General features: G+C 48.6%; 3 protein-coding genes and 1 pseudogene across 5 annotated transcripts; 2 read left to right on the top strand and 2 right to left on the bottom strand.

The window, feature by feature from the left end:
* Positions 1-5,142: 5,142 nt before the first annotated feature.
* Positions 5,143-5,719, bottom strand: LOC136402510 (small ribosomal subunit protein eS10-like; annotated as a pseudogene).
* A 15,589-nt stretch (positions 5,720-21,308) lies between these two features.
* Positions 21,309-52,332, top strand: TVP23A (trans-golgi network vesicle protein 23 homolog A). 3 transcript variants are annotated; one of them, XM_066382627.1, is made up of 9 exons: positions 21,309-21,544; positions 21,783-21,862; positions 22,325-22,408; positions 42,987-43,131; positions 44,205-44,294; positions 44,516-44,644; positions 45,637-45,765; positions 47,065-47,124; positions 52,309-52,332. In XM_066382627.1, the coding sequence occupies exons 1-8, from the start codon at positions 21,536-21,538 to the stop codon at positions 47,122-47,124; spliced, it is 726 nt and encodes a 241-aa protein (XP_066238724.1). In that variant the 5' UTR covers positions 21,309-21,535; the 3' UTR covers positions 52,309-52,332. The 3 variants fall into 3 exon arrangements, with proteins under 3 accessions (XP_066238724.1, XP_066238722.1, XP_066238725.1); XM_066382625.1 differs by lacking the exon at positions 52,309-52,332 and adding an exon at positions 47,846-47,975; XM_066382628.1 differs by lacking the exons at positions 22,325-22,408; positions 52,309-52,332 and having other exon boundaries at positions 47,065-47,746.
* NUBP1 (NUBP iron-sulfur cluster assembly factor 1, cytosolic) lies at positions 47,932-68,273 on the bottom strand. Its single transcript, XM_066382624.1, has 11 exons — positions 68,225-68,273; positions 68,041-68,145; positions 65,870-66,003; positions 58,382-58,450; positions 54,813-54,845; positions 54,109-54,199; positions 52,926-53,080; positions 51,180-51,290; positions 50,806-50,908; positions 48,969-49,052; positions 47,932-48,240 (listed from the first exon to the last, which is right to left on the bottom strand). Exons 1-11 carry the CDS (start codon positions 68,241-68,243, stop codon positions 48,182-48,184), a joined length of 963 nt encoding a protein of 320 aa, XP_066238721.1. The 5' UTR covers positions 68,244-68,273; the 3' UTR covers positions 47,932-48,181.
* Positions 68,274-93,950: 25,677 nt separating this feature from the next.
* On the top strand, positions 93,951-129,708 carry TEKT5 (tektin 5). The gene is made up of 7 exons (XM_066379974.1): positions 93,951-94,526; positions 97,527-97,610; positions 98,417-98,487; positions 103,035-103,178; positions 107,086-107,308; positions 126,110-126,264; positions 129,495-129,708. The coding sequence occupies exons 1-7, from the start codon at positions 93,951-93,953 to the stop codon at positions 129,706-129,708; spliced, it is 1,467 nt and encodes a 488-aa protein (XP_066236071.1).
* Positions 129,709-142,393: the final 12,685 nt, after the last annotated feature.

Genomic DNA, 142,393 nt, shown 5'->3' on the forward strand with positions numbered 1-142,393 from the left:
TTTGAGGACACAGCCGAGGGGAGCCTGGCCGGACGGTTTGGACTGAGAGGAGCCCACAGTAGAGGAGACTGGTGAGAGAAGGGGGCATCCCCGCCTTCAGTCACAGTTCTGAGAGGAGAAAATCTCCGTAGAAAGAGAGTCTCAGACAAGAGGTCGCCACCCCAAGGCCGAGATCCCGGGACATAGGAGAGTGGCCTGGTTAGGTGCGCCTAGACTTTCATAGAAGTCCAGTAGAGGAGTTAGAGGCAGACCACTCATAGATATGGGGTCCGAAGTCAAAATCGTCTGTCCAGGAAGGGGTGTTTAGGAGAGAAATTTGGAGGCCAACTGGGGAAGGGGAGGGAGAAACTCCTTACCTTCTGGTCCAGCAGGGGTTCAGGACAGGGTTAGACTGCCGGCCAATCAACCTATAATTAATTACACGTCCAAACAGAATCAGGGAGTAAGCCCGGGACGAGCTGCCGCTGCCCATTGCTTCCCTGGGTGTAAGTTTGGACGGCAAAGAGGGATTGTCCAGGCAGTTAGTACCCTGTCCCGGGTTTTGGCACCAAATGTTGGAATCCATGGGAGTCCGAAAGACCAGAGTAATAGGCTTTATTGAAAGGAAGAAAGGAACCCTGCCAGGTACTTCTCCCCGGGAGAAAAGCACCAGTTACAGACCAGGGGTGAATTATATAGTGTTTGAGAGAGCCTGAGGGGATACTGAGGCAAAAGTTCTGCTATGTCCAGAATGCTCCTCCTTGGGGGTTGTAAAGCCAGTAATCAGGGCCAAGGCCACTATCATAGCAGCCTTCTGGCCTATGCAGGTTCGCACTGGATTCGGACAGTCGGTAAAGAAACAGCGGAGCCAAAAACTGGTGGGCCATAGCCTTTAATCCTACCTTGCACCTGGCGGGCAAGTAAAAATACACACTGGGCTCCAAAACCCAGTCACACTCAGTGCTCACAAAGCCACTTACTTATCCGAGTTTCCTAGAATCAAAGGTTTCTAGCTCACCAGCCTTCTTCTCCTCAGTTCCCCCAAAACCAAGCCTCAGGCTACAAGGATTCTACCTGCCTTTAGCCCACCCCAACACACATTAATATCACCTGGGCGACGGCCTCCCCGTGTTATCTTTAACAAAGTGAGCATAACACACTTTATCTGCCCAACAGGGGTCTTGCCAGCTTCTTGGAATTCCTCTGTCTCAGGGGCGATAGTCCAGTAAGGGTGAGGTCTGACAGATAAGCGGAACATCGAGAGGGCAGTTTGGAATTCACGTATCTATCACCTTTGATTCTAGGAAACTCGGATAAGTCAGTAGCTTTGTGAGCTCTGAATGAGTGGGTTTTGGAGCCTAGTGTGTGTTTTACTTGCCCGCCGGGTACAAGCTAGGATTAAAGATGATGGCCCACCAGTTTTTGGCTCCATTGTTTCTTTACCGACTGTCCGAATCCTATGTGAACCTGCACGGGCCAGGGGGCTGTAGTTGTGGCGGTGGCAACTGGCTTTACACATCAAAGCAGCACTCAGGTTTTTGGAGAGTCTGTCCTTTGTGCTTTTAGATGGAGACTCATGGAAACTGCTGTTTTAAGTTGCTAGCATCTTAGTGTTGTAAAGTAGCAAGCGTTCTGCCGGGTTTACGTAGAGACACCAAGTCCAAATGAATTTTTAGGAGTTTTGTTAATAGGAGGAGATTGATCAATAAGCCGGCTGCATATGACTCACACGGGTTATAGCTGACCCAAATCGTGTAGTGTCCAATATAGCCCCGAGGCAGGTTATATACACTTGATCACACACAGGTTGGCGGGAAAAGGAGCCGGGGGGGGGGGGGGCATGACATTATTATTATTAAACTTACAACATCTGTCTATAGGATTTATAAAAAACATTCCTATATATTAAAACTTATAAGGTAACACAATAGTGAAAAATGTTGTTTTACATATCAAAAGACATTCCTAAATTTTTTTACTGTTTATCTGCCATCCCTTTGTTTTAGAGGTACAAAAATCAATCACACGATTTCAGGATGGGGGGTGGCTTACATGATGTCAGAGAATAATCGTTTGTCAAGTGCCCATTAAGGAGAAAGAAAGGGGAAAAGGAAAAGGCTGCTTAATCTGCCCCCCCCCACACACACCTGGCTAGCTGTTTACCTTTCTCCTCACAGGTGTGGGGGAAGGGAGAGAATTCAAGTCTCTCCTACTTCCATTCAAAACCTAGTACAAAACTTTTCCATTTACAATATAATGCTGTCATCCATCCTGGTCTGGTGTAGATCACATACAAATATAAAAATCATATTTACAAAATCTCTCTGTATGCTTAGCCTAAATTATAAAATGCCCTGTAAGCCAGAAAACTCCCACATTCCTCTCCCTTCATTCTCTACAGAAAGGAGGGGGCAAGAAACCTAACTCTTTCTCCTAAAATATTAATATTAATTTTTCCATTCTTTGGTACCTTACCACATTAGTACTGAAGGTCCCTCTCTCCATCGGACGGTCCCGAGAACCTCTCATACACAGCTGGTTTCTGATCCCCTGGAGCCTGGATGACTGCCTGTCTCTTCAAGAGGTGGCCCTGAACTTGGGTCACAGAGCCAACATTTAACTCAAACCATCCCAAACATAACCCCATACTAGATGAACATCCATCTAGCCATTTTTGCAAGATGTAGTGTGTAAAGCCAGTATCCACGGCCACTATTATAGCCGCCTGGCCCATGCAGGTTCGTATTGGATTCGGACAGTCGGTACAGAAACAACAGAGCCAAAAACTGGTGGGCCATCATCTTTAATCCTAGCTTGCACCCGGCAGGCAAGTGAAAACACACACTGGGCTCCAAAACCCACTCATTCAGTGCTCACAAAGCTACTGACTTATCCGAGCTTCCTAGAATCAAAGGTTTCTAGCTCACCAGACTTATTCACCTCTGTTCCCCATCTCCTTCCTTCTCCCCGCACAAACTCTGCACAAACTGTCTTTCTCTTCAGCACTCTGCCATCTTGGCTGCTTCTCTTGGCCTCCTCCATGTGGCCTTTCTCTGCTCTCCTTTCTAATTCTAATCTCAGGAACAGAGAGAGAGAGAGAGAGAGAGAGAGAGAGAGAGAGAGGTCCCGGTCTGCCCCATTTTATAGTGTAGAAATCCAAACCTTTAATCCAATACACAAACAAGGAAGTCTCCGACACAATGTCACTTATCTGAGGCATAATGGGATTCCTCATGATAGTGTACCACTGTTGGGCAGATAAAATATATTATGCTCACTTTGTTAAAGATGGTGCTGCGCACATGGCAGCCGTCGTCCAGGTGATATTAATGTGTGTTGGGGGCGGGCTGTGGGCAGGCAGGATCCTTGTAGCCTGGGGCTTGGTTTTAGGACTAAGCCTTTCCCACCCTTTTTGATGTGGGTTGGTGCAATCCCATCATGCCTCAGATAAGTGACTTTGTATTAGAGACTTCCCTATTTTGTATATTGGATTAAAGGTTTTGATTTCTGCACTATAAAGTGAGGAGACCTGGAGCTTGCTCTCTCGGTTCCTGAGATTAGCATTAGAGAGCAGAGAGCAGAGAAAGGCCACGTGGAGGAGGCCAGAAGAAGCAGCCAAGATGGCGGAGTGTTGAGTGAGAAGCCAGTTTGTGCAAAGTTTGTGCAGGGAGAAGGAAGAAGATGGGGAACAGAGGTGAATAAGCCTGTTGAGCTAGAAACCTTTGATTCTAGGAAACTCGGATAAATCAGAAGCTTTGTGAGCACTGAGTGAGTAGGTTTTGGAGCCCAGTGTGTGTTTTTACTTGCACGCTGGGTGCAAGCTAGGATTAAAGATGATGGCCCACCAATTCTTGGCTCCATTGTTTCATTACCTTCTGTCCGAATCCAATGCAAACTTGCACAGGCCAGGCAGCTGTGATCCTGGCTTTACAACCACCCTACCTCAAAAAGGGTAGAAAGGCTTAGTCTTAAAACTAAGCCTTAGGCTATAAGAATCCTGCCTGCTTACAGCCTGTCCCCCCACATCCAATGCAAACTGTAAGCGAGCAAACATATATATCATATTTACAAAGTTATTTGACCAACCTAGTACATGAGAAAAGATATAAACACGGCTGCTGTGACAAAGACCAGTGTAGAAGTCTATTTCTCCTTCACGTAACAGTCTGCATGCAAGCCATCAGAATAGACAAAGTGGCTCCATGGTGCAGAAACCAGGCTCCTGCTCTTGCCTGATTTTCCCATCTTCGCTCCTGGCTCCCACCTCATGATCCAAAATAGGGGCTCCAGCTCTTGTCATCACAATTGCATTCCAGCAGAGGGAAAGGTTAACCCCAAAGTAACATGTAGACAAGCAGATCAAGGACTACAGGCCAGGCAGAGTAGGCCACTAGGACAGACAAACAAACAGACAAAACCCAGGTGCCTAGCAATGGTCAAAACTGGGAGAAGAAGAACCTTGCCCCACCACGGTGACCCTTCTTTTTCTTAGCTGGAGGTTTAGAACTGATTTCATATCACTGGTCATAGAATTCGGATCCTCCCCTGACCTTCCCTACCCGGGCATATCACAAGTCATGTGGCTTTAAACCCCCCTTAGAGGAGGAACAATCAAGAAAGCTGGAGAATAGCGCTTAAGCATTAATCCCTAGAGATGACGCCTAGACCTCAGTTGTGTTTCAGCTCCAGGCTCACAAAAGCAGCAAAACAGACCAAGAAAAGCCACAGCTGACCTCAGGACTAGCTGCATTAACTAATGATTGGCACCAACCAATCAGTGGAGAATAGGACTGCAAGAGAACACACCTGGGAACCTGATGAATATTCTATCAATATTCCCCCCTGGGGCCTCCCCTAAAATTCCTGCCCTTACAATCCCTTAGGACAGAGATCCCAGTGTGCTCTCCCTTTTGGAAGTACACCCATCCGTGCAGTTCCCTTCCCCCTTCTCCTCTTCTTCCCCCGGGCTTGTATTCGTTGTCCCTCTCTTTCTCCTAAACTCTAAGGGACCTCATGAAACTTGCAACCAGGGGAGCAGTGGGCAGCGGCAGCTCATCCCGGACTCACCCCCTGAGTCTGTCTCCAAGACCCCCTTTCCTCTGATTTTCCTCCTACACAGCCAATAAATTCTTCCTTCACTTGCTGCACTTATGTCTCTCTCTCTTTTTTTATTTTTATTTTCTGACAAGTTTATTCAACACAAAATAATCCCTCCAACTTTACTGAGGTGGCTGACCACGTCCGCGACCAAATCCGCCTCTAAACTGGAACTCAGTGGCTGACCTGGCCCCGGCCTCGGCTTTCTTGTCGGCACCAGGGGGCACGGCACTCCGTCTGTCGGTGTCTCTGTTGCTTTCACCGCGCCTGAGCCTTGCAGGCGGCTTGCCCTCCAGACCTTTGGGTCTGGGCCTCCCGGTCTCCGGCGGGCTGCGGCGCAGGGTGGCAGGCACGATCTCCGGGGGTGGGGGTGGGGCAGGTGGAGGTAGTCGCGGAGATATCGGATGCCCTCGTTGGTAAGGTACCAGTAGAAATGTCTCCAGGCAAACTGTTCCTTCACGTAGCCACGCGACTTGAGAGACTGCATGGCCTTCATGACGTGTAGGTTAGGCACGTTCTCGTCTGCCAGCTCGGGGTGTTTAGGCATATGCACATCCTCTTGGCCACCATCACCCCCTCCTTAAAAAGGAGTTCATAAATGGCAATCCGGTTCTTCTTGGGCATCAACATCTCGACGGTCCCTGCGTCCTGTACTTTGTCTCTTGATTGAATTCTGTCTCTCAAAAAGATAAGAACAGAAGTCTCCTCCCTCTCTCCCTGTAACAAATTGACTTCTACTAGCTAGGTCACATGACCGCGCTAACTGCAGGGGAGGTCAATAAAGGTAGTCTTTAACTGATCAGGGCATGAGCCAACCAAAAATTTTTCTTCCTTCCTCCCTTCCCTCCTTCCCTCCTTCCCTCCTTTCCTCTTTCCCTTCTTCCTTCCTTCCTCCATCCCTCCCTTCCTTTTTTTTTTATTCTTTCTTTTTAATGTGAGAGGTGGGGAGATAGTGAGACAGACTCCTGCATATGCCCCAACCAGGATCCACCTGGCAACCCCTTCTTGGGCCAATGTTTGAATTAACCAAGATATTTTTAGCACCTGAGGCTGACTCACTGGGACCAACCAAGCTATGTTCAGTGCCTGAGCCCATGCTCGAACCAGTCGAGCTACTGAGCTACTGGCTATAGGAGGGGAAGAGAGAGTGAAGGGGGAGAGGGAGGGGAGAAAAATCAGATGGTCACTTCTCCTGTGTGCCCTGACCGGGAATCAAACCTGGGATGTTCATATGCCAGGCCAATGCCCTATCCTCTGAGCCATCCGGCCAGGGCCTAAAAATTCTCTTTCAATGTAAGAAGATATTGGGGTTAGCTAGTAAGGTTTTTTGTGTGTTTGTTTGTTTGCCACATCTAACAGAAGAGCAGAGAAAAATTTAATTTTATTTGTGTGTGGTTGGATGAACACTCAGACCAAGTGGTATGAGGAGAAGTCTCCCAAACCCCAGCAGGGTAATGGGCAAGGGGCTAGAGAAAGAAAATCTGTCAATGTTTTTCTTTTGTCAATCAACAAACGCGCACCTACATTGTATATGACTAGAGCAGGTGCTGGGTGTATGGAGCAGAAGTAGGGAAAGGCCTGGTTGTTTCCAGCTGACATTATTATCAACAACTTGCCTGTCTTTAGTCAACTTCTGTTTCCTGCTATATATATTACTCTATTCCAGTATCAGGTAGAGGATACTAAGAAGGAAACAAACCTAACCTGACCCCAAAAGACTCTCGCAATGAATCTGCATTGCCCACAAGCCACACGGGGAAATCCTTCTGTTAGAATCGTGCCTGCTGGGAGGGTGGTAGGGGAGACTGACTAGCCTGATGCCTGGACCCCCCACACTGTCTAGCTGTGGCCTTGCCCCTGTTTTCTGACATCCGGGGCCTGGAACAGGCACTAAATATGTCTTTCCTAGAGGCAGTGGGGATGCCTTCCTTCAAAAATGGCCAGGGCTGAGAGCGTGGCTGGCTGATTAGAATATCATTCAGGTGGCTTGGGGAATACTTAGGGAGACCAACTCATCCTGGTTTTCTGAGATGATCCTGGTTTTAGGATCACAAATCCTAAATCTGGGAACCCACCCAATCTGGGCAAACTTGGATGGTTGGTCACCCTAGAACTCTGACCCTGTCTTGTCCCCTCCATTCCCCTCAAAGCAGCGCTTCTCAACCCTGGCTGCACAGTGGCATCATTGTGGGTCCCACCTTGGATCAATTCATTCAGAGTCTCAGTGGGACATGGGTTTTGTGAAAAGTTCTCCAGGGGATTCAAATGTGCAGCGGGGTTGAGAGCTCTAGGCCTGGAGAGAACGAGGCTGTGCCAAGTTGAGTGGTGGCGATTTATTGTCTTCTAGCTGAGGCAGGAGCTGAGCAGGAGTGGATGGGGACCACAGGGCTGGGCTTCTTTGGGGTTTAGTCATCAATTATCTATAGAGGGTTTGTCATGGGTCAGGCACTGTCCTGGGGCTGGAGATAGGGGGTGGAGGGAAGAGGACAGTCAGGACCTGCTTTCACTCCGGTGGGGGACACAGAGAGTAAAGGATGACACCACCTGGATACTTACAGAGGAAGGTGCTCAACTGAATGATATGCCAAGTGAGTTGGGGTTTGTGGGGTGCGGAGCTACTTAGATATGGCATTTGTTTCCCAGGGCTGCCATAACACATGATCACAGACCCCCTACCGGTAGGGTGGGCAGGGAAGGCCTCTGAGGACGAGACTTCATGTGAATCATTCCAGAAGCCAACTCCAAGGCCAGGATGTAAGGAAACTGTAGCGAGCGCTACTGGGAGACATTGACCGGAGAGAGCAGGTTGGGGGTGTGCTATTGAGCAGATGACTGCGGGCGACTGTGGCTCAGTCCCGCTGACCTCCAGGGAAGAGCACAGAACAGGAGACTCAGAGCTACCCGCCCACCTGGGGGCAAGGGTCCCGAGGCATTCAGACACCAACTCCTAACAGTTATTGCTGGAGGAGCTCCTGGGGGCTTTACCAACCCGCTGCTAGGCTTAGCAGGTTCTGAGGGACAGAGAAATCCCACAAGCAAAGAATGGAGAGTGTTTGCAGGGAGCGATGAGCGTTGAGAGAGGTCCTGGGGGGACACCGACCCTGGCTGCTCCAGGAAGCAACATCTGAGCTGCCGCCGGAAGGAAGTGGATATAAAAGAGCCAGCTACATGAGACAAGCATGTCACGACATGTGCAGACAGCAAGGGCAGGAGAAAGCACGTGTGCTCCAAGAACAGCAAGGATAGCAATGTGGCTAGAGTTGGTGACGTGGGGGTGGTGGCAGAAGCCGGATAGGGGACGTCTCCAGAGCCACGTCCTGCAGGATCCAGAGCTGGGGCTGGACTGTGCAGACATTGGGGAGCCTTTGGAGAGTTGTAAGCAGGAGTCAACAGGATCCAGTTACTGTTTGACAATAATCACTTGAGTGGGGCCTGGAGGGCTGACTGTAGGGAGGGAGGCAGGGGCAGAGTGGAGAAACTCTGTGAAGGGCCTGGCTCTCTCTCTCACCCCACTGCGTGGCCTCAAGCCATTTCTTCTCTTCTCTGGCCCTCAGCTTCCCATCTGAAAAGAGGCCAACAAGCCTGGCCTCTCTGTTTTACAAAGGCATTGGTGACTGCTGACATTGCATGAGCATGAATCCCCTGAGCATAGTCAGGTGATCGCCCCCTTGGCTGTGACTGGGCAGGGGGAGGGGTCTTAACACAGCCCCTCCGGCAGAAACTGCCATGCCTGGACCTGTCAGGTTCAGAGTCGAGCCTCCACTGTGTGGCTGACTTTTTTTTCCAAAAGTGAACTCAGCTAAAAGCATGAAGGATGAATGCCATGTACTGGAGGCGTGATGACCAAGTGAGTCTGCGAAATGAAGATTGAGTCTTCGGGGTACCTTGGCACGTCCAGACAGCTCGGGGTGGCTGGGCATCTCGTTCAGGGCTTTGAGAGACAGAAGCTGCGGCAGATTACTCTCTGTAACTGGCAACATGGCGTTGACTCAGCATTTACATCTGAACATGGGGAACAACGAACTGAATTTTGAGAGAGCTGTGTAACTGCAGAAGCTGGGGGTTTCCCAGACTGAATCCAACACGGTCATGTTTTGATTAATGCCTCAATAGGCTCAGACCCTGCCTCTTCGGTTGCCAGGAGGTCCAGCACTGTCCATGGTCCTCCCCAAATATATCCAAGAACCCCAAGGGTGGCTATAGGTATCCAGTAACGCTGGATACCCATTTATCGAGGGTTTGCCTTATGCCAGGTACCCTACAAAGCATTTTATACAGAGAAGGATTGTTATCATTTCCATTTTAGAGTCGAGGAAATAGACCCCAGAGATATTAATTCACCTTGTGAAAGATGCTGATAGATATCCACTGAAGCCATCTTCTCCATCCTTTATAAAAATAGAATTAGGCCCTGGCTGGTTGGCTCAGCGGTAGAGCGTCGGCCTGGCGTGTAGGGGACCCGGGTTCGATTCCCGGCCAGGGCACATAGGAGAAGCGCCCATTTGCTTCTCCACCCCCACCCCCCTCCTTCCTCTCTGTCTCTCTCTTCCCCTCCTGCAGCCAAGGCTCCATTGGAGCAAAGATGGCCCGGGCGCTGGGGATGGCTCCTTGGCCTCTGCCCCAGGCGCTAGAGTGTCTCTGGTCGCGGCAGAGCGGCCCCCCCCCCCCGAGGGGCAGAGCATCGCCCCCTGGTGGGCGTGCCGGGTGGATCTTGGTCGGGCTCATGCGGGAGTCTGTCTGTCTCTCCCCGTTTCCAGCTTCAGAAAAATACAACAAACAAACAAACAAAAAAACAAAAAAACAACAACAAAAAATAGAATTATAGTCAAGCACACAACTAGACTACATTTCCCAGTCTTCCTTGCAGTTGGATGTGGTCATGTGACCGAGTTCTTTCCAGTGGCATCTCTGCTCTTCTGGTTCCTTTAAAAGAGTTGGCTGTACTTCTTCCATATTCCTTTCCCCTACCACTTTATAGGTATGGATCACAACAAGGTCTTAGGGTATAGTGGAACCACCTGATAGAAAGAGCCTGGGTTCGACAAGGGGAGGAGAACTGCCTTGCCAGCTTGAACACTAACCAGGGCTATTAAGTGAGCACAAGATAAATTTCTGTTACATTAAGGCTTGGAAAATGTAAGACCTGTTTGTTACAGCAGCCTAACCGAGGCTAGTTCACAGTGCCTAGAGTGTGGCAGGCCAGGACCTGAGCCGGGCTATCAGACACCAGGAGTGTGTCGGCTCCACCTTGCTGCAGTGCATGGGCACTAGGCTGCTTCCACAAGCACTGATGTCCCCAGTGCGTCTGCACGGCCTCAGCCACGCTCAGCTGCTGGTGGGTTTAGCATCAGGGTTTCGGAACTACTGCCTCCAGAGCTGCAGAGGGTGGAGCCGGGGCCATTTCATCCTGCCCCTGTCTGTGAAGCAGGACAGGACATTGGGTGCTGCTGCTTACCAAGTTGGGACTTCTAGCTCAAACCCTGATGCTCTCGCAGGACGAGAGGCTGCCATCCAGCATCAGGTCCCCCATTCCCTCTGGGGAAGACCTCGATGCACTCTCCCAGAGAGCACTGCTGCCTCCCTCTTCACATTGTGCTCCTGGTCCTATCAGGTGACCTACAGCAAGACTGGCTGAGCCCCAGGCAAACAGCACACAAGCACTTAAGGGCCAAGGTGAATGGGGTGGTGACGACTTGGGCATGTACCTGCAGCCACCATCCCTTCCCAACCCCAGGCCTCAGCGCCGAGTCCCTTTTCCCACTCTAGGACCCTTACAGCCTCCCTGTCATCCTCATTTCCTTTCCCACATACAGATGCTGCATTTCATGAGTTGTGTTTGAACATCTCCGAGCACCCACAGGTAGAGGTTCCAGGGCTGAGGAGCCATTTCTTCCAGGAGTGGCTGATATGAAGTCTCTGCATACCTCCACCTGCCAACTTCTTTTTTATTTATTTTTATTTATTTTTATTATTTTTGTTTTTTAGTGCGCATATGAGAGACAGACAGACAGACAGGAAAGGAGAGAGATGAAAAGCATCAACTCATTTTTGCAGTACCTTTAGTTGTTCATTGATTGCTTTTTCATACATGCCTTGAATGGGGCGTTCCAGCTGAGCCAGTGACCCCTTGCCCAAACCAGCAACCCTGAGCTCAAGCCAGCGACCTTGGGGTCATGTCTATGATCCCACACTCAAGCCAGTGACCTCATGCTCAGGCCAGTGAACCTGTGCTCAAGCCGGTGACCTTGGCATTTTAAACCTGGGTCTTCAGCATCCCAACTTGATGCTCTATCTACTGTACCACCACCTGGTCAGGCCCTGCTGACAGTTCTTAAGAAAGAAAGGTACCAAGAGGCCCGGGACTCATTTAGGATCAATCTTTGCCAAGCAAGTGGTTGGCAGATGTGGGTTGAAGGTTTTGTCTTCAGTGCATCCAATGGATGGTGGGCAGCAGGTGCCATATCCCTCAGCCCCCTTTTCTACCTTCATGCCTGTGAGTCCCCAGTTAACTTTCACCCTCTCACTCCCAACAGCACCACCTGTGTCTCTTGGATGAGGACAACCCTCACGTCTGGCCTATGTGTGCCCGGAGTCAGAAGCACCTGGGAATTCCTGCCCCTGCTGGGACAGCCCTTAACCAATGGCTGATGGCGAGGAAGTATAAATGCCCCCACTCCCTTACCCAAGTGGAAACTCTGAGTGAGCTACTGTTACCTTCTGTTATGGGCTGAATGTGTCTTCTGCCCCGACCCTGTCCCACCTAATTCATACGTTGAAGTCCTAACTCCTAGTACCTCAGCATGTAAGTGTATTTGGAAATAAGGTCTTGGCCGATGTAGAGTAGAGTAGACCTTTAATCCAGCATGACTGGTGTCCTTAGAAAGAGGAAGTGCGGACACAACCATGCACAGAGGGAGAACACCATGGGAAGGCTGGAGTGATACTGTCACCAGCCCAGGAACTACAGAGGCTAGGAGAGAGGCTGGGGCACATCCTTCCCTAATGCCTTCAGAGAAAGCATGGCCTTGTCAACACCTTGACCTTGGAATTCTGGCCTCCAGAACTGAGACAAAAATTTCTGTGTTTAAGTCATTCAATGTGTGGAACTTTGTTATTGATAGATACTTGAATTCCAAACTGCCCTCTTGATGTTCTGTTTATCTGTCAGACCTCACCCTTACTGGACTATTGCCCCTGAGACAGAAGAATTCCAAGAAGCTGGCAAGCCCCCCAAGGAGGAGCATTCTAGACATACCAGAACTTTTGCCTCAGTATCCCCTCAGGCTCTCCCAAACACTATATAACTCACCCCTAGTCTGTAACCAGTGCTCTTCTCCCCCAGAGAAGTGCCCAGCAAGGTTCCTTTCTTCCTTTCAATAAAGCCTGTTACTCTGGTCTTTCAGACTCCCATGGATTCCAACAGTTATGGTGGCCCTAGGAAGCTGATACACCTTCTGTGGGAATTTGCCTAGTATCACGTGCCTGCATGGCCTTCCTACGTCATAGCACACCTGCCTGTACTGCCTGGGCACACTGCCTAACACCTCGCGTTCACCTGTTCACCTGAATCATGTTGTTATAAAGTACTGCACCCCAGATTCTGAAAGGCACTGTACCTCATTTCATTGAGTTCACGTAGAGACACCCAGTCCAGATGAATGTGGAAAAGTTTTATTGAAGGAGGAAATTTATTAAATATGCCGGCCGCATATAGCTTACACAGGGCAGCAGTCCCAAATCGTGTGTGTCATTAATATTCTAGGGGCTGGTTATATACCCTTAACTATACTTGGGCGGGGAAAAAGCCTCACATCACGGCATAAACTTATAACCTTTGTTTTCACCTATACAGGTCTGGGAAAAGTATGAGGTGGGGGATGGGACACAATTCATTAGCAAGTTTATAACATTTGTCTATAGGATTCATAAAAAATGTTTCTACACATTAAGTTTACAAGGTAACACAATGGTAAAAATGTCACTGTACATATTAAAAGATATTCCTATATTTTCTAGTGTTCACCTGCCATTCCTTTGTTCAAAGATACATACACATTAACTACATGCTTTCAGGAGGGGAGGGGTAGTTTCCATGGGGACAAATGCCTATAAATGGCCCATCAATATAAGAAAAGATTTAATTTAATCTTTTCTCTTCCTGCACCTGGCTAACTATTACTCACTTCCTCACAGGTGTGGGGGGAGGTCAGAGAATCCAACTCTCCTTCCCCTCTGCATTTACAACACAATGCCATCAGCTATCCTGATTTTATGTTAATCACACAAGTACAAAGATCATTTCCAAAATCTCTCTGTACGTCTAGCCCAAACTAATAAAATGTTCTTTAAGCTTCCTAAAATATTAATATTAACTCTGTAGCTTTTGGTACCTTACAACATTGTCACAGGACATGGTCTGCTTCTGGGAAATCCCACCTAAGACAGTGGGTTCTAAGGAGTGATGGCAACTTACCAGAGGCAGAGAGGGGATGTAAACGAGCTAACTGGATAGTGGGTAGAGTGATCCCCATCTAAAGGGGACAGCCACTGCTCAGCACCTGCCATGGGGGTGGGGGGGTGGGGGGGGTGCTGCCTCCATGTCATCCGAGTTCCAGTTTCCCAGGAGAAACCAGAAATGCAATTTTTTTTTCTAAGTGACATCTGATTTTTAAATATTGGCAATAAACTGCATTCACTCCATTTGTTTGTTTGTCCTTTTAAACTACTCAGGTTCAACCCAAACATGTCTGGAGACCAGACTTGGCTCTCAGGCCTGTGCTTTGCCACCTCGGGTCAAGAGCTTGGCAGGGACCACACACTCGTCTTTATGTGGTGAGAAGAGCTCTGAGACAGAGGCAGGGACCACACACCCCGTCTTTTTGTGGTGAGAGGAGCTCTGAGACAGAGGCGGGAGCCCTAAGATCTTCTCGTGGTTCTACCACTTGTTGGCTGTGTGTACCTGCTTAAAGACAACAACAACAACCTCTCTGAGCCTCAGTCGCTTATGTGTAAAACGGGTACCACCTCGTGTCCCTTGCTTACCTCCTGGGGTGGTTATGAAGGCAGATTGACCAATTTCTTTAGCAAACGCTACAAGCAAGCAGTGTTCTGAGCAAGTGAGCAAATACTAGGTCTTTGGCCTCTCCCATCAGTCCTCAGGAGGAGAAAAGGGTCAACTTTTCGCTGCATTTCAAAGTAAAGGCCAAGGAGTCATTAAGAGAGAACAGCAAGCAGATTAACTATTTTCTAACCCTTACTTAGCTCCTATTTATTATGACTAAACAGCTACTATTAATTACCAAAGCCAAATTTATCATTTTTGGGCTCCCTCATCAGTACCACAATTATCCCAATTTCACACACGGGAGAACGGAAGCCGAGAGGGTTGGAAACTTTCTCAAGGTCTCCCCAGCTCATGGGCAGTGGAAGGGCTTCAGATCCAGGCAAGCTGACCACCAGTCAGTCTGTGCTCTTAGCCGCTGCCCACGGCTGCCTCTCAGGATGTATTAAAATACTTTACAAACTGTGTTTTCTTTTTTTTAAAAAAAAAAAAAATGAATGGGAGGAAGGGATGAATGGGTGACCTCAGCCTTCTCCCCAGGCTCCCTCTCTCCGCCAGCAGCTGCTGCTCCTGGGAGGAGCCGAGCCTGAGCTGACACGGCTGCCCAGGCTTGCTGACCCGTCTGGACAGGGGCCAGGGTTAGACCAAACAACCAGCCACCCTTTCTCCTCAGTCGGGCATTTCCCGTAAGTGGTGGCTCCTTGCCAACTGGCTCACAGTCCTGCCTGTCAGCTGCCAGAAGAGGTCTATGCTCCCTCTCCGTGAGTCCCAAGCTGGGGCCTGAACCATCCCAGGCTGTGTCTGTGTGTGTCTAAAAAAAATCCTGGACCCTGACCAGACCCCCGGGTGGGCATCCAGGTCTCTGTTAGCCCCGACCTGCGAAGTCCGCATCTGCACAGTCGGCAGGGGCTCTCTGCCCACGCATCTCACAGAGTTGGTCATCTCTTCATTCACTTGCTCACCAGCCACTTGTCCACTGCCCACGGTGTGCCCAGAACTACGCTAGGTGGACAGAGGGGCACCTGGTCTTATGGAGATAATACCCTTAGGAGGGGATGGGAAGGAGCAAGAATGCTAAACTACTAAGAAAAGAGAGAGATTATGGAAAGTGTGAGAAAGAAGACAAAAGATGTCTAGACCCCAGATTCTAGAGAGGAAGGTACTGGGTGTTTGGGTGGGACATGAACTGGGTGAGCTGTGAGCCGCGAGTCAGGGAAGGGAGACCTCATCTCTTCGGTCCTAAGAAAACCTGGAGGGTTGGGACACTCCTGGAAGGGGAGTCAGCAGGTGCCAAAGCCCCGAGGAAGGAAGGGGTTTGGGAGTTTCTGGAAACCTCACAGCCTGGCCAGTGTCACCAGAGCATGATGAGTAGTGTGGTGTGAGGTGGGACAGGTTGGCAGGTCCCCACCAAGCAGGGCCCAGTGGGGGCATAGTGGTGGGGGCCATCTTCTCTGGTGGGGAACTATGCAACTGAATCCCCAGCTCCTAGGGGTGGGACCAGCATTATGATCTGCCCAGCCCTGGACTCATGGGAGGGTCCCACCTAGCTCCTGCTGCTGCGAGACGGGTAAGAAGCTCTGCCCACCCTGCCAGCTTCCTGAAGAGAAGGCCAGGCCCTGCTGTGAACATGACACTTCTGCCCCTTGTCCCAGCTCTTGAGCGGCAAGATGCTTTCTTTGGCTTGTTGACAGACTCCTCTTTGGCCTGGCAGGATTGCAGGTTGCTTGTGAGGCCAGGCGGGACACATCAACACTCGGCTGTCCCTCCAGGCCCTGCTCTGGAATTTTCCCTCTCAGGGGAATGCGCAGCTGGCCTAGCCAAGGCCCATCACACCGGGCAAAGGCAGTCTGGAAGGGGAGCCAGCTTCCGGCACAGACAGGAAGCATCCCGGGAGCTCAGGGAGGGAGGCCTGAGGAAGGAGAGACAGCGGGAGAGGCCACATGGAGGGGACGGGGGTGGCAGCTGCAGAAAGGACAGTCAGAGCACACCTCCTCAGTGTACTTGATACAGATCAACCCAGTCATCCTACACAATCCTACCAGGGAGGGGCAGTACCACTAGCAGGGAAACAAAGACACAATTCAGATAAGCAACTCCTAGGCCATGCCCAGCTCTAAGCCATGCAGACATTCTGCTCTTTTTCTTGTGGGGAGAGGGCAGCTGGCACAGAGGGTTAAATACTGAGGGCAGGGTGTATGTGTGATCAGCCCTGGCAGGAAAAAGGAATGTAAAATAGCCTTTTTATCATTTTTAAGTTGCTTATACATGAAAATGGTCATGGTTTGGATATACTGGGTTAAAAAAATATATGATCATAATCAATCTCTCTCCCTTTCTTTCTTTCTCTCTCTCTTTTTTTTTTTTTTAACTTTTCTAGGCCTGACCTGCAGTGGTGCGGTGGATAAAGTGTCAACCTGGAATGCTGAGATTGCTGGTTCGAAACCCTGGGCTTGCCTGGTCCAGGCACATATGGGAGTTGATGCTTCCTGCTCCTCTCCCCCTTCTCTGTCTCTCTCTGTCTTTCTCTCTCTCTCTCTCTCTCTCTCTCTCCTCTCTAAAATGAATAAATAAATAAAAAAGAAGCAAAAACAAGCTTTTCTAGATGTGGTTACTAGATCATTTAAAATGACACACGTGGCTCAGTGGGCATTTCTATTAGTAGAGAGTGATCAGGTAGGAAATTGAAAGGAGAGGAAGTCACTCTGAGCCTCAATATTCAAAGAAAAATTTTAAGCCCAAATTAAAAAAAATTTTTTTTTATTAATTTTTTTTTTTTTTTTATAGAGAGAGGAGAGAGAGAAGGAGGAAGGAGCAGGAAGCATCAACTCCCATATGTGCCTTGACCAGGCAAGCCCAGGGTTTTGAACCAGTGGCCTCGGTGTTCCAGGTCGATGCTTTTATCCACTGTGCCACCACAGGTCAGGCTTAAGCCCAAATTTAAACAATAGCAAACAGCGTAATAAGCCCCCACGTACTTGTCCCAATGCAAAATTCTCGACTCATACACCCTATCTCGTGGCATTAATATATTTCCTGCTTCCACCTTCCATATGATTTTGAAGCAGATCCCAACATCTTATCATTTCACCTAAATATTTTGGTATGTAGCTCTAAAAATGGGCTATTTTAAAAAACAAAGCCCTAAGCAATCCCACGTCTAGGCAGCTATCCAACACAAAACCTTGTACAGGAATGTTCATAGCAACATTATTTATATATAATAGCCAAAAGGTAGGAACAATCCAAATGTCCATCAACAGATGCAGAGATAAACAGAATGTGCTATATCCATACGATGATTATTCTGCAATAAAAAGGAATCAAGTACTGATATGTGCTAGGAACCTTAAAAACATTATGCTCAGTAAAAGTAGCCAGATGCAAAAGTCATACATTATATGATTTCACTTATATGAAATGTCCAGAATAGGCAAATCCATAGACACAGAAAGTAGATTAGCAGTTGCCAGGGCCTGAGGGGTGATTGCTAATTAGTACAGAGTTCCTTTTTAGGGTGTTGAAAAATTTCTGGAATTAGATAGTGGTGATGATTGCACAACATTGTGACTATAGTAAAAGCCCCTGCATGTTTTACTATAAAGGGGTAAATTTTATGGTATGTGAATTACATTCAGTCCTCACTTAACATCTTGGATGGGTTCTTGGAAACTGTGACTTGAAGCGAAACAATGTATTATGAAATCGATTTTCCCATAGGTTAACTAATAGAAAACAGAGTGAAGTTCCTATGGTAGATTTCTGATCACAAAAATACCAAACTTCTAAATAAAGACCCCTAAACATTTCTAATATTAAATACTAAAATCAATGTGTACTATATATAAACTAATGAAAGATTAATAAAAAAGATCATGATTTTCCAACATGCTTATTCCACTTCAGGGTTGTGGGGGGTGTTGAAAACAGAATTTATCTCAAAAGCTCAGGGCCTAAGGAGGGACCCACCCTGGACAGGATGCCCTTCTGTCACAGGGCCACTCACACACATCCACAGATGTTGACCTTCAAGGGCCATCCAGAGGCCATTGGCTGCCTAAGCCTGGAGCACCTTCCCCGAGTTGCTCTTTCTCCAGGGCTAGGGATCAGAGATGGGGCTGCTCCTCATAGCTCTGCTCCCCCAACCCCCTCCTGGGCCAAGGCCAGCAGAAGGTGGCTCATGTTAGGATTCCAGTGGCCACATTCAGTGGTACCAGTGTGAGGGGAGAAGCTCAGTGTTTCCTACAAGTCTCTGATCCCAAGAGTCCCCCAGAACCTTTGTTAAAAGCAGATTCCCAGGCCCTGGTCCTGGTGATTCAGAAGCCTGGAGTGGGTCCCCGGATCTGCCTTTTCACCAGCAGCTTCAGGTGAATCCACTGTAACCTGTTTTAGAGTCAATGATGAATTCCCTGCAGAACCCTTGGGCTCTCTGCTCACACCCGAGTCTGCAGAGATGCCATAGAGGGCCATTCGGGTGAGTGTGCAGGGAGGGCGCTTTCTCCCGGGGGAGGGAAGACTGGATCTCCCAGTTCTGCCCTGCCATCTGCATCCTCAGCCCATGCTCCCAGGAGGGCAGGTTGAGTGTTGAAGAGAATGGTATGACCCTGTGTTTGTGGAGTGACCTCCACATGCTGGGAGCTGTGGCTGTTTCTTAAGGCAACCCCAACCCAATGGCTGACAATGACAGTTTGTCCCCAAATGGGGCTTCCAAGGGGACTTTCCTACCTCCTCAACCCTTTGGGGACTCTCTGAGCCCCAATTTAACAGATGCCAACAGCTGGTGATTCTCAGCATAGGAGGAAAAGCCCCTAAATGTTCTGTAACGGCTTCTTACCTCCACCTGACTTCCTCCATCCCCTCCCAGGCAGCCAGGGCCCAAGGCCTTTGTGTGCAGTGTGACACTCTTTTGTGTGCCTGGAGCCAGCTTTGGGCTGGAAGAGCCAACAGGCCTTTCTAGGAAACCAGCTTTGATGGTTTATCAGTGGTCAGCAAACTAGTCAACAGAGCCAAATATCAACAGTACAACGATTGAAATTTCTTTTGTGAGCTACATTTTTTTATTTATTTTTGTTTTTTACAGAGACAAAGAGAGAGTCAGAGAGAGGGAAAGATAGGGACAGACAGACAGGAATGCAGAGAAATGAGAGGCATCAATCATCAGTTTTTCATTGTGGCACTTTAGTTGTTCACTTATTGCTTTCTCATATGTACCTTGACCAGGGGGCTATAGCAGACCGAGTAACCCGTTGCTCAAGCCAGAGACCTTGGGTCCAATCTGGTGAGCTTTTTTTTTCTTTTTTCTTTTCTCAAAGCAGATGAGCCTGCGCTCAAGCTGGTGACCTTGGAGTCTCGAACCTGGGTCCTCGGCATCCCAGTCTGATGCTCTATCCACTGTGCCACCGCCTGGTCAGGCAAGAGCCAAAATTTTATTTATTTTTTTAAAATTTTTTTATTTATTCATTTTAGAGAGGAGAGGGAGAGACAGAGAGAGAGAGAGAGAGAGGAGAGACACAGAGAGAGAAGTGGGGGAGGAGCTGGAAGCATCAACTCCCATATGTGCCTTGACCAGGCAAGCCCAGGGTTTCGAACCGGCGACTTCAGCATTTCCAGGTCGACGCTTTATCCACTGTGCTACCACAGATCAGGCAAGAGCCAAAGAAAAAATTTTTTTAATTACTCTTTTATTTATTTATTTATTTATTATATTTTTTATTTATTCATTTTAGAAAGGAGAGGGAGAGACACACAAAGAGAGAGAGAGAGAGAGAGAGAGAGGAGAGACACAGAGAGAGAAGTGGGGGAGGAGCTGGAAGCATCAACTCCCATATGTGCCTTGACCAGGCAAGCCCAGGGTTTCGAACCGGCGACTTCAGCATTTCCAGGTCGACGCTTTATCCACTGCGCACCACAGATCAGGCAAGAGCGAAAATTTTAAAACTTAAACTATATAGGTAGGTACATTGCTTATCGAGGTAGCACCCGCACGTGGTATTTTGTGGAAGAGCCACACTCAAGGGCTCCAAGACCCGCATGTGGCTCACGAGCCGCAGTTTGCCCACCAGGGGAAACTTTAGATCCTTACAGTTCAAAGGATGTTAGAGGTCAGTAGCCTCAACATCGCCTGAGAGCTTGTTAAAAATACAGCATCTAGGCCTCACCCTGACCCCCTGACGCCTAAAGATGACATTCTGTCTGCAGGAGAAAACACCCTCCTCCCCACGTACCTGGCAGGCCTTTGGTGGGGTCAGTTCAGGGAATGAGGGGGAACCCACCCAGGGACCAGAACTTAGGCAGCTCTGTGCAGCGCTGCTTCCTCCCCTTCCTGCTCCTGGGCACATCCCAGGCCAGTCACCCCTGTGTGCACCAGCAGTGGTTAAGTATGTCGGAAGCTTGTGGACACCAGGGATGGGGGACAGGCTCCTATTGCCTGTGGCAGAAAGGCAAGAGGCCGTGACATCTAGACGCTCAGCCCTCTGACCCTGGGTTGGGGGCCAGGAGAGAGCAGAAAGGAGGGGAAGTGACCTTGTCCCTGAGCCAGGAAAGATTTTTAGGTGGGAAGCCTTCTCCCCTGGGAGACCCCTGGGAAGGCCTTTCCCTCCAGAAACAGTACCGTTACTGCCAGTAATTGTTATTTTGTGATCAATATGTGTGTGGCACCTGGATGCAGGCAGCTGTCACTGTGGTCAGCAGAGATTCCCCAGCTGAGGCTGCAGCAGAACTACCTGTTAAGAGGCAGATTTCAGGCCCTACTCCAGGCTTCTGAATCTCCAGGGCCAGGCCTGGGAATGTGCTTTTAATAAGGGCCTTGGGAAATTCTTGGAATCATTACTGTTTGGGAAACACTGACTGACCTTCTCCAAACCCAGAACGAGGCTGCTCAACACTGACATTCATTCACTCACTCATTCATTCATTCACTCGCTCACTCATTCATCATTCATTCATACACAGGCTCGCGGGCTCATTCGACATTTATGGAACATCCACCTCAATGACTGATTCACTCCCTGTGTTCCTCCCAGGATCACTGTTCACGGTCCTGAAGTCCCCCGCTGAGCCTAAATCGTCCCCTTCCTGCCACCACTCTGTCTGTGCCTTCTTCCATCCCTCTACTTTGACAACCAGCATTCTCTCCTAAGCGGGGTCCCCAATGAACCCCTGGGCCCAGGGACGCTGCAGGCCCCGCCCCCTCCCGGGTGGTGGAGCCCACCTCCCCAGCCCGCGACTGCGCTCTGGGACCCGCGTGCCCCGCCCCACAGGAGACCTGCGCGGAGGCGGCACTACGGGCTGCAGGCTCTGACCCCAGCAGGTCTGCCTCCAGGGTCCTGCAGGACAAGCTCCTTCGCGGCGAGAGGTGGAGCCGGAGCCTGGGGTCTGGGCTCCAGGTGGGCTCTAGGGAGGATGAAGCAGGTAAGGCGGTGGGGATGCTGGGCGTGGAAGAATGGTGGTGAGGGTGGGAGGAGCCTGTGGCAGCGCTAGGAGAAACCGAGAGGGGGAGGGACGTGCGAGTCCAGGGCTGGGCCCGGGCTAGATCCCAATTGTGCTTGAGGGTGCAGAAGGCCTCGAGTCACAGACGCAGGGGAGGGGCCTCGCCTGCAGGGAGGGTGGGGTGGGTCTGTCACTTACCTTTGGTGCCCCCCCATTCAAGGCCCTTGTGGACGATACTGAGGATGTGTCCTTGGATTTTGGCAACGAAGAGGAGCTGGCCTTTCGGAAAGCCAAGATCAGGTCTGTTCTGACTGGCTTTGAGCAAGCACCCCCCAAAGCTGCAAGTTCACTCATTCACATTCATTCATTCAGAATGTATTGAGCACCGAGTGTGTGTCAGACATGGGCTAGGGACACACCCTGGATAGATCAGACAAAGTCCCTGCCCTCCTATAGCCTGCAGTAGGGGGTGGGGGTGGGGCGGTAGGGGGGTGGCTACTTGCCTTGGTGCAGTCAGGGAGGGCATCTCTGAAGAGGTGATGTTTGAGCTGTGACCTGAATGATGAGAAGCAGCCAGTCCTGGGAGACACCGGAGGAAGAGTTCCACGTGGAAGGAAGAATAGGCGCAAAGACCCTAAGGCCACGTTGGAAGGTCAGAGAAAATCCTCTTTGTCTGGAGGGTGGTGGGAGAGGAGAAATGGATTGGCAGGAGGCTGGAGAGGTGGATGAGTGCTTGAATTTTTATTCTAATCTCTGCTTCAGTTCCATCCAGACAAACATAGTGTCCTGGGTCAAATCACTTGCCTGCCTGAGACCTTCAGCATCACAGAAAGCTGCAGAACTAAGGTGAAAGGTGACCCATAACATGAGTCCTGATGACCAGGCAGCCGCCACATCTAGTAACGTCCATAGCTCAGCCACCCTCACTCACCTGCTTCTGCCCCATCTCTCCTTCCAGCCATCACAGCCAGCCGGTACGCGGGTCTGGCACCTACACGCCATTCCTCTTAAATTGTCTGCTCCAAATCCAGTAAACCTCAGAGTGGAATAGGTCCGTGTTAGTTCCCTAGGGCCACAGTAGCAAATTACCATAAACTTGTTGGCTTGTGACAACAGAAATCTATTCTCTCACAATTCTGGAGGCCAGGCAGATAGGTTGCACTGGGCTGAAACCAAGGTGTGTCAGCACACCACACTCCTGGAGGCCTCAGCTCTTTGTCTTTAACAGATTGTGGTGGCTGCTGGCCTGGGACCCCTTCTGTCATCAAGGCCAGCATCTTGGAATCTTTCTCTGCTCCATTTTCTTTCTTTCTTTTTAAAAATTTTAATTTATTGATTTGAGAGAGAGAGGATGGGAGAGAGAGAGAGAGAGAGAGAGAAACATCAAATTGTTGTTCCACTTATTTATGCATTCATTTGTCGATTCTTGTGTGTGCCCTGACCAGGGATTGAACCTTCAACCTTGGCTTATCAAAATGATTCTCTAACCAACTGAGCTAAGGGGCTAGGGCTCTGCTCCATTTTCACGTTGCCTTTTTCTCTGTGTTAAATCTCCCTCGGCCTTCCTTTGATAGGGTAACTTGTGGTTACATTTGAGGCCCAGCAGATGATCTGGGATAACCTCCCCATCTCAAGATCTTTAATCATATCTGCAAAGTCCCTTTTGCCATATGTGGTGACATTCTTAGGTTCCACGGATTAGGACCTGCATATTTATTTTTTTTGGGGGGGGGTGTCATTATTCAGCCTACCATAATGATAAGTGATTGTCTTTAAGGAAAAACATTGTAAAAGAACTGGGATCCTGGGGAAGGAACCTTATACAACATCTAAAGTCACTGTATGCTCAGTCTCTGTAGAGCAGCTCCTGCGTGCCTGACTCTGGGCTGGTGGCCGGGGTATGCGATATAAGGACACCCCCCAGCCCCTGCTGTTACAGAGTTGCCCAGTCAGGAGCGAAGATGGTCAGCCTCGACATGCCGACATCCTGGGCCAGGCACTTCTTGCTGCGGGCCGTCCTGTGCACTGTAGGATGTTTAGCAGCACCCTGGCCTCTGCTCACCAGCTGCCAGTAGCACCTACCAGTAATGTCTCAGACACTGCCGAGTGTCCCCCGGGAGGCACACTAGCCCCCCCACTTGAAAACCATTGCTGTGAGGGTATAGGGTGTAGATGTGCCCATGGCTGCTACGACACAGTGTTGTCATGCTTGGGCACCTGTCCTGGTCGAGGGAAGAAGTGACAGCTGAGCGGAGACCTGAGGGATGGGTAGGAGTTAGCTAAGGAGGGCAGGGGGACAGGGTGTTGCATGCGAAGGCTTAGAGCAGTGGTTCTCAAATTGTGGGTTGTGACCCCGGCGGGAGTCGAACGACCAGAACACAGGGGTCGCCTAAAGCCATTGGAAATACATATTTTAGGTTGAGAACCGCTGGCTTAGAGGGAAGAGGAGTTTAGGGAGTTGAGAGTGGCTCACTGGGGAGTAGTCTGGGCAGACTGGGGCCACACCCGGAAGAGCTTATAAGCGAAGTTGAGGAGGTGTGTTGTCTGCTAGAACTTTCTATGAGGACAGGAATGTACTATATCTGTGCTGTCTAATGTGGCTGCCAAGCAACTGATACATGCCTAGTGTGACCGAGGGACAGACATTTGGCAGTTTAATTTAAATTTTAACAGCCACGTGTGGCTGCCATATTGGACAGTGCTGTTCTAGAGTTGGACTTTGTGCAGGGCAATGCCATGGCCAGTCTGCCTTAGCTCTCACTAAAGAAGGATACAGGGCAGTGACCTAGCATTTTCATCTCACTGGGAGGCCCAGCCACTACCCCACACTTGTTCCTGGTGTTCTGTCACCTACATGGGCCATGTTGGGCTGCCAGAGGCAGAAGCCAGAGTGCTGTGAGTCACCTTGAAGCCTAGAGGCATCAGCCTCTGTTTCCCACAAACCTTTCTATGATGCTGTTCACTGACATCACAGCCTGCCCACCAACTCAGGGTTCCTCCAGCCCAGCGGCTGTTCTACCCAGGTCGCTCCCAGGCAAGCCTGGTGTTAACCCTTTATTCACAGTGACCTAGAACAAACCAGAGCACCTTCCGGGTCCTCTGTTTTCTCATTTGTAAAGTGGGGGTGATGTCAGTTCCATCACAGGGCTGTGTAAAGAGGACGAAGTCAAGGGACAAATGTGTGTAACAAGACAGACTACGGGAGCCCTGATACCTCCTGTGGGCTTCGTAAATGGCACCTGTTATCTGACCATAAGTGGGACTTCTGGGTCCTATCGCTGTGGACAGGACTGGGTTGGAGACATGTCCTCAGTTGGAACAGGATGTCGCACTGTTGTCCCTGGAGCTGGAGACTGTCCCTTCTGTGGAAAGTTATGTTTGTGTTTTCAAGGCACTGGTTTCGCAGAATTCATTGGGACACAGAGGTCATGGGTTTCAGTGGACTCTCACCCAAAGCAGGATGATCTCTGGCCTCTGATGGAGGTCTTGGACCTGATTTGGATCTCAAATGTCGGGGCTGGTTTGTTGGCGGCGTCTGGTCAGTGTTTGTGGTTGGTCCTCATTTAGCCCAGGGACATCAGATGAGCAGAGTTCCACAGGGGGTCACATTTCGGTGGGGACCAGGTCCCAAAGCAAAACCCACAGGAAAGCAAAACTACCCTTGCAGTTCCCTCCTAGCCTGCCAAGTAGAGTAACGTTTTGTCTTTCATGTAGCCTCTCACTGTTGGTTTATTTCCCATGTTGGATACCAGAGCTGTTCCTCAAAATGAGCTGCAGATGAAATTGTTGTCTGTGCTTTAGGGGAAGTCACAGTGAATGAAAACAGTGATCGCAAACACTTCGCTGGCCTTACTACTCTATGCAGGCACTGTTCTAGGTGTTTTACTTATAATACTTCGTTTCATCTGGATTACACAAACCTATGAAGTAGCTACTATGATTTTTATCAGTTTCCAGATGAAAGAAATGGAAGGAAAAAAGACTTGCATGACTTGGCGAACGTCAACAGCTCTTCATTGGTTGTGGGGGAGTTTGGCTCCAGAGTCCGCATCTTATATTACACTGTGCTGACACTCAGGGGCGAGTTCTGCGTGGGAACAGCATTTCCAGGGCTTCAGTCTTAAGTCCCCCCACCCCCCTACCCCCCATTTAGAGTAGGTTTTCTCAGCCCTGGCACTTGACGTTTGGGGCTGGATAATTCTCTCTTGCGGAGCTGTCCTGTAGGACTTTAGTGGCATCCCTGGGCTCTGCTCCTTAGATGCCAGTATCAGGGCTCCCCTACCTTCTCCAGCTATGACTCCAGATGTGGCCAGATGTCCCCTAGGGGCACAGTTGCCCCTGGTGGAGAACCCTGGCTTAGATTATTCTCCGGCTCTCTTGGGTGTGGATTTGGATAAATTAAATTTGCATTTGAAGGAACCCAGAGTATTCCAGACAGGTCTGTGTTTGACACTGACCCAGGGAAGCTGGCGGTGTGGGGGGCAAGGCAGGAGAGGGGGCAGGCGATGGTACAGATGTTGCCTTGGTGGCTGCCCATTATTTTCAGGATTCAGCACAAGCACGTCTATCTCTATTTGCAACACACACACACACACACACACACACACACACACACACAGACCCACACGGACATCGTGCTGCAACACACCAAAGAGGAAAAGAATTTTTGTTTTTCTTTGTGTTATTCCAGGAAGTCTCTTTGCCTCAATATGTGAGGACCCCTTGCCCTGTTCCCAGTGACTTTGGGGAACAAGTCATCCTGCCCCTTCCCACTCTAAAATCTATTTTTAAAATATAGAAATATGACACATAAGCAGGTCTCACCAAGAGCTTATTGTTTAAGTTTAAGGAAGGGCTATGATTACCAAGGAAAATAACCCACAGAATCAGGGAACTAGACAAATTTCAGTTCTCTTTGATTAAGGCACAGAATTACATATTTTGAAATTAACTCCTTACATCTACAGTAGCTTAACTTCCTCTTAATCTGTATTTCTTGTTAAAATGAAATTGATTGCATAAGCTGTCTCAATGATCCAATCACTGAAGGGAGATTTCTGCTGAACTGTGAACCATGTAATCAAGGAAGTTGGTGTCCAGAAGGGAAAGGTGCTCAGGTTCCTGGATGTTTGGTATTGGACGGCTTGACTGTGTAGACCTGGAGGATTTAACTCATTCACTTATTCCAGGGTTGGTGCTACTGACATTTGGGGCTGCACATCCTTTGGTGCAAGGGCCGTCTTGTGCACTGTAGGATGTGTAGCAGCACTCCTGGCCTCTGTCCACTAGATATGAGTGGCAGCCCCCCGGTTATGAGAACCAAAAGTGTTTCCCGACATTGCTGGAGAGGCCTCAAATCAACTCCCTTTTGAGAACCACTGGTTTATTCCTTTGCTCACTCATTTATTCATTATATCAACAAAAATGTTCAACGACCTTGGTGTGCCAAACACTGTTCTAGGGGACACAGGGGTCCCCACCCTCCTGGAGCTGACATTTTAATTAGGAGGAAGATAGTGAATATACAAGCAGATATCTCAACAAAGTAACATCAGAGTGGTAAGTGCTAGGAAGAGGAGTGTGAGAAAAAGGGGGCCAGGGCCAGGGGGTTCTTTAGGTCATGGAGGAAGGCTGTGAGGAAGGCTGAGGAGGTGCATTTGGGCTGAACCCCAAAAGTGAAAGAGGAGCCAGGCATGGGAAACATTCACAGGAGGGAGTTCTAGCAGACAAAATAGCATGTGCAAAGGCCCTGAGGTGAGGTGTATTCTAGAGATTGTTGGAACCAGGCCAGGGCTTTGAAGATTCCAGTGGGATTTTTGTCTGATTTTATGGGCATTCTTTGTAGATGAGCAGAGGACTGGCATGCTCTGGTTGACCCTTGACAAAGCTGCCTGTGACTGCCATGTGTGCCATAGGGCAAGAAAGGAAGCAGTGAGGTCTGTTCAGAGGCCAGTGATGGGTGGACTGGGCTTGCTGGATTCCAGGGATGCATATGGAAACTTGGTTCATATTGATGTTTGTCCAAATTCTGCCAGCTGCAGGTCTGGGACTTCTGAGATTGGAGAGAGATGGTGGAAGGCAGGGGTTCCCAGATGCAGGTCTCAGGGTCTGCATTTGCAGGAGATCTCAACATCAGCAGCATCCTCAGGGAACTCAAACAAAAGAAGGGCTCACACTTCAGGTTCTCTATCTGAAAGAGGCTGACTCGGCATTGAGATGAGTGTGAAAGGCTGCTGGGTGATTCTGCTGGGCTCCCAGGGACTTGGAATATTTTTCTAGGTTGTCTATTTCTGGATAAGTAATGAATGCTGACACTGGTGTGTGTGTGTGTGTGTGTGTGTGTGTGTGTGTGTGTGTGTGTGACTTTCATTGGGGTGGGGGTAGGTGTTGATAAAAGGCTTGGCTATGTATTCTGGCAAGGGATGCCAATGACATTTCCTTAGTAAAATCCAACTTAATACATACAAGTTGGAATCCAGGGGCAAAGCTCTAAGGAAATGCTCACAGGGGCTCAGCCTTGGGTATTCCATGGCCAGTGGCACTCCTCACTCATCACAGGAATAAGGAGGCTTCCAGAATGACTCACAAACAGCCGCAAATCATGTTAGTGGATCCTCAATACAGATGTCTCTATCCCCTAAATTTTAAAATACTTTAGAATAGAAACTGCAAAAGGACAGCCATCTGACTAACTCCGAGCCTCAGATATACTCTCTTAGTCCAGGGAGGTATTTTATTGTATTATTATTATTTATTATTTGGAGAGAGAGAGAGAGAGAGAGAGAGAGAGAGAGAGAGAGGAAGGGAGAGAGGTGAGAAGCATCAACTCCTAGTTGCAGCACTTTAGTTGTTCATTGATTACTTCCCATATGTACTTAACTCGGGGGCTCTAGCCAAGCACGTGACTCCATGCTCAAGCCATTGACATTAGGCTCAAACCAGACACCTTGGACTTCAAGCCAGTGACCTTGGGATCATGTTGATGATCAGGGAGGTATTTTAAATGAATGTGAATTTAAATCTAAAAATTGGAACGGGTTACATTAGAAAGCTGACTCACCAGAGACAGGAGGCAGAGTGGTGGTCGCCAAAGGCTGTGGGGAAGGAAAATGGGGAGAAACTGCTAGATGTGTGTGGGGTTTTACTTTGGACTGATGGAAATGTTTTGGAACAACATTGTGAAGTACTAAATGCCACTGAATTGTTTACTTTGAAATGGTTAATTTGCTGGCCTGTGGTGGTGCAGTGGGTGGAGCGTTGACCTAGAACGCTAGGGTCGCAGGTTCGAGATCCCCGGCTTGCCCGGTCAAGGTACAGGCAAGAAGCAACTACTATGAGTTGATGCTTTCTGCCCCTCCCCTCCCCCTCTCTCTCCTTTCTCTAACATCAACAAATAAAATCTGAAAAAAAAAAAAGGTTAATATTGCCTGACCTGTGGTGGCACAGTAGGTGGAGTGTTGACCTGGAATGCCGGGGTCGCTGGTTCGAAGCCACAGGCTTGCCTGGTCAAGGCACGTGAAAGAAGCAAGTACTACTATAAGTTGATGCTTCCTGTTCCTTCCCCACTTTCTCTCTCTCTCTCAAAATCAATAAATAAAATCTTAAAAAGTTAAAATGGTTACTTTTATGTGATGTGAATTTCACCTCAATAAAACTTTGTTGTATTTTATTTTTTAAATTTCCTTTTTAAGTAGTTTTTGGCTTTGCAGAAGAATTAAAGAGAAGGTACAGAGATTTCCCAGGTACCTCCCTGCCCCCCTCACGTACCCAGCCTCCCCCGTTATCCACGTCCCCACCGGATGAGACACTTGCTACAAGTGGTGGCCCTACATTAGCATATCATAATCCTCCAAGGTCCACAGTTGACGTTAGGGTTCACTCTTGGTGTTGTACATTCTATGAGTTTGGACAAATATAATGATATGTATCCACCACTACAGTATCATATAGAGTTATTTTCACTGCCCCCCAAATCCTCTGTGCTCCCCCTGTTCTCTGCCTCCCGAGCCCTTCCTAATCCCTGGCCACCACTGATCCACTGTGGTGCCTTTTCCAGAATGTCATATATTGTATAAATATATTCTTTTCAGACCGGCTTTTTTCACTTAATGGTATGCAATGAAATCATTTTTAAAAAAATCTGGATTGCTGATTTCTTTTGAGAAGCCATTCGAGTTGGAAGGGTGGGCTGAGTTGAGTTGTGGGACCTGCCCCCTCTGCACGAGCCCAGCCTCACCTACTCCGCCGATGGATTGACCAGCCCAGCTTGGCCCCATAAGCACCTGAGTTTGCACCCCCCACTCACCTCTTGAGGACAGTGGGGAGTAAATATTCCCCCATTGATAGCATTTCTACTCTTTCCAGGGGTGCGAGAGGCTCTGAGTTGGAATTCCTCTCTGATGCTGTGGGTTTCCCCCCAGGCCCCTGGAAGCTGCTGCCAGGGGATGGAGGGGCCTGTGCAGAGGGCTCAGCCTCAGGGGCAGGCTGTGGGTGGCCATCGGGGCTCCTTACCCTGACCCCTGTGTTCCTGCTCATCCCCCAGCCTTTCTTTTTTTTTTTTTAGGATTGTCCTTTTTTTTTTTTAATTTTTTAAAAATTTATTTTTTTTACAGAGACAGAGAGAGAGTCAGAGAGAAGGATAGACAGGGACAGACAGACAGGAACTGAGATGAGAAGCATCAATTATTAGTTTTTCATTGTGCATTGCAACACCTTAGTTGTTCATTGATTGCCTTCTCATGTGCCTTGACCGCGGGGCCTTCAGCAGACTGAGTAACCCCTTGCTCGAGCCAGCGATCTTGGGCTCAAGCTGGTGAGCTTTTGCTCAAACCAGATGAGCCCTTGCTCAAGCCGGCGACCTCAGGGTCTCGAACCTGGGTCTTCCGCATCCCAGTTTGATGCTCTATCCACTGCACCACTGCCCGGTCAGGCTCCCTCAGCCTTTGTATACATTTTGCTCTCTGCTGCCTACATCTTTAAATCTTAACACACACACACACACACACACACACACACACACACACACACATTTTCCCCCTCCCCAAAGTGAGAAGCAGGGAGGCAGAGAGACTCCCGCATGCGCCTGACCAGGATCCACCCGGCATGCCCACCAGGGGGTGATGCTCTGCCCATCTGGGGCATTGCTCCATTGCAACAGGAGCCATTCTAACACCTGAGGCGGAGGCCGTGGAGCCATCCTCAGCTCCCAGGCCAACTCTGCTCTAATGGAGCCTTGGCTGCGGGAGGGGAAGAGAGAGATAGAGAGGAAGGAGGGGGGGAAGGGTGGAGAAGCTGATGGGCGCTTCTGTGTGCCCTGACTGGGAATCGAACCCTGAACTTCCACACATTGGGCCGACACTCTACCACTGAGCCAACCGGCCAGGGCCTTAAACTATTTTTATTTTTTTTAATTTTTTAAATTTTAATTAATTATTTTTTTACGGAGACAGAGAGAAAGTCAGAGAGAGGGATAGATAGGGTCAGACAGACAGGAATGGAGAGAGATGAGAAGCATCAATCATCAGTTTTTCGTTGTGACACTTTAGTTGTTCATTGATTGCTCTCTCATATGTGCCTTGACTGTGGGCCTTCAGCAGACTGAGTAAATCCTTGCTCAAGCCAGCGACCTTGGGTCCAAGCTGGTGAGCTTTTTATTGCTCAAACCAGATGAGCCCACGCTCAAGCGGTGACCTCGAGATCTCGAACCTAGGTCCTCTGCATCTCAGTCCAACGCTCTATCCACTGCGCCACCGGCTGGTCAGGCCCTTAAACTATTTTTAAAAAACCAGTTGTTTTAAATTGAGATATAGTTCATATACTGTAAAATCCACCTCTTTGAAGTATACACCTCAGTGGTTTTTAGTATATTCAAAAGGTTATGCAACCATCATCACTATCTAATTCTAGAACATTTTTATCAGCCCCTCAGAGAACCCCCATATCCTTTAGATATTGATCCTCACCACTGCTAAGAAGCGTCCCGTGCTCTGAGGCAGGTGTCCCTTCTCTAGGCCCCCACAGCTCCCGCATCTCCCTGATGACCAACTGTTGTGTCTACATCTTGGGTTTCTTAAAATTTCAGTCAATAGCCAAGAAGCTTGTAGATGCCCTGCCCTACTCCCGTACTGAAGGGTTGGCGCTTGGAACAGCATGGACAGCTGGTGGAACCTTGCATGACTGTTGGTACTGATTGGACAGGAGCCATGCTATGTTAGTTGTTGAAAATTCTGATTGTGACTCTTCTTACACCATTAATGACACTTTTCACATGTAGTTGAAATGGCCCGGAGACTGGTGATGTCTGTGAGGGCAGGACTTGGTCTATTTTGTCCACTGCATTTGGCCCAGATCTAGCACGGTGCATGGTAAATATTTATAGTAGGTGCTTAGTAGTGTAGTGTTGCTGCTTTAAGCTCAACTTACTAAAATCACATGTTTCTTAAAACATTTTGAAAATCATTTAAAGACATTGATGTGCTGATTACACATTTAATTGGATGTCCTTAGACAATTTCAACTACAGGTTCAGTTTTTTTCTTTGTCATTGTTTTGAGTACCAGATTCACCTGCAAACGATAGGTACACGTGCGTGGCAGTCACAAAACCCTCTCCTTTAGGGGTGATGGGAGTTTTTTGGTGGCTAATGAAACCCTGATGAAAGAGTCATAAAATACAGCAACAAAATATGTTAAGTTGGAAAATAATATTTTGAATTAATGTCCTTGTAAGGACTTCAGAAAACCTTTTTTACTCTGAAATAATATCAGACTTACCAGAAAATAGCAAGAACAGTACAAAGAACTGACATAACAATCGTTAACACTTTGTTGTGTGTGTGTGTGTGTGTGTACATTTTTTTCTGAAGTGTTTGAGAGGAAGTGGCACATACCATGCTCCCTTACCCGGAAGTACTTCAGTGTGTGTTGTAAGAACAGGACATTCTCTTCTATAAGCAGAGTCCAGTGATTGGAATGGAGAAACGAATCTATAATTCATATTCCAGTGCCCTTTTCTCCCCAGTTCAAGATCCAGTCTGGGCTCGCCCATAGCATTTAGTCGTTCCAGAGCTCACCTCTCTGTCTCTTTCTTTTTTTATAAATTAAAAAAAAAAATTTTTTTTTATTTATTCATTTTAGAGAGGAGAGGGAGAGACAGAGAGAGAGAAGGTGGGGAGGAGCTGGAAGCATCAACTCCCATATGTGCCTTGACCAGGCAAGCCCAGAGTTTTGAACCGGCGACCTCAGCATTTCCAGGTCGACGCTTTATCCACTGCGCCACCACAGGTCAGGCCTCTCTGTCTCTTTCACAACATGAACAGTTCTGAGGAGGTAAGGCCACCTGTTTTGCGGCATGTACCTGAACTTGGGTCTGTCTGGTGTGTCTCATGATTAGATCAGGTCATGACTGTGGGCATGAAACACCATAGAAATGATGTTCTGTTCGAAAAGAACATTTGTTTCCCATAGTTTAGTTTTATTTCCTTGTAGATACATACATATCTGGGTTAATTTTCTAAATGTCCCCTTCTTACCTCACATATTTTCTTTGGGTTTCTTTGTCCCACGGCAGGTATAATGGATTGACTTGTATTCTCCCCTGAAAACATATGTTAAAGTCCCAACCGCCACTATCTTGAAATGTGACCTTATTAGGAATAGGGGGGGGTGTTTGTTTTTGTTTTTTAATTTTTTTTTTTACAGGGACAGAGAGAGAGTCAGAGAGAGGGATAGATAGGGACAGACAGACAGGAATGCAGAGAGACGAGCGGCATCAATCATTAGTTTTTCGTTGCGACACCATAGTTGTTCATTGATTGCTTTCTCATATGTGCCTTGATCGCGGGCCTTCAGCAGACTGAGTAACCCCTCCGCTTGAGCCAGTGACCTTGGGTCCATGCTAGTGAGCTTTTTGCTCAAGCCAGATGAGCCCGCGCTCAAGCTGGCAACCCCGGGGTCTCGAACCTGGGTCCTTCCTCATCCCAGTCCGACGCTCTATTCACTGCGCCACCACCTGGTCAGGCAGAATAGGGTTTTTTGCAGATGTATTTAGTGAAGATGAGATCACCCTGGAGACTAGTGTGGGCCGCTCATCCGTTATGACTGGTGCCTTTATAAAAAAGACAGATGCATGAAGGGCATTTGACAATGGAGGCAGAGGTTGGAATGATGGGGCTACGAGACACGGAATGCCAAGGGTACCAGCTGTCATCAGAAGGTAGGAGCGGAGCCTGGCACACGTTGTGCCCCACAGCCCTGGGCAGAAACCAAACCTGCTGACACGGGATTTGGATGTCTGGCCTCCAGACTGCGAAAGAGAAGTTTCTGTTTTAAATCACCTAGTTTGTGTTGCTTTGCTACCGCTGTCCTGGGAGACTCATACAGCATGTGACAGCTTTCCTCTCTTCCTGCCACTCCGAGGGTGGTCTCTGACCCAGCAGCCCTGGCATCTCCCGGGTGCTTGTTAAAATGCAGACTGTCAGGGCCCCCTAGACCTCCTGCATTAGAAGCTTCATTTTAACGAGAGACCAGGGGATTTCTGTGTGAAGCCTGCCTTACACAAAAGGAGGGCGGTGGGATGACCTCCTTAGTTAGCCGGCATTAGTTGAACCCTTGCTGCACACCAGGCAGGATCCTAAGCCCTCTTACATGCATGCACCATTATTCTGATGAGATCTCTGCAGCCCCATGCGGTCCGCGCTGTCACCGGTGATGACGGCCACGTGGCATGCACTGCACTACTCCGGGGAACATGACTGTGATTGACGGCACCCCCTGGCACTGTGCACTGCCTACCTCTGACTCTTACCCCATTTACAGATGAGGAAACTGGGACACACACACACACACAGGTTAAGTCACTTGCCCAAGATCACACAGGTCCTCAGTGATACATTCCCCCAACCTCACCCCTGCTCTACTACCTTCTTTCTAAAGGAGAGCCAGTGAAGGCTGCGTCTCTTGTTCCTCCATTTCTTTTCTCTCTGTTTTACAATGTGCTGAAATACACATAATGTAAAACTGCTACTCTATTCCACTTTTTGTGTCCCTAAATTTGCCTATGCCAGCTCCCTAAGTAGAGTCATACAATATCTGTGATTTGGGTTTGGCTTTTACTTACCCTGAGGTTTTCAGGGCTCATCCACGTTGCAGCAGGATCTGTCTGTGGTTCCTTTTATGATGCGTAATGTCCCACGGTACGGACAGACTGCGGTGTTTGTTCATCCACTCATCTGCTGATGGACATCTGGCTGTTCCCCTCGTTTGCTGATTGTGAATGGATCTACTCTGAGCATGTAGTTAAAAACAAGTCTTTGTCTGAGTCCTGCTTTCAGTTCTTTGGGGCTCCCTCCCCCCTTTTTAACAACTCTGGGTTGTTAGCTAAGAAATCAGGTCCCAATTCCAGCAGCACCAGGAGGGTGTGGCCTGGGTGGGAACTGCTGGGTGGTGCAGGCAGAGGTGAGAATTTCCACCAGGTGAGGCCTGGACCACGTGGCCAGGGGACATCAACTTGTCCTTGGGGGTTCACTTTCATTTTGCAGGCTAAACAAACCCAGCCACTAGGGTTGGGATGTCTCTTTAAAAATAAATAAAGAGCCTGACTGGTGGTGGCGCAGTGGATCAAGCATCGACCTGGAAATGCTGAGGTCGCTGGTTCGAAACCCTGGGCTTGCCTGGTCAAGGCAGATATGGGAGTTGATGCTTCCTGCTCCTCCCCCCCTTCTCTCTCTGTCTCCCCCCCCCCTCCATCTCTCTCTCTCCTTTCTAAAATGAACAAATAAAATAAAAAAATAATAAAAATTAAAAAAAAAAGAACAGAAACGAGGGAAAACAGTGGTGACTAGAGGGAAGTCTGTTCTTTTATTCACTTCTATTCTCAAACCTCTATCGTGCTGACCTTTGAATCAAAGCTGTTGAGCAACTAGCATATACTCAGACATCCCAGCAGTCCCAAACCTGCCTGTCCCAGGCTCAGGAGCAGGATGTGCTCTCATATGAGGCCAGAAGCCAGAGTGTGAAGGACGGTGGTGCTCACATTGCTTCTGGAGCATTCTAGAGCAGAAAAGTTCCACCCAGGGGCTTCATCCTCTGTGTCAGCCAGGACCCATGAGGTCTCTGAGGGGCTTGTAGGGGTCTCTGCTTTTCTAGGCACAGGACCCTTCAGTCCCTTCCCGCTTTGTTCTTGGCTGTCTCCCTCTTACCCAGGCGGTCCCCTTCCTCCCACATCTTCGTGGTGGCATAGTGCCGTTAGCAGAAGAGCCACCTGACTCCGGTGGGTGTCAGGGCTGAATAAATGAACAGTGGCCCCCGACTCATTTTAAACACGGGGTAAAGCATGTCTGACAGAGGATGTCCAAGAAGAGCGGCGCTGGCGGAGGCTTTCTCTCCCTCTCTCCTGTTCTCAAAAATATTGACTTTTAATGAGTCAAACAAGTAAGTTACAATTAGCCAACAACCACCCTCTGGTCTGTTATCATAGGTGTTTTATTTCCTGGAAGCCTCAGACATCTGAGGTAAATGTCCTTCCCATTTTCCAGATGAGTAAACTGAGGCTCTGAGCAGTTCAGTAACTTTTCCAGGGCGGTACACAGCAAGGATGGGGCTTGAATGTGGTTCCGGGCTCTCTGACTGGCACTGTGCCCGCGGTCCAGGCGGGGACCCGGGTGGGAGGCTGGGTCGGCGTTTGCACTCCACAGAGCAGTGGCCCTTTCTTCGCAGAGGATCTGGGAAACCTAGAAGAAAGGACCTGCTTTCTGGGATTTTTCTCATGCATCCAACTGTAATGGCCAATTACTCAGTTGGGGAATTTTAGGTCTGAATTTTTTTTTTTTTTTTTTGACCACATATGGCCCCCGGAATATCAACCCGTGAGGCTCGGTTTATTCTGAAAGGCATCTTGCCTCAATGCAAAGCGGTGCTGCCTCTGATGGTTTCTTTATCTTTCTCCTTTTTAAATCAAATTGACGTGAAAGTATGGAGAACAATGAACACGGTGTTCCGGTTGCTCAGTCGAGGTCAGCATATGGCCATCCTGTGTGGTCTTCACCCGTCCAGGCCAGTCCCTGCCCCCAAATTATTTTGAAGCAGATTTCAGATATCATCGCAGGTGCTTTTCTTGTAGCGGCAGAATGAACCGAGGAGGAAAGAGCAGATCTTGCCTCAGACCTTGGCCACAGAGAAGCGCAGAACGCTTTCCCGAGTGCCTGAAAGCTGATGGAGAACATGAAGTAGGATGTTTGATGAGGAAGTCAAGCTGGAGACAGTTAAAAATCAGAGTGCAGTGTACTCATCTTCAACAGTTGTTAGATAAAAGGGAAATTTAAAAATATGCTTAGATCACTGCTGAATTTAGGATTAAATCAACCTCTACTCCCCCCCCCCCCCCCCCAGCCCTGCTTCCTGAATCAAATCTGCCCGAGACGTTTGTGGGAAAGGGGATGTGTGTGTGCCTATGGGATGTTATCTTCCCCAATTTTACTCTATGTATCGTCTAAACAGAGCACCCTCGCCCTGACCTGTATCCATTTTTTTTAGAGTGGTTTTAGGCTTGCAGAAAAATTGAGCAAAAATAAGCTTAAGTTCCCATAAGCTCCACCTACCCCAGATTTCCCCTCATTATTAACATTTTGTATTAGTGTTATAATTTGTTACACTCGATGGACTGGTATATTATTATTATTAACTAAAGTCCATAGTTTACATCAGGGCTCACTATTGGTGTTGTACATTCTCTATGTTGTGCAAATGTGTAATGACGTGTGTCTACCATTACAGTATCACACAGAATAGTTTCACTGCCCTAAAAATCCTCTGTGCCGCACCTGTACACCCTCCCTCCCCGGACCCCTCCCAACCACTGACTTTTTTACTGTCGCCGTAGTTTCGTCTTTTCCAGAATGCTGTAGAGGTGAAGTCATACAGTATGTAGCCTTTTCAGACTGGCTGCTTTAACTTGGCCATACGTGTTTAAAGCTCCTCCATGTCTTCACATACCTTGATAGCTCATTTCTTTTTATTGCTGAGTAATATTCCATTGTGTGGATATACCATGGTTTATCCATTCACTTCTTGAAGGACATCTTAGCTGCTTCCTATTTGGGGAAATTATGAATAAAAGTGCTCTAGACATCTGTGTGCAGACGTAAATTTTCACTTTATTTGGGTAAATACTGAGGAGTGCAATTGCTGGGCTATATCACATATAGAATTTTTTTTTATTTTTTATTTTTTATTTATTTATTTTAGAGAGGAGAGGGAGAGAGAGAGAGAGAGAGAGACAGAGAGAGAGAGACAGAGAGAGAGAAGGGGGGAGGAGCAGAAAGCATCAACTCCCATATGTGCCTTGACCAGGCAAGCCCAGGGTTTCGAACCAGCGACCTCAGCATTTCCAGGTCGATGCTTTATCCACTGCGCCACCACAGGTCAGGCTCACATATAGAATTTTTAGGGTGACTTGCACAGAGTTTTTTTTTGGTCAGGGGCTTCAGTCAGAAATACTTTTTTTTTTTTTTTGAGAGCTTGCGCATGTGCATAAGAGAGAGAGACAGGGAGGGCGAGAGATGAGAAGCATCAACTTGTAGTTGAGGCACTTTAATTGTTCATTGATTGCTTCTCATACATGCCTTGATCGAGGGGTTCAAGCCAAGCCAGTGACCCCTTGCTCAAGCCAGCAACCTTGGACTCAAGCCAGCAACCGTGAGATCATGTTGATGATCCCACACTCAAGCTGGCGAATCTGTGCTCAAGCTGGTGACTTCAGGGTTTTGCACCTGGGACCTTAGCATCCTAGGCTGATGCTCTATCCACTGTGCCACCACCAGTCAGGCCAGAAACACTTTTTATTGGGGTATAGCGTACATAAAGTCAAGTACACTAATCTTAAGTATACGACTTGGTGAATTTTTATACATGTGTGTACACAAGACCAAGATATGGGACTTCTGCAGCACCCAGAAGGCGCCTGTGTGCCTTCGCCGTCACTGCCCCCTCAGCCACCCCACGACAACACTACTCTGACTTCTAGCTCAATCCCTTGGTTCTGCTAGTCAGGCAGCTCCCACACTCCCCGTTTGAAAGCAGATTTTTTTTTTTAAGGGGGAAAGAAGCAGTTAGTAGTAGTTTGTTTCATTTTGGTTTGTTTTGAGTGGAGCCTAATTGCATCAACAAATTATTCCTGCTGGTCTGGAACACAGAAGTTGTCGACACACTTTCTGGGTAAATGAGTGAGCATGGCTGCGTTCTAATAAAACTTTATTTACAGAAACAGGAAGTGAGCCAAGTGTGGCCCTGAGGCCAGCATCTGTGCATCCAGTAAGTGGTGTTGCTTTTCCTTTGCAAAATTCACGTCCGGGCCCCACTCTAAATCTGGATCTGCGTGTCTCAGGACAGGAGGGGACTGTGCACGCGTAAGGCCTCCTTGGGAGGCTTCCTTCCCATTCCAGGTTGAAACCCTTCTGCATTTCCTTTTTTTAAAATTTATTCATTTTAGAGAGGAGAGAGAGAGAGAGAGAGAGAGAGAGACAGAGAGAGAAAGGGGGGAGGAGCAGGAAGCATCAACTCCCATATGTGCCTTGACCAGACAAGTACAGGTTTCGAACCCGCGACCTCAGCATTCCAGGTCGACACTTTATCCACTGCGCCACCACAGGTCAGGCTGCATTTCCTTTTAAGGAGGAAGGCTGTAGGTGTCCTGGGACCTGGAACCGTGAAAATGGATCTAAACTGAAACAAAAGCCCATTGAGGCTCTTCCCACCTTGACAACACTTGAAGTTGTCTCACTTCCCCCTTTCAGCATTGGTCATTCTTTCCACCTCCTCTGCTGGAGGGACAGGCCCCCTCCGGCCATGGGCAGTGAGGGTGGGCTGCCCAGGGGAGAAGCTCCGTGTTCAAGTTGAGGAATGAAGGATCTTTATCAGTGAAAGCATCGGGGCTGGGGAATGTGGAATCTGGAGTCTTGGGGGATCCCTGAGACAAAGTCTGTCCCTGGGGAGTGAGAGAGGGAAAGTTGTGGTCAGAAGGGGGAGTTTTCCACTGCGGCGCCTCAAAAGTGGAACAGTTTCGAGTGACTCTGTGGGCTGCGATAACAACAGCAGCTCACGGTTACTGAGCACAGTCTGTTTCAAGCACTTTGTACGGGCCGGCTTCACTGACCTTTCCTATTACCCTAGGAAGTGGCGGATGTTGGCATTCCCGCTGTACAGAAGCAGAGACTGAGGCATGGAGAGATGACATGGTTTAGGGAGGGCCATGGAGCTGTTCAGGGGTTAGAGCCAGGCAGTTGGGCATCTCTCAGCGGGTGGCCAGGTGGGTGCCTGGGAGGGTGGAGTTGGAAGCCAGTGGCACTGAGAGGTAGAGGCGACTGTCAGTGTGTGTGTTTGGTCTGCAGCCGCGGAAGTGGAGGGAGAGAACGCTGGGAGGGTGGAGGACCCCGTGGCAGGGAAGAGTGGACAGGTTTAAGCCATGGCCTTCAAAACTCTCAAAACTAGAAAACTGGTCTGAGACCACATTTGTGTTAGCTGGGGGCCAAGGTTGGGCAAACTCCAGAGAGAGACTGAATGAGGGCAACAGGTTAAAGCAATATTTGTAAGTGCCACAGGCTTCATTACCTACTTGCTTTGGGCTTTGTTTGAATAATAATGGTTTGATTGAATAATAATACCTCTCAACTAAGCAGAAGTTCCCAACAATTGGAATTTTTTCTGCATTTTATTTCAGGAAACCACAGCCAAAAAAAAAAAAAGAAGTGGTAGGCAGGGGATTTATTCAAGTACACCAACCTCCAGGTTTTACTCTGGCTCACTGCAGACTGGGGTCTCTTACATATCGTAAGTCTATCTTGTTCTACAAAGAGGACAGATGTACCAAGGATCCTGAAGGGACTTGATTACAAGTTTCAACACAACAAATATTTGACAAGAATCTTAACTGTCAACGTACAGCTGGGGATCTAAAATTATCTAAATTATGATGGCTTCTGCCTGCGAAGAACTTTCAGTTATAGCAAGAAGACTCACTTATCTTCAGCATGAAGGGGTTAAAATTGTATTGAGACAGTTTGTTGAAAATCGCCAATAAGATTTAAGGCAAAAAAAGGTATAAGTCTTATCTTCTGGAACAGTCCAAATTTGGAAGTTCTATGTGATCATGTCTAATTCTTTTTTTATTTTTATTTATTGATTCGAGAGAGAGAAACATTGATCTATTATTTTACTTATTCATGCATTTATTGGTTGATTCTTGTTTGTGTCCTGACCAGGGATCAAGCCTGCAACCTTGGCTTATTGGGACGATGCTTTAACCAACTGAGCTACCTGGCCAGGGCCTTGATCATGTCTAATTCTTTTTTTTTTTTTTTCTGTAAGAGAGAGAGAGATGCTGACAGATAGGAAGGGAGAGAGATGAGAGAAGTATCAACTTGTAGCTGCATCACTTTAATTGTTCATTGATTGCTTCTCATGTATGCCTTGACCAGGGGGGCTCAAGCCAAGCCAGTGACCCCTTGCCCAAGCCAGCGAACCTGGGCTCAAGCCAGCGACCCTGCACTCAAGCTAGCAAGCCTGTGCTCAAGCCGAGACCTTTAGACGTCAGTGTCCCAGGTCGATGCTCTATCCACTGCACGACCAACAGTTAGGTGATCATGTCTAATTCTTTCTTTTTTTATTTTTTATTTTTCTGAAGCTGGAAACGGGGAGAGACAGTCAGACAGACTCCCGCATGCGCCCGACCGGGATCCACCCAGCACGCCCACCAGGGGCGACGCTCTGCCCACCAGGGGGCGATGCTCTGCCCCTCCGGGGCGTCGCTTTGTTGCGACCAGAGCCACTCTAGCGCCTGGGGCAGAGGCCAAGGAGCCATCCCCAGCGTCCGGGCCATCTTTGCTCCAATGGAGCCTCGCTGCGGGAGGGGAAGAGAGAGACAGAGAGGAAGGAGAGGGGGAGGGGTGGAGAAGCAGATGGGCGCTTCTCCTGTGTGCCCTGGCCGGGAATCGAACCCGGGACTTCTGCACACCAGGCCGACGCTCTACCACTGAGCTAACCGGCCAGGGCCTGATCATGTCTAATTCTTAAATGCTGGGTACTCTTCCCAGGCTGGCTTTTCACCCAGGCTGCTAGGAGAGCTCAGTGTCTGAGAGGCACAGATGAGAAGTGTTCTGGAGCATAGCTGGTGTTTAGGCATGCCCTGCTTCTTCCTTTGGGACATCAGGAGCACACACAGAAGTCATGATAAATTCTGCTTCTGAATCTTAGTTCACGTTCCCTTGAGAGTTCAAAACTGCACAAATCTCTGGGAGCCCTTAGTTTGCTTATTCTGACCACACCTTTTGGGAAGACCCAGCAGGCTCATCCCCTGTAAGTCTGTCTGCACACTGCCTCTTTGATGCCTCCAGATGTGGCTGACAGCCCGTGGGATAGTTTGCATTATTTTATTAACATCGCAAGTCTGTATTTCTAGGTTATTGTGAAATATTGGGTCTAGCAGTGTTAGGGCAGGTTTGCAGAGCACAGTCACCTGCCCTGGAGGGAGGCCAGCCCTCCCTCCCCTCCCCTCCTGTCACTCCCTAGCGATGGGCAGCGCTTTCATTGCCATCACCATTGGACTCACACTGTTGCCTTCCTGATCTTGGTTGAGTGTTTTCTCTACCTGTGCTCTATCAAGGTGGATTCCTAAAACAGAAATAGAAATCCATGAGTGTCTTCTACCTTGCCCATGTCACCCACGGCTGTCGCCTGCCTGACCCCTACAGGCATTTGTTACCTGTCTGCTCCAGATAAATGGGTGTCTCTTGTTATTGATGACACTCGGGTCTCTCATCTTTCAGACTCATATGTTCAAGCATTTGCTGCAGGATGAGCACATTCCCCTTGGTTCTGTCTCTTCTTTGGTACCTACAGGCACAGCAGACAAAACCATTTCCCCCAGATTCAGTTTCATCATCCAAGTACCACTCATTATGAGCAACTATGAGTGAGACCTGTCATTGGCACGTCACGCTCAGTTCCCTCTATCCAGGAACACGCATTCCCCGATGACATGAGACAGCACCCGTGGGCTGCACGTGGACTGGGTAATAACCTAACTTTTATCTTTAGGGAACTGGTCACTATCACTGCTAGGTGGGAAGGCAGTGAGTGGTCACCGTCAAATTTCATTTCAAAGGTGAGCCAGTTTCAAAGAGGTTAAGTGATATTTGGAACCTAATTAGGGGAAAGTACGGGATTCTTCGAGAGGCAGGGAAAAAGCTAGGGTAATAATGACTGTTGCGGGCCTTCTAATTGAGTGACGCGTCTGTCTCTGGCGCCGCAGCTTGACTGAGTCTGGCTCGAAGCGCCCGGGAGAGATCCTGGAGAGGAGGAAGCCGTGCAGTGAGCTCAGCGACTGCCCTCCTTTCTGCCCTTGGGGTGAGGGGGCCTTCCGCGTTCTTTCCTAGGCACCCCTTGGCCACCTTTTTCCACCTGTTTTTCCGGGTGAGTGCCATCGTCACCTACGTGTGCTGTGACTGGTTCAGCAGAAGCTTTGTGGGCTGCTTTGTCACTGTGCTCCTCCTTCTGTCCTTTGACTTCTGGTCTGTGAAGGTAAGGCCCCTCCCCTCACCTGTGGTACAGTTGCTCCCAAAACACGTGGGCTGTGTTTCTGGATGGTGACTGTCCCAATGCATGTGGCTGACTTTACTCTGGTTGAAACTGCTGATAAGCACACATAAGAATACTGAGCCAAAGTCACTTAAAATTAGAGGAAAAAATACATTTAGTGTTGAGTAAGTAGCTTGAGGATATCAGTTGTCGTGGTTGCAAATATGTACCACGTGAGGATGACTCCATGTGGCTTTGAATTTTTAAGGAAAATTTACATATATAAATATTTAAATGTTTCTGTATATGAATATATATAAGGTCTACCGGAAAGTTCTGTCCGTTTTTGGAATAAAACACAAATTTTTCTTACCGTCAATAAACTTTATTAAATAATATAATTGCCATTATTATTAATGATTTCTTGCCAGCATGAGGGCAATTTGTATATCCCATTTTTGAAAAATGTCTTATCTTTTGATGCGAAAAATTGAACCAGTGCTTGTTTGATATCTTCTTCATTTTTGAATTTTTTGCCCTTCAAAAAATTTTGTAAGGACAAAAACAAGTGATAGTCGGAGGGTGCTAAGTCCAGGGAATATGGTGGATGCGACAGACACGCTTCTGTAGCATTTCTTCCTTGTTGAAATTCGTAAAAATTACAGTGGCGTAAATGAACTTTATCAGTAGCCATGGGTACACTATCACTTCACACATAAGACTAACATGAATCAACTTTGTTTTAGTTAATTTGCTACGTCAGTATGTATCCATTAAGTGATAAAAATAGAGAGGCACACATGCACCAAATAAACGTGCTTACGTGTCGAAACCTGTGGTGATAGAAACGGACAGAACTTTCCGGTAGACCATATATATATATGGTACGCTTCATTAGAAATTGGAAGCCTAGAAAACTGATGAGAGACCACCACAGTTCATTTCCCCTCTTCTGTGCTCTTAGTACAAGTTTAACCTGAACTGGTGATTTTATTTTATTCACCAGTAAATATCATAGATGAGGCCCTTCTCTTTGCCTATGGCATGCTCAGGCTCATCTTGTCCGTTTTCCTCAGAACGTAACTGGAAGGCTCATGGTGGGCCTCCGCTGGTGGAACCAGATAGACGAAGATGGGAAAAGCCACTGGATTTTTGAAGCCAGAAAGGTATTCTCCATGACAAGTCAGACTAGAATGGGGACAATGGCCTTGACAAGTTTCCGTGGGTTCCTTTCGGTCAGGCTTTGTGCAGATCTGATGCCCGCCCTACCCAAAGCCCGCTGTGGCTGGCGCCCCAGCATGTAACAGACGCAAGTGGAAGAGAAACGAAAATGCTAGCAAGTGGAAAAGAAACGAAAATGCTAGCGTGAATCACTTTCCCGCAACAGGTCTCTCCAAATAACGTTGCTGCCACGGAAGCGGAAGCCCGGATCTTCTGGCTTGGCCTCATTGTTTGCCCGATGATTTGGATCGTGTTCTTTTTTAGCACCTTATTTTCCTTGAAGCTAAAGTGGCTGGTAAGGCAACGCCTTGGCTCTGACATTGCTGTGGCATCTGTGCAGAACCAGGGGTCACGGGGGCGGACTGTTATTTAGTACTGATAGATTTATTGAAATAGCTTTTTTGAGATAATTCACATATCATACAATTCACCCATTTAATGTGTATAATTCAGTGACTTCTAGTATATTCAGTTATGCAACTATCCCCACAATCAATTTTAGGATAATTTCATCACCCTCAAAAAGACACCCTGTACCCTTCAGCCATCACGACCTCTCCCATGCCCCGGGTTCACCAGCCCGGCACCCACTCATTTTTCTGTCTCTACAGATTTGCCTGTTCTGGACATTTCCTATAAATGGGATCATACAACATGCGGTCTTTTGTGACTGACTTCTTTCACTCAGTGGAGTATTTCCAAGGCTCATCAATGTTGTAGCATGTATCAGTACTTCTTTCCTTTTCACGGCTGAATATTGTTTCATTGTATGGATAGACCACATTTTATTTATTGCTGCATCCACTGATGGACATTTTGGTTGTTTCCACCTTTGGCACTTACAAATAATGCTAAGTTTTTCGAAAAAGCATGCCATCCTACCTTGGACAGGGAACCCTTCCTATATAGGAATAAACTAGCCTTGGAGTTCTGAAATTTTATTTCAGTTACTTTTGTTGTTACGACCTGGTTCATTCATTGAGAAAACAAAATATCCATAGACAGTATAAGCAACAGTGTGATTAAAGGTAAGGGCTCTGGAGTTTGCATGCTGGCTTGGCCATGCATCAGCTCTTGGACTTTGGGCAACTTTAGTTTCTTTGGGATGGTGATGGCACCAACTTCTTGGGTTATTGATTACTGAAAGGTGTCCTTGAGTATTTTTAAGTAAATAAAAGTAAAGGTTGGCTGTTACTTTAGGTGTAGGCCTGAGTCACTGCTATTTGGTTTGGGAGGAACATTTCAGCATGTGATCAGAAAACCTATCTTCGTTTTGTCTGAGCACAGGCCCTCGTGATAGCTGGGATTTCCCTCCAGGCCGCTAACCTATATGGCTACATCCTTTGTAAGATGGGAGGCGAGAGTGATATCAGCCAAGTCACAGCCAACTTCCTGTCCCAGACGGTGTTCCAGACGGTGAGTTAGTGAAACCTGACTCCTGAACCTCTGCTCTACAGCTCAGGTAGAAGGGGCCTGTTTGCACGTGCAGGTTCAACGTTTTCCATATCAGCCAGTGTCACTGTTCGTGTTTTGTTTGCTTGTGAGAGGAGGGGAGATAGTGAGACAGACTCCTGCATGCACTCCCACTGGATCCACCTGGCAATCCTTGTTTGAGGCTAATGCTCGAATCAACCCAGCTATTCTTAGTGCCTGAGGTTGACACGCTTGTACCAATCGAGCTATCTTCAGTGCCTGGGGCTGAAGCTCAAGCCAATCAAACCACTGGCTACAGGAGGGGGAGAGGGAGATAATGGGGAGAGGGATGAGGAGAAAAGCAGATGGTCACTTGTCATGTGTGCTCTGACTGGGACCAAACCCGGGACGTCTACGCGCCAGGCTGGCTTCTATCAATTGAGCCAATTGGCCAGGGCTTTAGTTTTTTAATTGTGATAAAATATACATGATGTAAAATTTATCATTTTAAGTATTTTTAAGTGTACAGTTCATTGTCATCTAATACAATTACACTGTTGTGCAACCATCCATATCTATCACCCATCTCTATCCACTATCCACTATCCACCTCCATCCACCATCCACCATCCACCTCCATCCACCATCCACCATCCACCCACCATCCACCATCCACCATCCACCTCCATCCACCATCCACCATCCACCTCCATCCACCATCCACCTCCATCCACCATCCACCATCCACCATCTACCTCCATCCACCATCCACCATCCACCATCCACCTCCATCCACCATCCACCTCCATCCACCATCCACCTCCAACCACCTCATCTACCTCCATCCACGAAAACTCTTCCATCTTCCCAAACTGAAACTCCACACTCATTAAACAGTAACTCCCTATTCCCTGACCCCCAACCCCTGGAAAGCACTATTCTATTTTCTGTTCCTATGACTATGATGACTCCAGGGATCTCACATAAGTGGAATCACACAGTATTTGTGACTATCTTGTTTGTTTTAAGTGATTTCAAAAACTATAGAATTAAGAACCACATAAAAATTTGTAACCTCACATATATTTCTAGAAGTGAGAAATAGATCTTTTAAATTTGGTAAGACTCCTGAAGTAGTTTGAACCATAAGAAATTATTTTAGTGTTACTTTATGGCAAGACTTTGAGCAGCCAGTGCTGCAGGCTCTTGGTACATGTGAGTTTGCTCTGGCCTTGAATCAGGATCAGGCCTTGAATCAGAATCAGACAGGGACTAACACCATGGCTGGCTTTCCCTTTGCAGACCTGCCCAAGTGACTTTCAGAAGCCTGGCCTCGAGGGGCTGGAGATCCACAAATGTTAGGTGAGAGGCGGGACCGAGTCAGGGGTCTGGAGAGTGTGGGGCTGGGGGTTTGTGAGGGCAGCACCCCTGGGCCCGGCTGTGCCTGTGGTCTGGTTGGGCTTTCCCATGCCGAGTGGCCAGGTGCATAGCCAGGTGGGAACCAGCCTGGGCACCGGGCATCCCCGGCCAGGCTGTGACCTCATCGCCCTTTACAGGGGTCCTACTGTCCTCACGTTGGACATGTGCAAACTCGACCATCTGTCAGCATGAAGGGGGGAGGGAGGGAAATGAGAGAACGGGAGGGAAAGAACGAGGGAGTTGCCCAGAGTACGATGGGAAACAGGAATTTACCTTCCCTCAGCTCTCTCAGTTCCTGAGCACCTCACACAGTGGGCATCTCGTGGCTGTGAGCTAATTCCAGAGTTCACGCCTGTCTTTCCTTCCCATGTAATTTTTAAGAACCTGTCAAATGTCTGTATGACCCTGGAAGTTACTGGGTACAGTGTGACACGACTCCACAGGGTAGACACAGACCCCTGATCCATTTGTGTGGGTGATTTCAGGGCTTCTCGGGCGTTCTGACTACACCCAGCTGCACAGGCTTCCTCTCTGAACAAGCCCTGGCCCGAGCTCAGTCGATCCTTTCATTTGTGCTCAGTCTGAAGGAACACTGGGCACCATGCTGTTTAGACCGTGACTGCGCTCTGCGCTGAAGCCACACACGCACCCGTTTCCTTTGCAGGCTTATCTGCAGATGCAGCAGCAACCAGAGTGACAGGTTCTGCAATCACACAGGCTTTCCGCCGAGAAGTCCACCACCAGCAGCTGTTGGTGTTTCAGCGACGCTGGCCTTGGCAAAGGCCTGAGCAGACTTTTTATTTTTCAAACGGCACGTTTGTCAAGAAGGCCCTGTATGTGTTCTGAAGGAAACTGTACAATTATTAGATAATTAAAGTGTCTCTGCAAAAGTGACTTCGCACCACACCAGAGTCCGGTCCCTCTCTGCCTGTGACCCCCACTTTGTGCCCGAGCTGGTCAGAACGTGAGCATGCTGCTCGCGCCCAGAAACGTCCCCGTCTCAGGAGCTGATGAGGCTCTCTTCTTTCGGCTGATGGAGACCACAAAACTCCTGGATTCCTGGAAAACAAGACGCAGGCAGAGCATCAGGACGGCTCCTCAGTGCCCTACGCAGCAGGGCCGGTCCGGGAGCGTCTAGACTGCGGTGGAATCCCCAGACGGCTAAATTCCCTAAAACGCCCCATTTCTGTTGATGCCCTGAATCTTCCAAGTGACACTCCCCATCTGTGGTTCTAAGGGCCAACTGGAGGCCTTTCCTTGATCCGTTCTGCAGATCAAGAAGCCCGGCAGGCTGTCAATCAACCTTGACACCATTTCAGTAGGCAGAGAGGCCAGTGCAAGCCTCGGCCCTCCACCCTCTGCTGACGCCTGTGCTGTGCACACGAGGCCTCGGAGCGCTGCCCGCCGGCGGAATCAGGCCTGCACGTGGGTGTGGTTCGGCTCATGAGGCTTTGTTTTTTGTTTTCTTAATTTTCTTTTTACAGCTTTACTGAGATATATTTCCTATGCCATAAAATTCAGCCTCACGGTGGTGTCTTTTATACTAGGACTTAGTTCACAGCATTGACGTCCTCAAAGACTTCTAGACTCCCGGCTTCCTGGGCTGAGGGAGACCCTCTCCAGGTCATCCCAGAGGCCACGATGCCTATGGTCCCAGCCGAGGCTGCACGGCAGTGACCATTTATGATCCTGAAGGGGATCTGCTCACACTCAGCCCGCGCTGCTCACTGCTGTCACTTTCTGGCTCTACAGCCATCTGGCCCCACAAGACTCACAGAAACACTTACTCTGAATTATACTTCTGTAGGCTAATGTGGCTGGTGAGTCCGGCGCGTCAGTCAAAAAAGACCGTCCTTCGTCACAACTCTTGCCTTAGAGAGATAAATGAAAGAAAATTAAATCCCTAAAGAAAACAAAGTGTCCATATGACCTTGGGGCTCTTCCTGTGCCTGTGACGTTAAGATCTTACACCTACCGCGTTTGCATGGAACAAAGCCAAGGGGAATGTCAGTGGTCTCGGACCTCACCTGCCTCTCCTCCATCCACCAGGGACCCTGGCTAGCATCTCACCATGACTGTGACCCTCACCTGGCCAGTGGTGTTCGGTGTGTGTGCCAACACATCATCAGTGTGGGGTATGGAGGGCCCAGGGCCCCACAAAGAAACTACATTTTAAAAAATTAGTGTTTTAAAATTTCTATTAATGTTAGAGAGAGAGACATAGAGACAGAAACATCAATTTGTTGTTCCACTCTGTGTACTTATTGGTTGATTCTTTTTTTTTTTTTTTATTACAGAGACAGAGAGAGAGTCAGAGAGAGGGATAGACAGGGACAGACAGACAGGAACGGAGAGATGAGAAGCATCAATCATTAGTTTTTCGTGGCACATTGCGACACCTTAGTTGTTCATTGATTGCTTTCTCATATGTGCCTTGACCGTGGGCCTTCAGCAGACCGAGTAACCCCTTGCTTGAGCCAGTAACCTTGGGTCCAAGCTGGTGAGATTTGCTCAAACCAGATGAGCCCGTGCTCTAGCTGGCGACCTCGGGGTCTCGAACCTGGGTCTCGAACCTGGATCCCAGTCCAATGCTCTATCCACTGCGCCACCGCCTGGTCAGGCTATTGGTTGATTCTTATATGTACCCTGACTGGGGATCAAGCCCACAACCCTGATTTATTGGGATGACATTCTAACCCACTGAGCTACCCAGCCAGGACATAATTAGTCCTTCTGAGTAAAATATAATGAATGCACATGGTAAAAAAAAGTATGGAATACAAACTGTTACACCCTGAAAGGTGAGTCTAGAGAGGCTACCAGTGTTTCAGATCATATGTGCACATACAGGTGGCGCATACATGCACATACACACCCATATACTTTTAAAAAAAGGAATGGGAGCACACAACACACATGCGCTGCCCACTGCCATTTTCATATGTAACTTCATCTTGGAGGTCATTCCACATCCATATTGATCCATCTGCTAATCTCTCACCAAACTGTCCACTCCTGTGGACATGCAGCTGGTCTCTAGGACCACACGCAAACCCCGTGTCCAGGTGAGCAGGACGCAGGGTGCCCGCCCCAGTGGCGTGCGTGTTTGCGCCTCCTCCACCTGCCCTGCCCAGTCCTGGGGGAGCCCCGTGCTCAGCTTCTCTGTCCCTGCTCCCCCGAGGCTGAGCACTGCTGGAGAGGGGGGGCAGGTCCCTGCTGAGGCCAGCTGTGGAGCGGTCATGCCCTGGACGCCCCTAACGCACTGCCCCATGCACAGGGAAGGGAAGGGCAGGAGCCCAGGGTGCGCGGGGATGCATAAGTGGAGCTACCTGGGGACGTGGGGCAGGCGCTAGGGAAGCCCCTGAGTTCACGGAGCAGGACTAGGCCTGGGAAGTACAGGTCCCAGAACGGTCTCCTCGGGGTCACTGTTCCTTTCCTGGGGCTTCCCTGCAGCGGCATCTCCCCGATCTCCACTCCACTCTTCCTGCCCCTCCTCCCTGAGGTCCACTGCTGCCTCGGCGACCTGCCCGCATGTTTCTCTCAGCTGGGGGTGGGCCCTGCGGCCAGTGCCCCCGTGCGTGAAGGCCTCACTCCGCCGTGGAATTGGGGCGCCCACTCACCCACCTATGTGCGGGTCCAGAGGCACTTTGCCCAGGAGGGGGATCTTCAGATCCTGGCACATGACCTCCGCACCCCCCGTCGTTGGCGGGAAGATCTGAGACTCTTTCTGTGAGGAGAATTAAATGGAGGAAGAATCATGACTTTGTTTCAGAATCCTAAGACTGGACCACGTCTTACAGGAACTTTTCAGAAATGTTTGTTTTGAATGTGGAAAACTACCCAGAAGAATTTCCGTTGAGTAAGCCGCAGAGGATTTTAGTTGTGATCCCAGTTCTGGGAACAGTGGGGAAAGCAGAACCAGTTTCACAGGAACCCGCCCATTCCTTCCCGCTGGTGACGGGGCAGCGGGGCCGCTGGACCATTGGGCGCACGCTCACCTTACACTGCGGGCAGACGAAGCCGCTCATGTTCTCCACCACCCCGATGATGGGCAGCTTCACCTTGTGACAGAAGCTGATTTCTTTCCGGACATCCTGGAGGGACACCTCCTGCCAGGGGTCAAAGACCAGTTGTTTCAAAGTCAAAGTACAAGAAAGAATGTTGGTGTGGTCGAGGGATGGCTGCAGTGCAGCGGATTGCCATTCTAAAGCTTCAGAGATGTGTGCCATGTGTTCAGTGAGCACTTATTTAGTGCTGACCATGTGCTAGAACCTGTCTGGGCGCTATTTCTTTCCCACAAAACCCCGAAAGGGTAAACCTAAATGGTCAACTATCAAACATACAATGAATCTACAGAAAAGTGACCTTTTAACCTATCTCAATGTCTACTTTCTTGTCAATATATTACGCCGAGCCAAAGTGCGCAGTTTTTTAGGTAAGGTGCCGGATGTGAAGGGCTCTGAGAAAGTGTGTCCCTAGCCTGCAGTCTCATTTCCAGAGTTCTATACAAAGGACACGTGCATGTGGAGCGTGCCCCACAGCTTCCCGGGAAGGGTCAGCACCTGCTCAGTCTGTCTCCGCTTCACCAACCCCAGGGGGACTCCATGTTTCCGTTCACAACAAATGTGGTGTAGGAGAAGCCATCTTTGTGACAACCAGATTTTTGTTGTTGTTTCTTAGTAGACTATTTTTAGAGCAGCTATGTTCACAGCAAAACTGAGTGTAAAGTACAAAGCCCCTGCCTCCCCTTCCACACATGGAAAACCTTCCCCACCATCGGCACCCCAAGTGGTCCATTCCAACTAGACTGTTTTCGTTGTAGGTTATTTCACTGGGACCCATTCTTGCTAGATGCCCCCAACATCTTTCCGCAGGGAGCCAGAATGATCTCACAGGAGTCCTGTCACACCGCTGACGGAGCATCGGGCGCGTGCCCGTGTGCCTGGCACCCGCGTTCCTCAGTGAACCACGTGGCCCACGAGGGAGGAGCAGTCTGCTGTACTGCCCGGGACCGGCCCAGGGCCTGCACGTAGCACACGCTCAGTGAGGGCCTGGCGGAGGATGTGGGGCCATGCTGACCGGCTCAGAGGCAGACTGCGCTAACTCCTCTTCATTGTGCTTTCTTAGGAGTAAAGGAGAACACTGTGAAGAGGACCACCTGCTGGTTTCTTGGGACCCCATAAGATCGACAGCAATAAAATAAAGCACAGCGCAGACCTGAATGCGTTTACTGCCCACCAGACGCTCAGTCTGGGTTCAGCACAGCCCTGTGGCAGAGGCTGCGTGCGGCTGGGACACAAGGAGCTGGCGAGGACCACAGAGGGGCCAGGACCACGGCAGCTTATCCAGAAACGCCCTCCTGCCCCCCAGGCTGGGTCTGTGGACAGCCAGGGAGGGCTCCTGAGCAAAGAGGCCCTGCACGCTGTGGGGGCCGATGCATGAGCGCGGCAAGGTGACGTGACCGTGAGGACAATCGGAATTACAACAGCACCAGTGGTCTTGCTGGCTTTGTTAGGGGAAACTGAAAAGGCAATTCTGAACCATCATTGGACCAAAAAACCCAACTGTAGAATGCTTATATGTCAACTGAAAATTCCCGGACCACAAATAAACACAGTTTCTGCAGCTACAAATCAGGGTCTGCCTGTTCCGAAGAGCCGCCTGGAGTCCAGGCTCTCACAGGCCCAGCAGGCGGAACCTTCCCGGGGGGCACGGTTAGGCCTGGACCTCCGGCACCTGCTCACCTGCGGGGTGGTGATTATCACCGCCCCATCAATGTGTGCCGCGGCCAGGTACTGCACGGCCGAGAGGTGCTCGTCCGACGTCCCGGGCGGGGTGTCCACGATGAGGTAGTCAACCTCGCCCCAGTCCACGTCGCGAAGGAACTGCTTGATCATGCCTGAGAGGAGGAACTTGCACTGAGGCCTGGTTTCTCTTCTCCCGTTACTATACACAGGGCCCTTTACAGAAACAGTTTGTGATCTTCACGTACATTGGTCTATACTCTGAACCAGTGGTATCTGGCAATGTCTGTTCTCATGACCAGGGAGGGGGCACTACTGGCCTCCAGCGCACAGAGGCCAGGGGGGCCCTGACACCATGCTGGAGAACACAGTCCACCCCTCTCCTAGCAAAGAATTATCCAGCCCAAAATGTCTTTAGTGCCAGGTTTGAGGAACCCTGCTCTAAATGACACTTTTGTATGGTCACCCTAAGCCTCAGTACCCATTCAACCTGGTATCAATTTCACCTCACACACATCTCTCTCTGACACAAAAAAGCCGCTACAAAACCACCACCATACAAATAATTTCAGGGTTATATAGGTTCTCAGGAGAAAAAGAACAGCCTATTATAGATATTAAAATGTGTAAGGTCCTGGCTGGTTGGCTCAGTGGTAGAGCATCGGCCCAGCATGTGGATGTCGCGGGGTTGATTCCCAGTCAGGACGCACAGGAGAAGTGACCATCTGCTCTCCACCCCTGCCCTCCATCTCTCTCCTCCTCTCCTCCTGAAGCCATGGCTCGATTAGAGCGAGCTGGCCCTGGGCGCTGAGGATGGCTTTGCGGCCTCCACCTCAGGTGATTAAAAAATGGCTCCAGTTCAACGGAGCAAGTGCCCCAGATGGGCAGAGCATCACCCCCTAGTGGGCTTGCCAGGTGGATCCTGGTTGGGGTGCATGCGGGGGTCTGTCTCTGCCTCCCTTCCTCTCACTAAAAAATTAAAAAAAAATGTATAAAACAAAAATTGGTATTTCTATCAGCAACTGGCTGCGCCGTGAAGAAGGAGGCGACCGGATGGTTGACAACACCGCCCTGCAGAGCCCGCAGGGTGGCCGCTGCTGCCCCAACGGCACGGGCACGGGGACACCCAGAGCGGCGCTGCGCTTGGGAGAACGTGACGAAAGGCGGAAAGCAGGTGGCAAACCATTTTTCTTCGGTCCTCTCCAGATAACAGCGTCATCGGGGCTGCTGAGTAAGAAGCCCACCGACATCACCGCCAGGTTGTCTTCCAGGAACTGCAGAGAATGAGGCAAGAAACATCTTACCTAAAGACACGACACAAGGACCTTCCCTGTGTCTTTTCTGGCTGGAAAAGCTATTCTGGGGACAGTATTACTGTGTCATCAATGACTGTGTTCACTCTTTGAATCCTCAAATCATTTCTGGGGGGAAAAAAGGTGAACCTATTGGGGGACTGGAAGAGGCCTTTGGACAGCCTTCAATTACATGCCAGTCAACGTGGCAGAAATACACGAGCATCGTGTCCTTAACTGGCTGCACCGGGCTGGCGAATGATGGCCCCTGGGCCAAATCTGGCCCATCACCTGTGTTTTGTGCATCGTTTTATTGGAATACAGCCATGGTCACTCATTTACATGCTACTCCTTTTGAGGTACAACGATGGCGAGTGTATGGCCCACAAGTGAAAAGATTTACTGTATGACCCTTTACAGAAACGGTTTGCCATTCCCTGGCCTTAAATACCACCCTGCGCCTAGAATAGTGCCTTGGTAAATACCTGCTGACTGACAAACAGGTTGGCCGAGGAAAGTGCTGCCAACTGATCACATACACTTTATGCACACGGGACCCAAAATTCACGACCTTGAAAATAAGGGGAAAACTCACCACTGGAGACCAGCCCGAGCCACTCTGGTGAACCTGTGTGAACATGGGCACCGAGATTCATTTGTAAATTCTGCACTGGTCACACTGCACAGATAAACTTTACGCAGTAATAAGACAGTTTTATATAATATAATTCATCTAAAACACTACTAAATTCTTAAGAGAGATGAACAGCTGGGGGAACGCTTGAAAAAGGCTGAGTCAATACCATTTTCCCACCAAATCGGGTTATTCTGAAACTCTGCTTAGACATCTAGTCAGGGAACCGAAGCTACTGGAGTTCCGATATAATCTGGGGTCTGAGGTAATTTCAAAGACATGGAAATTGGGTGCGGGGTTATTGAGAAATGCACGTAATCGGGAGCAGCGAGGTGGCCTGCAGAAGTCCGGCAGTGAAGAGAGTACCTTCACTGAGCCAGGGGATACAGTGCCTGCCCCCGGCGCCCGCCCCCACGTCAGCACTGGCCCACTGGCCCCGGGGGCAGGAACTGGAGGAGGGTCTCAGTGACAAGCTCACTGGAGCTACTTCCACATTCAGCCTCCTTCATGGCTGTTGGATAGCCAGGGTTCCACTTTGCATAGCTTCTATTGTGAAGTTAGAACTTAAGTAGCTTTCAATTACCTATCAATCAGAAATTAGAGCAACGCAGGAGCCAAAACAGAAAGTCTGGTTTTCTTAATGAAGCCTTACTTTTAAAAAAAAAAAAAAATTTTATTTATTCATTTGAGAGAGAGAGAGAAGGGGGGAGGAGCAGGAAGCATCAACTTCCATATGTGCCTTGACCAGGCAAGCCCTGGGTTTCGAACCGGTGCCCTCAGTGTTCCAGGTTGGTGCATTATCCTCTGTGCCACCACAGGTCAGGTTGAAGCCTTACTTTTTTTTTTTTTCTTAAGGTTTTTTTTTTAAAATTAATTAATTAATTTATTCATTATTAGAGAGGAGAAACAGAGAGGGAGAGATAGGAGAGAGAGACAGAGAGAGAGAAGGGGGGAGGAGCTGGAAGCATCAACTCCCATATGTGCCTTGACCAGGCAAGCCCAGGGTTTTTTTTTTTGTTTGTTTGTTTTTTTTTTATTTTTCTGAAGCTGGAAACAGGGAGAGACAGTCAGACAGACTCCCGCATGCGCCCGACCGGGATCCACCCGACACGCCCACCAGGGGCGATGCTCTGCCCACCAGGGGGCGACGCTCTGCCCATCCTGGGCGTCGCCATGTTGCGACCAGAGCCACTCTAGCGCCTGAGGCAGAGGCCACAGAGCCATCCCCAGCGCCCGGGCCATCTTTGCTCCAATGGAGCCTTGGCTGCGGGAGGGGAAGAGAGAGACAGAGAGGAAGGCGCGGCGGAGGGGTGGAGAAGCAAATGGGCGCTTCTCCTGTGTGCCCTGGCCGGGAATTGAACCCGGGTCCTCCGCACGCTAGGCCGACGCTCTACTGCTGAGCCAACCGGCCAGGGCCCAAGCCCAGGGTTTTGAACTGGCGATCTCAGCATTTCCAGGTAGACGCTTTATCCACTGCGCCACCACAGGTCAGGCTGAAGCCTTACTTTTTAAGAGACTGTAGCTCTACTGAGATATAATTCACATACTGTACAATTCACCTATTTAAAGAGTACAATTCAATGGTTTTCAGGATAGGCATGCAATCGTACATCCAACCAGCATTTTTGAAAATTTTCATTACTCCGACAACATACCCTGCAGCTCTGTCACCCCACATGTCCCTACAGAACTAGGGGACCATAGATCTACTCTCTCCCTATCATGAGCCTGTTTCAGACATTTCACAGAAATGCAATTATATAATATGTAGTCCTTTGTGTCAGGCTTTGAAATCTCTCTCTCTCTTTCTTTTTTAAAAACAAATCACTCATTCCTACTTATCCTTGCTCTTTAAGTTGCTGGTCTTAAGAGAGGGGTAAATGTGATGACCCAACAGTGTAGGAGAAGAAAATGGTGATTACCGTACTTCCCCATGTATAAGATGCACCCTTTTCCGAAAAATTTGGGGTCTAAAAACTGGGTGCGTCTTATACAGTGGTTGTACAAGTGAGGCATTTCAAATGCCATAAATGGAACTGAGGACGAGGCAATATATGAAGACAGTGATTCATCATCAAACACAGATGAGGACAAGCTAATGGACGGGTGTTTTGACCATGATGAGGAGTTGTATAAATTTTATGATGAATAAAACACGAGTTCAATAACTTTATGTAATACATTTTTTTTTCAAATTTCAGGCTGTAAAATTAAGGTGCATCTTATACATGGGAGGGTCTTATACATGGTGAAATACAGTATATTTTATCTCACCATTTAAAAAGTTCAATTTTTATAAAATACGTATGCACTGGTACAGTTAGTACATGCATTTAACTTATAAGTAAATAAGTGTACACCATACCGTGGCGGTGTGCTACAAGGCTAGTTTCTCAAGGGCATGTGGTCGCCGATGTCTGATCTGCTGCTTGACCGTAGCCCTGCACGGCCTCATACCCTTCCCTGAGAAGCAAACCTCGAGCCCTGGGCAGAGCCCATGGGGACCGGCCCTCTGTCTCTGGTTACTACTCTCCAGCCCCCACGCCCCCAGCCTGCACCTGCGCCATTGGCCAGTCTGTGGAGGGGAGGAAATGAAGCAAACCTCAAGCCCTGGCAGAGCCCATGGGGACCGGCCCTCTGTCTCTGGTTACTGCTCTCCAGCCCCCACGCCCCCCAGCCTGCGCCTGCGCCACTGGCCAGTCTGTGGAGGGGAGGAAATGAGGACTCTCTGCCTCAGGGCTCTTGCACTTGCTCCCTCAGCCAAGAGGGTGTTCCGGGCTTTCTGCAGCAGGTGCTCTGACCACCCCTCCCAAAGAGCCACTCCCCATGCCTACCTGCTCCACCGTGTCTGTCCCTTCCCCGGCTTTAGTTGCCTATTATCTATCACCTGCCCCCTCCCATGAGGCAGGGTCTTTAGCTGCCTCGCTCACCACTGTACCCCAGCACCCAGAATACCGCCAGCACTTCAGTAAAGAAAGAACCAACCTGACACCCCTGGAACGGCCTCGCCCTCCAGCCAGATTCATTGCACCCCCCACCCCCACCCCAGGGAACCCTTCCTGGGATGGCTTCCTGCCACTCGAAGGAGAGACCAGCACCTGCGGACTGCTGTGGCCCTGGCCCCGCCCCACCCGTTACTGGCCTGCTTCAGTCTCAGTTCCCCAGAGGTGACCACAGGGCAGAAACATTCCCTGGCTTCCAGCACACAAACCCCCCGCCGGCCTGGGTCTAGCTTTCCCAGTCAGAGCTGTTTCCGTGTCTTACTTCTGCATTTCACTTGCTGTTTCCCTTCTCCTCTGAGAAGGCACTGAAACCAACACTTCTTGAATGGTTTGGATGAACTTTATCTATAATCCCACCCCCTTCTGTACAGTTGTTAAAATAGACAGATGGATCAGCACCCGTTTACCTGGTTTCATCGCGTCCATGTGAACACGCACGGGCTCTGCGAACCCCTCGTGTAGGCGGATCAGTTCAGCGCTACAGTTTGCCATAAAACACTTTCCTGCATTTTGTAAGGCAGCTCTTACCTGTTCTCCTTCCAATCCCATTATTTTGGGAATCGACGGCCCGCATATATCGATGTCCAGGAGAGCTACCTGGGGAACAAGAAGAGACCAAAGCAATCACGTAACTGAACACACAATCTGGCACAGACAGATGGGAGGGAACGGGTGGGGAGAAAAAGAAAAAAGCTGGGTCAGACGCAGACCAAGCAGAATCTCATGAGGAAGAGTTGTAACATTTATCTTCCTAATCACGAAAACACAGTCCAAGACTCCCAAAGAGAACTTGGCAAAGTACGCCAACACTAACTCCCGCTCTCCCCGCCCTCGACCTGGCTCCGGGCGATCCTGTGGACAGGGGTGTCAGGTCACCTGGACATTCAGGTCTCCGCACTGTTTATCTGGCCCTTACCACGAGCCTGGGGGATGGGCATCATTATCTCTGCTATACAGAGGAGGAAACTGAGGTTCAGAGGGGCCCCGTGACCTGCTCAGTGAGCAAAAAAGCAGAGGTGGGACATAAATCGAGGTCTCCGACTCCAACGCCAAGGCTCTTTCCACGACTCCACGGGGCTAGGCGAGGAGCCGAGCTCTGACCAAACCCCGTTTTTGTTCCTGTGATCCTGGGAGTTAGTGATAGCTTCGTCTCAGCTTCCAGAAAAGAAACTGAAAATAAGAAGGGAATCTAGGGACAAGTGCAGCCTCGGATGACTTCTTCCACCCCAAACACCCTGCTTTCCCCGTGTGACAAACAAGGTCTGAAACGGCCTTCAGGAACTCTCGGAAAAGCCAGCTAGTATTCATCTTGAAAGCTCTGATGTCTTCAGTGCAAAGTGCAGCATCTCTGGGTAACTTTTTAACTTGCCCCAAATTCGCTTCTTGCTTCCCTCTTCAAGCCTGGCAGCAAACCCCAACCTCCTACTTCCTCACAGGCTCTCAGACCCTGGTCAGGAAAACTCTTCACGCATTGGATCAGTCGTTTACCTCCCGCGCCCTCTGCTGGACTACGCGAGGAGTGCAACAGAATGACGACCTGACTGCCTGACTCCCTCGGCCAGATGCGTGTTAACGACCCACGAACATTGTACATCACAACCTCATGATTTAGGAAATCATAATAACCTGACTGGTGCTGGCGCAGTGGAAAGAGCATTGCCCTGGGACGCTAAGTCTCAGGTTTAAAACTCTGAGGTCGCTGGCATGAGTGAGGGTTCACCAGCCTGAGTGCAGGGTCGCCGGCTTGAGTGTGGGATCATTGTCGTGATCCCAAGGTCACTGTCTTCAGCAAGGGGTCACTCAGTCTGCTGTAGCCCCCCGGTCAAGGCACATATAAGAAAGCAATCAATGAACAACTAAGGTGCCACAACTATGAGTTGATGCTTCTCATCTCTCCCTTCCTGCATCTCTCTCAGAAAGAAAAAAAAAAAAGAAAAAAGAAATCACACCATGACAACCCTAATAGACTTTCACCAGTACTCTGGTTTCTTGCCCGTTCTCCACGTGTTTTGGAACAATTTAGTCAGTTTCCTTTTGAGGCATTAAACTCCCCACAACCACGGGAGTGAACCGTGAGTGAAATGCTGTAAGGAGGCGAGAAACTGCTTACACACTCCTGTGGCGGTGCCCGAACGCTGTGACCCACTCCTGCTGTCCAGCTCTCCAGACTGGCCCTGTGTCCTGTCCCCTCCCAACTCCTTGTGGATCCTCTCACTATCCCCAGCCTCCACCCAATTAGTTCACTTTCTGCTCAAGTTAAGCCAGAGAACCCCAGCTGAGAGAAATGTGCCTGCAGCCTCCCCTTACGGGGCCTCTGTGGAAGGTGCTGGAAGCCTGAGGGGAAGAGGGAGCCCTGCGATCTCCCACAGTGTGGGGGGTGCCGCAGTGCTGTCGGGACCCGAACTTCCCTTGAGGAAGAGGCCGTGGGACGTGGGGCCTACTTTTCACTCCTGGCACTCAGGCCGCCACCTCGCCCAGCCGCGCCCGCCTGAGCCCCTCAGCTGGGAAACCGGTGTTTCGGGGGCAGGCAGGGCCCTTCCAGCCTTAACCCATGGGCCCCGGAGACGGGCCTAACAACCCTGCAGTCCTGAAGCACCTGGCATGGACTTTCAATAACGGAGCTCATCTTTTAGATCAGTGGTCCCCAACCCCGGGCCGGTACAGGCCCGTGGGCCATTTGGTACCGGTCCGCAGATAAAGAATAAATAACTTACATTATTTCCATTTTATTTATATTTAAGTCTGAATGATGTTTTATTTTTAAAAAATGACCAGATTCCCTCTGTTACATCCGTCTAAGACTCACTCTTGATGCTTGTCTCGGTCACGTGATACATTTATCCGTCCCACCCTAAAGGCCAGTCCGTGAAAATATTTTCTGACATTAAACCGGTCCGTGGCCCAAAAAAGGTTGGGGACCACTGTTTCAGATCACAAGGCAAGTGAGCATGTGTGGAAGCTGGTGACTTGTGGTGAAAGTCTGGCATGTGATTCTTTGATGTTAAAGGTTAGGCTCCTCCGCCTCCCTTCACCACAACTCCCATTTCCTGGCTTGCCTGTGATGAGTCAGGCGTGTTTCCCAATCCTGCAGCCTCTAATTCAACGCCTTTTGCAAACGAGTTGTTGGATACCCTCCTGCCTTGAGCGCTGACACGACAGCCTTACCCAGACTTAGAGAAGGCACGGGATGCTTCCCACCATCCTGACGAGTTCAGGGCAGGGAGGAATGGGCGTGACTGGACCGTCACCTACAAGACCCTGAGCCGCCGCTGCGCACCTTTTGAGACAGTGATGTTTTCAGTGACAAGGGGGTCTGCTGGGGAAAGTACATTTTTCTGAGTGCTGATGTTTTTTTAAAGGACCGCTACATAAAGAAATTCAGCTTATCTAGCCTGACCTGTGGTGGCACAGCAGATCAAGTGTCGACCTGGAACGCTGATGTTGCCGGTTTGAAACTCCAGGCTTGCTGGGTCAAGACACGTGCAAAATGCAACTACAAGTTGATGCTTTCTGCTCCTCCCCCACCCCCTGCCTTTCCTTCTCTCTAAAATCAATAGATACAACCTTAAAAAGAAATAATAAAGAAATTCAGGATATCTAGCCATATTCCCATACCAGATGGTGTGTTTCCTTCAGTACATAGCAAAGTCCAGATGTGGGTGCAGTGTGGGGACTACTGAACATAATTATAGGGAAGCGCGATCGCATGTAAACAGCTGTTGATTCACAAGTGGTTACATGCATCCGGCCTAGTGAAAGCCCCTCTCCAGAGAGCTGCAAAGAATATGCCCAACAGTTTCTAAATGCAACGATTATTCTGGGTCATGTGGACAATCTGAGAAAACTGATTTCTTGGCTAGCCAACTGGCTGATACAAACTTGACCCTCAAATGGCCAGAGATTGTTGACTGACAGTAGAACAAACCGACAAGTCTATGAACCTGCTCAGCACCGCACTTGTAGGCTACAAACTCATTATCACTGAAGCACAGATGTCGTCTCTCCTCCATGTTTCAGGTAGTGGAATAAAGTGATAATAATGATTGCTATCAAGGGCTGTTACTGAGCATTCACTACATGCCAGGTGTTGTGTTCTGTGCTTTACATTTACATGCATCATCTCCCTCAGCCCGAGCCCACTTTACAGGCGAGACAACTGAGGCAGAGAGAGCCTGGCAACCTACCACGGTCACAGTATGGTGTGGGCGGGGCTGGGATGTGACCTGGGTAGTGTGACTCCAGAGTCTGTATTCTTGGCCACCGCCCTAGACAGCACTTCACATGCTCAACTAGAGTGGACTCCTCTCTTCTCCAAAAGTCTGGAGGTCTGCTTCTGTCTCCCCAAGCTTGCCCTCATTTGTTCCTTGTCGTTTGCTCCAGCCACTGCCCTAGTTTGGACCCTTGGGGCATGCCACGGAGACATGAGCAACACCCTGGCTGGCTTCCCATCACCGTCTAACAATACTCAACCACACACTGGTGGTCACGGCGGTGCTCCTGATGCACCTGTCTGGCTCTGCCTCATCCTTGGCTCCCTTCCCTGGAGCAGCGCCCCTGTCGGCCTGTCCCCCCAGGACTGCCCTGGCGGACCCACCTCTGTGCCTTTGCCTCCCCCTCTCATCAGTCCCCATCACAGTCCAGATGCTGCCTTCTCCAAGCCCAGGGGTCCCCCCAGTAGAAGCTCCCTTTCCTTAAATCCCTAGAGCACATTTTGGATGGCAGATAATAGATTCTAGAGAAGCTCACGTTAGCCACGTAGGCCAGTGACAGCAGCTCCTTGTGTTATAAAATGGTGGGAACAGAAATGAGGGAGAAGGTGGAATTCAGAGCCCTAGTGAGTGACAGGAACACCGAGCTCTACAGGTCACCTAGTCCAGCTACTTCACTGCCCCAGAAAGCTGTGGCCTGCCCCAGGTCTCAGTCCGCCCGTTCTTCCCCAGCCGGCACTGGTGCTTCTGGCGTTACAAACCAAACCAGGGCCAGCAAACCGGGGGCCAAATCTATTCTGCCGCCTTTTATCATACAGTCCACAGGTTAAAAACGGTAATTACATCTTTTTAGAGGGACAATAAAAAAAAAGAATACTTTTATGTCATGATATAAAAATTATATAAAATTCAAATTTCAGTAACAATAAAGTTTTATTAGAACACTGCCATGCTCATGGGTTACAGATTGCCTATGGCTGCCTTCATGTGTAAGGGCAGAACTGAACAGCTGCTACAGAAACCATATGGATTGCAAAGCCTAAAATATCTATCAGATAAACATATTTATATGTTTATATTCCACAGAAGTAGATATTCCACAGAGGCCCCAGTAAGGATGGAGGCTGCAGGCACATTTCTCTCAGCTGGGGTTCTCTGGCTTAACTTGAGCAGAAAGTGAACTAATTGGGTGGATGTTGGGGATAGTGAGAGGATCCACAGGGAGCTGGGAGGGGACAGGACACAGGGCCAGTCTGGAGAGCTGGACAGGAGTGTGTCAGAGGCTCTTCAAATAAAATGTTTGCCAATCCCTGAAGCAAACTCTAATTCTGTAATCCAATGATTTTAAAAATGTATTTCTGGAGTTCTTGGATACTGGGGAGGTGTGTGTCAGGGGCCTCAGGGTGAGGTGTGTGTGTGTGTGAGTGTGTGAGTGTGTGAGTGTGTGTGTGTGTGTGTGTGTGTGTGTGTGTGTGTATTGAGGGCATATCAGAATGGTGGCCTTGATCCCTCCTGCCCACTGTAGCTGGTTTTGTTGTTGTTTTTTGTGTGTGGAGGAAATGAGGTCTTTACCATATTAAGATCTTGGGGTGCTAGGGCACACTGAGGTAGAATGGTTTATTGCACACAGGTAGAAAGTACTGAACTATATCCAGTTTTCAGAGTTTTAAGGTCTACTGGGCAGTATGTAGCAGTTTTGAAATTTTAATATTGAATGTCCCTCTATAGTCCCTTCTAGCACTATCTTACTTTTTTAAAAGTCAAACGAAAGTAAAGGGCCAGCTGTCAATGAGGAAGAAAGGAAACTTGAAGCGAAAGTGGTAGCCCTCATAGATGGAAATAACTTTCAGTATTCAAAAGAGTAGAAAAGTAATTTTCAGAAATAAAACAGTGCATGAAAGAGGCACACACAAAGTCTACAGGAGGACTGAAATGGTAGGAAATGGCTTTTAACACAAACTAAACAAAATTGTTCCTATGTGACGCAGAATTTAGTGACGTATGTTACTTCTGCAGGCCTCAAAAAGGGCTCTGATGGAGAAAAGAGCATTGAGTGGACAACTAAAATAGAGAGAGTAGCCAGCCCTCTAACCCAGAGCACACACAGCACCAACACACGAGTCCCCAGCGAGGTCTCTCACCTCAGGGTCAACAAATTGAGCCGTTGGGTTCTAAGAGACACTCGTACCACTCTAGCAGTTCTGATTTGCATTGGTTTCTTTTACTGAAATTTTTAGCAAAATTTCATTCTGGAAACAATAAAGTGGAATGTGTTAAAAAAAAACCCGAAAACCGAAAACCACAACAATCATGGTTTTATTAGTTATAAAACAATAAAGTAAATATTGGGATCCTTTTCTAAAGTCAATGAAAAAGTACCATGAGTCCCAATGAGTAGCCTGATGTATTTTAAAAATTATGGGTACTGCAGCCTGACCTGTGGTGGCGCAGTGGATAAAGCGTCAACCTGGAAACACTGAGGTTGCCGGTTCAAAACCCTGGGCTTGCCTGGTCAAGGCACATATGGGAGTTGATGCTTCCTTCTCTCTCTCTCTCTCTCTCTCTCTCTCTCTCTCTCTCTCTCTCCTCTCTATAATGAATAAATAAAATCTTTAAAAAAAAATAAAAAAAAAGACTAATGATTGATGCTTCTCATCTCTCTCGGTTCCTGTCTGTCCCTATTTATCCCTCTCTCTGTCTCTGTAAAAAAAAAAAAAAAAAAAAAAAAAAAATTATGGGTACTGCAAATTTCCATTTGACCTTTTGGTAAAAGTAGTTTTTTCTTCCTTGCTCTACCATACCTCTTACTAAGGCTGAAGTCCAGAGAGCTGCACTGGGTAGCTGGGAGTTTTCTGTGTACCTGGGCATAAGTTAGTGGACTAATACAGCGGTCAGAAAATACTGTTTCAAGGGCCAAATAGAAAATATTTTAGACTTTGTGGGAAAAATTAAGGAAAACATATAGGCAGTTATGTAACAATTTAAAAGCAACCATTTAAAAAAAACCACCAAAATAACAAAATAATAAAAAAATCAGAATAAAAGCAGCCATTTATAAAAGTAAAAATCATTCTTAGCTTATAGGTCATATAAAGACAAGCAATGGGCTGAGTTTGCTCATGAGGTATAGTTTGTAGACCTCTGGCCTTGAAAATGGCAGAAAGGGGCTAATAGAAGTCTGAACTTAATATAATAAATAATCAGCATGCCAACAGAAATGTACACCTGCTTTCTCTGTCTCTGACACCCCCCACAAAATATATATATTTTGTGGGGGGTGTCAGAGACAGAGAAAGACAGGAATAGATAGACAGGAAGGGAGAGAGATGAGAAGCATCAGTTCTTCATGCGGCTCCTTAGTTGTTCAATGATTGCTTTCTCATATGTGCCTTGATGGGGGGGGGGGGGGCTACAGCAGAGCGAGTGACCCCTTGCTCAAGCCGGTGACCTTGGGCTCAAGTCAGAGACCTTGGGCTTCAAGCCAGCAACCATGGGGTCATGTCTATGATCCCACGTTCAAGGCACTCAAGCTGGTCAGCTCAAGCCAGTGACTTTGGGTTTCGAACCTGGGTCCTCTGCGTCACAGTCCAATGCTCTATCCACTGTGCCACCGCCTGGTCAGGCCACCTGCTATCCGTTTTTAAAACTAGAGCACCCAGTGAAATATTTCCTTTCACTGCTTGACTGCTACGTGTTTCCTCCTTCTTTCTGCAGGGATCTAAATTCAAAGAGGTCCATTCAAACTAAGTCTCTACAAGCCATCAAGAACCCTCAGACAGGAGCCTCTCCGTTTTTCCCTGGGTCCCACCTGCGTGTTTTCATCCTCCGCCAGGGCGTGAGCAAGGTGGGCGCTGAACGTGCTCTTCCCAACACCGCCTTTCCCAGACAATACCAGGATTTTGTGTTTCACGGTCTTCATTTTCTCTTCGATTTCCTCTATGGCTGCAAAGAAAGCAAGTCAGGTGATGACATCCTCCAACTCAATCCTGCATGTCACTCTTCCAGTGGGCTAGAAGGAGCTAAGTCCTCGGGGCTGTTTCAAGGGACAGTGAAAGACCACCTAGTCAATGGTAGTAGCAAGTGCAACAAAGAAAATAAGGCTACTATCATATCTGTCATTTTCTTACTTATTGGTTTGTCATCCCTTACTAGAATATAAGCTGCACAAGGGTGGGACTTTGTCCTGAAGTGCTCACCACTTTATTCCTGGCTCCAAAACAGAGCTTTGAATATAGTCATATACCACTTAATAACAGGGATATAGTCTGAGAAATGTGTCATTAGGCAATTTCGTCCTGCAAACATCATAGCACTTACACAGACCTAGACGGTAGAGCCTATTATACACCTAGGCTCTAAGAAATAGCCTATTGCTCCTAGGTTACAAGCCTATACAGCATGTTACTGTATTAAACAACAGGAGATTAAATCAAGCACAAGAGAAATGATGTAATCAAAAGATAACCGTGAGATGTAGGAGGCAGTTGTCAGTGTAATAGCATACTGTTTTACGGCAAACTTGTTTTTACTAAGTAGAAAGAGTACATTCTAAAATAATGATAAGCATAATATACAGTAGTAAATACATAGACCAGTAATATAGCCCTTTATTATCATTGTCAAGTATTATGTACTGTACATAATTACACATGCTATATTTTTATGCAGCTGGCAGTGCATAGGTTTGTTTACACCACAAACATATGAGGAACGTTTTGCACTGTAAAGTCAGGACAACCACGTCACTAGGCGACAGGAACTTTTCAGCTCCCTTATAACCTCACGGGACTCCGGTCCTATATGCAGTCCATCGTGCATGACTGTAGTAATGATTTCCAACCTGGGGGCACAGTCTACCAGGGGACATGTGGCAATATCTGGAAACATTTTTAGTTGTCACAAGGAAGGGGTGCTCCTGGAACATAGTGGCTAGAGGCCGGGGATACTGCTGGACGCCGGGCAATGCTCAGCATGGGCTCCACAACAGACTTGTCCAGCACCAAATATCAGCCGTGCCCTGGCTGAGAAACAGCAGGCATCTGACAAGTACCTGCCACTGATGGCTTTGGTGCTCTCACTATTTCACCTTATTTCAAAATTTTCAAACAACACCGTGAGGGAACTTTTTCTCCCGGTGACTGATGAGAAAACAGAGACTCTGAAGGCTTAAGGCTCTTGCTCAAAGGTCAATACTGTTCGTGGGACCCAGGAATCAAACCCAAGTCTCTCTGTGAACTCCTTCAAAATTCTTCTCCCAACCTGCTGCTTTTAAAGTTCTTTTTAGTAGGTTCCCGGAGCCCTCCTCACCCTCTAATTTGACCCTCACAGTACTTATTATCATTGCTGGGAAGACTTATGGGCTTGATCACTTGTTTATTGCGGGTCTCCCCTACTGTACTAGCATCCACTAGCGCAGTGACCCCTCCTTTTCACAGCTATATCCCTAGCTCAGAGCATATATTTCTGTGGGATGAGTGGAAGAATCGCTTCTCAAAAGGGAGAAAATTATTATGTCCAAAGAAAGCCAGCTGACGGAGCCAGGATTTAAGCCGAAACTCCCTGACTTCCAAGTTTATACCCTATTCCCTCTGCTACTGGCTTCCTCCAGACCAGTCAGTGACTGTCACTCAAACCTCCGGCCGCCCCCTCTACCCATCGGACTTTCTTCCACGCGCCGCTCCTTTTAAGACCCCTTTTGAATGCACGCCAGTCACTGATTCTTAGGCGCCATCGCCATCCTGCCACTTACATTGTTCCTTGCATTTTCCAGGCCTGTCCCTCGGGCCCCGCCCCTGTCACTCATTCCCCAAGTCCCGCCCTTCACCCGGCCGACTTCTCCACGCCCCGCCTCCTCCTAGTCCTGCACCTGTCACTCATCCTTCACGTCTGGTACACTGCGACCGCGCAGTTTTCCCACAAGCCCCACCTCTTCCGGGCCCGTGTCTTTCACTTCCCGTTCAGGCCTCGCCCATTCCTCACCTGGGTCGGGAGCAGCGCCGGCTCCTGAAGCGCACAGCCGTTGGTTGGGGCACCCTTGACATGCTGCCCCTTGGCCCGCCTGGGCGCTGCCGGTTCCGGGACAGTCTGCGTAGAGACAAAATCACAGTAGTTTCTCTCCCTTCAGCTCCACCACTCACACCTCCACACCCCCTCGCGCTCTTACCGTGCGGCGTCTCCTCCATATTGCCGCCTTCGTAGCCGGAACCTATGCCGTCACCGGAATTCCCCTTTGCGTATTTCCGCCTCGTGGCACCGAATCTGACCCTGAAACCGCGCTAAGTAAGTCTCGGACAGACAGAGCTCTGCGCATGCGCGAACCTTGTGTCTGGAACACCGTATCAGGGACCTCTGTGCCATTTGATATTGGAAGAATTTAACGATGTAAAATTATTAGCCAGTATACACTTTACACTCAGTTGTCCCAAATAAGACCCCCCCCCCCCCGGCCCATTGGCGCACACACCCCTATACTGGATCCAGTCCAGAGTCGCACCTTGTCTTTTGTCTCTTTAGTCTCTTTTAATCCAGAACAGCCCTCTTCTCTCCCAACTCCGTCTGCCCACGTTTTTTGTCCTTCATGAGATTGATATATTTGAATAGTTTAAGCCAATTGTTTCCTGGAATATCTCAATATCTTTTTTTTTTTACAGAGACACAGAGTCAGAGAGAGGGATAGATAGGGACAGACAGACAGTAAAGGAGAGAGATGAGAAGCATCAATCATCAGTTTTTCGTTGTGACACCCTAGTTATTCATTGATTGCCTTGTCATATGTGCCTTGACCGTGGGCCTTCAGCAGACTGAGTAATCCCTTGCTGGAGCCAGAGACCTTGAGTCCAAGCTGGTGAGGTTTTTTTTTTTGTTTTTGTTTTTTTTGCTCAGGCTGGTGACCTTGGGGTCTGGAACCTGGGTCCTCCGCATCCCAGTCCGACGCTCTATCCACTGCACCACTGCCTGGTCAGGCTCATTATCTTTTTTTGTTTGGCTTTCCCCCACACTTCATTAGATTCAGGTTGAAAGTTGTTGTGTTTTTTGACAGAGAGGGACAGATAGCAACAGGGGCAGACAGGAAAGGAGAGAGATGAGAAGCATCAATTCTTCCTTGTGGCACCTTAGTTATTAATTGACTGCTTTCTCATATATGTCTTGACAGGGGGAGGGGGAGCTGCAGCAGAGCAAGTGACCCCTTGCTCAAACCAGCAACCTTGGGCTTCAAGCCAGCGAACTTTGGGCTCAAGCCAGCGACCATGAGGTTATGTTTATGATCCCACTCATGCCAGTGACCCCACGCTCAGGCACCTGAGCCCCTGCTCAAGCCAGCAACCTCGGGGTTTTGAACCTGGGTCCTCTGTGTCCTAACCCAATGCTCTGTCCACTGTGCCACTGCCTATTCAGGGTCAGGTTAAAAGTTTTTGACAGAAGATACTTCAGTATCCCAGCAGGAGGGACGTAATACCAATTGATTTCATTGTTGGTGTAAAAAAAAAAACCCAGACAAATGTCAATTGAGTAAATTTTAAAGATCTTCTTAGCTTTGTCAACCAATGATCTCTGGCGCCAATTGAACGCCAACAGGAATCTCCAATTTGGCGTGCCCTGAAGAAGGAAACATTTCACTGTAAAAGAGCTCAATTGTGCTACAGCTGCTGTGAGGCAGCCCTGGGGTCAAGCCCCTTTCCCACCTGAGAGCTGAGCTCTGCTCTGCTCATTGCTGGTCTGCTTTGTGCTGTGCTAACCTGCTCTGGCCTGCTCCAGCTGTTACTGATGAGTTTGGGTTCTTGTATCCTGAAATAAACGACTAGATCAATGTTGGGCAGATAAAATATATTATGCTCACTTTGTTAAAGATGGTGCTGCCCATGTGGAAGCCCATCACCCAGGTGATATTAGTTGCCCTTCTTGCTTGGAATGGGCGTGATTATATTAATGTGTGTTGGAGCGGGCTGTGGGCAGGCAGGATCCTTGTAAGCCTGGGGCTTGGTTTTAGGACTAAGCCTTTCCCACCCTTTTTGATGTGGGGTGGTACACTCTCATGAGGAATCCCATTATACCTCAGATAAGTGACATTGTATCAGAGACTTCCTTATTTGTATATTGGATTAAAGGTTTTGATTTCTACACTATAAAATGGGGGCAGACCGGGAGCTTGCTCTCTCAGTTCCTGAGATTAGCATTAGAGAGGAGAGCAGAGAAAGGCCACATGGAGGAGGCCAGGAGAAGCAGCCAAGATGGCGGAGTGCTGAAGGAGAAGCCAGTTTGTGCAGGGAGAAGGAAGGAGATGGGGAACAGAGGTGAATAAGGCTGGTGAGCTAGAAACCTTTGATTCTAGGAAAACTCGGATAAGTCAGTAGCTTTGTGAGCACTGAATGAGTGGGTTTTGGAGCCCAGTGTGTGTTTTTACTTGCCCGCCAGGTGCAAGCTAGGATTAAAGATGATGGTCCACCAGTTTTTGGCTCTGTTATTTCTTTATCGACTGTCCAAATCCAGTGCGAACCTGCATGGGCCAGGCGGCTGTGATGGTGGCCTTGGCTACTGGCTTTACAATCAAAGACACTGATAAAAGCAAAGACAGATTTATTGAAGCTTTGCAAAGGGTGAGAACACTGAGATAGGTTAGGGTCCCAGGTCCTGTGCCCTGAATGTGGGGCTTAAGGGTGTTTATGGCTTGGGGATGTGGAAGTTGCTGGGGTTAACCAATCAGGGAGTAGATTAGCAGGCCCTTTTTTTGGAACACAGATGTCCACATATATGAACGTGATGTTTGGGTATACATCAGTGAAGTGTTCTGGGATTGTGCAGCATTTATGGGATGCAGAAAGGGACTTTCCTAACTAAGTATTGAGTTTTGAGTTTGTCTCTTGTGATTTGTAGCTTGGCTTTAGATCTGAGAAACAAACTTAGAAGTCAGGTTAGTTCCTGGACCATTGTTTTGTAGCTACCTATTGTTAAGTGCCATAATTCTGGCAGGGCATGACTCCACAGAGCAATTTGTTTTGGTAGGGCTTGACTTGATGGAGCAATTTTGGGGAACACTTTATTCTACCTGATTTACAGTGAGACATCATCCGTGTTTCTTCTCAGCTGGGGAAATGCAGTCAGAAGTCCCTGCCCCTGCTCTCTGATTGGTCAGTCATCATGCAAATGAGGGCTCCAACTTCTCACAATTTGATTGGTCCAAAAGGCACTGCTTTGATTTGTCAAAATACAGCCTCTTGCTATAGGCTGAAATAGGATTTCAGGAACTCTTGTAAGGACTGGCTCAAATGCCAGAAACACAGTGCAGGCAGGCAGTTTAGTGTAAAGGTAAGTAGCTCATTGCAGCTTCTACCAAGTGCAGTTTGCATGAAAGGCCCATGTGTAGAAATAGCTGTGTTTTAAAATTTGGGTCCACTAAGCCACCAGGTGCCCTTCTTAGTAGATGTCTTCTTGTTCAGAGTTCACAGCTTTATTCAGTGAGTCACTAACTGGGCAGCATCACATCTAGCAGAGAGGAGAGCAAGGAGCTGTATAAAATGTAAGACTTGTACACAGAGGGGAGCAAGACAAGGAACTTACACTAGCAAAAAATGGATTGGTTGTGGCAAGGTCACTTTCCTTTAGGGCAGGTGTCCCCAAACTACGGCCCGTGGGCCGCAATGCGGCCCCTTGAGACCATTTATCCAGCCTTCACTGCACTTCTGGAAGGGGCACCTCTTTCATTAGTGGTCAGTGAGAGGACCACTGTATTTGGCAGCCCTCCAATGGTCTGAGGGACAGTGAACTGGCCCCCTGTGTAAAAAGTTTGGAGACCCCTGCTTTAGGGGATGGCAGGGTTCTTTCATGCAGATTACTTCAGTAGGACTGACCAGGTGATTTCTGATTGACTGGTTTAAGATTCCATTTCTGGCCTGATGAGATGGTGACACAGTGGATAGAGCATCGGACTGAGACATGGAGGACCCAGGTTCGAGACCCCAAGGTCGCCAGCTTGAGCATGGGCTCATCTGGTTTAAGCAAAGTTCACCAGCTTGAACCCAAGGTCGCTGGCTCGAGCAAGGGGTCTCTCGGTCTGATGGAGCCCCCCCCCCCCCATCAAGGCATATATGAGAAAGCAATCAATGAACAACTAAGGTGCCGTGTTGGTCAAATAAGTTTGTAAATATGATATATATGTGTTTGCTCGCTTATAGTTTGCATTGAGTGTGGGGGACAGGCTATAAGCAGGCAGGGTCATTATAACCTAAGGCTTAGTTTTAAAACTAAACTTTTCCCCACACCCTTGACTGTTGCATGATAGGGGGTGGTGCACTCTTATGAGGAATCCCATTTATGCCTCAGATAAGTGACTTTGTATCAGAGACTTTCTTGTTTGTATATTGGATTAAAGGTTTTGATTTCTACACTATAAAATAGGGCAGAGGAGCCCATGCTGGAGGAGAGCAGAGAAAGGCCATGTGGAGGAGAGGAGAAGCAGCCAAGATGGTGGAGTGCTGAAGGAGAAGCCAGTTTGTGCAGAGAGAAGGAGATGGGGAACATAGGTGAATAGGCTGGTGAGCTAGAAACCTTTGATTCTAGAAAACTTGGATAAGTCAGTGGCTTTGGGAGCTCTCAATGGAAAGGGAAGTGTTTTCCCACTATATGTATTTCTTGCCCGCCGGGTGCAAGCTAGGATTAAAGCTAATGGCCCGCCAGTTATTGGCTCCGTTGTTTCATTACCATCTGTCTGAATCAAATGCGAACCTGCATGGGCCAGGCAGCTGTGATGGTGGCTGTGGCTACTGGCTTTACATGCCGCAAGGAAGAATTGATGCTTCTCATCTCTCTCCTTTCCTGTCTGCCTGTCTGTCCCTTTCTCTGACTCTCTCTGTCTCTGTCACCAAAAAAAAAAAAAAAAAAAAAAAGATTCCATTTCTGGAAGAGGCTGAAATTGTAATTACACCTTGGTTTGGTGATGTGGAGCTTAGCACAAATGAGTTCCTTTTAGGCCTGTTGTCTTGTTTTCAACATTGATAAGTGAAGCTTGGTTACTTGGTAAACATGATGTCTGCTCATGACGTTTCACCAATGAATGGAACCTTTTCCACTTGTAATTAATCAAGTTTCTCTGGAGAGAGGAAGGGGTTTTTCAGACAATCTCCTGTGGGCTCCCTTCCCTCTGCATTTCTCCTTGCTTCTCTTCCTCCTCAGTGGAGGAGGGGTGCGGGTCTGATTTCTCCTTCCTTCTTTCTTTCAAACTCTCTAGTATGAAAACCTCTCCATTAGCAAAAAATAGCCCTTCCCAAGCAGAAAGGTAATTTTCAATTTCACTGACCACTTTTAGCTGGTGTTCCCTAGTCCTCGTAAATCATACGCAAGCATAAAAATCATATTTTACAAACTTATTTGGCCAACATTCTACTTCTTTTGCTTGCTTTGCTATCTACACCACAGGCATTCCAATGCAGGGAATGAAGTACATAATACAGACAAATTACAGTAAGAGTACAAGTCATGCAATTTCAACAATTACAAAGGTGCCCTTTACAAAATCTCTTTGAGCGCTTTGCCTGAACATAAAATGTCCTTGAAGCTTCTTTCCACCAGGAAGAAAAGCTTCTTGGTTCAGGGGGGCTCCCTTCCTTGATGTCTTTTTAAAATTCTATGTTTTACAATATTCTTTCTGGTCAGTACTCCCCCTCCCCCACAGAATTTGGCCAGCCTGTGTTTTGAACACCAATCTAACTTGAGTCCTTTCTTGCTTTCTGACAAAATCAAGTGTTCCAGGCTCCCTTTCTGCTTCCGCTGTTGCTTACCTTTCTCCAAGGAACCCAGCTGGTGTCCTATAATTTAACTCAATTCTGTCACTATTTACCTGAGATAGAGAGATAGTACCAAATTCCATAGGTTAAGGCTTCAGTCCCACAAAACTGCTCGCCCATCCTCACTTCAGACACCAATTGCAAGCCCACCAGTGCTTCTGACCTACTAGCTATTGACTGGGGGTTCCCAGGACCCTTTCCTTGGACGTCAGGCACCAGTTTAAAGTCCGGGTTGTTAACCTGTGCTTCTGATGGACTGGCCGTAAGTCAGAGGTTCCTGTGACCTTTTTCCCTGTATGGATTTGCTAGAATGGCACACAAAACTCAGAGAAACATTTAGTTACTAGGTTACTGGTTTATCTATAAAAGTATATAAGTCAGGGACAACCAGGTGTAAGAGATGCACAGAAAGAGGTATGGGGCAAGGGCGAGTAGCTTTCCTGACTCCTCCATGCTCACCACCCTCCCAGTACCTCCATAGACACCAGCCTGGAAGCTCTCTGAACCCCGCCCTCTGGATTTTTTTGGAGGCTGCATTACAAAAGCGCAGTTGATTACATCATTGGCCACTGGTGATTGGTTCAGCCTCTAGGCCTTCTCCCCTCCCCAGAGGTTGAGGTGGGGTGGGTGGGACTGAAAGTTCCAACTCTTCAGTCTCCAGGTTGGCTCTTATTGCAACAAGCCCCCATCCTTAAATGAGTCCCAAAAGTCACACATTAACCTAACAAAAGACACCTTTATCACTCTCAACATTTAGGAAATTCCTAGGGTTTTAGGAGCTCTGCCAGGAATGGGGTGAGAAGATCATAGTGTGTTTCTCATTATAAATCACAATATCACAGCATATTTTCAAAACTTCTGGGGTTCTAGTGATGGCACTACAGGTTTCCATGGTGGGGATGGGTGAGACGAGTGAGGGCAGATTACATACTATAGTTTATACAGCTGATGCTCTTTTTTTTTTTTTTTTTTTTTTTTTTTTAATTCAGTGAGAGGAGGGGAGGCAGAGACAGACTCCCGCATGCACCCTGACTGGGATCCACCTGGAAAGCCCACTAGGGGGCGATGCTCTGCCCATCTGGGGTGTTGCTCCATTGCTCAGCAACAGAGCTCTTCTTAGAACCTGAGGCAGAGGCCATGGAGCCATCCCCAGCACCCAGGGCCAACTTGCTACAATCGAGCCATGGCTACAGGAAGGGAGGGGGGAGAGAGAGAGAGAGAAAGAGATGTGAGAGGGGGAGGGGTAGAGAAACAGATGGCTGCTTCTTCTGGTGCCGTGACCAGGAATCAAACCCGGGACATCCATATGCTGGGCCAATGCTCTTCTACAGAGCCAGGGAAGCTGATGTTCTTAAGTCAGATGACTCATGTTCAAATTCTGACTAACCAACCCTTTGAGTTGAAAACACTGGCTAGTCCTTTCATATCCTCAGCCTCTTTTTGCTGATCTGTAAAGTGGGGTTAACAAAAGCATTTGCTCCATGCGGTTGCTGTGGAGATAAAATGATTTAACTCATGCAAAGCATCAAGCACAGAACAATCCGAGAACAAAGCTCCGGCGTAGGGATAGCTCAGAGATACTTCAGGTTCAGTTTTAGGAACACTAATAAAGCAAGTGTTGCAGTGAAGCTATCAGCACAGGTAGGTAGCTAGATATTAAGGGAGAAAACAGTAGTCTGAAGGAGTTAAAAATATTAAAGTTTAATAAAGCTGGAGGGCCTGCTTCAGTAGGAAGGTGCAACATTCCATTTAGCTAATTTGCTAGAGGCTGTAGTATCCGCAGATTCACTTGCACATCCCAGGAGCCCCTTGTGCCCTCATAATCCATTGTGCTCTCAGCCCTCTGGACCCAGGTCTGCGAGGAGTTTCCCCCAGGCCCTGCCGGTCCAGTGCTGGAGGAAACAAGGAGGAAATTCTTCCACTTTTAAGACATGCCCAATGGAAGTCAAAATTGGACAGGGAATGTGAAACCCTGGGAGGTTCAGAAATGATATTGTTTAAGGGTCCAGTTCAGCCCCAGGGAGAGTCAATATGTGGAGGATATTCTGGAATCTTGGGCAAGTGCACTTAGGACCTGCTCGTCCTCCTCATCACCGATGGTACATTGATTTCACCTATTATATCTTGCTACTATGTTTAAACTTCTCCACACGTGTGCTTTTGAAATTCATTTCTCTCCACTACCCTACAAAAGAATTTTTCACCTGCAAGGAAAAGAGACATAATCTTTTTTGCCTTCAATTTGTAAAAAGTATCGTTGTATGGTATCAAAAGTTACAGAATTAATATTAATATTTTAGGAAGCTTAAAGAACATTTTATTAATTTGGGCTAGGCGCAGAAAGATTTTGTAGATGGGATTTCTATGCTTGTGTGATTAGCATAAAACCAGGATGGTCGATGGCATTGTACTGTAAATGCAGAGGGGAAGGAGAGTTGGATTATCTGACCTCCCCCTACACCTGTGAGGAAGTGAGTGAATAGTTAGCCAGGTGCAGGAAGAGAAAAGATTAAATTAAATCTTTTCTTATATTGATCGGCCATTTACAGGCATTTGTCCCCATGTAAACTACCCCTCCCCTCCTGAAAGCATGTAGTTAATGTACAATATAATATATACAGTGTGTCTGGAAAGTCATGGTGCACTTTTGACCGGTCACAGGAAAGCAACAAAAGACAATAGAAATGTGAAATCTGCACCAAATAAAAGGAAAACCCTCCCAGTTTCTGTAGGATGACGTGGTAGCATGTGCACATGTGCAGATGATGATGTAACACCATGTATACAGCGGAGCAACCCATGGACATGCCAGTTGAGATATGGACGGTACAGAGGAAAGTTCAGTGTGTTCTGTGGCTCACTAAATTCGATTCCATGACCAAAGTTCATCGTGAATATCAGCACATTTATTTAAAAAAAATTTTTTTTAAGAAGATTTTTATTTATTGACTTTACAGAGAGAAGAGGGGAATGTAGCAGGAAGTACCAACTCATAGTTGCTTCACTTCAGTTTATCAGTTGCTTGTTGTACATGCCTTGACTAGGCAAGCCCAGGGTTTTATTTTTATTTATTTTTAAGAGAGAGGGATGGACAGGGACAGACAGACAGGAATGGAGAGAGATGAGAAGCATCAATCATCAGTTTTTCATTGCGAGACCTTAGTTGTTCAATGATTGCTTTCTCATATGTGCCTTGACCGCAGGCCTTCGGCAGACCGAGTAACCCCTTGCTCGAGCCAGTGACCTTGGGTCCAAGCTGGTGACCTTTGCTCAAACCAGATGAGCCCGCGCTCAAGCTGGCGACCTCAGGGTCTCAAACCTGGGTCCTTCCTCATCCCAGTCCAACGCTCCATCCACTGAACCACCACCTGGTCAGGCTCGGCGCGTTTATAACAAAGCACCACCACATAGGAATAACGTTACTCAGTGGGATAAGTAGTTGAAGGAAACCAGCAGTTTGGTGGAGAAACCCCGTTCTGGTAGGCCATCAGTCAGTGACGAGTCTGTAGAGGCTATATGGGATAGCTACCTAAGGAGCCCTAAAAAATCTGTGCGTGAGCCCACATCGAACTGCACTGAATAGGTATGAAACTGGGAGAGTTTTCCTTTTATTTGGTGCAGATTTCACATTTCTATAGTCTTTTGTTGCTTCTGTGACCGGTCAAAAGTGCACCATGACTTTACGGACACACTGTATATCTCTGAACAAAGGAATGGCAGGTGAACACTAGAAAATATAGGAATATCTTTTAATATGCAGAGTGACATTTTTACTATTATGTTACCTTGTAAGTTTTAATGTGTAGAAACATTTTTTTATGAATCCTATAGACAAATGTTATAAACTTGCTAATGAATTGTGTCCCATCCCCCCTTCATCCTTTTCCCAGACCTGTATAAGTGAAAGCAAAGGTTATAAGCTTATGCCGTGATGTCTGGCTTTTCCCCACCCATGTATAATTAAGGGTATATAACCAGCCCCTAGAATATTAATGACACACACTATTTGGGACTGATGCCTGTGTAAGATATATGTGGCCAGCATATTTGTTGGGCAGATAAAATATATTATGTTCACTTTGTTAAAGATGGCACTGCCCACGTGGAAGCCCGTTGCCCAGGTGATTGCTTGGGATGGGCGTGATTGTATTAATGTGTGTTGGGGGAGGGCTTTCATGCCAAAAGGTTTTAAAAGGATGAGAGATCATGTTGTTCAGGGGGAAGAGGGTTTACATTCTAGGAGGAGCCCATGCTGTAAGAGAGCAGAGTAAGGCCACATGGAGGCAAGGAGAGGCAGCCAAGATGGCAGAATGCTGAAGGAGAAGCCAGTTTGTGAAGCAGAGAGAAGGAGATGGGGAACAGAGGTGAATAAGGCTGGTGAGGTAGCAACCTTTGATTCTAGGAAACTTGGATAAGCCAGTGGCTTTGTGAGCACTAAATGTGAGTGGGTTTTGGAGCCCAGTGTGTGTTTTTATTGCCTGCTGGGTGCAAGCTAGGATTAAAGCTAATGGCCCACTAGTTCTTGGCTCCGTGGTTTCATTACCAACTGTTTGAATCTAATGTGAACCTGCATGGGCCAGGTGACTGTGATGGTGGCCGTGGCTACTGAACATACAATATTTAATAAATTCCCTCCTTTAATAAAACTTTTCCAAATTCATCTGGACTGGGTGTCTCTACGTGAACTCGATGAAATGAGGCACAGTGCCTTTCAGAATCTGGGGTGCAGTACTTTATTTTATAACAGTATAACACCTGCAAAGAGCAATAAAGAAAAGGTCTACCTGTACAGTTTACAGGGTTGTAGATGATACTCGCAGAGATGATATTCTGCACTCTTTATTTACAGATGGGGGGACTGAGGCCTACAAAGGGAAGGGTGCCTGTAAGACTGGAGGTTGTAGCCATGCAGATGGTAAAGGAACTGTGTGTAAGGTCGGTGGATAATGGAGAAAGCTCAGGCTCGGGAACTTTGGCTAGGATCACTCACAACCAAGAACGCCAAAAGAAACTTCCCAGGAACCCTTTGGAAAACAGCGACCGTCTGCCAGCCAGTAAGATTTCACCACGTCATATTAGCTCGACCACCCTAGGAACCCTTTAAATATCTCCCACGCGGGCCCGGGCCAGTTGGCTCAGTGGTAGAACGTTGGCCTGGCATGCAGGAGTCCCGGGTTCAATTCTCGGCCAGGGCACACAGGAGAAGCACCCATCTGCTTCTCCACCCCTCCCCCTCTCCTTCCTCTCTGTCTCTCTCTTCCACTCCCGCAGCCAAGGCTCCATTGGAGCAAAGATGGCCTGGGCGCTGAGGATGGCTCTGTGGCCTCTGCCTCAGGTGCTGAAATGGCTCTGGATGCAGCAGAGCGACGCCCTAGAGGGGCAGAGCATCGCCCCCTGGTGGGCATGCCAGGTGGATCCCGGGCGGGTGCATGCGGGAGTCTGTCTGACTGCCTCCCCGTTTCCAGCTTCGGAAAAATGCAAAAATAAATAAATAAATAAATAAATAAATAAATATCTCCCATGCGGGTCACCACTTGCAACTTCCTGGGCCTCCATCTTTCCTCAAGGCCAGGGAACTTCGTTGAGCAGATTGCACACTGTGCTCAATAAAGCCTTTTATTACTCCACACTTTGTGGCTCCGACCCCTTCCTTCTTTCTGGGCGGGGAAAAATACCTTACACTGTGGACCTGGAAAATAGAAAACGGTGAGTGTAAAGCCAGTGGCCGTGGCTACCAACACAGCAGCCTGGCTCATGCAGGTTCTCATTGGATTCGGACAGTCGGTAAAGAAACAACGGAGCCAAGACTGATGGGCCATCACCTTTAACCCTAGCTTGCACCCGGCAGGCAAGTAAAAACACACACTGGGCTCCAAAACCCACTCACATTCAGTGCTCACACAGCTACTGACTTATCCAAGTTTCCTAGAATCAAAGGTTTCTAGCTCACCAGACTTATTCACCTCTGTTTCCCATCTCCTTCCTTCTCCCTGCACAAACTCTGCACAAACTGGCTTCTCCTTCAGCATTCTGCCATCTTGGCTGCCTCTCCTGGTCTCCTCCACATGGCCTTTCTCTGCTCTCTGCTCTGCTGTCTCCTCTAATGTTAATCTCAGGAACCAAGAGAGCAAGCTCCCATTCTGCCCCCACTTTATAGTGTAGATTCATAACCTTTAATCCAAATACAAAATAGGGGAAGTCTCTAATACAAAGCACTTATCTGAGGCATGATGGGATTGTACCACCCCACATCAAAAAGGATGGGAAAGGCTTAATCCCAAAACCAAGCCCCAGGCTACAAGGATTCTGCCTGCCCACAGCCCACCCCCAACACACATTAATATCACCTGGGTGACGGCCTCCACGTGGGCAGCACCATCTTTAACAAAATGAGCATAATATATTTTATCTGCCCAACAGTGAGCCATAGCAACTTATTGGAGGCTTGCAAAGACAGGCAAGCCAAAAGAAGAAAGAAAAGAAAAAGAACAAAGTAAAACCTGCTTTTTGCAGTGGAGGGCAAGGGATCAGGAAAGAAACTGCACCTCTCAGTGGCTGGGCATGAGCTGACCTCACCACCCCTGAGGGGAAGCACTTACGTCCTTACAATAGTGCTATCACTCACGGGCTCCTGCACTGATTGCACAAAGTGCTGGCAGCCGGTAAACCAGGGAGCGAGCCTACCACAGGTGTTTTCTCCACAGTGCCCCAAATCACACGGCAGGTTCAGTGGCAGAAGCAAAAGTAGCACCTGGGTCAAACTAGTTACAAATTTAGATGCTGATTCAGCAGGACAGAAACATTTAAACACTTACAGGTGGTGAAAACTAACTGCACGTGAGGGGCCTGTGGTTTTTGCATTCTACCATTAGATGGCACCCTTTCCCTATCTATGAGGAAAGTCAGGCAATGGAAAACATTTTTTTAAAAATTTAGGAATAGAGAATTTTCTACCTCTTCCCTGTATGCAGCAAAAATTTCTTACAAAGTGCTGTATACACTGCAGGCACTTTTTATATATAATCGAGATGAAAAATGAGACTCAGATTTATTAAATGAAGTAACCGACTTCTGTTGGTTAACAACATGGATTCTTGAATGCCAGGTGTCTGCATTCAAGTGTCCGATCACCCGTTTACCAGCTTTCCATGTTTTCTTTGCGCCTTAGTTTCCTCCTCTGTAAAATGGCAATAATAATATTAACTACCTCAAAGGGTTATTGTTGAGAGGATTAAATAAATTAATATGAGCAATACAGTTTTTAAAAAGTGCCTGGCACATGTGAGCCTTGTATGTGTTCACAATGAGTTAGTTTGGTTCTTAGAAAGCTTTATTGAAACCATCACCACAATTAAGATAGTGAACACATGTGCCATCCCCCAGAGTTTCCTCATGACCTTTTGCAGACCTTCCCCTGTCCCCATTCTCAGGCAGTCACTGATCTGTTTCCTGTCTCTGTGGAGTAGTCTGGATTTTCTAGGATTTGATACAAGTGGAATCTTACAGTATGTACTCCTTGTGATCTGGCTTCTCTCACTCAGCATCTTTATTTTAGATTCGTCCGTGTTGTTGCGTGTGTGAAGGTCCTTTCTTCTGGTTGCTATGTAATATTTCATTGTTGGATTGCACCACAACTTGTTTATCTATTCACCCGTGGAGGGATGTTTGGATTGCTTCCAGTTTGGGCATGTTACAATGCTATGAACATTGTTGTGTAAATCTTTGTAATGACATCTACTTTCATTTCTCGGAAGTAAATCCGGTGGAGTGGCACGGTGGAATGGTTGGAAACCGCCACACTGTTTGCCCAAGTGGTTGTGCACCCCCTCCCGCAGGGTACGTGGATTTTAGTTGCTCCATAACCTCGCCACCAGTAGGTACGGACAGTCTTGTGGATTTTTTGACCTAACAGGTGCATAGTGGTATCTTACTATGGTTTTAACTTGCATTTCTTTAGTCAATAATTATGTTGAACGTCTTTTCATGTGTTCATTTGCCATCAGCAGGTCTTCTTCGCTGAAGTGTCTCCTCAAATCTTAAGCCCATTAAAAGTTTCTTGTTTGCATTATTATTGAGTTTTGAAAATGCTATAAATATTCTGGATACAGGTCCTTTATCAATTATATGCTTGACAAATACATACTTCTAGTCTGTGGCCGGTCTTTTCCTCCCCTTAAAAATATGTTTTGAAGGGCTATTCTTAATTTTGGTGAGGTCCAATTTATCAAATTTTTTCTTATATATTGTGGTTTTGACATCATATCTAAATCTTTGCTGAACACGAAGAAATCTTTGCCTAACAAAGATTTTCTCCTATGTTTCCTTCTAGAATTTTTATACTTTTAGACTTACAATTAGGTCTATGAACCATTTGGAGTTAGTTTTTGTATCTAATTTTTTTGTATGATGGAAGGTATGGTTTGAAATTCATTTTTTATATATGGGTATCTGATTGTTCCAGCACCATTAGAAAAGACTATCCTTCTCTACAGAATTAACTTTGCATCTTTGTTAAAAATCAGTTGACTGTGAATATGTGGATAAATTTCTGGATTTTTATTTTGTCCATTGATCTTTTTCTATCTTTATGCCAATACTATGGTGTAGCTTTATAATAAGTCTTGAACTCTGAAAGTCGAAATCCCAAAGCTTTGTTTTCTTTTCAAAGTTGTTTTTGACTATTCTACGGTCTTTGGATTTTCCTATGAATTTTAGAGTTGGTTTGTTCATTTCTACCCAAAAAATGCCTACTGGGATTTTGATTTGGTTTGCATTGCATCTAACCTTCAATTTAGGAGGAAGTGACTCTTTTTTTTTTTTTTTGTATGTTTCTGAAGTGAGAAGCAGGGAGGCAGAGAGACAGACTCCTGCATGCATCCGACCGGGATCCACCCGGCATGCCCACCAGGGAGCGATGCTCTGCCCATCTGGGGTGTTGCTCCGTTGCAACTGGAGCCATTCTAGTGCCTGAGGTGGAGGCCATGGAGCCGTCCTCAGTTCCCGGGCCAACTTTGCTCCAATGGAGCCTTGGCTGTGGAAGGGGAAGAGAGAGATAGAGAGGAAGGAGAGGGGGTAGGAAGGAGAACAGATGGGTGCTTCTCCTGTGTGCCCTGACCAAGAATCTAACTGGGACTTCTACACGCCGGACCCACACTCTACCACTGAGCCAACTGACCGGGGCCTAGAAGTGACATTTTAACAGTAGTCTTCCAGTTCAGACTCATGATGTATCTTTCTATTTAGGTCCTTTTGAGGCAGGACAGTAAGAAGTCAGGAAAATTCCTTGGCCACTGGGATGGGAAACTAAGACAGGTAGCTGATTCAAACTGGCCCCATGCAGCACCCTGACTCACCTGTCCCCTTCTCCCATGCAGGACCAGTCCCTTAAGCATTAAGCCCTCAGGACAATGAGGTTCTGATCAGCATCAAATAATCTTAGGAACAAAGCTTCAGATCTGTTGATGACATAGACAGAATTTTGGTCAGACTACGGATAACATCTAGGGCTTGGTTGTGTTTCAGCTCCAGGCCCAGAAAAGCAGCACAACCAGACAAAGCGACGCTATGGCTGGCATCAGGACCAGATACAATGACCAGTGACCCCCCTACCCTAGCTCTGACCAATCAGTAGAGACCACAACCTTGACCCTATAGGCACATTTTGATGCATTAGCATATTAAAGTACATACCTGGAAAGCTGATGAATAGGGAGGATCTATTGAGATCCTCCCCTGAGACCTCTAAAATTCCTGCCCTTACAAAACAGATAAAAACCCTGCAGACAAAGGACCCAGTGCCCGTTCTCCTGGAGCAGCCCTGTCTTCCCCTCCCTTCTTTCCTCAGGCGTGTATCTTTGCTTTCTTTCTCCTAAGGTCTAAAGGTTCCCCGGAGACTTGCAACCACGAGATCAGTGGGCAGCAGTAGCTCGTCCTGACCTAGTCCTCAGAACCTGTCTCCAAGGGCCCTCCTTTTGTCTCTGCAACTTGTTTCCCGAGTCCACGCAGCCCCGCTGGCTCACTTCTTCTGCCTCTGTGACTTCCTTTCTAAAAGGGAAGGCAGCTCTCTGAGCAGCCCACTCGGATCTTCTCTTCGAGTGTCCTTACGCCTTTGCATGGTGAATAAACTTCCTCTTGTTCTAGAGTTCTTGGCTCTGAATTCTTTCTTTGCCAAACTCAAGAACCAAGAGCCAACATTACAGCTAATGCTTTTAAATGTATCTCAGTAATATTCTATAATTATTTTTTCATCTGCAGTGTCTCATCTGCCATGTTGTGGACCGGATGTTTGTGTCCTCCCAAATTCATATGTTTGAAGCTCTAACTCCGAATGTGATGAGATTAGGAAGTGGGGCCTTTGGGCAGTGTTAGGGTAAGATGATGTCACGAGGGTGGAGTCTCACAATGGGATTAGTGCCGTTACAAGGTGAGACCCCAGAGAGCTCGCTCTCTCTCCACACTCAGAAAGGCCATATGAGGACACAAAGAGAAGGTGCCCATCTATAAGCCAGGGAGAGAAACCTCTCCAGAACCCAACCAGGCTGGAATCTTGATCTTGGACTTCCAGTTTCCAAAACTGTGAGGAGTGAATGTCTGTTGTTTATAAGCCACTTGGTCTGTGGTGTGCTGTTACGGCAGCCTGGGCTGCCGAAGGCCTGCCTTTCCCCCGTCCTGTGCAGTTCTCATCTCTGCAAGTTCAGTTCAGGTGTTAGGTTGTTGTCATCTTTTTTTTTTTTTTTTTAAATATCTTCCATTTCTCCATTTAATGTATCCAATCTTTCCTCTAGCTTCTTAACCACATAGAATGATGCAGTTTTTAGTTGTCTATTAATTCTCTCTGTCATTTCTGGTTTGGTTTTAGTTGATTCATTTCCTCCCTCCCACCATTACAGGTCATATTTTCCTGCTCCTTGCATAACTGATAATTTATTATTGGATATCGAACATTGTGAAATTTACTTACTAAGTGCTGAAATTTTTTTTTTTAAGATTTTATTTCTTGATTTTACAGAGAGAGGAGATGGGAGGGAGCAAGAAGTATCAACTCATAGCTGCTTCATTTCTTTTTCTTTTTTTTTTTTTAGCGAGAGAGAGGGACAGATAGGGACAGACAGACAGGAAGGGAGAGAGATGAAAAGCATCAATTCTTCATTGCAGCTCCTTAGTTGTTCAGTGATTGTTTTCTCATGTGTGCTTTGACCAGGGGGCTACAGCAGAGTGAGTGATCCCTTGCTCAAGCCAGCGACCTTGGGCTCAAGTCAGTGACCTTAGGCTTTCAGCCAGTGGCCATGGGTCATGTCTCTGATCCACACTCAAGCCAGCAACCACGGTGTCGTGTCTATGATCCCATGCTCAAGCTGGCGACCTGCGCTCAAGCCAGGTGAGCTCGCGCTCAAGCCGGCAATCTCAGGGTTTCAAACCTGGGTCCTCTGCATTCCGGCCGACGTCCTATTAACTACACCACCACCTGGTCAGACTCATAGCTGCTTCATTTTAGTTGTTCACTGATTGCTTGTCATATGTGCCTGTCTGGGAAAGCCCAGGGCCTTGAACCAGTGGCCTCAGCATTCCAGGTCAATGCTCTATCCACTGTGTGACCACAGGCCAGACGGAAAAATTTTGTATTCTTAATCTTTTTTTTCTGGGACATAGTTAATTGACTGGAAACATTTTTATCTTTTGGTTTTCAGCTTTGTTAGGCAGGACCAGAGTGGTGTTTAGTCCGAGGCTTCTGTCGCTCTAATCCCGAGGCAGAACCCTTCCGGGTGTTTGACTCGGTCCTGCACACATTGTGTAATTCTCTACTGTGGTTGGCGGGACAGGGAACTATTCCCAGCTTCATGGGAGCTCTAGGGATTGTTCCTCTAATCCTTTTGGGTGATTCTCTGCCCCGCCTGGGATTGTTTCCTCACAGGCAGGCACTGGTCTGGCTCAGCTGAAAACCAAGGGACCCCTCTGCACAACTAAATGGAACTAAGAGGAACAAGAAGTTGATGCTTCTCTGTCTCTCTCTTTCTCTTTCTTTCCCCCTCTTTCTCATTCTCTCCCTCCCTCTCTCTCTCTCTCTCAAATCAATGGAGATTATGTTTTTTGTTGTTGTTGTTGTTTTTTTATAAAGGAGCTTCTTTCTAGATTTTCTCAGTCTTTTCTGTGTGTGCCCCTATTTTGCTGGTTTTGTAAGCATGGCTTGGAGCCACCTCCAGTTACAAATTCTGGCTGATAGGAAGGCACAGATGAAAGCTTCCCGCCCACCCACAGGGGGCAGCCCAGGAATGCTTGCTGACTTGAGTTGCTTGGATGGCTACTGCCCGCTCTAGCAGACGACAGCACCGCTCCAGCCGTCACCTTGCTCCTGCAGACAGTTGGGTTTCACATTAAACTCACAGACATGGAGCTGTTGCTTCACAGACCATGGAAGTCAGGCTGCCCAAACAGCAGATTCCAGACAGATTGCAATACAATAGAGTCCGTGCAGTTCTGGGCAGGCAGAGCTGGGGTGGGGGATTGGGAACTCTGCTGTGTGTGTTCCTAGTTTGGCAGGCAGAGCTGGGGTGGGGGATTGGGAACTCTGCTGTGTGTGTGAGCGGGCTTGGTCTTCCATCTCCTCAGTCTCCCTACTCCACTTCTCACAGAGGTTTCAGAAAGAGACGGTTTCCTATTGGCATGGTTTAAAAGAGATTAAAACACTATCTCAGTGAATCTCTAAGCAGTGATGTACTTGATGGCACTTAGTAGATAATTTTATTAACATTCTCCCCCCCATACAACAATATTTCCAGAATAATTATGCTCCTGGTTAGTTTTTTCATTTTGACACAATTGACAAATACAAAGGTAACATACTCAAAGGGCCTTACTGTTAGTATTTTCACTTTCTAAAAAAAATTTTTTTTTTTTGCAAGAAAGAGACAAAGACAGGGACAGACAGTGACAGATAGGAAGGGAAACAGATAAGAAGCATCAATTCTTCATTATGGCACCTTAGTTGTTCATGGATTGCTTTCTCATATGTGCCTTGACTGGGAGGCTCCAGCTGAGCCAGTGACCCCTTGCTCAATCAAGCCAGTGTCCTTGGGCTCAAGTCAGCGACCATGGGGCAACCCCACGCTCAAGCTGGTGAGCCCGCGCTCAAGCCAGCACCCTTGATTTTTCAAACCTGGTTCCCCTACATCCAGGCCGACACTCCATCCACTGTACCACTGCCTGGTCAGGCACTTTCTAAATTTTTATGAAGTTGATTTCCTTGAGTCTTCTGGACTAAGTTGTCAGATTATACTATTGTTTTTTTGGTTGAGTTGTGGCCAACTGATTTCGATTTGTTTTTCTCATTTAATGGCATCTGAAATTGTATCGTTTTGTTCATTTATCCACCCACTTATGTACTCACTCATCCATCCATCCATCCTTCCATCCATCCGTCCATCTATCCATCCATCCATCCATATCTATCATTTTTCATTCAATCAGCAAACCCAAATTGTGCACCTACTGTGTCCCAGGTGCTCTACTAAGTGCTGTGGATAAAATGATGTGCAAAATCAAACAAGGTCCTTTCTCTCACAGAGTTTATTTCAGGCCTTGCTGCTCCAGATACGGTATGGACCAGTCTCACCTGAGCAACATTTCGGGGAAGTCCCAGCCCTACTCAATCAGAATTTGCATTTTAGCATGCTCCCCAAATCAGTTGAGGGAAAATTAACATATGAGAGGCATAGAACCAGAGGACTAGATGGAAACTTAAGTTCAGATGAAACAGTGTTGTTTATTAAGACTTAAAACAAACGCATCATAAATAAATGAGACCTTGGGAAAAGCAATGGTTTAGGAGATGCTTTAATATGCCTCCTCAATCCGGAGTCTTTTCACATTTTAGACAACTGACAGCACAGTACCTTTGCCTGACTTTTTATTAGCCAGCATCCTTTCATATCGATTGCTATGGTGGAGAGAATACTCATCCCCCAAAGATGTTCACATGCCTGGAAGCTGTGGGTACGTTGTTTTAGCTAAGGGTAGTTTACAGATGTGGTTAAGGATTCCCAGACAGGGAGATTATCCTGGATTATCTAGACGGGTCCAATGTGATCAGAGGGACCCTTAAGAGGGAGGAAGAAGAGTCAGAGGGGAAATAAGATGCTACAATGCTGGGTGTGCAGATGCAGGGAGGGGCTCCAAGCCAAAGGATGCAGGCAGCCTCTGGAAGCTGGAAAGGCCGGGAAACGGACTCTCCCCTGGAGCCACCAGAAGGAACCTGCTTGGCCTGCACCTTGATTTGAGCCCCTTGAAGCTCTTTTGAGACTACGTTTGTATTGTTTTGTTTTAAGTCACCTGGCCTCACTAGATGTTCTCTGAGCTCCCTGCCATCCCCATTGGAAGTACATCCAGGATTTTATCTGATTCTCCTTTCCTCCTTGGGAAACAGAGAGGGGGTTACCTGATTTGTTTCTGGAGATTAGCTGTGTGCCCTTGGGCAAACAAATTTACCTCTCTGAGCCTCAGTTTGCCCACTGTAAAATGAGGGAGTGAATAATATCCAACTCCCAGTGTTATCAAAGGATAACAGTAAGAGGATGTGGCACCTAACTTGTGGTGTCACAGTGGAGAGAGCAGTGACCTGGAATGCTGAGGTCACTGGTTTGAAACCCTGGGCTTGTTTGATCAACCAAAGAACAACTAAAGTGAGTCAACTATGAGTTGATACCTCTCACTACCCCACCCCCATAAAATCAATAAATAAAATCTTTTTTAAAAAAGGCCCTGGCTGGTTGGCTCAGTGGATAGAATATTGGTCTGGTGTATAGACATCCCGGGTTTGATTTACAGTCAGAGCACACAAGAGAAGCGACCATTTCCTGCTCTCCCCGTTCTTTCCTTCTTCCTCTCCCACAGCCAGTGGCTTGGTTGGTCTGAGTGCCAGCCTCAGGCACTAAAAATAGCTCAGTTGATTCAAGCATTGGCCCCAGATGAGGGTTGCTGGATGGATATTGGTCAGGGCACACATGGGAGTCTATCTCACTATCTCCCCTCCTCTCACTTAAAATAAGTAAGTAAATAAATAAAATAAAAGGATGTGGTAAAGTGTGGTATAATAATAATAATGATACTGATAACAATTACATAACACCTACTATGTGCTAAGTACCTTGCTATGCCCTTACTTGATTCTCACAGCTCCCATTTAGGGGCAGCACAGTTCCTGCCATTTTCCAGGCTGGGAGTGAGGGTGGAGCCAGGATTCCATTATAGGGAAAGTCCACCTCGGCCTGAACAGCACCAACCAGATTTCCCTATGTGCATCCTTCCTGGACACGGGAACTCCTCAACCCATGGTCATTGACCCTGTGACTGATGTTTCTGTAAACAGGCTGGAGTGGAAGGGTAAGTACTTAACATGTCTGAGAGAACAGATTCGTTTGTATCAAACCTCTTGCCAACTTTCTTCCCCTAACATCACATAGATTCTTCTCTTTATAGCAGGAAAAAAAATGCTTGAGTCATATCTATCTATCTATCTATCTATCTATCTATCTATCTATCTATCTATCTATTTTTGTTCATGTATATGTAATATGTATAGTATGGACAAAATAAGTGACCTCACAAGGTGATCTGATCATACATTTCTAAGTGGGCAGGTAGGTCCTGGTGGTAGTCACACCCTAGAGCTATAACTTCTTAGTGGAAGGTTTATCTTTGCCATGAGCAAGCCCTGTCTGTTGATCTTGTGCACCTAGGTGAACTCACCTTGGAGTTGCCAGAGTAATCCTCCTCTTCAGACCCCTCTGGAGCATAACCACCCTCCAGAGAGCACATGACCCTGTTATCCTATAACCCAACCCCCACCTCGCTTTCTCCCACCTTCATGTGATTTTCATTCTGTTCCCTCCATAATTCCCAATGAATAAAAGAAACAACTGTTATTCTTCAGAGCATTTGCGATCTTGCTTACCAGCAATGTACTTTAGTTTGGCATAAATAAAATGTCACACAAATTCTCTACAGGTTTGGACATTTCTTTTTTTTTTTTTTTACCAGAGCCAGAGAGAGGGATAGACAGGGACAGACAGACAGTAACGGAGAGATGAGAAGCATCAATCATTAGTTTTTCGTTGCATGTTGCGACACCTTAGTTGTTCATTGATTGCTTTCTCATATGTGCCTTGACCGCGGGCTTTCAGCAGACCGAGTAACCCCTCACTTGAGCCAGAGACCTTGGGTCCAAGCTGGTGAGCTTTTTGCTTAAACCAGATGAGCCCGCGCTCAAGCTGGCGACCTCGGGGTCTTGAACCTGGGTCCTCAGCATCCCAGTCCGACGCTCTATCCACTGCGCCACCGCCTGGTCAGGCAGTTTGGACATTTCTTATGTCAACAATAGTATATGCAAAGTCAAACATTACGATTTGAGATCCATTCTTTTCTTTAAGGAGACCTTCCCTGCTTAGGAAAATCAAGCCAGAGCCCCAAAGCACTGAGAGGCAGATGTTTGTATCTCTGACGGCAGTTTTACTTTGTGGAGGGCTGACTTCCAATGGGGTTTGTCCTTTCACATTTCACCAGATCGTTGAAGCAGGCGACCTGGGGCCCAGGGGAGCAGGCTACAGGCACTGCCGACCTGCTTCGAGCTGTCCATGCTGGAAGTCACCAAGGGACTTACTTTGCCAGTCTCCGGTGGTTTTCATGGCCCTGCTCCCCTTCCACAGCAGCCCCGTAACTGGTGCCAGGCGGAGGGCCTTGGTGTTCATATCACACCTATAGGACTGGGCTCCTGGCCAAGGCAAACAGGCAAGATCAGCCACCCCTGACTAATGTCCCTCAGTGTCTGAACTGGAAGCCATGGCCGGGGTTCAAGGAAAACCTGGCCACTCCCCCCAGAGACTTATAGGACAGGAAAAGCTTCAGGGCAATACACAAGCACATAAAAACATATCTAGTAATAAAGCGTATCTCTAGAGGCTCCCAGGAGGGGGGAAACCTTCAAGACAATATCCATCCAAGTAAAACAATATGTGCTTTCACCCAGAACTTCTTCCAGAAGTTGTGCTCAGACATGCCCAGAAGTGGATGTGGAAGGATGCCCACTGCATTTAGCATCAGGCTAGGGGAGAGAGGCTGGCATACTACGTGGTCCCATTTGTATGGCGTTCTGTGGGCACACAGGGCGTGGGTGGTTGCTGGGGCGAGGGGCACAGGCAAGAGCCCTTCCTGGGTGATGGAAGTGTGCTCATCGTGATGGTGGTAGTGGCGCCCGTGTGCAGAGAGGGTGGTTGTGTTGCGTGAAATCTCTGCCTCCATTTACCTGACTTAAAGACAAGCGCGGGGAAGGACGTTTATAGAAGCAGTGCTCCTAACAGCAAAAGACAGGAAACAACATAAATGCCCAGTCATAGAGAATGGTCACGTAGATAACAGTGGAATGAAACACTGTCCAAGAGTTGTGGTTCTATGGAGAGTGGCGTGTGTGGTATTTACCGTCGGTGTGAACAAGAGATAGACTTACTCATGCTTGCATATACCTAGAGTATTTCTGGAAACATACAGAAATCTGACGATGGTAGTTATATCTGAGGGGACTGAAAGGAGGTAGGGATGATGAGAAAATCCAAATTTTACTTTAAACCCTTAGATATTGCTCAATTTATTATGTTTACCTTGAGAAGTTAGTGCTTTAAAAATACCCTGCGTCTTCTTGGTTCATTTCCTGGCTGCCCTCGACATGCAGGCGTTGCTGTGTGTGAGGTCCCGTTGTAAAGGGTCCTGCAAGGTGAGCAGCGTTCAGATCCCACCCTCTTTTCTTAGGTCGTCCTGTAAGGGGTGTGTGTGCTGAGGCTTTCTTTGCAGGTTCTCTGCGGAAATGAAATAAAGGAGTATGTGTAAAGCGTCAGGTAGAAGGCTGGTGTTTAATCTATGTGATTTCTCTCCGCCCTAGTCCTCTTGTGCCCCTTCCGTGTTTCAGCTCTGGTTGTAGGCAACTGGGGAGAAAACTCCCATGGGCCGTCACACTCCACTAACAAAGACTATTGGAGGGCCAGATTCTTCTCTTTCCATTCCAAAGGGCGGGAAGTCCCCACAAATCAGGCACCCTTTTATTCTAGACCTTGAGATCTTGTTGCCACTCCCACCAGACAAGGAGCAGGGGGAATTTTTTATTTATTTATTTTTGTGACAGAGACAGAGAGGGACAGACAGAGAGGAAGGGAGAGAGATGAGAAGCATCAAATCTTCACTGCTTTAGTTGATCATTGAATCGTTGATTGCTTTCTCATATGTGCCTTGACGGGGGGCGGGGGGGGGGCTACAGCAGAGCGAGTGACCCCTTGCTCAAGCCAGTGACATTTGGGCTCAAACCAGCCACCATGGGGTCATTTCTATGATCCCATGCTCAGGCCAGCAACCCCGCGCTGAAGCTGGTGAGCCCGCGTGCAAGCCGGATGAGCCCGCACTCAAGCCGGTGACCTTGGGGTTTCAAACCTGGGTCCTCTGCATCCTAGTCCAAAGCTCTATCCACCGTGCCACCACCTGGTCAGGCAGGGGGAATTTTCTTAATGGGATTAAAATATTGGTATAGAACAGAGGGTTGAATATTTCTGAAATTATAAAACTCTCATCTAGACACCATTCATTCACTCAGTGGTGTGCTGGGACTGAACAGCGAACCAGAGAGACTTGGTCTCTACTGAGTCGTGGAACTCCTAACCCCTTCCCCTCCCTTTATGAAGGTCAGGTTTATTATTTTATTTATTTATTTATTGTATTTTTCTGAAGTTGGAAATGGGGAGGCAGTCAGACAGACTCCCGCATGCGCCCGACCGGGATCCACCCGGCATGCCCACCAGGGGGCGATTCTCTGCCCATCTGGGGCATCGCTCTGTTGCAACCAGAGCCATTCTAGCACCTGAGGCAGAGGCCATAGAGCCATCCTCAGCACCTGGGGCAACTTTGCTCCAATGGAGCCTTGGCTGTGGGAGGGGAAAAGAAAGACAGAGAGGAGGGAGAGGGGGAGGGGTGGAGAAGCAGATGGGCACTTCTCCTGTGTGCCCTGGCCAGGAATCGAACCTGAGACTCCTGCACGCCAGGCCGACGCTCTACCACTGAGCCAACAGGCCAGGGCTTCAGGTTTATTTTTATTTATTTAATTTATTTTTTATTTATTGATTTTACAGAGGGAATGAATGAGATCAACTCATAGTTGCTTCACTTTAGTTGTTCATTGATTGCTTGTCATATGTGCCTTGACTGGGCAAGCCCAGGGTTTCGAACTGGAGACCCCAGCATTCCAGGTCAACACTCTATCCACTGCGCCACCACAGGCCAGACAAGGTCAGGTTTATTGAAGTATAATTTATGTACCGTAAAACTCACCCTTTTCTAGTAGAGCATTCTACAGGTTTTGACAAATACATTAGTTGTGTGACCCCCACCACAATCATAATCAAGATATACATAGAACAGTACTATTGCCATCCTCAAATGTTCTTGTCTGCCCCCCGCCCCGTACCCACTGATCTGTCTTCTGTTCCTATGGATCTGCCTTTTCCAGAATGTCATGTAAATGAAATCGCGCAAGATGTGGCCTTTTGAATCTAGCTGCTTCCACTTAGCTGAATACATTTGAGATTTATTTGTGTTGTTTCCTGTGCGAGAGTTTATTCATTTTGGCTGCTGAGTAGTAAGTAGTCCGTGCTGCGGGTGCTCCGCTTTGGTGCCATCTTGGGGACAAAGACAGAAAGAAAACAACTAGCTTTGACCAGACTGGCCCTGAGTGGGCTGGCTGCATTTATGGGAGTAGAGTACGTTAAATTTTCTCCCATACGCAGAGTTAGGCCTGGAAAGGCCAATTCGATGGTTATGGAAATATAGATAAATGTCATTTCTTGCATCTCCAACTTTATGGATTGAAGAACTCATATTCACCTTGTTGATTTTTTTTGTTTTGATTGGGACAATATGGCCCCAGCTGACCTGAAAGTGAGCAAGGGCCATGTTGCCCGGGCCCATCCCCCAGGCTTTATGACAGCAGTGCGGAATCATAGAGGTCCCTAAGGGCAGCTCCTTCCCTTGCTGTGTGCCTTGGCTTCCGTGGGCAGAGTTTTGCCCTTGTGGGGCCGACGGGAAAGGATGGAGTTTCTCGGAACCAGTCAGACCCCCGCTTACTGTGGCCCCAGGAAAACCTGTGGCTACAGTTCACTGCCTCCGGTTGCGCCGGGCCCAGTCATCCAGGAATGTTACCAGCCCTATTACCTGCCTGGGTACCGCTACCTCAACTCATGGAGACCCAGCCTCTTGTACAGGATCTCCAACGTCCAGACCTGCCAGGACCAGGGAGCCACGTGCCAAGGCACCCTGAAGCCGCCCACCGTCCTGCCCGAGCTCCGCTGGGGACTCTTCTGCCGCTACAGCCCCCACGACTGGGACAAGTCCAACGAGCTGCAGGTGCGCGGCGCCGAGGCCGCTCGGCTGTGGGCTGGCCGCCTGATGGGGGACTCCGTGCGGCTCATGCAGGACAAGGACCAGCTGACCCGCCAGATGCAGGAGGGGACCTGCCGGAACCTGGGCCAGAGGCTGTCGGACATCGGCTTCTGGAAGTCTGAGCTGAGCTACGAGCTGGAGAGGCTTCTGGGTGAGAACCAGAGCCTGGACACAATCAAGAAACGGCTGGAGTGCGCGGCCGAAGAGGTGAACAGCCCGCTGCAGGTGAGCTGGCGTGAGGGAGGGTGTTGTGGCGCCGTGATGCAGCCCCCTGCCTGTCCCTTGAGTGATGAGCACAGTGACAGGCACCTTGCAGGGTGACTTGAGCGGCACCATCCTCTAGAATCAGATTTTAAAAGAGAAAAAATAAGAATCTCAGTCAATTTAGGGTAATCCCCAGTCAAATCAGGGTTCCTCGCACCAAATGGAATTCCTTCTTCTCCTTGGGATTACATCAAAAAGAGTTCCATCAAGATATTACAGTCGTGTGTGTCTGCGTGTGGGGGTGGTGGTCTTCAGAGCACATAACTCAGAATAACTGTCCTGTTTCTCTCCAGAGCCCTTAGTACCTTCTAACGTGCTCTGTGATATACACATTTATCTATTCACTGGTTTTCTCCCCACGTTAGAATACAGCTGCCACGAGGGCAGGAATTCTTGTCTGCTTTGTCACCAGTGTGTTCAAGACTGATGGCTGTGCTGTCCCTGTATGTCTGTGCTGGTCCTTAGAGAGCAATGTCTATGCTGACTGCCTGTTGACCAGACCAGTGACTGAATGTCTTCCCAGCCTAGCACAGTGCGTGGCACATAGCAGGCACTCAGTGAGTCTTTGTTGAATAAATATCTGAGTGTGGACATTCTTGACACTTCCCTTGGTCTCCCAGTCTCCCGCCATATCCTGGCTCGGTGAGGGTGGCTTTTGGCGGCATGTAAACAGGTGTACGACTACAACGACTCAAGGAAATAGGAATTTCTTTTTCTGTCCCAGTGAGGATTCTAGAGAGAAACAGACTAGGCAACTGCAGCCTCTGCTTGCTGCCACAAGGTAGCCAGGCTCCTCCCCGTCTGCTCGGCCATCCTTTGCACGGAGCTGCTGTCCTGCGAGCAAGGGGTTTCCTCTCTCGTGTTGCAGTCTCCGGGGATGATCAGATTTCAGAGGGCCCATCATGTGATTCCATTTCTTCGCCCATTTGCCGGCACTTACCTGGGCTCCCCGGCTCCAGAGGAGTCTGGGCAAGTGAGCGTTTCCTCTGGGTCCTGGAGTGGACACCGGGTAAGGAAGCAGCTTATCTGCCTCGTGCTGGGGGAGCTGATCCTGGCCACAGAGGACGATGTTCTGTTGCTCCCCAGAGTATGTGGGGACCCAGAGCCACCTGCCTGGAAGTTTCCTGAAGCCGTTTCTGCTCCATGTCCGGTGCGGGGACTTCTGTAGGAGAGGCCCTGCCTCCAGGTCCCCTGGGAGACACACCGCGGGTTCCGTCCACTATGGTGGTGTTGGAGGAGTCCTACTGTTTCCTGACGCCCCCAGATTTCTCCCCTGGGAGGAAAGTGGGCTGGCATGCTGCTCAGAGACCCTGGGAAGCACCCCAAATCTCTGCTCTCCTTCCCAGCCTGTCTGGAAAACCTAGCTCTGCCCATCACATGAGGCCCCTCAGACAGCCACGTGGCAGCATGGGAACCAGAGACATCTCAGTTCTATCCAGTTCTCTCCACCTCGGTCCAATGAGACTGTCTCCCTCCTGGCATCCCCACTCCTGCTCCCCTCCAGACCATTGTCCAGACAGCAGCCAGAGGGATGATTTTAAATATGACACTGGATCTCCCCACTCCCACTTAACGCCCTCAGTGGCTTCCTCACGTACCCTAGTATCTAAACTCCTGGTCACAGGCTCTAGCGCCGCACGAGCTGGCTTCCACCCACCACTCCAGCCTCGCTTTGCCCGCTCCAGTCCCCCGTCTTCTGGTCTGCTCCCCCTCCTCCCTCAGCCTTTGCACCTGCTGCTCCCTCCTCCCGGTGCATTATTCCTGTACACCTCTGCTGCTTCTCATGACTTAGATCATGGTTTGTCACCTCAGAGAAGCCCTCCCTGACCACGCTGACACCCTTCCTCCCCACCCCAGCCTCCCATCTCCCTGCCTATTTCATCACAGCTCTTGGCACAGTCAGAAATGATTTTTTTCTGGGTTGACATGTGTGGGTTCTCTCCCCTCTGTGAGGACTCCAGTACAGTCGGGCCGTCTGTTCAGTTTATTGCGGTGGCCCCAGTGCCTTGTCTGAGGGTGACACAGAGAAGGGGCTCAGGAAATCCTTGTGGAGTCAATGCACCCCTTTCCTTCCTCAGTTCCCGGGTGCACTGGCATGCTGACACCAAGATGTCACGCTGCCCACTGCTTGCCCCCACCGCTGCTCTTTGTGACATTACAGGCGAGTGGCCCAGCCCATTCTTTCTCAGTCTCATTGCAGGGGCTCCCCTGAGCTGCCACTTCTCCTGTCTTCCCATCCACTCTGCTCATGTCCCTGCGACAGTAGTAAGGTCCATTGCCATGTGGCAGGGTTGACTGGGTCTTGACACCCCGACCCCCATTTAGAGAGCTCCAAAAACGAGTTTTCACATCCAACTGACCCCCTGGACAGTGATGGGTTAGGGGCATCAACTACTCGTGCAGCCAAAAATCCATATATAATTTTTCACTTCCCAAAAACTTAACTACAGTGTACTGTTGACTGGAAACCTTACCAATAACAATTCATTTAACACACAAATTGCATGTTATATGTACAATAAACTGTATTCTTACGGTAAAGTAAGCTAGAGAAAAGAAAATCATAAAGAAGAGAAAATACATTTAATACTTTATTAAAAAACAAAATCCACATATAAGCGGACCTGTGCAGTTCAAACTGTGTTGTTTAAGGCTCAACTGTATATCCACGGGTAATATCGACAGTATTCTGAGTGCTTTACACTCGTCGAGCTGACTTACCTGCACAGCCAGCCTGCGAGCTTTGCACCAGCACTGGACCCATCTGAAGCCATGGCATCTCACACCCAGCCCCTGGTGGTGGGAGGCATAACCCACCCAGATGCACGATGGTGAGGCTAGGTGGAGCACCCAGGGTTCCCGGGGATTAAACACATCATGGCTGAGATAGACGTCAGTCCCTCCACTCAGGTGCACATGCGACTACAGGGAGAACACACACTTTTCCGCTGCTTCCTACAGGTGGCCCTGGAGTGTCTATACAACCGAGAGAAAAGGATAGGAATCGAGTTGGTCCATGACAATGTGGAGCAAAACCTTATGAAGGTAAGGTGCCTCCTGGGTGTGCCCAGCCCCTCCAGGCGAAGAGGGAAGGCGAGCTAGTCAGAGAGTTTTCCACGCAGTCTGCCAAGAGCAGAAGCCACACGAGTCAGCCCATGCAACGTTGGGGCCCAGGGAGCCTGGGTGGGGACTAGGTTGTGGTTTAGGAACAGGAAGAAAGGTCATTTGGCTCTCAGTCTTTTCATCTTCAAAATGGGCACCATCATCATCGTACCAGTAAAGAACAATAATAAAAGCTAGCGTTTATTGAGCACACACCATATGTCACACACTGGGCCACTTTGTGTACATTATTTAATATAATGATAAAATAATCTATCAATGAGTAGTTAGCATGGAGTAGGTGCTAGATTTTCTTTATTTTCCTTTTTTAAAATTTCTCCAAGATTTTATTTATTGATTTTACAGGGGGTGGTTGAAAAGTATCAACTCATAGTTGCTTCCCTTTAGTTGTTCATTGATTGTCGTATATGCCTTGACTGGGCAAGCCCACGGTTTTGAACCGGCGACCTCAGCATTCCAGGTCAACACTTTATCCACTGCGCCACCACAAGCCAGGGTAGATTTTCTTTTAATCTAGAAGTATATAAAAATAGACGAGAATGGGTGAAGAATGTGGAGCTCCACCATCAACCCTTATCTGGCTGGCCCTGGGATCATGTGGCAGGAAGTGGACCCCAGCCTGATACCTCAGCTCGTGGGGGGGAGGGTGGGCAATGAGAGGTGAGGGGTGGGACACTGGCCTGGGAGACATCTAAGGGGCACCGTTCTTTCTGACATTTTCATTGCAGGAGGTAGATCTGCTGAAATGTTGCCAAGAACAGATGAGAAAACTAGCTCAAAGAATTGATATCCAGATGCGGTAAGGGCTGCTTTCTCTCCCTCTTGGACTTTGTTTTGGGTCCCCTGGGTTTTGAGGGGCAAGCCAGATGGCCCCCCAGTTCTAGGCGATTCTTTTGGTCAGTGTTGTACTGGTAAGTGTTTAACAACCAGCTCCCTTGGAAAGGAGACAAAAATCCTGATTTGGAGCATTTGTCAATTTCAGAGGTATAAATGCTACGGACATAGCTGATTTCATTCTGTCAATAGGAAGATTCCAGTGGGATTTCATTCTGTGAATAGGATGTTACATTGACTTCCCAAGAGTCAGCACATCACAGGCTGTTCCTGTAACGAGGGCCTCAGCAAAAGAAATTGCCCTCCCTGTGGCCCCTCTTCACCCGAGGCTTCCCGGTCTGAGTTCTGAACCTTGAGAAAAGGCAGAGAGTGGGTGGCATTGGGCATCAAGGTGAAGGGCCCTGGCATCTCCAGAGGGGAGCTGGTGGGTGCCTTGGCCAAGAGGCTTCAAAAGAAATCAGCTTTTAGTTCTTGGAAGTTTATGTAACTGGTATCATGACAAACCAGGAGGTTCCCCCATAGTTAAAGGGAGGCTTGAGTTTTAACAGGGCTTGGGGCTCACAGCTAAGCCCTTGACCTGAGCACGTGCCTTTAACTCATGCAGCTAGCTTCTCCTTGTCATTCACTCAGATACTGATAAATGATAGCAAGAGGCGGACTGACAGTCTTTCCAAGGCTTCTCCTTTCTGCTGCTTGGGCACATGGGCAGCCCGGGTGGGATGCTGAGGGGCCAGGCAGCTTGCAAACAGGCTCTGGGGGCTTAGTGCCAAGCAATAGCAGTCACCCCCACCCCATGGCAGCCCCTCAACTCCTTGATGCAGTGAGAACAGGATGGGAGGGACTGGAGAGAATTGCCCAGAACAAAATAGCATCGAAGGCAGTGTTGAAAAGCTACCAGCAGAGCTGGGGCGTGGTCAAGGGCAGGTCCAGGGAGGTGTCAGAGGTGGGGGTATCACTTTAGCCAACACACAGCAGTGGCTGAAGGGACAGTCGAGTTAAATTCTGTCGTTTATGTGCCTCTGTCCTGATTTCTGAGAATGCCACCTGACACTTGGACTATTCTTTGCCTAATGTGTGTCTATAAATTAATTCACTTTTCAATAAAACCTGAATACTTGGATTTAAACAGGAAGTTTGGCCAGCCAAATGTCTTCATTGTATTCTTATTGCCCTTAGTTTTACAATTACATATTTTTGGCAAGTGAATGCTTTTCTATTTGTTGTTGACATAGGCTGTGACAAAACTCGGCGTTGGGGTGACGGGAGGGCTGAAGTTTGGGGAATGGGACAGTTTGAACCAGCAGAGTGAATAAAAACCCAGACTTGAAATTGGGGAGCTGGACCCTGGAAGAGAAGTTCTGAGACCAGGGTACAACGCCAGGCAATGGAGGACGAGGCAGGAGAGGTGGGAGAACCAGAGAGACTGAGACAGAGTGAGACAGCCCCATCAGCTGGGAAACGCAGAATGAGCACTGTCATCTCAGGGACAGACGGAAAAGGAAAGACAGGAAGTGATGAACAGAGACAGGGTGGAGCAGAGAGACAGAGGGACACAGAGTGACGGAGGAGAGACACAGCTGTGCTCAGATAAAGAGAAACCATGGGAGTGGGTTAGAGATGGAAAAACAGATGGAGAGGGACAGACAGACAAAGAGAGGAAAGGAGAGCAGGCGACACCTGGATGGACACTGAGGGGATGAAGCGGCTGGGGCCGAGAGCGCGGGCAGAGAGCAGGTGTAGGGACGTTCCCTCTTGCAGGACCGGGGCGGGCCACCCTGGGGAGGGACTGTTGGGTCAGGAGAAGCAGCCCGTTTCTCAGAGGGCGCCTGTTATCTTGCAGGAGGCAGCCAGAGCTTGATCGGTGGGTCCCAGTCCCCTGTGGGGAGGCTCTGCTGCTGACCCACTCAGGTGGCCAACCTGGCATAGGCAGGCCTGGGCTGTTGATTTGTGGTTTTCTGGGTGAGCACTGACACCCCCCTCTGGACAGCTCACCAGCCTCCCTAACAAAGCAGGAAAGGCTCTTCCTGATTGGGCAAGAGCCAAGTTCCGGCATTTCTGGTGGACCAGCAGCTGGGTGAGCATTGGCCCGGGCCGGGCTCTCCATCATGGGCCTGTCACGGGAGATGGGGGCTGTCCCATCTACCCAGGCCTCCTTAGCCAGCGCCGGGAGTCTGGAGCAGCTGGTCAGGGATTCTGACCCGGTTCCCCTCTAGTGCTCCGGCATGTTCTTTTCCCCTATATCCTATCCTGGTCTTTGCCCACCTGCTAACTCATTAGACACAATGGAGCTCTATTTCTGCCAATTCAGAGGGCCCCAAGAGTCCAAGATGGTTCCTTCTGCCCTAACGTGGCTCCCTCAATATCCCGATAGGTGGGGCCCACCATCAGGATTTAGTTTTGTTGCTCCTGATTTGTTTGAAACCCCTTACCACAGTGTTCCCCAACCTTTTTTGGGCCACGGACCAGTTTAATGTCAGAAAATATTTTCACGGACTGGCCTTCAGGGTGGGACGGATAAATGCACAAAATAAAATTATGCGACTGGTGTAAAAACTGTGGTATTTTTAAATATAATTGTCGAACTTATGAGACAAGCATCAAGAGTGAGTCTTAGATGGATGTAACAGAGGGAATCTAGTCATTTTTAAAAAATAAAACATCATTCAGACTTAAATATAAATAAAACGGAAATAATGTAAGTTATTTATTCTTTCTCTGTGGACTGGTACCAAATGACCTATGGACCGGTACCGGTCCATGGCCTAGGGGTTGGGGACCACTGCCATACCAGATCCCAGTATCCGTGACAGAAAAAGAAAGTGGCAAAAAGATAAACAGAGACAAATGGGAGAAGGTGAAAGAGAGACATACACACACACACACAGGCCCTAAGAGAGAAACCAAGAAAGATGAGGCAGAAAGAGACAAAGGTGTGTGTGTGTAAGAGAGAGAGAGAAAGGGAAGAAAAGAGAGAGAATGAGAGGATATAGATGGGGGAAGAGAGAGCCCAATGTAAGGTGTGCACCAGTCACTTTAGTTGGTGTCTGGACATAACTTGCAATTCCCTTAGTCTTCAGTTTTCTGAGCCCTTCAAGGCGAAAGCCCCTCTCGATGCTTAGGTGTGTCTAACTCTGACTAATCTCTTTTTATTCAATTAAGAGGGCTACAGGAAAAGGTTGAGGCGTGAGCCTTCTAGAGACAACAGATTCTAGCTAGGATTCTTTTAGTGCTTACGTAGTATTTATGTTTGAGGTAACCTATTAATGGAAAAAAATGACTGGTTTTCCTTTCAAGACAGTGATGGACACTTTCCTTTTAAAATATACTAATTTATATTTTAAAAGTGATCTAATAAAAAGTATCAAGTAAATGTATAGTATATGTACTCTGGGAATATGACAAGCAGCATGGAAATGGTTCTCCAATCTAGAGTTTGTTGAACAGTGGCCTGTAGGAACCTCTGCTCAGTCCCTGACTCTGCCCAATCCCTGACTCCACCCAGTCCTTGACTCCGCCTAGTCCCTGACTCTGCCCAATCCCTGACTCCACCCAGTCCCTGACTCTGCCCAATCCCTGACTCTGCCCAGTCCTTGACTCCACCCAGTCCCTGACTCTGCCCAGTCCTTGACTCCGCCCAGTCCCTGACTCCTCCCAGTCCTTGACTCCACCCAGCCCCTGACCTCGCCCAATCCTAGACTGAACTTCAACTCTGTGGAGTCCCTGCTTCTGACGACCTTACTGAGCTGCCTCTAGGTCCCTAAACCCTTGGAGGTCTCTAGCTCCTCTGCTTTGGTGCCTGTGGTGTCCTCAGCTTTGAATTCTCATTCCCCCACCCAACTTTGTCCATAATGTCTACTCCTATTATTATGAAAACCCAGCCCAGCCTTCCCTGATGACCCCCTCACCCTGAGTTAACGGCTTCCTCCTGTACATTACTTTGTATCTTTTACAAACCTGCACTGTTGCCCTTACCATCCTGTACCTTATGTAGTTTTACTGTATTATTTACACAAACCAGTGAGCAAAGTTAAGGTGAGTGACTGGGTCTTAGTCACGTTCTTTTCCCTCTGTGCAGGGCATAGGGTAAGGCACATGATTTAAAGCGATACCAGGCTTTGTCCAAAGTGTGAATTCGTATCTTCTAAATCAGGTCAGCAAACTACAGCTGGAGGGCCAAAGCTGGCCCATCACCTGTTTTTGTAAAGGAAGTTTTATTGGAATGCAGCCATACTCACCATTTACATATTATTTATGACTGTTTTCTGCATAGCTGAGTGGCTGCTACAGAGACGATATGACCCACAGTAGTTGACCCTTTACAGCAAATGTTTGCTCACCCCTGTTCTAATGACAACAGGTCTGCTTGGATTGGGGAGAGGTTGGAGGAGTAGGGGGGAGGCCCTGGGAATGTGGTGTGGGCATGACGGTGGGAAGAGGGCTGAAAGGCTGCTGGGGGGACAGAGCACAATCCAGGGATAAATCCTTGACATTCCCCGCGCCCACCCACCCCAGGGATAACCGAGACGCTCAGCACGCTCTGGAGAGGGACCTTGAGGACAAAAGCTCGGCCCAATTTATCGATGAAAAATGTTTTAACCTGAGAAACACGTCAGACTCCATCAACTTCTTCCATGGCGTGGAGAAGGTCAATGGCACGTAAGTACCGGGCTCTTGGTCCCCATCTGGTCATGGTCCCCATCTGGTCATGGCCAGTGGCAGTGAGGGTTTCCGAGTCTCCTGCCAGGCAGCCTTAAAAGGCATCATGCACCAGTCAAGTGGGAGGTGCTGTGGTTGAATGGGGATCCTCTGTTGCAACCCACAGCATCCGAGTCTGGCTCAAAAACTTAGGACAAGCTGGAATATACTGGAAGGCTGTGGGGAGCCACAGACTCCAGGGGAAGGCTGGAGGGGAAGGCCCTGGCAGTGTGGACGAGCCAGGAAGTGAGGACTAATCAGCTAATTTGCCAGAGCACCACCGTCTTTCCACTCTTGCCCACTTTGCCCAAGATTCAGATTCCAGCAAGACAGAGCAAGCACCAGGCTTAGTGAGGGTCACACAGCCCGTGATGCTGGGCCAGGACATGCTGGGGCACCTCAACTGGCGATGCCACAGACAAATCCCACAACAAAATGCTGGTACCCAGAGGGAGGCGGAAGTCACGGTCGGCGGGGAGAGCCAGTTGATGTCCACCAGTGGTGACAGTGGCAAGGGCACTCTGCAGGCTCTGTTCCCGCCTCGACGCTGGCACTTGGGGAAAATTGCTTAGTCCCCGTGGGCCCCTGTTTCCTCATCTATAGCACTGGAGTAATAACAGTGCCCACCTCCCAGAGGTGCTATGAATATAAACATGTGGGCATGTGCAGTGCTGAGCACAGAGCCTCCTGTAGGGGAATGACAGCAGCCAGCACTTATTGAGCACTTGCTGTATGAGCTCATTTTCTCAGCACAGCAGCTATGAGGTAGGAGCCTTCTGGATGCCGGGCACTGTTGTGGGCATGTCACAGTGTCCCAGAACTTCTGCAGAACTGCAGCCTGCTTTCCCAGGCAGTGGTTTGAAGGCTGGAGAGAGAGAGAGAGAGAGAGAGAGAGAGAGAGAGAGAGAGAGATATTGAGTGAGCCAGTGAAGGGTGGTGTCTATTTTTGTCTCCTAAAAATTTTCCTAGTGCAAAGGTTTGTGCTGGTCACATAGTAGGTGTACAATAAATATTTGTTGAATGAAAGAATGAATGAAAGGGGGAAGGGAGGGAAAGATGGACGAAAGGAAGGGAGGAAGGGGAGAGAGAAGGAGGGAAAGAGTTTGTTGGCAGTCTCCTGGACCAAGGTCACTTTCTGGATCTTAGGAAACATGGAAGTGTTGAGGGGACCCTTTGGAGTTTTCAGCAATGACAACTCCTGGGGACCTTTCTTTTCCTGACAAGGTTAACGCCCCCATGGCGCTGGCAAGCCGAGCAGGACTTCAGGGGGCTCAGTGCCCTCATCTGCAACTGCCCATCAGGACGGAGTCCAGAAGGTTCCCTTCCCACACAGATGCCTCCCTGAAACCTGGGCAGCCAGGCCAGTGGGCAGAGACTCTGATTTCCATGCCCAGGAGGGGCTGCTATTTAAAGTCTTTCACCCAACGCCTCCACTGCTGTTTGTGGTGACTAATCGCCCCCTAGATGTGCTAGCTCAGGGCTTTTCTTTGGGGTTTCTTAGACAAGGCCGTGTCTGGGCAGCTTGAAAGATGTTTGAAGACTCTGAATTGCAGTGTCTGTTCTCACCGCAGTTCCGTTGCCATGGATTAACTGATGATGGTGATGATGATAGTGGATGCCTTTTACCTGGCGTTTCCTGTGTCCCACACACCTGCTGAGAGCTGTACGCACAGCATTTCATGAATCACAAATATTTATTGAGTGTTTACTATAGTCAGGAGCCCCTGATAGGGGATTCACATTCAGTCACTCAACAACCACAGGGGGTAGGCACCATTATTATCCCCTTCTACAATAAGGAAACTAAGGCTCAGAGAGGTGAAGCGACTGGCCCAGTCTCACACAGTGAGCAGCAGAGCCACGATCGGAGCCCACACTAGATGGACACTGTGCCCGTGAGCTTTATCCAGACCTTTCTGCCTCCCCACGAAGCCTGCTGTCTCTGCCTCTTCAGCCATTAGAGGGCACAGGCTACAGAAAGCACGTCCCACCCCTCTGGAGGCACACCACCTGCGAGGAGACAGGCTGCCTCTGGCAAACTCCCCGCAGGGAGAATGTGATTACGCTGGTTATTTTCTCTGCGGAGCTCAGCTGTCTGCTCCAGAGGAGGGCGAGGGCGCAGGAGCGGCTGCTCAGGACAGTGACGTGCCCCATTCAGCACCGTTCAGCTGCGGGGTAAACCTGCTGGTCGCTATCTGCTGTCCTTGGCACCTCCTCCTTCCTCATCCGATGGTGAGCAGCTGTGGGACCTTGGGAAAGACACTTCACTTCTCTGAGCCTCAGGTCTTTGTTGAAATGAAAGCTCTGAATCAGACACAGTGTCCTCTCCTGTCTTCAGAAGCCCAGGAGCCCTGTGTATCGCTTGATTTTAACTCCTGCAAAAGCCAGACAAAACAACCACATGTTATACTGTGTTTAACATTTTTTTATTCACCATACAATTGAAGGCTGTGTTAGAAAGTCTGAAAAGACACTTCTACTTCAGAAAATTCAGTCTCTTTTTCCCTACTGCCTGAGAATAAAAATCAAGACTCCTTGGCTAGAAAAGATCTTGAAAAATGACCTCGTCTGGTTTACCCGGGAGCTGAAGCCAGCTCAAAGACCTGCCTTTTCCCCTTCTCAAACTCTTTCCCGAGGGAAAATGCTTGCTGGTTGGTTGCTTGTTGTGGGGGATTTATATACCTGCAGGAAGAACTTTCTGTTGCCTAAACTGAATCCCTTATCAGCCACCGCCTCCAAGAAGCCTTCCTTGTCTGCCCTTCTTAAAGTAGTCTGTGTCTCCATTCACCTTCCTGGTTCGTTCCTTAGCTGCTTGCTAGGGAGGAGGCTGCCCTTTGTGGACTGCCTTCTGGCTCGTTGCCGTCTGGTTTCCAGTTGCATTTAGCCAATAGGAGGGTCACCAGCCGGAGATGGAGGGAAGACAGGAGGAAGAAGATGTTGCGGATTTATCCTACTTTGCTCCCTCTCCCCGTCCCTTCCAGCAGTCCTCCAGGGCTCCTCCTCCCCTACCTATCCATCTCCACTTGCCCTTCACAGCTCGGGTGGTGATGACTCCATGCAATTGCTAATTCATAAGCACTTCAACACTCTCTGAGTGTACATTCCGTTTATTTTCCTCTGTGACCCTGACATATAATGGCCCTTCTCCATTTATCTCTCTCTTATCTGCTCCAAATTCCTTGACAGGCCATAACACCATGTGTAAACATCTTTAGTTTTGTCTGCCTCTCCTCACTGGAAAGATATCGCCGCGAAGTCAGGGATGTTGCTTTTCTTATTCATGGCTCTATACCAAGTGCCTAGAACAAGGTTTGGCATATGGTAGGTGTTCAAAGAACATTCATTGAACCAATAAGTCAGTGTAAGTGACATGGCTACATGCTTATCCCTGAATTGAAGGGACCCTGCTGCCAGCATCACGTGCCTTGTCTCTGTGGTTTTGGTGGTGGTGGTGGAAGAAGTGTTACAGAAAAGAGCTTTTCCGGGAATCTCTCCTCTCCTGTAACTCACCAAAGAAAGCCGCTGCTCTCTCTGGGCTGCAGTGGCCTCACCTATACGACGAGGGGTTTGGATTAGTCCAGTGGTTCTCAACTGGGGTTCATTGCGCCTCCTCCCTCGAGGAACATTTGGCAATGTAGAGACATCATTTTTTGGTTGTCACACTGGAGCGGCATTGCTCCTGGCATCTGGAGGGCAGAGGGCAGGGGTGCCGAGCACCCTCCAGTGCACAGGACGGCCCCCTCAACAGTCTGCTCCCCTACCAGGTGTCGAGTGCCGAGGCTGCCAGCCCTGGACTTGGGGGTCCCTAAGGCCTGCCACACCCTCCTGATCCTCACCTGTGTGAAATTCACCCTCGTGCCTCTTGCAGGGTCTCCGTGCCCGAGACCTGGGCCAAGTTCAGTAACGACAACATCAGGCACTCGCAGAACATGCGGGCCAACACCATCCGGCTGCAGGAGGAGGCCGCGAGACTCCTGGAGACCCTGTCGGATCAGATGTGGAATCAGTTCACTAACACCAACCTGGCTTTCAACGCCCGCATCTCCGAGGTGACCAATGCGAAGAATAAGCTGCAGACGCAGCTGGCTAAGGTCAGTGAGTCGCCGTGCCTGGGGACCGCTGTCCCCGCTGTCCCCGCTGTCACAGCTTCACCTTCCTCCTGTGGTCTCAGCAGCAGTGGGTGGAGCTGTCTGCCTGCCCCAGCTGCTGAAACGGTCCCACCTGCCCCACAGTCTGTGAGCCTGTCCAGCAGAAGGGGGCACGGGCTGTGAGCTCCCTCGGAGGACTGGAGCACCTAGGGGTAAATCTCCCCCCCCCCTCTGGATGTGGGAGCTTGCAGCTCAGCTGGGCTGTCACCACAGCGCCCAAAGGCTGGGGTGGGTATGGACATCAGAGCCCCAGGGGCCAGGTCTGAGCAGATTTTCATTCACATCAGCGTCTTTGAAAATGTGACCTTTGACCTTCGTAGGGCTTCAGTAGCATCAGGACCCGTGTTGAGGGGTGGGGTGCTTTTTGAACCTGAGGAGTGGGAAGGACTGTCTAACTGTGTCCCTATGCCCTGTGGCTCCCGCACTGACCTGTCCCCTTCACCACTCCCTTACTCCAACGTGCCGTGCCGTCTCACGCCACTGGGGAAGTCTTCCCTGCGTGGAATTTATCCCCAAGCTCCATATAAAGTTAGACAGCCTGTTGGAGGCCGCAGCCCCTCTCCTGGCTCAGCCTTGTACCCCCCCTCCCCCCTTGCATAGTGTACTGCCCGGCACACAGCAGACACTCCATCTTTGTGCGACGAAGGAAAGGAATCACATCGATGAGTTTTGAACTGATGGTTTTTAAAGGAATGATGCATGAATGTGTGAAGGCTTTTTAAAGCATCTTCTTTCTCTCTTTTTGTAGGGAAAAATCATTTTTGCTATTGTGGTAAAATATACATTAAAAATAGCCACTGACTCAGTCCATTGGGCTGCTATAACATAACACCATCGGCTGGTGGCTTATAAACAACAGGAATTTATTTCTCACAGTTCTGGGGGCTGGAAGTCCAGCATCAGGGCCCAGGCAGACTTGCTGTCTGGGGAGACCCTGCTTGGTTCGTAGACTTGTCTTCTCCCCGTGCCCTAACAAGAAGGGCGCCCTGAGAGGTCTCTCCTACAAGGTCACTAATCCCATTCATAAACCTACTGGTGACCTAGTCCCCTCTTAGTACCATCACAACAGGGTTAGGATTCCACATGTGAATTTGGGGAGATAAACTTTTAGTCCCCAGCAACCATTATTAAGAATACAGTCCGGTCGTGTTAAATACCTTCACGTTGTGCACCCAGCTCCCCCAGCCGTCTCCACAATGCTTTTTCACCTTCCCCAACTGGAGAACTCTTGTGTTCACACTCCACGCCTTTTTTTTTTTATTATTTTATTTTTTTTCTGTATTTTTCTGAAGCCAGAAACGGGGAGAGACAGTCAGACAGACTCCCGCATGCACCCGACCGGGATCCACCTGGCACGCCCACCAGGGGGCGACACTCTACCCACCAGGGGGCGATGCTCTGCCCCTCCGGGGTGTCGCTCCGTTGCAACCAGAGCCACTCTAGCGCCTGGGGCAGAGGCCAAGGAGCCATCCCTAGTGCCCGAGCCATCTTTGCTCCAGTGGAGCCTCGCTGCGGGAGGGGAAGAGAGAGACAGAGAGGAAGGAGAGGGGGAGGGGTGGAGAAGCAGATGGGCGCTTCTCTTGTGTGCCCTGGCCGGGAATCGAACCCAGGACTCCTGCATGCCAGGCCGACGCTCTACCACTGAGCCAACCGGCCAGGGCCCACACTTCACGCCTTTTAAACAGTAAGTCCCATTCCTCTTCCCTCACCCCTGGCAACCAGCATTCTACTTCCTGTCTCAATGAGTTTTATGACTCTAGGTACTTAGTGGAATCATACAGTATTTGTCCTTTTGTGATGGACTTTTGTCACTTAGTACAATGTCTTCAAGTTTCCTCTGTGTCTGAATTCCCTTTTTGTAAGGATGAATCATAGTCGGTTGACTGTATAGACCACATTTTGTGTACTTATTCATCCACTGATAGACACTTCGATTGATTCCATTTTTTGGCTGTTTTGCAAGTGTTTTCTTTCCTTTTTTTTTTTTTTTTTTTTAAAGATTTTATTGATCGATTTTACAGAGAGAGGAGGGGCAGGGAGCGAAAAGTATCAACTCATAGTTTCTTCCCTTTCGTTGTGCATTGCTTGCTTGTCGTTTGTCCTGTGGGCCTTGACCGGGCAAACCCAGGGTTTTGAACCAGCAACCTCAGCGTTCCAAGTCAGTGCTCTAGCAGGCCAGGCTGCAATCATTTTCTATTAATGAGCATTTCATTTAGTGGGTAAAATACATGTCATGTTTCTGACACAAAGTCTGAGGCCTGGGGATAACTTGGGAAGGCTCCTTTGGTGGGTCCTGGTGGCTCACCTGTGAAACAAGGGGACTTGTCTTCTGGTTGGTGACTCTCACACAACGTCTTCCTAAGATAATATAAAAAGGAGTTGATGTAATAAAGATAAATACATAGCAACCATATCATCTTTCAGCAGTTTGCTTCAGCTGAGGATTTGAAATGCTCCCTTTAAAATTTAAACTGCGAATTGGTGAGCTTGGCCTGATTCCCCTTGGCGAGAGGCATTTCTGGAAATTCTAGGCCCCCATCGTCACCTGTGCTGCAAAGCAATTAAATTATTGCCCAAGTGGTCATGGAAATCCACTTTGAAAGAACAGGTTTACACAGCATCCCTGCAGACATCCATCCAGGGGTTTGGGGATGTGTAGACCGTCTACACTGTTTGCCACAATTCTGGGGTTCCATCCCCAAGGCCACACCTCAAACCTTGTAACTTGTTCTCAGTGCTCATCCTTGTACTCTTTGTCTTTGCACTTTGGGAATTTGGGGTATCTTTCGGTCATATTGACCATTGCTAAAAGAGAAGCTGGTGACTTCTCTGGGCTAAAGCAGTTGATGACCACCAGGTGGGCTGCTGCCTTTGCGAATGGATCCCTCCTGAGAGCCAGGGTCCTGGGGGATAAGCTCCAGATAAGTTCCCACCTGCATCGAATTACCAAGCTGAATGTACCTTTTCTTATTTTTAAGTGAGAGGAGGGGAGATAGTGGGACAGACTCCCTCATGTGCCACCACTGGGATCCACCTAGCAACCTCTGTCTGGGGCTGATGGCTAATGCTGGAATCAACCAAACTATTTTCAGCACCCAAGGCTGACACTCGGATCGACAAGCTATTCTCAGTGCCTGGGGCAGCAGATGGTCATTTCTCCTGTATGCCCTGACTGGGAATCGAACCCAGGACATTCATACGCCAGGCTTGATGCTCTATCTACTGAGTCAGCCGGCGAGGGCCTGCATGTGCCTTTTAGGAGGAAGACTCTAAGTACGGGAAAAGATGGGGAAGAAGTACGGGGGCAGGGACACTGCGATAGAATAGCGCTTATTTTAAAGTTGTAGGAACCTGACCCTGGCCTGGGAGATAGTAGCAGGTGTGTGACATGGACGCAGGATTAAGATAATTGAATCACACGGCGAGAAAGTTATTCCTTCTTCAGTTCTCTTTCCATCTTTGTGATGATGTCAAGGGGAATCAAGAGGAAGGTCTTGATCGGGTGCTGGATCTCCGCTCGAACAGGGGCTGATCTCTCTTTGAACAGTGTGGCCCTCAGGCCGAGCGCTGTGGGCAGGCAGCAGGTCCAGCCAGAGCTGAAGCAGCCTGGTTTTACTTTCATCTTCTCTCCTGCATTGTTATGGTGACTTCCACTGACGGCAAGTGATGCTGACTTTTCAGTGATGATGGTGGTAGAAAGTGTTATCTTTAAATAAACACATTTAAGATTTTTTTTTTAAATGAATTGATTTGCAGAAAAGATTGTTAATCATGTTACACATGGTGTGAGGAGCTGCAGCAAAAACTGTGGGGATGGCAGGGGAAAGTCTGACACATAGAGAACAGCAGTGGAGGCCCGTGTGTCTCCAGTATCAGTGTGCATGTGGAACTCACCAGTATCAACTGGGGACTGCACCAACATGCAGATTCTGATCCAGCACGTCGGGTTGGCCTGAGAACCTGCATTATGAGCTGGGTGGTAGGACGTAGCGGGAGTGTAGGGTGTAGAGTGCTTTGGCTTTGATAAACATCTGGGTAAGCAGCTGTCTCCTTCCCTTCTCTCCCTCCCTCTCCCTCCTATTCCCTCTTTCTTCCCCTCTTCCAGACTCAGAATATTAGGAGAACCAAATCATTTCCAAAAGGCAAGCCTGTGTCATCCAATCCCAAAGGAGGTTTTCTCTTAATAGCATTTTGCTTCCAAGCTTCCAGGCCAAGCCCCGTCGTTTCCCCTGCACGGGGTCAGACCAGCTTACACGGACCCCAACTTGTGCGGGCACCCTCTGGGCTGCCTGCCACCCCTCTGCAATGTGTGCCCTTGAGTCAAATGTCACTTTCCCATCTTGGTTGTTAACGGGGTTGGCACAAATGGCATTATTAGCTGAGGGATCAGGACAAGCCAGAAGCACAGCTTTGATCAGATTGTCAGAGCATCAGATAGGTCGGGTTTCGCTGCTTCCCCTCCACAGCTCACTCCCACACCGGCTGTAGGTTCTCTTGCAGTCAGAGACGGGAAACAGGAGGAGCCAGCTTCCAACTTCCCACATCCTCCACTGGTGGTGGCTCCAGCTTCCAGATGCTTCCAGGTGCTCAGTCTCAAACCTTGGAGTCCGTCTATCTGCCACCGCACATCCACTCCATCAGCACACCTGATTGGTTCTCCTTGCAGACTGTCATCCCGTCTCACGCCCTCCTCTGCTTACCCCCAGACCTGGGCCTCCACCACCTCTGGCCTGGATCATTGCTCTGATCTCCTAAGGGCTCTGTTTGCATTGGATGCGGCCAGCTGATTAGCGGGCAGCTAGTAAAGAGGGCATTCGGTCCTGGAGTAGGCCAGCTGGATTTACAGAGAAAAAAAAAGTTCGATTTCTTTAGATTCTTCAGAAAGCCTTGAGCATTTAGCCGGAGAGGGCAGGCGCAGGCTCTGTCTGGCTAACACCTGCCCCTGTTTGTGGCTCACCATCTTCACGGTGGCCAGGCCAGCCTGCACCACTGTCGTCAGGAGAATTTCTCAGCACCGCTCACCTTTGCAGCCGTAGAGCATGGGGCACAGCGAATCCCAAGCGAGTGTTGACGGAGGGTTTGAATCAGGATAAACACAAGTAGTCCACATCTTATTTGACTCTCACATTTTCCTCTTAACAGCTTTATTTCTGCTTGACACATAATTAGATGCATGTATTTCAAGTGTACAGTTTGAGGAGTTTTACCATTTCTTTTGCCACGCGGTCAGCCCCTCAATCAAGGCAGGGAACAAAGGAAAGGGTTCCTTGTGCCTTTTTGTCATCGCTCCCTCCTGCCCTCCCCGCCTGAGTCCCACCCAGCCACTCGTTGCTGTCACTGTAGGTTAGTTTGCGTTTCCTAGAATTTTATATAAAGGGAGGGATATCCTATGCACTTTCTTTTTTTAGTTCAATGTCTTTCACTCAGCATAATTGAGGTTCCTAGTGTATTATTTTTTATGGCTAAGGAGTAGGTATTGTATGGATGTTGCATTGTATGTACACCCTAGTATGTCTGGCGCCCATATATCACCATTTGTTTATCCAATCACCTGCTGATGGACATTCCAGTTCGGGGCTGCTATGAACATTTGTGCACAGAATGCCAGAATCTCTTGAGAAATCGGTAGCTCTAGCAACTCGGAGCCTCCTTTCCTACAGGGGAACAGCAGGAAGGAGGTGAGTGGCCACTGCACCTCTTCGGACAGGACCCGGCCCCTCGTTTGCCTCAGTCCCATAGTGGCCATCACGACCTGGCCTCACTCGCCCGGGTCCAGCCCGCTGTACCTGGGCACAGCCTGCTCTGTGCATCAGAGGGGATGCAGGGAAGCAGATGCATGAGAGCGGCCAGGCGTGGAAAGAGTTTAACAGAGCACGGGGGGAGGGGCTGTGGGTTGAACCTTGAAAGGCTTCGCTCTGACAGTGGGGGTTTGACTCCCAGGTGGTCATTAGCACCAGCAGAACCACCCCTTGCCTGGGAGGCAATACCAGGGCAGGAAGGCGCGGTGTCTGAGGGGTGAGGGCCTGCAGCCAGCCAGCTTAGCCATCAGAGGCCCCGGTGCCTGCTGCCAGCCGCTCTGTTTGTCCAAAGGGGTCTGGAACCCATTGTGGAGTGGGAAATGCTATTGTGCTTTGCAAGCAGCCGGATCCCTTCCAGCGCCGCTGGTGCTGCAGCCAAGCTACTGACTGGCTCGGTTCTAAAACTGTCTCGGCCCCGGGGAAGTGAAGCCCTTGGCCCCCACGGGCAGTCTGGGGAGGAAGGGCAGGGGCCGGCCTTACTCACCGCTGCCTCTCGGTGGGAAAGTTCTTTTCAGGAGCATTCCTTCTGAGAGTGTCCAGGAGCAAGACTGCTGATCCAGTTTGTGGGAGCCCCTCTCTCATTTGCAGTCTCCCTTTGTATCATAACAGCCAGCATCGAGCCTCCGGCAGGCGCTGATCCTTTCAAAGGCAACAGGACCTAGTTAGAATTAACTTTCTTTTTTCTATTTCCTCAACTGTTACGGGGCTCTCTATTAATGGCAAGGGATACTAGCTTTCCACTTCCATATAAACATTCCATTTCAAACACCATTGAAGGAGTTAACTTAAAGAAAAATATTCAATAAGTGTATAGACAGTATGTGGGTTTGACAAGTTCGCTCTCAGGAAAAGCCTCAGGGCCACATGTGGTAGGTCTCTTAGCCTGATAGCCACCTGAGTACCAAGAAGAATCAAAGGCTCTCCAGGGTCACACGGGCTCAGGTTTCATCATTGTGCCTGGGCAACATGGGCCTGGGGACACCCGGCATAAGGGGGTCCGTGAGAGCCAGGTGAGGGGAGCATCACCAGCATCTGTCCACAGCAACACTCCGCCAAATGGGAGAGGAGCTGCTGGAATCAGGGGGCGGGGCCAGGCCTAGAGCTGACAAGGTCGCTGGCAAGTGCAGGGAGCTGGAGGGACCAGACGGGACGGGGGTGGGAGAATGAGTGAAGGTCAGCATGGCACAGGTCGGGCGGAGGGCAGTACAAATGAGGCTGTCTTGAGCCCATTTTGTGAATGCCACCGATACTCAAGGAAACTATTCCCTCTTTCCACTGCACTCCACAGTTGATATTAGCCAATCATATATTTTGTCTGGGCACCCTGGGCGGGCAATCATTGGAATTAGTTACTGCTGAGACCAAAAAATATAAGGTGTAGCCTGGATGAGGCAGAGGGTTTCCTGGGCATCTCGTGAGTATAGTATGTCCCAGCAGTCTTCTAACTTCTTCCGAGTTGTGACTTGTCTGCCTTGGGTCCTCGGCTGCTTGCCTGCTTGGGACCTGCGGCCCAGCCTTGCCTACACTCCCGGCTTCCGCACGTGCTGACCTCACCCTGGTCCAGATTCCCCTTCCCCTCGACATCCTTTATCCCCGGAACGTGAGCCCCAAGTGCAGTGCAGACGGCGGGGTTCAACTCTGGCTCTAGCACTTCCTGGCTATGTGCCCCTCCCCCGCACCTCAGTTTCCCCGCTTTCAAATGGGAGTAATAGATAAGCAAATAGTTGTCAGAGGAGGACAGCAGCCACAGTCACCTCATACGTGCTCAATGAATATTAGGTCTAAACATTGATGACCTGCTGAAGGGGAGGAGCAAGCAAAGTGACTGAAAGAACATGGTGTCTGCAATCAAAGACCAGGGTTGAATTTTGGTCCAGCTAATAAGGGATCTTGGGAAAGATCTGAACCTCAGTTTCTTAGTCTATAAGAAGGACTACTCCTCCCAGCTATGAGGATTGATGAGAGGGTAAAGCTGAGCAGGTCTGGAGCGTGGCTGCACGCTGGGGTCACCCAGATGCCCGGGTCCCAGCTCTAGGGATTCTGATTTCATTGGTTGGGGTGTGGCCTGGGCACCCAGCCTTCCCACCAAGAGTAAGAGCCTGAGGTTCGGGGTTCAGACCAGTGGCTCCCAAGCTCAGCAGCGTTCCCTGGGAACTTGTTAGAAATGCAAATTCTCAGACCTCACTCCAGACCTTCTGAATCAGAAACTCTGGGGCCCAGACATCTGAATTTTAACTAGCCCTCCAGGTGTGTCTCCCAGGTGGAGGCATGCAATAGATACTTGTTAATTTCTTCCCCCATCCCTGAAGCAGATATGTGCTTAGTGCATCCTGTGTAGTGACTTTGAGTTAGGGACTGGGGATACAACATAAATGGGACAAGAGTCTCTGCCCTCAGGGGGCTTATGTCCTAGTGACAGAAACTGGTTTTAAAAAATAGCTAGAGACACAATTAAAAATTGTGACGTGTTAAGAAGGAGACCCTGCAAGGCCCGATAGTGGATTCCCATGGATTTTTCATAGACTCTCACATAAGTATCGTCTCTCTTCTAGCACGGAGACCCTCCCCATTTCCAACCCCCTCCAGGACTTTCAGGACCCCTGACCCCAGCTGGCCTCTCTGCAGCTGAGATTTGTATTGGCCTGGCATTGTCTAAAGGCAGCTGGCCACCTCTGGACAGAAACAGCTGTGAGCAGTCCTTCTGCAACACCTTGTGCTCCAGGGTGATTTACTCCTCCGGGGCATTTGCCAATGTCTGAGACATTGTAGTTGTTGCAACGCAAGAGGTGCTGGTGGGGTAATGTGCTAGTAACAGACAGTGGGCAGAGGCCAGGGATGCAGCTAACACTACAAGGCACAGGACAGACCCCAAAGAGAGTGTGGCCCAAAACAGCAAGAGTGCCGGCTTTGGGACATCCTGCCCCGGAGCCTTCCCATTCTGAATTTCAGGTGGGGTCCCTCTGGAGCACTCCTCTCCTCGTTCTCCTTGCTCCTGGGCTTGGTTGCACTTGAAAACCTTCCACTATTTGACCAGAAAAAGGATTCCAAGCTGCTTTCTCGCTTCCTGAGCCGGGGAAGCTGCGCTGAGCCAGGCATCTCCTTGGAAACTCCTTGGCTTCATGCAATTTGGAAAACAATAAATTTGCAAGGTTGCACAAAGCATCCAGAGACCGAAAGCCGGCTGGAGCTGCTAAACCCATTTTTTCCCTCCACATCAAAAACAATTTCCTGGCCTTAGAGACTTTCTCTGCTGTCACAAGACAAGACGCAGGCAGATAGTTTTACATGGCAAACAACCCAGCCAAACACGTCCCCCTTTCAAAGGCTTTTTTGGGTGGATTTCTCTTCCCGCCAGGAATATCAGTGCATTTCTGCTGAGCCAAGCTTGGTTATATCCGAGGCGAACCTGGCAATTGCCTTACACACCCTGGACGTGGCCAGAGACCATTTTCAGAGCAGACCTCATCCTTTCCCCTCGTGGGGCTGGGGTTTGCCCTCAGCCGGTCTCCAACAAGGGCTGACGCTGGATGGTCACGGTTTAGTTTGCCACCCTCTGCATATGGAAAGAGAAAGATGACAAAAATTCCCCATTACCACAAAACACATACTGACCATACTATGTGCAGCCAGGGTCCTAAGTGCTTTTCTTTCATTAACTCATCTTCCCCTCCTACAACCCTATGAAGAAGGGATCATTATTAACCCCATTCTACAGACAAGGAAATCGAGGACAAGTGATTTGCCTCAAGCATACCCCCTGCCCCTGCCCCAGCTAAATAATAAATGGCAAAGCCAGGATTTGAATCTAGGTGTCTTGCTTCAGAGTTCATGATGTAAGTTAATGTGAACACCCCCCCCCACACACACACTCCCACCAGCGCAGCCTAATAATGACAATATAAAAGTAACATTGGTTCTCAAACTGGACAATTTGCACCCCAGGGGACATTTGACAATGCCTAGAGATGTTATTGCTGGGGTATTACCAGCATCTTTTGTATAGAGTCCAGGATGCTGCTAAACATCCTACAGTGCGTGGGCTGGCCCCACAGCAGAGAATGACCTGGCCCGAAATGTCACTAGTGCCAAGGTTGAGAAGCCCTGGTCCCCTCTCATTAAGGTTTGATTGGAAGGAAGGAAGGAAGGAAGGAAGGAAGGAAGGAAGGAAGGAAGGAAGGAAGGAAAGAAGGAAGGAAAGAAGGAAGGAAGGAAAGAAGGAAGGGGAAGGAAGGAAGGAAGGAAGGAAGGAAGGAAGGAAGGAAGGAAGGAAGGAAGGAAAGAAGGAAAAGGAGAAAAGGTAGTAAATATTTATATATAGATACGTGGATGGATGGATAGATGGATGGACGGACAGATGGAAAGTGCTGAGGCTGAGGAACCCAGACCTCTGTGTGCTGGCCAGTGCTAAACCCAGGTACCTAAATCAATCCTCGCAGTCACCCTCTGCAGTAGGTACTGTTACTATCTCCATTACACAGATGGGGAAACTGAGGCCCGACGAAGTCTGGTGACTTACCAAGGCCACAGGCTCTGCCGTGTAGGGCTGGTGTTCAAACGTGGTATTGAAAGGCTGGCAGCTCCCAAGCCTTTCTTCCGGGAGGCTCCTCCTGAGTCAGGGGCGGGCTGGCTGACATCTGTGAACTCTGACTCTGCTGACATGGCTCGTCTGTGGGCGACTCGTGCTCCTCATTTTGCCTGTTGTGTACCCTGTGACCTTGTTCCTCGGCATCTCTCCACCTGCTTCAGTGTGGCCCTCCTGCCTCCACCTGTCCCCTCTGTCCATGCTCCCAACAACAGCCAGAGAAATCTGCCTCAAACTACAAATCGAAGCAAGTCCTTTTCCGCCTTAAAGATCACTATTCCATATCTGTTAAAACACAGATTCTGTTGGTAAGTCAGGCTGGGGTGGGGCCCGGGAGTCTGTGTTTCTTTTCTTTTCTTTTTTTTTTTTTACAGAGACAGAGAGTGAGTCAGAGAGAGGGATAGACAGGGACAGACAGACAGGAATGGAGAGAGATGGGAAGCATCAATCATTAGTTTTTCATTGCGTGTTGCAACACCTTAGTTGTTCATTGATTGCTTTCTCATATGTGCCTTGACCGTGTAACCCCTTGCTGGAGCCAGCAACCTTGGGTTCAAGCTGGTGAGCTTTTGCTCAAACCAGATGAGCACATGCTCAAGCTGGAGACCTCTGGGTCTTGAACCTGGGTCCTCTGCATCCCAGTCTGATGCTCTATCCACTGCGCCACCGCCTGGTCAGGTGGGAGTCTGCGTTGCTTACAAGAGCTCAGACTCCTGCAATGTCGGTCTTGTTGGCCACACTCTGAGTAGCAAGGTGCAGCTTTGTATGACATGGACTGCTCCCTCATGATGGGCTACAGTAGGAGTTTCAAACTACTGTCCCTGGGCCAAACGGCCCCCCCACCTGCTCTGTCAATAAAGTTTTATTGGAACACAGACACCCCCCCCATACATTTATTTATTGTCTGTGGCTGCTTTTGCACCACAAATTGAATAGTTGTGAGACCATGTGGCTCATAAAACCTAAAATACCTACAACCCAGACCTTTACAGAAAGTTTTGTCCACTGTGTAGCACATCTTCACGATGCTCTAGAAGGCTGTGTATTGGGACTGCAGCCATCTGGAAGGGGGTGACTTGGACTCCCACACAACTGCACACGCATGCGCACGCGCACACACCACACAGCCTTACCTTCAGCTGATGGGCCTCAGGCTGATCCCTGAGAATGAGACTCCGGGTGTGCATGACAGATTGATGATGGATGGGAGCAGGTACAGAACACTTAACCCCACGCAGGAGCACCTGTGGCACCCCAGCCAGAGAGGAAGCGCAGGCCTTGAGCCCCATTTTCTGGATAAGGAAATCAGAGCCCCCCGCAGCCTAGAACCACTGAGTGGAGCTGTGAGTTCCACAGCTGGTTTGTGTTAGGGCTTGGAGGGGAAGCCTGTTCTCCTGATTTCCAAGGCACCTGTGTGGAGGCCCCTGTGGCTGGGAACCTACCTGGAGGGGGACTGGTTAGCAAAGGACTTGGGTTAGGGGTAGGGGGTGGCCCACCATACGAGGGCTGTTCCTCCTCCATTGCACTGGTGACCCCTGCCTTGACCCCTTACACCCAGATGAGTGGGTTGATGGAGGTTAAGCCTGAGTGCGGGACCGGAGGTCTGAGGGAGTTTAAGTTGCCTGCAAAGACAAATTCTGTCAAACGAATCTGAGTTTCCTATATCTTACATTAAAAAAAAAAAAAAAAAAAAAAAAGACCAATGATCCTAAAGGAAAAATCTCCTAACAGAGTAAACATTACAGGATGGGGGCTGGCATAGGATGCAGGACAATCCCCTGGCATATGCCAGGCACCGGACTAAGCATGTTACACACATTAGCTCGTTTAATTCTCACAGCAACACTGTGTGAATTGTTATTATGCTGGCTTAACAGACAACAGAATAGGTGCCCCTCATAATGTCTGGCCAGCAGAAGGGGCCACTGAGTGAGAGGCCACTGAGTGAAGGGGCTCAGTAGAAGTTGAGTTCACGATTGAACGATTGCATGAGGCACAGAGAGGTTAAGAGACCTGTTCAAGGTCCCTCAGCGGACAGCAGCAGGAACTGGAATTTGAATTTAGAGCTGTGAGACTATAGAGGGACTCAGTCAGCTGAAGTGACCGGCTCTGTACCCCCCCCCCCCCCCCCCCCCGCCCTCAAGTGCGGCAAATGGGGGGCGTAGGACTCCTCCTCCCCAGTCTCACAGTCTTGACTGGCAGGCAGCTGCAGTGGGCAGAGCACGGAGCTAAGGCCTGGAGAGGGAGCGGAGTAAGATGGGAACTCCACTCCCACCACCTCTTCCCAGCTCGGTGCCTGCCTGCCAAGGCTGCGGAGACTCCTCCCCTGGGGTGACCCCTCCCATGGGGTGACCCCTTGGGCCAATCCCCCAGCAGCCCCGCCCAGCTGCTCGGGTGAGCGGGGCTGGGCGCTGCCCCAAAGAGCCTCTTACCCGAGTTCTCTAGCTTTGTGGGAACAGAAAAGTTAATTTCCCTGGGGACCACGGAGAGCGGGGGTTTCTGGGGCAGCCCCTCAGAGCTCAGGGACTGAGGGGCAGGGGGAGAGCGGGAGGAAGGAGGGGGATCACACACGGGTCAAGGGAAGGTAGAAGGGGAAAGGGCATATGACTTCCTTGTGGCACTTCCCAGGGAGTGTTTGTGGGAGAAACGTGCGCACACTCGCTTTCGGTCTCGGGCCGCCACACCGCTGCTCTGAGTGTGATACAAAGGAGGGCCCGTGTCTCCTGCTGCGTCCCTGCAGCGGAGGGGTTTACACGCTGAGATTTCCAAGCGCTCCTTCTCCCAGGCCTGGCACCGCCGGTCGCCTCATCTCCACTCTCCAGAGTGGGAATGACAATTGTGACCCCTATTTTAATGTTTCGCTGGAAAAGCTCAGAGAGCTTCGGGCACTTGCCCAAGGTCACCCAGCTCAGATATGCAGAGTCTGGAATTTGGATAGATCCAGACAGTCTAATGTCAACAACATCTGTACTCTTGTCTTAACAGAATAGTCAGGGAGCAAGTGTTCGTTGAACGCCTACTGCTTGGTCAATTAAAATTTACATTCCCAAGTGCCTCTGAATGAAGATGCCTTCCGCTATGTACCCAGGGATGTGTTCTTCTCCCTGGGAACATCATGGAATTTGAGGTCCAAGTACCAGGCTGACCTGGAGCTCAGAGCTCAGTGCACCAGGCTGGCACTTGGAGTCTGTGTTGACACCAAGCAAATCCTTAGCTTCCTCCTGAGAGTGCAGGTCAGGGCTGCTCTGTCTGCAGCCCCTGCCCCTGGCCAGGCCAGTCCATCTCTGCCTCCTGGCCCTTGGGGGTTGCATCCCTCAAATGCTGGAGGCTGAATCACCACACCTGGGACTTCTGGAGGCACACCACCTGGCAGGACTGGGTTGGGCAGCGGGGCTGACCCCAGGACAGTATGTGCCTGTGGCTTCTTTCTCCCTTCTCATGAAGAGGAGCCTGGCTGTGCGGGACAGAGGCTGGACAAGAGGTTACAAGGAAATTTTTTGGTTGAGCACACATACATCTGTGCTGATTGGCCTTGGAAGTGAGTCATTGATTGGGTCTAGAGCAGCCTATTCTGGAAAGCCCCTAGTGTTCTGGAGAATCCAGAGGCAGGCCTGCTCAAGAAATGCCAGTGGGGGGAGACAGGGCGGGGTAGCAGGGAGAAAGCAGCAGCAGTTGGTTCTAGCCCCCCCCCCCCCACCTCACATCACACACTGCCAGGTGCCAGCCCTGAGGAGGAGAGGGCGGCCAGGGGCTTCAGGGTGGCTCCTTCTCGGTTCTCTCACCGGCTGTATCCGAGGACCTGAAGATACTCCCGGGTACGCCGTGTGACATGAGGTTGCCCAGATTCACTCACTCCTGGGCCACGTTCCCGATTTTGCCACATCCATTTTGCCACCTGGCTGTCCTTTACTTTATATTTCTGTTTAAATTGAGCCACTTATAGATTTACTCAAAATGTATTTACATCCCTTCCATACATGGAAAGCCAATGGTGCTTGCCCTATGGAAAGATGCCCCCTCCCCCCCCCCCCCCATGGAAGCAGAGCAAACAAACTGGCTAGCATGCCGCTGGCACCTGCGGGCTGCAGGAGCCTCTCGATTCCGTGGCTTTTCTTGGTCTGTCAGGGAAGGCGAGCACGTGTTGCAGAGGCCGGCACCGCTCTGGAGTTCCGTCTGGGAGTGCCCAGCAGGTTTGAAAGTATATAATTGGTAAATCCAGTGCTCCAGGAGCTCCTACTCATTGCATTGCTGCCCTGTCCCTGTCCCTGTCCCTGCGCTGTGCTCACGTGGAGTTCCTGGAGAACTGAAATGAACCTGTGCCGGGTGCCTCGTATGTGGCCAGGTCCCCCGACAATGTCCTGCACACTAAAGGCATCCAATACACGTGTTTAACAGAGAGGGGGTGGAAGGAATTTGAACTTCTGTGACGCTGAAGAAAGCACTGTCAAAACTGTGGTGGTACTTGGTGAATAATAAATGTTTACTGCATAAAGGTGAGCTTCACGCGGGCAGGGTTTTCTGTCTGTTCTGTTCACGGTGATGTCTTCTGCCTAGAGTAGTGCTCGGCACTTAGTAGGTGCTCAGCGGGCGTTTGTCGAGTCGATGAGAGAATCAGTGGATCCATACGTGAATGAATGAGTGGATGAAGAAATGACTGAGCACAGGAATGACTGTCAGTGTTTTCCTGAACTCAAGAGACAGGCCTTCCGTAAAGCTGCAGGCCCTGTGCGGCTGGCCAAGCCTGGAGCTGGCAGCTGGGGTGGGGTGGGGGTCGGGGGGCACAGAGAGCAAACAAAAGAAACCAAGATAAGGCCCTGGCCGGTTGGCTCAGCGGTAGAGCATCAGCCTGGCGTGCAGGGGACCCAGGTTCGATTCCCGGCCAGGGCACATAGGAGAAGCGCCCATTTGCTTCTCCACCCCCCACCCCCCCTTCCTCTCTGTCTCTCTCTTCCCTTCCCGCAGCCAAGGCTCCATTGGAGCAAAGATGGCCCGGGCACTGGGGATGGCTCCTTGGCCTCTGCCCCAGGCGCTAGAGTGGTTCTGGTCTCGGCAGAGCGACACCCTGGAGGGGCAGAGCATCGCCCCCTGGTGGGCAGAGCGTCGCCCCTGGTGGGCGTGCCGGGTGGATCCTGGTCGGGCGCATGTGGGAGTCTGTCTGACTGTCTCTCCCCGTTTCCAGCTTCAGAAAAAAAAAATACCAAAAAAAAAAATACAAAAAAAAAATACAAAAAAAAAAAAAAAAAAGAAACCAAGATAAGGGCAGCCTCAGGGCACTGGCTGTGGCACCTGAAGGCTTCCCTAGCAGCAGCCATTACTGGCAGCTGCCCTCAGTGGGCCTGGGCCGGGGCAGGGCTGACAGGATGCCACCAGCAGCTAAACTCTCAGTAATGTCCCCTTCCCCCCACCTGGGCCATTGCCCTCCCCCACCCCAACCAGGGACATCTCAATGGTGGAGTGAGGGGCTGTTTTCCGCACTAGGCAAGGTGATGCCAAGAAGCATTTCTCAGCTATGGACACCTTGATTTTCTCCTGTGCGAGGCTGAGTGACCCTTCCTGATCTTTGCATAACTTCGACACCCTCCCTTTCCAAAGGGCAGGTTTCTGAAGAAATTCTCGAGGGTTTTTAAGAGAGGTGTTCCCCACTGGAGTGTTTACGTGCCTGCTCCCTGCTCACGTGCAGGGCGAGAACTCTGTCATAGGATAATGTTTAACCAGCCTGTGGTCAGCATTGCTCTGGTTCTGCATGGCTCACGGAGGACCCGAGAAGGGGCCAGCCTTCCTCCTCGGTGGCCTTTGAAGGAGGCAGAGCAGACCCCCTGCCCTCCCATAACTCTGCTGCCCCTGTCTCAGCCCGATAGGAAACGGGCATCCTTTTACAAGTCCTCTTGAAGTAACGAAATGTTCTCTTTCTAGGCTTTTTTCTTATGCTAATAGGAAAGCCAGGATTTTAATTCTTTGGAAAAAATTCTTTTAAGCAATTTCTTGGTGCCCATAAACTATGAGCCCAACCTACCTAAAATAGTCATCCTAGTACTTGTTATGATTTGTGCATATTTCATAACCGACGAATAAAGGAAAAAACAACCCCCGTCCTTGAAGGCGGGGATTGGGTCTTAAACTCGCAGTCCCCACCCAGTTCAGGAGCGTTGGCATGTTCACGTGCAAGCAGTTTCCCCTGATATTGAAATCTGAGATAGACAGGACCATGTAAATTTTAGGCCATGCTGTTCCCAAACCTTAGCATGCATAGGGACCATTGGGGAGCTACCTAAAAATCTAGACTTCCAGATCCCACTGTCTGTCATTCATTCATTCATTCAACGAATGTTTATTGAGCTCCTACTATGAATAGAGTTGCCATATTTACCAAAAAAAAAAAAAAAAATGCAGGTTACCCAGTGAAACTTGAATTTCACATCACGCAGTGGTTGAGACATACACTAAAAAAGGCTTTATTGTCATCTGAAATTCACATTGAACTGGGCATCCTGTGTTTTACCTGGCAGCCCTCAGTCTGCACCAAGCACACTGTTCCTGGTGATCAGGATATGGGATGGGCGAAACAAAGCCCCTGACTTCTCGGAGCGTACATGCCAGTGGGGGGAACAGGCCAGCGGACCGCGGAGGGGAGGGTGTTGGGGCGCTGCGGCAGGAACCTCTTCTAGGCTTGTCAGGAACAGAGCACATGTAACCTCGCCACTGGGCCCTGCCAAGTCTGGGAGGGGGTGTTGGCACAGCCCACCCACAAAGAGCCTTCTCCAAGCAGAGGAGCAAGAAAATTAGAACTGTTCATAGATCCAAGGCTGCCGGTGACAGTGGGAGGAGAAGGGGTATTTCAGTCACAGTAAGGTGACGTCAATTCTGGGTCTGCTTAAGGTTGGCTAAGTGCAAGATCAGGTTCCTTCTGGTAAAAAGACTCTGCTGCGTTCTTCATTTATTCTCTCATTCTTTTACTTTTTATTATGGAAAATCTTAAACACATAGAAGTACAGTGACTCATATAAAAGATTCCCATGTTCCCAATGTGAATACTAACATTTTGCCATTCTTTTCTTGTTATTAACCTTTTCCTGATTATAGTTTTACTTTGCTATTGTGGTATAACAATCATACAATAAAGTATAAAAAACGCTTGATGAATTTTGATGTTTTTTTTTTGTTTTTTTTTTGTTTTTTTTTGCCTGTGTTTACACCTGTGTAACCTTCACCTAGACCAGTGGTAGTCAACCTGGTCCCTACCGCCCACTAGTGGGTGTTCCAGCTTTCATGGTGGGAGGTAGCGGAGCAACCAAAGTATAAATAAAAATATTTAACTATAGTAAGTTGTTTTATAAAGATTTATTCTGCCAAACTTAGCGAAAATCTGACATAAAGTACTTGGTAAGTAATTATTATTATATGCTTTAACTTACTGTAACTCTGCTTTATAAATTTTATAAAGTCAAGTTACTTTCCTACTTTATAAATCACCATTACTGTGGAACCGGTGGGCGGTTAGAAAATTTTACTACTAACAGAGATACAGAAGTGGGCGGTAGGTATAAAAAGGTTGACTACCCCTGACCTTGATCAAGATTTCGAATGTTTCCAGTCCCTAGCTGGCTCCCTCCTGTTCCTTCCTGGGGTCCGTATTTTGGTCAGTTGTAGGGCACAACGGTGATATTAAATTGGGGAAAATATTTCTACAGAAAATAGAAAACTTTGAATCTCTCTCCCCCCTTTTTCCTTTCCTTCTCCCCTCCTTTCTTTCTAGTTTATCTACTGACCTAGTTATTAGGAAGATAAACTCTGGATTGTAGAAAGATATAGGACAACCTAGATTAATTCTGATTGAAGTGGATTTAGAAATTTGCTATTATTTTGGGGTTATCCATGTTAATCATAAATGCCTCCCACTGAACGTTAACGGGCTCACTGCAGTGGATGTTGGAGATAGAAAAGAAGCCTGACCTGTGGTGGCACAGTGGATAAAGCGTCGACCTGGAAATGCTGAGGTCACCGGTTCGAAACCCTGGGCTTGCCTGGTCAAGGCACATATGGGAGTTGATGCTTCCAGCTTTTCCCCCGTCTCTCTCTCTCTCCCTCTCTCTCTCTCTCTCTCTCTCTCTCCCCCTCTGACTCCCTCTCTCTCCTCTCTAAAATGAATAATAATAAAAAAAAAGAATGCCAACCTTGGCACCAGCCCCTCCCCAGGGTCACAGTGGCCTGCGTAATGAGAGGTGCTGAAGTTACCCTCCCAGGATTGTCTTAGGAAGAGCGAGGCCCCTGCCCCTCAGGTTGGGGAGGAGTCATTTAAGCACCCGAGTGGATGCTGAGCCAGTCGACCTCACGCTCCCTCCATGACCCCCGACCTGTTCCCCACAGACGCTGCAGGAGATCTTTCAGGCAGAGGACACCATCATGCTGCTGGAAAGGTCCATCATGGCCAAGGAGTGCCCGCTGAAGGTGGCAGAGACGAGGCTGGAGTGCAGGACCCGGCGCCCCAGCATGGAGCTGTGCAGGGACACCCCACAGTTCAAGTGAGTGGTGGAGGCTGGGAGGGGGAGGGGGAACTCCCAGAAAACCTGGGTTTGAAAAAGGGACCCTCCACCAGTCAGGCTTCTCAGCAGGGCACTGGGTGGGGCTCTGGAGCTCTGGGGGTCCCCTTGATAACCTCCCATCAATGGGAAGGCTGGACCTTCTGCACTGAAGCCTTCTCAACTGCCTACACCAGAGGTGGTGCTATAGCCCTGCTGTGTTCTGGGCACGCCCCAGCTAACCCTGAAAGCTGAGGAGAGGCACTCTCCCAGGCCCTTGGTTGCTTTACCTTTTCTCCATCCAGGATCCTGTGAAAGAGGTGCCCAGCTCACACCTTCTCACACATTTTCCATCACTGTCTTTGGAAAGTGCTCACCTGTGAGCCTTTGGAATAGCTTCCTGCTTAGCTAAGGAAGGGCTGCTTCTGTTGACAAGGCCCTCAGCACAGCATACGGGTGGAGGCTCTCACAGGGGTGAGATGATGGCCCGGCAAGCCAGGAGCACCGGCAGGGGTTATTGTCCCGTGATGTGCTGTGCAGCCGGGGCAGGCCCGGCTGCTGTTTCCTCCCTGCAGGGGGCGCCACATAAGTTCTCTATTGCTGCATAACACATTCCCCCACGACTCAGTGGCTGCCCTCTGGAGCTAGACGTGGAGAAGAGACTGAGCTAAAGAAGGGAGGGAAAACGCTCCGAGAGAAAAAGCTGGTGGTTCCCTGCGATGATGTTGCACGGCCCCAGTTAGTGACTGAGATAACCACTTAGCAAGCACAGCTGGGTGTGTGGGAAAGTGACCCCCGGCTTTGAACGTGAAGGCCTGGCTACCTGCTCCTCAGCCTGCTGCTGGCCTGGAAGATTTTCACCCCTGGAAGTGGGTGCAGTGTGGCCAGGGTCTCACCCTGCTGGGCTGCAAGGGGTCCAGGTCCCGGGTGAAGGGTTCGGGGAGGCTCTCCTGACCCTTCCTCCCCCTGGTTCTTGCTTCTGAGTGGCTCAGGTTGGGTTCCAGCCCCTCCAGGGGCAGACGGCTCTGATAACCCATTTGTCCACCCCAGGGGGCTTACACAGAACAGGGCTTTAGGGGAGTGACCAGATGTTGTCCTGGAGGACCTACTGCTCCTGGACAGGCTCCCTGCCTCCTCACCCACCAGCTGTGCCCGAGAGGAGTAGATGCAGAGTGGGACTGGGCTCTGTTTGGTCAGGGGCGCCAGGCAGTATGTGGTGTGTTGTGTGTGTCTGTGTATTTCCGTGTTTGTGTTGTAGTATGTATTTGTGTGTGTGTATGTGTGCATGCTATGTGTTTTTTTGTTGTTGTTGTTTTTTACAGAGACAGAGAGTGAGTCAGAGAGAGGGATAGACAGGGACAGACAGACAGGAATGGAGAGAAATGAGAAGCATCAATCATTAGTTTTTCATTGTGCGTTGCAACACCTTAGTTGTTCATTGATTGCTTTCTCATACGTGCCTTGACCGCGGGCCTTCAGCAGACCGAGTAACCCCTTGCTGGAGCCAGCGACCTTGGGTCCAAGCTGGTGAGCTTTTTGCTCAAACCAGATGAGCCCATGCTCAAGCTGGCGACCTCGGGGTCTCAAACCTGGGTCCTCTGCATCCCAGTCTGATGCTCTATCCACTGTGCCACCGTCTGGTCAGGCTGCATGCTATGTGTATGTACATGTAGTAGGTGAGTGTGTGTGCACAGTGTGTTGGAAGCTGAGCAGATGACAGGACTCAGGCGGTCTGCCTTCCCCAGCAGCCGATGTGCCCCATCTGCATTATCTCCCTTGCCCCACATCCCCCCTCACCTGCCCCCCCGCCTGCTTTCTCCTCGTCCTCCTACAGGTGGCCGCTCTTCTCCTGGCCCTCTCTAATAGCTCTGTTCCCATCTGCATGTCCCCAGAATGATGCCCAATTTAATTTGAATTTAAATTAATTAAAATAAAATTCAAGGCTGACCAGGTGATGGCACAGTGGATAGAGCATCGGACTTGGATGCCGAGGACCCAGGTTTGAAACGCTGAGGTCACCAGCTTGAGCGTGGGATTGCCAGGTTGAGCGTGGAATCATAGACATGACCCCATGGTCGCTGGCTTGAGCCCAAGGTCTCCGGTTTGATCAAGGGATCACTCACTCTGCTGGAGACACCCCCGGTCAAGGCACATTTGAGAAAGCAATCAATGAACAACTAAGATGCTGCAGTGAAGAAGCATCAGCCTCTGATCTCTCTCCCTTCTAGCCTGTCTGTCCGTCTGTACCTCCCTTCTCTTGCTAAAAAAAAAATAATAATAATAAAAAAAAATTAAGTCAGTTCCGTATTCACATGAACTACACATTTCAAGTGTCAGTAGCCAGTGGCTAGGGGCTGCTGAGTCGGATAGCACAAAACAGCATTCCCGTCTCTGCGGAAAGTTCCGTTGGGCAGCGCTGGTCTAGGTCCCCAAGGAGAGAAGGGCGCCTGCTTCTGTCACCTCTCTAGCTCGGGCTTGCCATGGTGCAGCTCACCCTGACATCGGCTCAAGTCCTTCCAACAGCATGTCCTCAGGTCCTGGGCACAGTTTTGCTGTCCCTCCCCCAACCAGAGGGGCCCGTTAGTCGTCACTCTCTATCCTCCTCCCTCCAGCCCCTGGCAACCACTAATCTACACTGTCTCTGTGGATTCGCCTATTCTGGACATTTCATATAAATAGAAACATACAACACACAACCTTTTACGACTGGTTTCTTTACAGAGCATAACGTCTTCACGGTCCATGCATGTTGTCACATGTATTGTGCTTCATTCCTCTTTATGGCTGGATAATATCCCATTGTATGGCTGGTCACCTTTTGTTTATCCATTCATCTGTGGATGGACATTTCGGTTGTCTTCCCCTTTGACTCTTGTGACTGGTGCTGCTATGAACATCCGTGTACGAGTGTTGGAGTGTCTGTTTTCAGTTCCCGCTGGGACACACTCGGAGTGTAATTGCTGGGGTCATAGTAGGTGTACGTTTGATCTGCTGAGCAGAAGCCAGATTATTTTCCTGGACATCCTGCTTGTTTCTCCCTCTCTACTTTCACCCTTGGTAACTCTGTTCTGCATTTACTTCCCAGCCTGTTCCACCCACCTTCCCTGATGGCTGAGCCCGGCCTGCCTGGCTTCCCACAGTCTCCCAGCACCTGGCGCAGTTCCCGGCACATAGTAGGTGCGCCTGTGTTGAACACTGAGTGACCTGCGCCTTGTCTTCCGCTCTCGCTCCAGGCTCGTGAACGAGGTGTTCACCATCAACGACTCGCTGCAGACCCTCAAGCTGAGGCTGCGGGAGACGCAGGAAACGCTGCAGCTGCTGGTCATGACCAAGTGCCGGCTGGAGCACGAGCTGGCCATCAAGGCCAACACCCTCTGCATCGACAAGAAGTGCATGGGCATGCGCAAGACCTTCCCCAGCACCCCGCGCCTGGTGGGCTACACGTGAGCTGGCGCCGCCCGCCCCCGCCCTGCTCCGTGACTGTTCTTTTACGCAGCATACAATTTGAAAAGGCAGACAAACCAAATAAAAGAAAGTGTTGTTTTCTCTGTTTCCTCCTATCATGGAAAAGAATATATATCCAACATCACTGTGCCCACACCAAAGATCCCGGAACTCCGTTGTGCAGGGCTGCCCCGTGGCAGATCCTGGGAGGAGACAGACTGTGAGCCTAGGACAGAGCATTGTGAGGTGGTCAGCATCTGCAGGAGTAGAAGAGGCCGTGCTTTGTAAAACCTGGCTGTCCGTTTAGGATCACGGTATAGACCAAGGCTCCCCAAACTACGGCCCGCGGGCCACATGCGGCCCCCTGAGGACATTTATCCGGCCCCCTGCCGCACTTCCGGAAGGGGCACCTCTTTCATTGGTGGTCAGTGAGAGGAGCATAGTTCCCATTGAAATACTAGTCAGTTTGTTGATTGAAATTTACTTGTTCTTTATTTTAAATATTGTATTTGTTCCCGTTTTTTTTTTTTTTTACTTTAAGATATGTGCAGTGTGCATAGGGATTTGTTCATAGGTTTTTTTTATTGTCCAGCCCTCCAACAGTCTGAGGGACAGTGAACTGGCCCCCTGTGTAAAAAGTTTGGGGACCCCTGGTATAGACAGATGTGGCGTCCAGAGATCGGACACTGGAGCTGACAGGCCACAGCCCACCTTTCCCTGAGGAGCTGCGGTCCTGGAACAAGCCTCCAACCTGAGCGTCCTCATCTGTCCAGTGAGGTCAGGCCGAGGGGAGGTGACTGTTGACTATGTGGTGCGGTGCAGGGAAAACAGGATTTAAAGTCAGAAGTCCTGGGTTTGAAGCTCAGCTTTGCTAGATGGGGTGTTTTAAAGATTGATAGGGGACAATTAGGAGGCAAAGTCAGTTCTGTGGTTGGGGCAGGAGGAGGCAGAGAAGGCTTAAAAGAAAGCTCTATGAAGAAGTGACATTGCTTTAAAAAGGCAAATGTGCCCTGGCCGGTTGGCTCAGCAGTAGAGCGTCGGCCTGGCGTGCAGGAGTCCTGGGTTCGATTCCCGGCCAGGGCACACAGGAGAGGCGCCCATCTGCTTCTCCACCCCTCCCCCTCTCCTTCCTCTCTGTCTCTCTCTTCCCCTCCCGCAGCAGCCGAGGCTCCATTGGAGCAAAGATGGCCCGGGCGCTGGGGATGGCTCTGTGGCCTCTGCCTTAGGCGCTAGAATGGCTCTGGATGCAACAGAGCGACGCCCCAGAGGGGCAGAACATCGCCCCCTGGTGGGCATGCCGGGTGGATCCTGGTCGGGCGCATGCGGGAGTCTGTCTGACTGCCTCCCGTTTCCAGCTTTGAAAAAAATGAAAAATAAATAAATAAATAAATAAAAAGGCAAATGTAGAATTACTATATGACCCAGACACTCTACCCCTGGGTATAGAACCAATAGCACTGAAAACAAACAAAGGCTCGCACATGAGACCAGGTGGGTTAGGTGAGTTGGTTAGAGCATCATCCTGATACATCAAGTTTGTGGGTTTGATCCTGTCAGGGCACATACAAGAATCAGCCAATGAATGCATAAAGATTTTATTTGTTTATTTTAGAGAGGAGAGAGAGAACAAGAAGTGGGGGGAGCAGGAAGCATCAACTCCCACATGTGCCTTGACCAGGCAAGCCCAGGGTTTTGAACTGGAGACCTCACCATTCTAGGTCAGCACGTTATCCACTGTGCCACCACAACTCAGGCCATGAATGCACAGAAAAGTAGCACAACAAATCGATACTTTTCACTCTCTCTTTCTCTTCCTCTCTCTCTAAAATAAAAAAAAAATAAAAATAAAGACAAGCATATGAATGTTCATAGCAGCACTAATCACAAAAGGTGGAGACCCAATTGTCCATCAATGGGTTAATGGGAAAACAAGATGTGATCCAGCCACACAGGGGAGTAGTATTCAGTCACACAGAGGAGTGAAGTGCTGGTTCAAACCGCAGCACAGGTGAAACTTGAAGGCATGATGCTCTGTGAAAGAGGCCAGACACGGAAGGTCACAGATCGTATGATTCCATTTATCTGAAATGTCCATAGAGACAGCAGATTGATGGTTGCTAGAGAGAGAGTCATGGGAAGTAACTGCTTAGTGCAGGGGTCCCCAAAGTTTTTACACAGGGGGCCAGTTCACTGTCCCTCAGACTGTTGTTGGAGGGCCAGACTATAAAAAAAATATGAACAAATCCCTGTGCACACTGCACATATCTTATTTTAAAGTAAAAAAAAACAAAACGGGAACAAATATAATATTTAAAATAAAGAACGAGTAAATTTCAATCAACAAACTGACCAGTATTTCAATGGGAACTATGCTCCTCTCACTGACCACCAATGAAAGAGGTGCCTCTTCTGGAAGTGCGGTGGGGGCCAGATAAATGGCCTCAGGGGACCACATGCGGCCCGGCCCGCGGGCCGTAGTTTGGGCACCCCTGGCTTAGTGGGTACAGGTTTTATTTGGGAGGAGTGAGAATGTTTTGGAACTAGATTAAGGTGGTTGCACAACATTGTAAATGTGGTAGATGCCATTGAATTGTTCACTTTAAGTTGTTTATTTTACATTATGTGAAATGTACCTCAATTAAAAAAAGAAAGACATCCCATGGCAGCTGAGTCCTGAATGGTGAGGAGTTTGAGAGATGCATGAAGAAGCTTTTTTTTTTTTTCCCTTAAGATTTTATTTATTGATTTTAGAGAGAGAGAAAGGGGGAGGAGGAATGGGAAGCATCAACTCATAGTAGTTACTTCTCACATGTGCCTTAACTGGGCCAGCCCAGGGTATCGAACCGTCAACCTCACCATTTCAGGTCGTGGGTCATGGCTTTACCCGCCACATCACCACAGGGCAGGCTGGGAAAGCTTTTATTTATTTTTTAAACTTCATGTGGACTTTCAGTCCTTTCTTTTTTAGATTTTATTTATTCATTTTTATTAGAGAGAGAGGAAAGACATAGAACGGGGGGGAGGAGCAGGAAGCATCAAGTCCCATATGTGCCTTGACCAGGCAAGCCCAGGGTTTCGAACCGGTGACCTCAGCGTTTCAGGTCGATGCTTTATCCACTGCACCACCACAGGTCAGGCACTGAGAAGAGAGTGAATCAGCTAGAAGGGTCATGAGGCCTGGTCATGAATGACAAATAGTTTTGACTTTTTTCCTGAGGTCAGTGTTTCCCAAGCTTTTGTTATTCACCTGAGTGCTTCCCAACGTGTAATGTGCACGTGAGAATCACCTGGAGGCCTTGGTGAGATGGACATTCTCTCTCACCTGGAGGCCTTGGTGAGATGGACATTCGGTGTCATTAGGTCCCGAGGTGGAGCCTGAGGTTCTGAATCAAGCACAGATGGTGCTGACAAGCCCAGGGGCCACACTCTGAGTAGCAAACAACACTTCTTCAGTTTTTGCTGTGACCAACCTGTACTATTATTTACTCAGTCTTTTAGAATAGCGATTTTCAACAGATGTGCCACAAGAATTTTTAAAACACTTACTACCTAACTATTTAGTCAGGGGCACTGAGTTCTTTTCCCTTAGACTGCCAAATAAAAAAATGACAACAGCCAACACAACAATAACTGTAGGGGATGAATGAATCAAAGTTATACCTATTTTTGTGTGTGTGAGATAGGCAAAAATATATATATTTTTGGTGTGCCACAGAATTTTAGTAATTAGTTTACATGGGCCATGAGATGAAAAAGGTTGGAAATAGTTGTTTTAGAATATTGCTCTTAAAATAAAGACGCCAGGTTATTTTAAAGGCAGATTTATAGCATGCATGATTGCAAACAGAAAACTGCCTTGCCCAATGATGAACAACAACAAAAAAATACTCTTAATGATGTCTGGTTAGGGAATATTGTCTGTCCAAGGTGACATTGTCTGAAATCTTTTCTTTTGTTCAAAAGGGAGATCAGCCAGCAGTCTTAAAGGAGAGTTGAAGTTTACTTAGCATGCAGTGGAGACTCTCTTCAGATGAGTTTGCTTGAAAAAGGAAAGTCCATTTTTCTACACAATGAGTAGGGAATCCCTAAAGTGGGGATGTGAAATGACCGAACTGGTATTCTAGAAATCATTCCTTCATGAGGAGGAGCAGGAAGTCGGAGTGAGGTGTGGAGGGCAAGCTGATAGAATTTCAGGCACGGGATGCAGCAGGCCTGGGCTAGGACAGGCACATGAGGAATATTCATGGGGTTGGAGCCAGGATCCTTTGAATGTGGGTATGTGGGTTGTAAGGGGCAGGTGGGGGACAGATGAGGCAAAAACACCTGGCTGGGCAGCTGGTGCTTGGGTTGCTGCCCCCTTGAGGAGAGGAGTGGGGGGGGGGGGCGGTAGATAGAGGCGGAGAGGTTGATTAACTTCTCCTTCACACCTGGAGTTTGGATCACTGCCCTGAGGAATGCTCTGGTGTAAGCGTCTGAAAGGCAAGTGGAACTGCGCGTGCTTCGGGATGTGGGGGCGAAAGCCTCAGGAACAGATGGGCTGGGGCAGGGAGATCCTAAGAGTGAAAGAGAGCTTCACTGGTGGGCTGTGATCTGGGGTGGGCAGGGTCCTGGCGGATAGAGAGACCAGAGCAAGAGGCAAGGAGTCCGGAAGGAGCAAGGTCAAGCGGGTCCCAGGAAGAGTTGCAGGATGAAGAATAAAGACAACCCTTTGGAAGTGGGCATTCTAAATAGACCAATGACCTGGATACCCACGGGTATAGAGGTTTTTGCAAGTGAACTTGACTCGAAGGAACTGCTGAGCTAAAGCCAGCCCTATATAGGTTTTTGAAAAGCAAATTAGCAATATATGTCAAGAGTCTTAGAAATATCCACACCCTTCAGCCTGACACGTGGTGGCGCAGAGGATAAAGTGTCGACCTGGAATGCTGAGATCATTTGCTTGAAACCCTGGGCTTGCCTGGTCAAGGCACATATGAGAAGCAACTAAGTGGATGATTCCCATCCCCCTTCTCTCTCTCTCTCTCTCTCTCTCTCTCTCTCCTCTTTGTAAATTATATATATATATATGTATATATATCTCCACACTCTTCAACTTATCAATGTCTTTCTTAAGACTGCATTAGAAAACTGTCCCAAATGCAGAACCAGGTGTATGTGTTAAAAAACTTATGATAGCCCTGGCCAGTTGGCTCAGCGGTAGAACATCGGCCTGGCGAGCGGGGGACCCAGGTTCGATTCCCGGCCAGGGCACATAGGAGAAGCGCCCATTTGCTTCTCCACCCCCGCCCCCCACCTCCTTCCTCTCTGTCTCTCTCTTCCCCTCCTGCAGCCAAGGCTCCATTGGAGCAAAGATGGCCCGGGCGCTGGGGATGGCTCCTTGGCCTCTGCCCCAGGCGCTAGAGTGGCTCTGGTCGCGACAGACCGACGCCCCGGATGGGCAGAGCATCGCCCCCTGGTGGGCAGAGCGTCGCCCCTGGTGGGCGTGCCAGGTGGATCCCGGTCAGGCACATGCGGGAGTCTGTCTGACTGTCTCTCCCCGTTTCCAGCTTCAGGAAAAAAAACAAAAACAAAAAACTTATGATAGGCAACTTTTGGAAGTTATTCTACAGCAGAAGCAGTTAAGTAAAATATAGCACAACCAAGTCATGGAGTATCAGTAGCTACAAAACTGATGCACACCAAATGCTTGAAAGCTGAAGGAATAGGCTTGTGAGGCTAAAAGTGCACAGGAAAAAAGATTGCCCTGGAATGTTAACAGAGTCGATGGTAAGCAACTGCTGGGTTCTTATTTATTTATATTGTGATTTATCTACAGTAAACATGTGTTTCTTTATTAATCAGGAGGAAAGGCTTTTTCAAATAGACTTTTTATTTGGCATTAGCTTTTTATTTATGGAGAAGTTGCAAAGCCGACCCAGAGAGCTCTCATTTACCCTTCACCTGCCTGCCCCTGGCACTAGCATCGTACATAACTGTTCATTACGGTATGTTTGTCTGAACTAAGAAGTCAATGTAATGTGCATTACAAACTCCAGGGTTTGTTTTTCCGCTGTTTGTCCTTTTTCCGTTCCACGATTCACTTCGGGGTACCATATTGCATTTGGTTATCAGTCTCCTCTGTTTGTGACCATTTCTCAGTCTTTTCTTGTCTTTCATGACCTTGACAATTTTGAAGAGTACTTGTATTTGTAGGTTTTGTCAAATACCCCTGAATTTGGGTTTGTCTGATGTTTTTTCTTTCTTCTTTTTCATTATTGAGAAGCGGGGAGGCAGAGACACACCTGGCAAGCCCCCTACCAGGCAATGCTCTGCCCTGCTGGGCTGGGCTGCAGCTCTCTTTCTCAGCATCTGAGTTATTTTAGCACCTGAGGCTGATGACATGGAGCCATCCTCAGTGCTCAGGGCTAACTTTGCTCAAACCATTCAAGCCCTGGCTGTGGGAGGGGAAAGGGGGGGGGGTCGAGAAGCTGATGGTCGCTTCTCATGTGTACCCTGACCAGGAATCGAACCTGGCTGGGACATCCACATGCCGGGCTGACATTCGACCATTGAGCCAACTGGCCAGGGCCATGTCTGATGTTTTATTCATGATTAGTCTGGATTTACAGGTTTTGGGGAAAGACCACAGAGGCGAATTGTCCTTCTTGCCCCTTTATGTCACGATGTTCAAGATATCCCCATGATGTCCTGGTGATGTTAACTGGATCACCTGGTTAGGTGCCTGCCAACTATCTCCACTGTGAAGTTACTGCCTTTCCTTCCCATTGCTATTCTTTAGAAGCCAGTTAGTAAATGCAGCCCACACTCACGGGCAGTGGGAATTACACTTCGCCTCTTGGAGGGAGAGTATTTACACATGTTATTTGTAATTCTTCTCTAATTTTACTCCCTAATTTTTTTAAATTTGTTTTAGCATTTATTTGTTACCTATGTGCCCTCAAGGATATTTAATTTATACTTTGGGTTATAACCCAATACTAATTTATACGTGGGGCAAAAAGTAGGTTTACAGTTGTGAGTCCATGAAACAGTTTGTTCTTATTTTATTATTTATGAATTATTGTATTTTCCATACAAACAACTGTAAACCCACTTTGCCCCTCCCTGTATATATTATTTATTGTGTTGTTCCGATAGTGCCAGCTTTGGCCATTGGGGACTCTTTCAGTTTGGTTCCTGTGCCTCTGACACATCCCCACCCTTCTTTCTTTTTGAGCACTTCCTTACTTTCTGGTACTACAAGATGCTTCAGGCTGATCTTGAATTTTTTTTTCTGCTTCAGACTAGAATCAGCCATTTCTCCAAGGAGCCCTGTGGATTTATTATTATTATTATTATCTTAGAGAAAGAGAGATAGGAAGCTGGGGTAGGGGGGAGTTGATGAGAAGCATCAACTCATAGCTGTGTCACTTTAATTGTTCATTGATTGCCACTCATATGTGCCTTGATGGGGGGAGGCAGCTGAGTCCTTGACCTTGGACTTAAGCCAGTGGCCTTGGGATCATGTCGATGATCCCTCACTCAAGCTGCCCGCCTGCGCTCAAGCCGGCTCACCTGTGCTCAAGCCAGTGACCTCCCAGGGTCCTCAGTGCCCTAGGCTGATGCTCTATCCATTGTGCTACCACTGGTCAGGCCCTGGTTTCTTTTATTGGATAACAGTATTTAGAACTCAAGTTCTGGGTGCTGGATGTGTTCATTGTTAAGAAAAAATTTTTCAATTTTTCTTATTGTGGTAAAATCCAAATAATATAAACTTGACCATCTTAGCCATTCTTAAGTATGCAATTCAGTGCATCCATAATGTGCCATCATCACCACCATTCAGCTCCATCTCTTTTCATCTTGTGAACATGAAAATTCATACCCATTAAACAAAAACTCCCTATTCTCTCCTCCCTCCAGCCCCTGACAATCATCATCTACTTCCTGTCTCTATGAGTGTAACTACTCTCAGTACCTCATAGTCACAAAATTGTACAGTGTTTGTCTTTTTGACCGGCTTATTTCACTTAGCTTAATGTCTTCAAGGTTTATCCATGTTGTAGCATATGTCAGAATTCCCTTCCTTTTAAAGGCTTAATAATATTTCACTGTATGCATATACCACATTCTGCCAGTGGACACTTGGGTTGCTTCTATGTTGTTTTTGTTCTTATAAATGATGCTGCTCTGAATATGGGTATACAAATATCTCCTTGAGACCCGGCTTTTAATTCTTTGAGGGTATATACCCAGAAAGGAATCCCTGGATCACCTGGTAATACTGTTTTTAATTTTTTTGAGGAACCACTATGCAAGGTTTCCAATTTCTCCACATTCTTGTCAACACTTGTGATTTTCTGGATTCTTTTTGTTTATTGTTTGTTTTTGATAGTTGCCATCTTTTTTTTTTTTAGTCTTGCACTTCCTTAAATTTATTTCCATTTTATTCTCTCTGATGCTACTGTGTATGAAATTGTTTCCTTAATTTACTTTTATATTGTTCACTGCTAGTGTTTAAAATGCAACTGTTTTTTGTATATTGATGTTCTATTCTGCTACTTTGACTAACTTGTTTATTAGCTCTAACAGTGTTTTGGTGGATTCTTTAGTGTGTTCTATATAAAAGATCATGTCATCAGCAAATTGAAATAGTTTTACTCACTTCTTTCCAATCTTTATTCCTTTTATTTATGTATTTTTCTTGCCTAACTGCAGTAGCTGGAACCTTTATTACAATGTCAAATAGAATTGATGAGATCAGACATCTTTATCTTATTTCTGATTTTAGGGGAAAAGTTTTCAGTCTTCTATCATTGTGATTATAACTGGGAGTTTTTCATGAATGTTCCTTATCAGGCCGAGGAAGTTCCATTATCATCTATTTTATTGAGTGTTTTTTGTTTTGTTTTGTTTTTAATCACAGAAGAGTGTGAGATTTTGTCTGAAAAATCTAATAAAATGTTTTTATTCTGTCTATTGAGATGATGATAGTAACCATCTTAATGGGTCTGAAGTGGTAACTTTCTAGTTTTGACTTGCATTTCCCTAATGATTAGTGATGTTGGATGTGCTCATTGTTAAGAAGAAACACTACTGGGTTTAGTGCCCAAGAGGCTTTGTGTGAGTTGTAAGTAGTAGTTTTGACTGAGCGATAGGGGCAGAAGGCAAAGTGGAGGAGATGGGGATGCCCTGAGATTTAAATGAATAGTAAATGGCTAAACAAGTATATACAGTGCACGTATATCTATATATCTTGGACCAGTGGGTTCTTTCTGAGTTTTAGGAGCAAAGGGGTGTGGTTGCATTTAGATGTGGGAAGGTAAGCATCCCAACCCATCTGCTGTTTACAAGTGAAAGACCAGTGATGTGGGATCCCATCATGGCTCTCAGAGGCTGGCACGCTGCCCACAGCCTCCCAGGGTGTCTCCCACACGATAGCTCGGGCAGGAAATCCTAGCGACAGCTCCAAGTACTGGATCCCTGCCAGGCCTGAGAACAAATTGGGAGAACTTGGAGGACCTCCCGGTGGACTTGCATTCCCTGTTGGCTCAGGAGGGATACTGTCCAGCTGGTTTCAGGGAACACACCACCCCTAAGCAGTGTGTGTGTGTGTGTGTGTGTGTGTGTGTGTGTGTGTGTGTGCTTCTAGCCGTCTTCAGCCTCCATGGCCTAACCCAGCATTTTAGCATGTTTCAGAAGACCAGATTTGTGCCAGAAACCCAGCAGGCTTTGGAAACAAAGTGAGAAACCACAAGAAAGGAGATGGAGTTGAAGATGCAGGGACTGACAAGGCTGATGGGCATAGACCTGAGCCTTAATTTATAGGAAGCCTTTAAAAAGCTATTGTGTTAATTGCTAACATAAATTCTGCGCATATATATATATATATATATATATATATATATATATATATATAGGCTTCTCTTAAACATGGAATTATCTGACTACCCTGTGCCCATTATTTCCCTTTGTAGCTGACATACTGAGCTTGCAGCATTCATTTTGCTACAGTCCCCACCACTCCCTATTGCACACATTGGTCCTGCTTCACTCACATATGTTACTTGCTGATGCTTTAGGAAGCTAGTTTTGTCCCTCTGGCTTTTTGAGCCAACCTGAAAGACCCTTTGATCCAGCCTAGAAAATTGAGGCCAAGGGAGTGGAGAGGAGAAGGGACTTAAAATGGGGTCACACAACCAAAGAGCATACAGATTTGGAGTGGGCATCAGGTCACCTGAACCCTGTTCAGTAGATTTCCTGGGATACCACGTTTCTCCCCAAGTAACTTGTTCAGAATTTATTATTGTGCCAGACACCAGAAGTGACTCTCTGTCCTCGCCGTCCACTTTCCAGTTGGGTGCATTGAAAGATGCGGCATGCGGGCTAAGACATAAAGGCTAGAACTGTTGGGGGCCAGGATACTTATTAATTTGAACACGAGTGTATTCTCTTTCCCAATTCCATTTCACCAATTCAGCAAAACCGAGTCTTGGAAAAGTATAGCAAAACTCAAAAGCAATGACCTAGGGAAGTGGAGGTCCTGGGGATTTTCCATTTTCTGGTTAATAAAGGTGACCTTTTTTTTTATTGGTTTTAACTTTTGGAATCAGAGGACATTTCTTAAGTGAATGAATGGACGAATAGATGGAGCTACTGCGGGCTTCAGGAGGTGATACTTTTCAAGATAGAAAGCCCCATCCAGAGAGGCATAATGACTTGCTTAGAGTCACACAGCCAGTGAGAGGTGGAGCCAGCACTCTCTGTTCACATCAGAACTCCCAGGCCTGCTGCAGCAGACCCTGCTGACAGAGTCCTGTCCACTTTCTCTCTCAGTTAGGAGAGCTGAGGAGTCAGACTGAGTCTATCCCGGCTGAAGATGACCTTGAAGTCCCATGAGTTGTATACCATCTGGTCTGGGAATGAACGAGGCTATGGATTAGGGCACATAGGAGAACTGTTGTTGGAAGCTGCCTTACCCTATATGAAGTTGTTTTCATTGGTAGATTGATTCATTGATTCATTCACTCATTCATTCGTTCACGTCTTTATTTGAGATAATCACCAAGCACCTTGCACAGACCGACACCTGTGCTGGGCGTTGTGGCCTAAGCAGGGAACACGCCAGGTCGAGCCAAGCCTTCTTGGGACTCATAGCCATGGTCATCTGTCAGACATCAAGGGGAAAACAATTCTGTTTCACTGAGGAGTCAGATGAGATTTTAAAAATGGGCTTCAAAGGTGTATATTCAGAGGGGAACTTGCAGGGCCTTCTTGGACTCAGCAGCTGGGTCAGAAGAGGCACCTGGATCTGAAGGTCCCTGAAGCTGACCTCAGCCTGTCCCATGGGGACCCAGATACCTTCCGTTCTGCACAGGCAGCATCTCCGGGGCCTGCTCCTACTCGGTCGGGCCTCGGCCCCAGGTCTGTTCACTGAACCCACACCGCGTCCCTTCACCACTGAAATCCCCCGGAGGCTTCATGGCCTCGTTGAAGAGTAAGTGACACACTGCAAACTGCACGTACTTAAAAGGAGTGTGGTATACAAATATTGATCGACCTACGACCTATGCAACTTACGACCATTCGACTTTACGACCACACTCGCTAGCCACGACTGCTCCACGTCTGGCAGCGTAAGCGTTGCCCAGCTGGGCGTACGACAGTGCAGACCAGCTTCCGGCAGCACTGCCATCTCCGTGTGCACCATTTCAACTGTTATCCCAGACTCGGTACAGCAATTTGTGTTTTGTGTCTTGGATATTTTTCATCAAACCCCTCCCAAGATGTCTACCAAGAGGAAATTGTCTTTGTAAATATTAAACCAGTTGTACTGGTAATGCAGTGTTTTACTTAAACCTGACGAATGTAAAAATAAGAAACAAAATGGTATAGAGATGATACAAATGGCATAAAATGAACAAAGAAAATTATGATATATAACAATAATGAAAGAAAATTATGATAAAATATGACTTAAAGATTTTTATAACATCATTTCACAGTACTGTACATATAGCCTACTCAACTTACGACCAAATCGTGTTACGGCTGGTCTGTCAGAACCAATTGTGGTCGTAAGTCGAGCACTAGCTGTAATTGGCTCTAACGTGTGTGTCCACCAGGGAACCACAGTCACAGTCAACATAGTGAGTGAATCCATCATCCCCGAAAGTGTCTTCACTGCCCTTTGTCACCCCTCCTTCCAGGCCGTTTCTCATTGGTCTTATGTTGCTATAGCCCCATTGGTGGCTTCTAGAATTTTCTGTAAATGGAATTCTACACTATGTCCTCCTTTTTTGTCTTGCTTCTTGCAGGCGGTGTAATTGTTCTGAGATTCGTCCATGATGCTGTATGTGACAATAGCTGTTGTGTTTGTTTTTATGGTTGAGTAGTCCACGCTTTTTTCCACTGTGATTTGAGTAAAATCCAGGCCTCTGTGTTCCACAAGTCTTCGTGATCTTCTCTCTGCCCCCTGCTTCAACCTCAGCTCCTACTCCTCTCCCCACTCACTATGTGCCAGCTGTACTTGCTTTTCCCCACTCCAAACACACCTAGCTTATGCAGGACCCAGGACCTTTGCTCTTGCTGTCCTACTTCCTACAATAGTCTTCATGTATATGGCTCCACCTTGTCATTCAGGTCGCAACTGAAATGTCACCTCCTCAGTGAAGCCTGCCCTGACTACTCTTTCTCACCTCCCACCTCT

This window comes from Saccopteryx leptura, chromosome 4, assembly GCF_036850995.1.
Source record: "Saccopteryx leptura isolate mSacLep1 chromosome 4, mSacLep1_pri_phased_curated, whole genome shotgun sequence".
Taxonomy (NCBI): Eukaryota; Metazoa; Chordata; class Mammalia; order Chiroptera; family Emballonuridae; genus Saccopteryx; species Saccopteryx leptura.

Excerpts from the sequence above, each read along its gene's own strand:
- TVP23A (XM_066382627.1), top strand. Across the intron at positions 43,132-44,204 it reads TTGACTTCTGGTCTGTGAAG|AACGTAACTGGAAGGCTCAT; the intron begins GTAAGGCCCCTC and ends CGTTTTCCTCAG. Across the intron at positions 44,295-44,515 it reads GGATTTTTGAAGCCAGAAAG|GTCTCTCCAAATAACGTTGC; the intron begins GTATTCTCCATG and ends TTCCCGCAACAG.
- NUBP1 (XM_066382624.1), bottom strand. Across the intron at positions 54,200-54,812 it reads GCTCGGGCTGGTCTCCAGTG|TTCCTGGAAGACAACCTGGC; the intron begins GTGAGTTTTCCC and ends CATTCTCTGCAG. Across the intron at positions 51,291-52,925 it reads TGATAATCACCACCCCGCAG|GAGGTGTCCCTCCAGGATGT; the intron begins GTGAGCAGGTGC and ends GACCCCTGGCAG.
- TEKT5 (XM_066379974.1), top strand. The coding sequence starts at position 93,951 with ATGGAGTTTCTCGGAACCAGTCAGACCCCCGCTTACTGTGGCCCCAGG. Across the intron at positions 103,179-107,085 it reads GTGGAGAAGGTCAATGGCAC|GGTCTCCGTGCCCGAGACCT; the intron begins GTAAGTACCGGG and ends TGCCTCTTGCAG. Across the intron at positions 107,309-126,109 it reads TGCAGACGCAGCTGGCTAAG|ACGCTGCAGGAGATCTTTCA; the intron begins GTCAGTGAGTCG and ends TGTTCCCCACAG.